Below are 121,896 nucleotides of genomic sequence, written 5' to 3'. Positions count from 1 at the left end.
AGGAAAGAGCTGCCTGTAGAGCTCAGAGACAGGACTGTGTGGAGGAGGAAAGAGCTGTCTGTAAAGCTCAGAAACAGGACTGTGTGGAGGAGGAAAGAGCTGCCTGTAGAGCTCAGAGACAGGACTGTGTGGAGGAGAAAAGAGCTGCCTGTAGAGCTCAGAGACAGGACTGTGTGGAGGAGGAAAGAGCTGTCTGTAAAGCTCAGAAACAGGACTGTGTGGAGGAGGAAAGAGCTGCCTGTAGAGCTCAGAGACAGGACTGTGTGGAGGAGAAAAGAGCTGCCTGTAGAGCTCAGAAACAGGACTGTGTGGAGGAGGAAAGAGCGGCCTGTAGAGCTCAGAGACAGAACTGTGTGGAGGAGAAAAGAGCTGCCCTTAGAGCTCAGATACAGGACTGTGTGGGGGAGAAAAGAGCTGCCTGTAGAGCTCAGAGACAGGACTGTGTGGAGGAGGAAAGAGCTGCCTGTAGAGCTCAGAGACAGGACTGTGTGGAGGAGGAAAGAGCTGCCTGTAGAGCGCAGAAACAGGAAAGTGTGGAAAAGGAAAGAGCTGCCTGTAGAGCTCAGAAACAGGACTGTGTGGAGGAGGAAAGAGCTGCCCGGAGAGCTAAGAAACAGGACTGTGTGGAGGAGGAAAGAGCTGCCCGGAGAGCTAAGAAACAGGACTGTGTGGAGGAGGAAAGAGATGCCTGTAGAGTCCAGAGACAGGAGCAGATCTGGAGAAGGAAACAAGCACCATCATCTCTGGAGATGTCCGGCACTGCCCATCAACTACCCCATACCATCCCTATACTGACACCTGGTTAGAGTAGCTTGGTGGGGTAGGTGGGAGTGAAAAAGGTCAGGAAAGACTGAATGCAGCATAGTACAGAATTATTTTTATTAAAGATCTGATCCAGAGGTGGGCCGGGAACCCAATATCTCTGTAGAGACCTGTCACCTTACAATAGCATCTACCATCGGCCCTATCGAATCTGACAGAATATGAGAAGATCTGCAGATAAGAAAGTAGAGGAGAGGAGATGTAGTTGTAGCGGTGCTTAAAGAGGACCTGTCACCCCCGGTGCCGGGGTGACAGGCTCCCGACCCCCCGCTAGAGCCCCTCATACTTACGTGATCGTGCCGGATCCCGCTTCTTCAGCCAGTCCCGGGACAGAGATATCCCTGCGGGAAGCCCGGCGTGCGCTGCTGAGATGAGTCCGACGCTCCATTTATTCTCTATGAGCGTCGGACTCATCTCAGCGGAGTAGAGGAGCAGTAGAGGAGGAGAGTAAGAGGAGTAAGAGGAGCCCCAACCTGATGTAGCTGTGTACTCTGCCAGATCCTGAAGATATACTTTGTAGTGAATAGTTACTTGTAGTTGTGTTAAGATTTTGGTCTGACCACCTTCTGCCCAACAGTGTTCAGCTACCCGTCCTGTCAGGGTGCTACAAGCCCCAGCCGTGGTTATCTGGGTGTAGCTAAGTGTCCGGGGGTGTCCCAGTTACCTGCACTGCACGATAGGATACGTAGGCCTTCGGTACTGGCTGCTTTGTCCTATCAAGGCTAGTTCCTCTTGTGTTCAGGATACTGCCCTGCTCCTTTTAGACTTGTCCTCGGCGTGGGTTAGGGTATACCTTGATGACCTCTCCCTTTAAAGTGCTTAGCAATGCATAGTAAATATAGTAGTAGTTGTGAAAACACTGGTTGTCTCTTGCTGCATCTATACAGTTTGGTGTCTAGACTACACTGACTGAACTGACTTCCTCCCACATGGAGCTAACTCCTACAGGGGGTGTGTTGAGAGAAGGGATAGGCAGAGAAAAAGAAACACCTCCAATTGGTCAATAACAAACACATGGTACAACAACAATATTAACCCAATACTCAATTCAGCTGTGCAATACATACAAATATAAAACACTGACACCTAGTGGCAAAACCATAGAACACCTCATCACCATTTTAACCTGAGAAAGAACTTTGTAACAGGTGCATAGGGCACTCAGTAGTGTGATACCACATATCTATCACCATCTGTCTGTCTATCTTCTATCTATCTATCTATCTATCTATCTATCTATCTATCTATCTATCTATCTCCTATCTATTATCTATCTATCTATCTATCTCCTATCTATCTATCTCCTATCTATCTATCTATCTATCTATCTCCTATCTATCTATCTATCTATCTATTATCTATCTATCTATTATCTATCTATCTATCTTCTATCTATCTATCTATCTATCTATCTCCTATCTATCTATCTCCTATCTATCTATCTATCTATCTATCTCCTGTCTATCTATCTATCTCCTATCTATCTATCTATCTATCTATCTATCTATCTATCATCTATCTATCTATCTATCTATCTATCTATCTATCTCCTATCTATCTATCTATCTATCTATCTATCTATCTCCTATCTATCTCCTATCTATCTCCTATCTATCTATCTATCTCCTATCTATCTATCTATCTATCTATCTATCTATCTATCTATCTATCTATCTATCTTCTATCTATCTATCTATCTATCTATCTCCTATCTCTCATCTATCTATCTATCTATCTCCTATCTATCTATCTATCTCCTATCTATCTATCTCCTATCTATCTATCTCCTATCTATCTATCTATCTTCTATCTATCTATCTATCTATCTATCTATCTATCTATCTATCTATCTATCTATCTATCTCTCCTATCTATCTATCTATCTATCTCCTATCTATCTATCTATCTATCTATCTATCTATCTATCTATCTATCTATCTATCTATCTCCTATCTATCTATCTCCTATCTATCTATCTTCTATCTATCTATCTATCTATCTATCTATCTATCTATCTATCTGTCTATCTTTCTCTCCCTCTTGTATGTACAGTATCCCTCCTCGTTCCTCTTCCACGCGGCGCTGACATTTCCATCTCATCTGTAGATCTTTCCGTCTCCTGTCATTTCTTTCACATTCACAACATAAAAGCTCCATTTAGAGACTGTGCGATATAACATGCGCTCTCCGTCGCTGCGTCACCCGGGAAAGCGTTATAATTTCATAATATTATTTCCCTGAATGTGGCGTGCGGCGTTGTTCCAGCCAGCGAGGCTTTCAGCCTGATTTTCGTGTTTTCTCCGCCGCCTTTTCATCGTGTTGTTGTACCTGTATTTTGAAACATTTCAGCGCGGCTCCCCGCTGTGCGAGACGCGAGGATACGAGAAGCGCTGTCAGCCAACAAGCCCATTCTAATGCTTGACACAAGCATCTATTCATTGCCGGTAATAGGTGCTTACAGTGAGGCCTCCGTTATGGGATGTGCTCGCGCCTCATCTTACTCGCGCCATGTCACCTCATGGCGCTCAGAGGTCAACGTCATACACACAATATGTGACAGCCCCCCTCCCCCGCTCAGTGCCTGACACTTCATCAACGCTGCTGTCCCTTTAATGATAACGTCAAGTTCTGAAAGGTTCCAGCTTCTGCGGATAAGACCGGGATTCTTTTGTTTGCGTTTGTCGTTTTTCCGATAATGCGTAATTCATCATCACTGTTAATGGTAGAGCGCTAAGTACAACGTCGCCGATAGAACAAATCTGGTACAGCGGTAATGATGGGGAGAAAGTCAATAGATCAAGAGCAGACTAACATACAGTGAAATTGAGATGGATAGGTAGCAGATAGATAGATAGATAGATAGATAGGAGATAGATAGGAGATATATAGATAGATAGATAGATAGATAGATAGATAGATAGGAGATAGATAGGAGATAGATAGATAGGAGATAGATAGATGATAGATAGGAGATAGATAGATAGATAGGAGATAGATAGATAGGAGATAGATAGATAGATAGATAGATAGATAGATAGGAGATAGATAGATAGATAGATAGATAGATAGATAGATAGATAGATAGATAGGAGATAGATAGATAGATAGGAGATAGATAGATAGATAGAAGATAGATAGATAGATAGATAGATAGATAGGAGAGAGAAAGATAGGAGATAGATAGATAGATAGATAGATAGATAGGAGATAGATAGGAGATAGATAATCCAAATATCAAACGACATAAATATGAGATATATAGATGATAGATAGAGAGATGGATAGATGATAAAAAGGTAGATAGATAGATAGATAGATAGATAGGAGATAGATAGATAGATAGGAGATAGGAGATAGATAGATTGATAGATAGATAGATAGATAGATAGATAATAGATAGGAGTTAGATAGATAGATAGATAGAAGATAGATAGATAGATGATAGATAGGCCGATAGATAGGCCGATAGATAGATAGATAGATAGATAGATAGGCCGATAGATAGATAGATAGATAGATAGATAGGAGATAGATAGATAGGAGATAGATAGATAGGAGATAGATAGAGAGATAGATAGATGATAGAGAGATAGATAGATAGATAGATAGGAGATAGATAGACAGACGATAGATAGATAGATAGATAGATAGATAGATAGATAGATAGAAGATAGATAGATAGATAGATAGATAGATAGATGATAGATAGATAGATAGATAGATAGATAGGTGATAGGAGATAGATAGATAGATAGATAGATAAATATGAGATATATAGATGGAAGATAGATAGATGATAAAAAGGTAAATAGATAGATAATAAATAGGAGATAGATAGATAGATAGATAGATAGAAGATAGATTGGCAATGCTAAATGTCTATTTTGGACCTGCCAAAAGAGCTTTTTATAATTGAATTGAATTGATAGGAGGTAGATAGATAGATAGATAGATAAAAACACAATATTGACGTGGCACTCGTGGAGGTCGGTGGGTGCCAAATGCACGCCGGAGATCACCCCGTGTCCAATGTATAAATCAAATACTGCTGCAGCACTCCAATGTGTTGAAAAAAGTGAACAGAAGTTTATTCAATCAATGAACATGGTATGCTAGGGTATGCATACCCTGTTCGTGGATTGAATAAACCTCTGTTCACTTTTTTCAACACATTGGAGTGCTGCAGTAGTATTTGATTTATAGATAGATATATGGATGGATAGATAGATAGATAGATAGATAGATAGATAGATAGATAGATAGATAGGAGATAGATAGATAGATAGGATATAGATAGATTGATAAATAGATAAGAGATAGATAGATGATAGATAGGGGATAGATAGATAGATAGATAGATAGATAGATAGATAGATAAGATATAGATAGATTGATAAATAGATAAGAGATAGATAGATGATAGATAGGGGATAGATAGATAGATAGATAGATAGATAGATAGATAGGAGATAGATAGATAGATAGATAGATAGATAGATAGATAAGATATAGATAGATAAGAGATAGATAGATGATAGATAGGGGATAGATAGATAGATAGATAGATAGATAGATAGATAGATAGATAGATAGGAGATAGATAGATAGATAGATAGATAGATAGATAGATAGGAGATAGATAGATAGATAGAAGATAGATAGGAGATAGATAGATAGATAGATAGATAGATAGATAGATAGATAGATAGGAGATAGATAGATAGATAGATAGATAGATAGATAGATAGATAGATAGAAGATAGATAGGAGATAGATAGATGATGATAAATAGATATGGACAGACAGTTTGTTATTATCTCTAAAAGAAACCTATCAGTAATTATCCTCCTCATTTCCCGGAGATAATAGATGTAATTATTTGAGTCCTTGGATGTGAAATAAAAAGAAATAAAGAATCTCCATTTTCCTGAATATTAAGATTCCATATTTGCTGTGAAGATCTTTCCATTAATTGAGCAGCCGGTAATGTGCACCCCGGACGCCGGGTCAAGTAAGCAGTTTAAAAACTCCATTTTCTGCTCACAATAGGGCAATCATAACCCGGCACTGTAGCTAATAGAGAAATGTTGTGTATTGTGCCCGCATCCTCCACCATAAATCCTGCATTGTAGATGACATAAAGCGGGTCAACAAGGAACAAGGTTACTGCAGAAAACATTCCATTGTATCCAGATACCGACAATTGTCAAGTGCATTAGGATGCGGCGCGGAGGGAACGCCACCCAAACATAGCGATTTTCAGGCATCTTCTCAGAATGCACTGGTCTTTTTGTTGTGAGGTTTACAGAAAAAACACAAAAGGAAGAAGAACACGGCAGAAGTATCAGTTCCTCCAGCCTCACAGCCGCGCTCGTGTCGCACAACACCCAAAATACGCATAACATCAAAATTACCCCATCCAGATTTTTTTTATTACAATTGTTGCTTCCCACCTGCAATTAAAAGCTGGATATTCATCGACACGTTAAAGTCTCCTAATTAGCATACAACGCCGCCACCACCGCAGCGAGGCTCCGCATAACCGCAACGCATGCTGTATAATCTTACAATCATTTTCACCTAGTAGATATTTAAAAAAAAAATAAAAAAAATATAAATATTTTTCTTAATTTATAAATAAATTTCTGTAGAGAAATTGTACAAAAATTTAAATTTCCATATGAAATGAGTGATTTTATTAATTTATTTTACATTTTTCAATGTTCTATTATTGGAGTTTATTGAGTTGATTTTTTTCTTTCTGTTAATATGTAATAATCTTTATCTGTCTTGTATGACGTTCCGTCACAGATCCCCGCACTGACTGCGTCTGACTCGTTGATCCTTTCCTTTTTATTGTTTTTCTTAAAATTTAGATATTTTATATTATTTGTTTATATTTATATATTGAAATAGAGAACCAATGTATTGATACGTTTGTTTTATCCGTATACTATAGAGAGATGGGCTAAGATGCGCGCTGTATACCTTATTAGATATTAGGTATTATTGTATTTTATATCATTCTATATATCATTTTATCATGATGTATTTTCATCATATATATTTCAATAATTGTTTTTTTTTTAAGCTTTTCCGTAAAGATACTGAGCCCAGGCATCGATCGGCAGCGAGGATGATGATGATGGAACCAGCGCCGCTTTGTTTTCTTTATCGACAGATCCATTTTCTACATTTTCAGGATACAAAAGACAAACACGGGCGACATTAGAGACGATGAGTCCTACAGACCCCGGCCACGACCATCACAGGTTTTTTTTTTATATATATATATTTTTTATAATAACAACCATAAATTTAGTCCTGGCTAGAATATAAGATTACAAGAAGCTGCAGAAAAAAATCTGTGACTTTATCTTCTACCTAATAAATTTATATTTTAAAAATTTCATAAAGATAAAAATGTACATACTGTACATACATAGATTAGGTAGCAGATTGTATTGATAATTAATTTTTTAAATATAGAGATAGATTTCTAGATGGATTTTATATAGATAGATAGATAGATAGGAGATAGATGGGAGATATATAGATAGGAGATAGATAGATAGATAGATAGATAGATAGATAGATAGATAGATAGATAGATATGAGATAAATAGATAGGTAATTGATTGGAAATAGATAGCTAAATAGGATATAGATAGATAGATAGATATAAAAGTATCTCAGCAGCACAAAGTTCTGGTGAAGCGGGTGCCTGTTGCAGTTCTAACCACGAACTCTTTAAGTATTGAAGTAAATTCAACGGCACTCCAGTGGATAGTGAAAGCAAAATTAGTGATTTATTCCAGTGTGCAAATCAAATACAGCACAGCAATCTCAGAGGCAACCATAGATAGATAGATAGATAGATAGATAGATAGATAGATAGATTGTTAGATAGATATATGATAAATAGGAGATAGATGATAAATAGATAGGTAATTGATTGAAAATAGATAGATATATCGATAAATAAGAAATAGATAGATAATAGAAAGATAAAAGATAGATAGGTAATTGATAGGATATAGATAGATAAATAGGATATAGATAGATAGATAGATAGATAGATAGGAGATAGATAGATAGATAGATAGATAGAAGATAGATAGATAGGAGATAGATAGATAGAAGATAGATAGATAGATAGATAGATAGGAGATAGATAGATAGATAGATAGGAGATAGATAGATAGATAGATAGATAGATAGATAGATAGGAGATAGATAGATAGATAGGAGATAGATAGATAGATAGGAGATAGATAGATAGATAGATAGATAGATAGGAGATAGATAGATAGATAGATAGATAGGAGATAGATAGATAGATAGGAGATAGATAGATAGATAGATAGATAGATAGATAGATAGAAGATGCGATGTTTCAATTCTCTTACAGAACCATTATCAGGCATCTTAATAATGATTCTGTGAAAGAATTGAAACGTCGCATCCTGTTTGTTCTTTGCACTTTTTTGGAATAAACTGCATTTTTTCACCTGAGATGGTGTGCTGCAAACCTTCCGCTGTTCTATGTTGGGCATCCCCTGTTAAGTGACTTACTGCCTTCAGCACCTGCATCATTTGATTTGGAAGTGTGGCCTCCTCTACTTTCTATCTAGATAGATAGATAAAAGATAGGAGATAGATAGATAGATAGATAGATAGATAGATAGAAGATAGATAGATAGATAGATAGATAGATAGATAGATAGATAGATAGGAGATAGATAGATAGGAGATAGATAGATAGGAGATAGATAGATAGATAGATAGGAGATAGATAGGAGATAGATAGATAGATAGATAGAAGATAGATAGATAGATAGATAGATAGATAGATAGATAGATAGGAGATAGATAGATAGATAGATAGATAGATAGATAGATAGGAGATAGATAGATAGATAGGAGATAGATAGATAGATAGGAGATAGATAGAGAGATAGATAGATAGATAGAAGATAGATAGATAGATAGGAGATAGATAGGAGATAGATAGGAGATAGATACATAGATAGATAGATAGATAGATAGATAGATAGATAGATAGGAGATAGATAGATAGATAGATAGATAGATAAGAGATAGATAAGAGATAGATAGATAGATAGATAGGAGATAGATAGGAGATAGATAGATAGATAGATAGATAGATAGATAGATAGATAGGAGATAGATAGATAGATAGATAGGAGATAGATAGATGAGATATAGATAGATAGATAGATAGATAGATAGATAGATAGATAGATAGATAGGAGATAGATAGATAGATAGATAGATAGATAGATAGAATAGATAGATAGGAGATAGATAGATAGGAGATAGATAGATAGATAGATAGATAGGAGATAGATAGATAGATAGATAGATAAGAGATAGATAGATAGATAGATAGATAGATAGATAGGAGATAGATAGATAGATAGATAGATAGATAGATAGATAGATAGATAGATAGGAGATAGATAGATAGGAGATAGATAGATAGATAGATAGATAGATAGATAGGAGATAGATAGATAGGAGATAGATAGATAGATAGGAGATAGATAGATAGATAGATAGATAGATAGATAGGAGATAGATAGATAGATAGGAGATAGATAGATAGATAGATGATAAGTAGATAGATAAATGATAAGTCAGCAGCACTCCACAAGCTGTATAGTCCTGGTGCCAGCGGATCAGTCCCGACCAAGGATATAGTAAATATTCAGTAGATTGTCCACAGCAATCGTTTCAGTGAGAAAAAGGTGTAAATTTATTTCATCTAAAAATTATATAACAGCAAGGTGCAGCACACAGTATACCAAGCACTTGCTTGAAGATAGCGAAGTCTGTTCGCTGAAACGTCGTACTTGGTATACTGTGTGCTGCACCTTGCTGTTATATAATTTTTGGATGGAATAAATTTACACCTTTTTCTCACAGAAACGATTGCTGTGGACAATCTACTGAATAGATAGATAGATAGATAGATAGATAGATAGATAGATAGATAGATAGGAGATAGATAGATAGATAGATAGATAGATAGATAGATAGATAGGAGATAGATAGATAGATAGATAGATAGATAGATAGATAGATAGATAGATAGGAGATAGATAGATAGATAGATAGATAGATAGGAGATAGATAGGTAGATAGATAGATATGAGATAGATAGATAGATAGATAGATAGTTACGAGATAGATAGATGTGACCATAATACAATAAAATTTAAAAGTAAATAAAATCGAAAATGAGGAATAATTGAATTTCACAAAATAAATTTCCTTCTTTTATTGGGAATATGTGATAGATACAGCAAGATAGAAATTACTTACAGGTATAATACAGGGAGTGTGGGCTGAGAGTAGTAAAGAGTGTACATATATATTTACAGGGTATAAAGTGACGGGTTCAGGGATTCCTCCCCGGAGCTATATATATATATACTCTAGAGGTCATAGATCTGTAGCGGCTGTCTATGTATAGATATGTATAGATATTTATATAGATTTATAGACTTCTTTCTTTATACATTCCTATATACACTGAGCCTTAGAACGTGAAGCAGAAATCCGCCATACGGCAAAGTCTGGGAAGGTTCTCAAAGTTTCCAACAAGATTTTTAGATTCATGAACATATATATTTCTATGGCTATGGGTGACCTCCTTACAAGTGCCATTACTATGGCGACTCTTCAGTGATGCGTTGGGCACCTTATAGCTGTCGGGGTCCTGTGTCTCACTTTGTGGCTGCTGCACCTCCCAGCCTTTGGGACCACCGACCACCACCATCTTTTTTGGAAGAGACTGAGATCTTTGAGGACGATCTGCTGAGGCGGACGCAGTGATTGGTGACGGACACTGCTACAGTCCAAGGCAGTAACCTATCATAGTCTCTAGATTTCTGTCTTCACAACACCATAGTGGGGATGTGGTGCGCCAGTGACGCCGGGTGTGGAACTGGCAGGGTGGGGGAGTGAGCCTGCATGGCGCCGTTTGGTGGACGGTGCCTGGCACTTTTCTGATGGGCGCGGAGGCCAGCCAGCTGTGAGTAGGCGCTTTGGCAGACCTGGCATTTATAGGGGCGTTCCCCAGTGTGCAGTCGGACGTGGTTACGCAGGGTTGAGGACTGGCTGAAGCGACGGTTGCAGAATCGGCACACAAAGGGCTTGTCCAGGGTGTGAATCCGCATGTGGGAGCGCAGGTTGCTGCGGGAGTTGAAGCCTCGGTGGCAGATTACGCAGCGCATGCGGCCACTCAGCACAGGTCCACTGGAGTCCACACCACCAAAGTCATCTGAAAGGGGCAAATAAATTATTATAATTACAACCAAAAAGACACTGCATTAAGTGCCCCCACGTATCAGCTCCCCCTGCTGGACAGTGCAGGGTAATGCAGGAAGAGCCGAAACACAACATCTCACTATAAGGTGAGAGCAGTGCCCCACCCTAGGGATCTCCAAACGCTGCAGAACTACAACTCACAGCGTGCCAGCAAACAGCTGGAGAGCCACAGGTGGGGTCACTGCCTTAGACCTTGTCTGTATCCTTGCCTGCCCTGCTGCTCACCATGTTTGTTCTTCTTCTGCTCTTCCTCCATACCAGGCACTCCGGGGATACCGAGAAAGCTGTTCTGAGAATTGCTGTACCACACCAGCAGCTCCTGGTCCGGGGGGATTGTCTGCAGGGAAAGAAATGGAGACGCTCAGGAACCCATCACTGCAGCAATCATTCCATAAGAGGAGCGGCTGATATCAGTCACATATGTAATAGGAGGTTATATCAGTGCTGGAGCGTTATAAGAGGAGCGGCTGATATCAGTCACATGATGTAATAGGAGGTTATATCAGTACTGGAGCGTTATAAGAGGAGTGGCTGATATCAGTCACATGATGTAATAGGAGGTTATATCAGTGCTGGAGCGTTATAAGAGGAGCGGCTGATATCAGTCACATATGATGTAATAGGAGGTTATATCAGTGCTGGAGCGTTATAAGAGGAGCGGCTGATATCAGTCACATATGATGTAATAGGAGGATATATCAGTACTGGAGCGTTATAAGAGGAGCGGCTGATATCAGTCACATAGGATGTAATAGGAGGTTATATCAGTACTGGAGCGTTATAAGAGGAGCGGCTGATATCAGTCACATATGATGTAATAGGAGGATATATCAGTACTGGAGCGTTATAAGAGGAGCAGCTGATATCAGTCACATATGATGTCATGTCTCTGGTTATATCAGTACTGGAGCGTTATAAGAGGAGCGGCTGATATCAGTCACATATGATGTAATAGAAGGTTATATCAGTGCTGGAGCGTTATAAGAGGAGCGGCTGATATCAGTCACATATGAAGTAATATCTGGAGGTTATATCAGTACTGGAGCGTTATAGGAGGAGCGGCTGATATCAGTCACATATGATGTAATAGGAGGTTATATCAGTACTGGAGCGTTATAAGAGGAGCGGCTGATATCAGTCACATATGATGTAATAGGAGGATATATCAGTACTGGGGCGTTATAAGAGGAGCGGCTGATATCAGTCACATATGATGTCATGTCTCACATTGGCTCCAGCATTATACCTGTAGCCTGGATGTGGAGGCTGGGATACATGACTGACAGTATAATGACCTTACAAGAGGAAATGGATGGAAAGAACAATATGGAACAATTTGTGGTGCCCCCCCCAGTGGTAGTGATAGCGGTCTGCACCCCCTCTATCTCCTGCTGTCTCACCTATATGTTTGTGCCCCTGTCCCCCCAGGTGCCGCCTGGCGTCTCCTTTGACTCCCGGTGTTGAGCTCCTTGGTTACCAAGGACACTTGGTGAATAGACTGTTACTGTGTGCGCTCCAAGGGCGATGGCCGATGAATGGGGAGCGCCGTGCCGGGTGTCTGTGTGCCGTATGTTGCATCCATACAGTGTGGTAGGGCAGTGACCTTGAGCCTAACACGGTGAGATCACGGGTGATGCAGCACCTACAGTGTCCGTGATCCCACCGCCACCAGCCCTTTGTCGCCTTACGTGAAATTTAGACGCATGAAGGTTCAGCCCCTGCGCCACTCGCAGAAAGTCAGAAATGACACAGCTCGGCACGAGCAAATCCAGAAATGGCCGGGTGCGCAGAGGCCTCTATTAGGTAAGTGATGTTTACAGCCACGGCCGCATCGAGCAGTAAACATCGCTTAGCTCGCCGCCGATTCACCGCAACCTGCCATTTGTTAGAGGCCAAATTGATTTTTTCCTGATAGAAGAAAAGAATGGCCCTTCCTGCTGCGCCACAGAAAGATCAGCAGATCCTATTGTCATGGCTGAGTGCGCCTCACGTGGAGATCAGTAGGGGCCACAGCACAGGATGTTCCAGGAGTCAGGGTTCTAGAATGTTCCCTACATTGCACACACTAAGGAGCTTATATAAGATTGATTCTAGAACGTTCTAGATATCAGAAGTGAATGCACTGTCCAGTGGTGAGCTGAGGAGGGCGCCGCTATATTCTTGCGTATGGGAGAGGGGGGCAGTATTACCTCTATGGCCTTGTAGAAGATGCTGTTCCCGATCTGCACCACTTCCAGGTTCTGCTCCTGCTCATTTCGGGCACATTTAATGTACGTCATCCAGCTGCGGTGATCCTCCTGACTGGCATCAATAAAATAGCGCACCGTGCCATCCTCATTGAAGACCTGAGGGAGACAAGGGGTTAATAATGTGTTAATAGACAATGTATATAATGATGTCTATCTATCTATCGCCAATCTCCTCTCTCTCTCTCTCTCTCTCTCTCTCTCTCTCTCTCTCTCTCTCCTATATAGCTATCATGTTTCTTTCTCTTCTTATCCTCAGTCTCAGCTCCTCCTAGGATTCTTTTGCCCTCTTGGCTATTGTTGACCACACAGATACCCCCTCTATTTGCCCCAGGGTGGATTACAGGAGGTGAGTGATGTGGACATACATGCATGATACACAACTCCCAGCATGCCATCAGACCACTGCCCTACAGGGATGTAGAACTCCTCTGCCAGCAATATTTGGGGGGGTTCAGGTGACCCCCCCCCCCCTTAGTCTCATTATTAATGACAACCAATGTGTCAGTTGAAGCCAATTGTCCTGGGAGCAGAGACAATGGAGCGGCACTGCTGCTGTGGAGCCCCCATTCATCCCATCATCCAGTTCATCTCATTCAATTAGTTCCTCCCCTGGGGGGAGACATCAGTGATCTTATCTGAGGCCAGAGACACCTGTGAGGAGGAGGATGAGGGTGATAGGGAGGAGGAGGATGAGGGTGATAGTGAGGAGGAGGATGAGGGTGATACTGAGGATGATGAGGGTGATAGTGAGGAGGATGATAGTGAGGAGGGTAATAGTAAGGAGGAGGATGAGGGTGATAGTAAGGATGATGAGGGTGATACTGAGGATGAGGAGGGTGATAGTGAGGAGGGTAATAGTAAGGAGGGTAATAGTAAGGAGGAGGATGAGGGTGATAGTAAGGAGGAGGATGAGGGTGATAGTGAGGAGGAGGAGGAGGGTGATAGTAAGGAGGAGGATGAGGGTGATAGTGAGGAGGATGATAGTGAGGAGGAGGATGAGGGTGATAGTAAGGAGGAGGATGAGGGTGATACTGAGGAGGATGAGGGTGATAGTGAGGAGGATGATAGTGAGGAGAGTGATAGTAAGGAGGAGGATGAGGGTGATAGTAAGGATGATGAGGGTGATAGTAAGGAGGAGGATGAGGGTGATAGTGAGGAGGAGGATGATGAGGGTGATAGTGAGGAAGAGGGTGATAGTGAGAAGGATGATAGTGAGGAGGGTGATAGTAAGGAGGAGGATGAGGGTGATACTGAGGATGATGAGGGTGATAGTAAGGAGGAGGATGAGGGTGATAGTGAGGAGGATGAGGGTGATAGTGAGGAGGATGATGAGGGTGATAGTAAGGAGGAGGATGAGGGTGATAGTGAGGAGGAGGGTGATAGTGAGGAGGAGGATGAGGGTGATAGTGAGGAAGAGGGTGATAGTGAGGAGGAGGGTGATAGTGAGGAGGAGGATGAGGGTGATAGTGAGGAGGAGGATGAGGGTGATAGTGAGGAGGAGGATGAGGGTGATAGTGAGGAGGAGGATGAGGGTGATAGTGAGGAGGAGGATGAGGGTGATAGTGAGGAGGAGGATGAGGGTGATAGTGAGGAGGAGGATGAGGGTGATAGTGAGGAGGAGGATGAGGGTGATAGTGAGGAGGAGGAGGAGGAGGGTGATGCTCACCTCCCACATCAGGTTGTTGTTCTTGCACAGGTCCACATGCTCCGGGGAGATGACTCTGCCGGTGAATGGTCCCATCTCGGTCCCGGCCTTGATCCAGGTCTTGGAGAAGATGCCCAGTCCCTCCCCGGGGATGGAGCTCTGCGCGATGATCACCTCGGTGGGCAGCACCAGGCTGGAGAGCTTCTGGACCTCTGCGGGAGAAGAAAAGGCGCACGGTCACAGCCCCGGCAGAAATGTCGCACGAAATCCCCGCACTTAAACCTTATCACATTCTAGCCAAATGTCGCCAATTTTTTGCAAATCCCTGCCGGGGTTTATAGCACTGAAATCTTCCAAATGTAGAGACTTTTCGTGGTCATCAGCGACAAATACAACGAATTCTCCCAATTCAATTGGAAAGGGCTGTATAAATGTCGCTAGTTCTGCTCTAAACATTGCGGCAAGTAGAGATGGATCTGATCCCAATGATTGATTTAATCCCCTTCATCTCATCGCCTTCCTGCGACTTCTGGAGATTTCACGGGACATTTGCCTCCGTTCCCCTTAGCTCGGGCTCTTTGCGACAAGTTTCCCGTTATTCCTACCAAATTGTCGCAGTCACATCGTCCTGTCCAATTCACGGGATTTACCCCCAAACAGACATCTTATCATCATGAATTCGATTGCGCCAATAATTCCGAATCCCGATCCCTCTGCGCCTTCTCCCCCTTTCCCCGTTGCTACAAACATAAAACACTTCAGGGAAAAAAAAAGAGAAGTTCTGAGAAAAAGGCGCAAGTGAATGAGACTGAAGGGTATTTTATTTAACACGGAACCTGCGACAATAGGGGAGATTGAGGCTATTTGTCGCCTAGACAGAGGTTAAATAGTGTCCCCCCCATCTCCCCGTCCTGCGATTTGTCACACTGGTAAAGTGACGGCCATTCATGAAACCCAACAAGAAAGAAATGACTCATTCTAAATTCATTAGTCTGTATGGAAAGTGTCGCAGATACATTGGCGCATCATGTAGTGAGGACTTGGAGGAATTCCACCAACAAAATGGGGAGATTAGCTGCTTGACATCCAGTGAATGCTGATGGAATTAGTCTTCATGGTCAATTAGGAAAGGAACCTAGAGGAGAATGGGGGTCCCGGAGCCCCTGAGGCGGGGGGAGAGGGGCTGACAGCGCTCAGAATAGGCCGCTCTCTTCTCCCCGCTCTCTTCTCCCCGCTCTCTCTCTCTTCTCTCCTCTCGCTTTTTAAGTTGGTTTAAGTGGAAACTTTTTCTCAGGTCAAAGTCGAGTTAACTAAATGAATGTAAAAGCTTTTCTTCCCCAGTCTGACTCTATTACATGCCCGGAGGAGAGAGCCGAGGGGGGGCACTGGGAAAGCCAGGGGGCACTGGGACAAGAGCGAACATTTCAGGCGTGATTGGTAAAAAAAAAAGAATAGACAGAGGATTCTGATGGGAACCAAGAGCAGAAAAAGTCGCAGATGTCAAAATGTCTCAGAAAAAAAAAAAAAACGGTGCAAATATTTTCAAAAAACGAATTCACAATATTTAGGCACAAATGGTAGGAAATGGAGGGAGTGTCGGGTGGGCATGGCGGGCACGGGTGGGCACCTACCTCCGGAGAAGGACTGCGCCAGCACCTCGGCCGTGAAGGCGGTCTTCGGGCTGCTGTGGTTACTCTTCTCCTCGAACAGCTGCTCCCCCAGCACGTTTCTCCAGCGGCCATAGAGGAAGCTGTGCAGGATGTCCGAGGTGATCATCTCCGCCAGGGACAGGGCCGGCGGCTTCAGGCCGCTCTTCAGCACCAAGGCTTCTGCGGGGAGCACTGAGCCCATCATGGGTCTGATGGTGGTAGTAGTAGTAGTAGTAGCAGTAAAGCTGTAGAGTCACCTGGTAGGACTGAGCTGTCACCCCCTGAGCAGCCTCTACCTCCTCCAAGTTGCAGACTGTGGCTCTCCCCTCCGTGCAGCAGCCCTTCCCTCTTATATGGGCCGCAATGACCCTCCTAATTGGTTATTAATGACCTCCCTGACGTGCTAAGATAGAGAGATAGAGAGAGCCCCCTCCTCCCCTGAGAGAGAGAGACTGCCAGATAAAGAGAGAGCAGAGGAGAGAAGGAAGGTGGGAGGAGGGGAGAGACAGCCCAGCACCGGGCACCTGCAGCAGGCTCCCCAAACTGCCCCTCTACTTACCCCACATGGGGCACCTGCAGCATGCTCCCCAAACTGCCCCTCTACTTACCCCACATGGGGCACCTGCTGCAGGCTCCCCAAACTGCCCCTCTACTTACCCCACAGGGGGGCACCTGCTGCAGGCTCCCCAAACTGCCCCTCTACTTACCCCACAGGGGGCAGCTCACCAGAAAACCGAAAACTCACACAGGCTTCTCTCTTAATTTCTTATTTCTTCCTCGTTTTTTCCTTTCATTCGTTCTCGGTTTTTTTCTCACTTCCTCTTTCATCCTCCTTTTCCTCCCGTATTTCCTCCCTTCTCTTTCTTTTCTTCTTTCCCTCTCCGTTATTTAATTGCTTCCTTTATTCGTTTTACCTCTTTCTCTCTTATCCTGCCGGCTTTCGTAGTCTCTACTCCCTTCCCAGTTTCCTTTTCTTTCTTTTCTTCCTCATTCGTTCTTTTTTTGTTCTGTTTCTTCCATCTTCCTTCATTCTTACGTTTTTTTCTTTCTATCTATTTTCAATCTATCTCCTATCTATCTATATCTTATCTATCTATCTATCTCCTATCTATCTATCTATCTATCTATCTATCTATCTCCTATCTATCTCCTCTCTATCTATCTATCTATCTATCTATCTCCTATCTATCTATCTATCTATCTATCTATCTATCTATCTATCTATCTCCTATCTATCTATCTATCTATCTCCTATCTATCTCCTATCTATCTATCTATCTATCTATCTCCTATCTATCTATCTATCTATCTATCTATCTATCTCCTATCTATCTATCTATCTATCTATCTATCCATCTATCCATCTATCCATCTATCTATCTATCTATCTATCTATCTATCTATCTCCTATCTATCTATCTATCTATCTATCTATCTATCTCCTATCTATCTATCTATCTTCTATCTATCTATCTATCTATCTATCTATCTATCTATCTCTCTCTCTCTCTATCTATCTCCTATCTATCTCCTATCTATCTATCTATCTATCTATCTATCTCCTATCTATCTATCTCCTATCTATCTATCTATCTATCTATCTATCTATCTCCTATCTATCTATCTATCTATCTATCTATCTATCTATCTATCTATCTATCTCTCTATCTCCTATCTATCTATATCTTATCTATCTATCTATCTTCTATCTATCTATCTATCTATCTATCTATCTATCTATCTCCTATCTATCTATCTATCTATCTATCTCCTATCTATCTCCTATCTATCTATCTATCTATCTATCTATCTCCTATCTATCTATCTATCTATCTCCTATCTATCTATCTATCTATCTATCTATCTATCTATCTATCTCCTATCTATCTCCTATCTATCTATCTCCTATCTATCTATCTATCTATCTATCTATCTATCTATCTATCTCCTCTCTCTCTCTCTCTCTCTCTCTCTCTCTCTCTCTCTATCTCCCATTTATCTCTCTATCTGTCTGTCCTCCGTGTAATCCTCAGTCATCCCCCGTGCACTCTGTAGACCTTTTGCCGGATCTGGATAGAACTGAATGGAATTTCCCCCCACCCCCCACCCCTATATTTCGGGGCCGCCGTTTTGGATAAACCAGTATACCCCCCCCCCCCCCCCCCCCAATCAGACGGACTGGGCTTCGGGTTCAGACAGAAATAAAACCGCAGCAAATGATCCCGAGGAGGAATAACAGGAGCGATTACCGGGCTGGGAACCGAATACGGCAAACGAAAACTACAAAACGGATGCAAATCAAAGACATAAACTGATTGTATCTAGTCACACCGGATACACGGAAAACAGCCGTATATAGAAAACCGCCGGCAATTCCGAGATGTGCTATAGAGAGGAAGAGAACAGATAGAGAGTATGACAGAGAGGAGAGAGAGAAAGAGAAAGGATAGAGAGACTGAGAGGGAGAGGGAGAGAAGAGACTGAGAGGGAGAGAGAGAAGAAAACGGATAGATGGACTGAGAGGAAGAGAGAGAAGAGACTGAGAGGGAGAGAGAGAAGAAAACGGATAGATGGACTGAGAGGAAGAGAGAGAAGAGACTGAGAGGGAGAGAGAGAAGAAAACGGATAGAGGGACTGAGGAAGAGAGAGAGAAGAGACAGAGGGAGAGAGAGAAGAAAACGGATAGAGGGACTGAGGAAGAGAGAGAAGAGACAGAGGGAGAGAGAAGAAAACGGATAGAGAAGAGTAAGAGAGAGAAGAGAAGGGATAGAGGGACTGAGAGGAAGAGAGAGAAGATAACGGATAGAGGGACTGAGGAAGAGAGAGGAGAGAAGGGATAGAGGGACTGAGAGGAAGAGAGAGAAGATAACGGATAGAGGGACTGAGAGGAAGAGAGAGGAGAGAGAAAGAGAACGGATAGAGGAACTGAGAGGGAGAGAGAGAATAGTGAGAGAGAGGAGAGAGAAAAAGAACGGATAGAGAAGAGTGAGAGAGAGAGAGAGAAGAGAACGGATAGAGAGACTGAGAGGAAGAGAGAGGAGAGAGAAAGAGAACGGATAGAGAAGAGTGAGAGAGAGAGAGAAGAGAACGGATAGAGTGACTGAGAGAGAGAAGAGAGGGAGAGAAGAGAATGGATGGAGAAGAGTGTGAGAGAGAGAAGAGAACGGATAGAGAGACAGAGAGAAAGAGGAGATAGAGAAAAGACTGAGAGGGGGGGGGGAGAGAAGAAAACGGATAGAGAAGGGTGACAGAGATGAGAGAGAAAGAGAGAACGGATAGAGAGACTGGGAGGGATAGAGAAGAGAGGGAGAGAAGAGAATGGATGGAGAATGGTAACAGAGAGGAGAGAGAGATAAACAGATAGAGAGACAGAGAAGAGAGAACAGATAGAGAGTCTGACAGAGAGGAGAGAGAAAGAACGGATAGAGAGATTGAAAGAGAGGAGAAAGAGACATGAGAAACACATGTATTAGGCAAACAGAGGAATAGATGATAGAGACATGAGATAGATATAGAATATATTATATAGCAACAAATAGAGATAGATAGATAGATAGATAGATAGATAGATGGATGGATAGATAGATAGATAGATAGATAGAAGAGAGGAAGAGAGATAGATAGATAGATAGATAGGAGATAGATAGATAGATAGATAGATAGATAGGAGATAGATAATAGAAATATAGATGGATAGATAGGAGATAGATAGATAGGAGATAGATAGATAGATAGATAGATAGATAGATAGATAGATAGATAGATAGATAGATAGATAGATAGATAGGAGATAGATAGATAGGAGATAGATAGATAGGAGATAGATAGATAGATAGATAGATAGATAGATAGATAGATAGATAGATAGGAGATAGATAGATAGATAGATAGATAGAGAGATAGGAGATAGATAGATAGATAGATAGATAGATAGATAGATAGATAGATGATAGATAGATAGATAGATAGATAGATAGATAGATAGGAGATAGATAGATAGATAGATAGATAGGAGATAGATAGATAGATAGATAGATAGATAGATAGATAGATAGGAGATAGATAGATAGATAGATAGATAGATAATGTATTTATTGCTATGACACTGTGGAGTCTGTATATGATGATGTATTTGATGATCTAGATTATGTGTATTATGATGATGATGATGATGTAGATTATGTAGATGATGATGTAGATGATGTGTATGATGTATATTATAATGTAGACATCTCTATGGGTTGATATGAATATCCAATGGCTTCTGGATAATAGATAATTCTAAAGGCGACCCCCCCCCCCCAGACTTTAAATATTCATGACCATTAATTGAGCCTGTGACTCTATTGGGCCATTGTTGCGGGTGTATTGGGTGTCTCCCGGGCCGGGTGAATGGGGTGAGGCCTTTCTTTGCTCACAGTCAATTCTTCCCCCTTTTAAGTCTCTTTGCAGGGTTGATGGTGCAGGAGTAAATGGCCGTGTGAGCGCCCCCTCCTCCTCCCCTGCAGAATACGTCTCTATCTGCAGCCCCAGCACTGTCACCCATCAATGTGACACCAGAGGCTTTGAGGAGAGCCCCAGCTCCAGCGCAGGAAGGCGCAGAGTGTGAATGACACCGCAAGAAAGGAGATTAGTGCTGTACAGCTGCTCCTTAACATGGAGGACCCCCCCCCCCCAGCTCTCTGCCCCATGAATGGGATGGGAGCAGCCTGGAGACTGATTTATATGTATTATGGTTAAACATTTATTGCTGTCAGTGAAAGACTGAGAAAGGGGCAGAGACAATGGGGCCATTCTGAGAGCTGCCCGGGGCAGGTAGCAGCCACAACTCCAATACTTTCTCTTCTTTTTAACTCATTCAAAGTTTCACAACTCAAGTGTTTTATCTATAGAGGGTGATGACTCCTACATGAAGAGAAGGGGACCAAAAAGCCTACAATTATCTATCTATCTATCTATCTATCTATCTATCTATCTATCTCTCTCCTATCTATCTATCTATCTATCTATCTATCTATCTATCTATCTCCTATCTATCTATCTATCTCTCTCCTATCTATCTATCTATCTATCTATCTATCTATCTATCTCCTATCTATCTATCTATCTATCTCTCTCCTATCTATCTATCTATCTATCTATCTATCTATCTATCTATCTATCTATCTATCTATCTATCCATCTCCTATCTCTCTATCTATTATCTATCTATCTATCTCTCTCCTATCTATCTATCTATCTATCTATCTATCTATCTATCTATGTCCTATCTATCTATCTATCTATCTATCTATCTATCTATCTCTCTCCTATCTATCTATCTATCTATCTATCTATCTATCTATTATCTATCTATCTATCTCTCTCCTATCTATCTATCTATCTATCTATCTATGTCCTATCTATCTATCTATCTATCTATCTATCTCTCTCCTATCTATCTATCTATCTCTCTCCTATCTATCTATCTATCTCTCTCCTATCTATCTATCTATCTCCTATCTATCTCCTATCTATCTCCTATCTATCTATCTATCTATCTATCTATCTATCTATCTATTATCTATCTATCTATCTATCTATCTATCTATCTATCTCTCTCCTATCTATCTATCTATCTATCTATCTATCTATCTATGTCCTATCTATCTCCTATCTATCTATCTATCTGTCTATCTATCTATCTCCTATCTATCTATCTATCTATCTCCTATCTATCTATCTATCTATCTATCTCCTATCTATCTATCTATCTATCTATCTATCTATCTATCTATCATCTATCTATCTATCTATCTATCTATCTATCTATCTATCTCCTATCTATCTATCTATCTCCTATCTATCTATCTATCTGCCTATCTATCTCCTATCTATCTATCTATCTATCTATCTCCTATCTATCTCCTATCTATCTATCTCCTATCTATCTCCTATCTATTATCTATCTATCTATCTATCTATCTATCTATCTCCTATCTATCTCCTATCTATTATCTATCTATCTATCTATCTCCTATCTATCTGCTATCTATCTATCTCCTATCTATCTATCTATCTATCTATCTATCTATCTATCTATCTGCCTATCTATCTTCTATCTATCTATCTATCTATCTATCTATCTATCTCCTATCTATCTATCTATCTATCTATCTATCTATCTATCTATCTGCCTATCTATCTTCTATCTATCTATCTATCTATCTTTATCCTATCTATCTATCTATCTATCTATCTATCTATCTCTCTCCTATCTATCTATCTATCTATCTATCTATCTATCTATGTCCTATCTATCTATCTATCTATCTATCTATCTATCTCCTATCTATCTATCTATCTATCTATCTATCTATCTCCTATCTATCTATCTATCTATCTATCTATCTATCTATCTATCTCCTATCTATCTATCTATCTATCTATCTATCTCCTATCTATCTATCTATCTATCTATCTATCTATCTATCTATCTCCTATCTATCTATCTATCTATCTATCTATCTATCTATCTATCTATCTCCTATGTTTTGGGTGTCATGTCTTCTGTCCTGCACCCTGGGAGGTGGTGTGTGCCCCATCGGGTCAGAATCTTCTATTGTTCCATCTAGTAAATACCATTTTAGTGAAGATGGATTTCTCACACTTCCCTTTGAACTTTACTAGAAAGTCTCTGATATCCATGAAGGATGATGCCCCCCACCCCACACACATCTGCTGGAGAAATCCAGAGCCCGGGGCAGAGCTCTGTACACACAGATTCATTAAAGAGATATTAGGGCTGGAGGAGCGGGGTCGCTGAGCCCAAATCCTGGAATTAACTCATCAGGAATATCTAGGGCCGGAAAATAACAAACATTCCCAAAAAGTTCGGCCCCCATAATGCATACACAAAACTGGGGAGCCATAGAACGGACGTTCGGTAGGAACAAGGAACAAGGAAGGAAAGAAAAATTTGTCGTGAGAGACCCAACCCAGGGTAGTAGTGTGCTCTGCCGAAACTTGAGAGAGAGATACTTAATAGAAGAATACTTGTGCCCATGTTTCACTAAACCACCTTCTGCCCTGCAGTGTCGGGGGACCCGTCCTATCAGGATGACACACGCCCCAGTCTTGGTTACCTGAGAGTAGCTAAGTGTCCAAAATTATCTGGTGTCACCTGCGCTGCGAGATAGAGTACTTAGACCTTTATTACGGTAGCTTTGCTCTATCTGGGTCAGTTGCTCTGTCCTAGGATACTGCCCTTCACCGTTTAGAGAGGTTCACAGGGTGGGCTTGGGTGATCTCTGACTTGTCCTCCTTTTGGGGTCTAACACTGCATAGTTAGAATAAGTAGACTATTGGAACTGAAAGTCTTTGGTTGTTCCATACATGTCTGTCTCTGACCAACTAACACAGCTGGATTGTCCCAGACAGGGATCCTGCAGGGATGCCTGTTCTGTGTGTGTCCTACTACCCACAGATTCAGAAAGAAACTGACGCTACACCTTCTCTCCCCAAGTGACTACTTCCTACAAGGTATGTAAGGGTCCCCATGAGTGATGGAGAAGAGAGTGTGCAGAGAAAGAGGTATAGGGAAAGGTAGGAAAGAAGGGTCTCCACTGGTCCACAGGATCACAGAACACATAGAAACAGTAACCGTATAGTAACTACAGTTGTACAATACATATAACACACAAATAAGTTTATACATAAAATACTGACATCTGGTGGCGAAACTCACACACATGTTCATCACCACTTCACTTTTGAATATTAGACTTTTGCGACAGGTGCCACACAAGGAACACCCGTGGTGGGACACCACAACCCTCTATGCAAATATGGTGCCTCTAAGGGGCTTCTATTGTCAGAATCAGGAAGTGCTGCGAACATGTTTGTGTCATGTGTCATGTGATGCCCTTTAGAGATCCTTATTGGCTGGAGATCTAAACGAAGGGGCGGAGTCACAGTGTGCCACACCTCTACCAAAGCTTTAGTTATCTAATGGATACAATGATATCTATGGTAAGGAAGGGGCGGAGTCACAGTGTGCCACACCTCTACCAAAGCTTTAGTTATCTAATGGATACAATGATATCTATGGTAAGGAAATGTAGAATAAAAAAAAAATGTAATTGTTACATATTTGTTTTCTAACACAATGAAGTGTTTACGCCTCCTCCTCCGCCGCGTCACCTCTAAGATGGGAAGATGGGGGGGGGGGGGGGGTAGCGCCTTTTATAATGTGAAAAATAAAAGAGCCCCCACCAGGGACAAAGGGATCGGCAAATGTTTTCAATAGGTTTCCTCAATGAGAGGGTGGTGGAGCGGAGTTTGCATTGAGGGCTGAGTGCGGCACTGAAGGCCGGGCGCAATTTAATGGAAACTCGCAAATTTATTTGTTGGGAATCAGATTTAATTAGCTTAGTACGACCCTTCAGAGACAAAGACGTCTCAATCTGGAGCCAATCTAAAGCTCATTGCTAAACCTTCTGCAAAAAGTCAAAAGAAGCCGGCGAGAGAAAAGAGGCCAAGCCTGAAAGGAGGCTGGAGGGTCCGCGGGAGGGGTCTGCAGGTGACTGGCACGCGTACACACAAGGGGCCCCCACCGCTACAAAGCTCAATTCAAAGAGAGTGGAAACAAATGGGGTTTTCCTCAGGTTCTGCCTCTTTAAGGCTAAGGAAAGACAAAAGATTCAAGGGGCTTAAAAAGGAGAATCTCCTGGCAGGCGGGCGGGCCATTAAGAGAGCGTCGGAGCAGCAGGGCCACCATTGGTTATGGGAATGCTCCCAAATGGCACCTGAAGTAGTGTTTGTGCAGATCTACCTAGTTAGCTGCCGCCTCCCAGGGAATGGGGCTGGGGGAATTGGGCTCATTGTATTTGGCCTCAATATATAGGTGACAATTACCGGCCCGACAGCTGCACCGACAACCAGGGAGGGAAACATTGCTGTTAACTCAGGTGGTCAACGCTTTAAGGGTCTCCATGTATCATAGAGAGAGTAATGGGGGGAGAAGCAGGACCGTCATTGACTAGATCGCCCACAGGAAAAGAAATGCAGGAGCAAACCAAAACCACCGGTATTGCTTAGCAATTTAGGTTGGCATTTTTTATTTATCTTGGCACTAGATGGCGGTATAGTGGCCAAGGAGAATTATTTGGACTGTGTCTGTTAGCTTGGTGATATGAGAACTTTTTGTATAGGGCAGGTGATGGGCAGTGGTCTCCTCCTCACTGTAGGGATGGTATGGGGGCAGGTGATGGGCAGTGCCCGGTCTCCTCCTCACTGTAGGGATGGTATGGGGGCAGGTGATGGGCAGTGCCCGGTCTCCTCCTCACTGTAGGGATGGTATGGGGCAGGTGATGGGCAGTGCCTGGTCTCCTCCTCACTGTAGGGATGGTATGGGGCAGGTGATGGGCAGTGCCCGGTCTCCTCCTCACTGTAGGGATGGTATGGGGCAGGTGATGGGCAGTGCCCGGTCTCCTTCTCACTGTAGGGATGGTATGGGGGCAGGTGATGGGCAGTGCCCGGTCTCCTCCTCACTGTAGGGATGGTATGGGGGCAGGTGATGGGCAGTGCCCGGTCTCCTCCTCACTGTAGGGATGGTATGGGGCAGGTGATGGGCAGTGCCTGGTCTCCTCCTCACTGTAGGGATGGTATGGGGGCAGGTGATGGGCAGTGCCTGGTCTCCTCCTCACTGTAGGGATGGTATGGGGCAGGTGATGGGCAGTGCCCGGTCTCCTCCTCACTGTAGGGATGGTATGGGGGCAGGTGATGGGCAGTGCCTGGTCTCCTCCTCACTGTAGGGATGGTAAGGGGCAGGTGATGGGCAGTGCCCAGTCCCCTCCTCACTGTAGGGATGGTATGGGGCAGGTGATGGGCAGTGCCCGGTCTCCTCCTCACTGTAGGGATGGTATGGGGCAGGTGATGGGCAGTGCCCAGTCCCCTCCTCACTGTAGGGATGGTATGGGGCAAGTGATGGGCAGTGCCCGGTCTCCTCCTCACTGTAGGGATGGTATGGGGCAGGTGATGGGCAGTGCCCAGTCCCCTCCTCACTGTAGGGATGGTATGGGGCAAGTGATGGGCAGTGCCCGGTCTCCTCCTCACTGTAGGGATGGTTTGGGGTCTCTACAGGCTGAGCTCTACAGGCAGCCCTTTCCTACTCCACACAGTCCTGTCTCTGAGCTCTACAGGCAGCTCTTTACTCCTCCACACAGTCCTGTCTCTGAGCTCTACAGGCAGCTGTTTCCTCCTCCACACAGTCCTGTCTCTGAGCTTTGCAGGCAGCTTGTTCCTCCTCATGGCTTAATGCTTGCTCTGATGTGTTGTTAGCTGTGACACTTTATATAGACAGGGGCAGAGTCTCTCCGGGTTCCGTCCAATCAGTGGAGTTTAAAAAGCTAAATTTTAGTTTTTCCCTTTTTAATAAATTTGGAAAACTTTCTTTCATTCTGTTCTCACATTTCATTATGGGGCAGTAACCCTGATCTGTTTGTGTTACTTGAAAGGCATCTCAACAACAATTCCAAACCTGGCCTCCTGCACTTACTTTATCTATACAGCCAGGCATCCAAAGGATTCACCGCAAAGAGACAAGTATTATAGCGTGTCAGGTATAGAGGGTGACAACCACTCACCTAATGGAGATGATATCAGGTTGTCACAGCCACACCTATAGAACTTATGCTCTTAAGTCTCACCTTTCAGGGTATAGGATATCAGGTTTCATCACAAAGTGGACAATTCCTTAGGGTACTATTACACGGAACGATACTCAGCCGAATCGGTCTAATTCGTCCGATTATCGCTCCATGTAATAAATACAACGATCAACTGATGACAACGATCATCGGCTGATCGTTGATTAAGGGTACTATTACACGTAACAAATACATACGGAATAAATACAACGATCAGCTGATGACAACGATCATTGGCTGATCGTTGATATAGCTTCTGACCTATTTTCGTCGGGCGCTGACCGCGCACCGGTACGTGTAATAGCGGTGCGCGGCTGGCGACTGACAATATACATTACCTATCCACGTTCCAGAGCTGCTGCTGCTGTCTTCTTCTGCCCGAGTCCCGATCGCTCTAGCTTCAGAGTGGCCTGTCAGCTGACAGGCCGCCCGGCCAATCACAGCTGACAGGTCACTCTGAAGCTAGAGTGCGCGGGACCTGTGGAGAAGCAGAGCGCAGCAGCAGCCCTGCAGGATGGATAGGTAATGTATGTAGTTTAAACAAGGGCTGCAAGGACATCGGTAACGATGTCCCTGCAGCCCTTGTTTAAGGATTATTGGCCGTGTAATAGGTCCAGTAAACGAGCAACAATCTAGCAGATCGCTGCTTGTTTTCAGGTATTATCAGGACCCCATCGGCCCATGTAATACCACCCTTAAAGTGTCCATTACCCCTTTGATGGATACAGGTGTACTCGTCCAGCTGTCCAGGTCTCCACTCTCCTCCCCCGGGACACAACTCACTAAATTGACTCTAAAGATCCTTAATCTTCTTCATCATTGGGAAGACCCTGAAGATGGCGGAGACCCCAAGGTGTGAGGATGTGGATCAGGGGAGACTTCATATCAGTGAGAGGATCAGCAACAAGGTATCCTTCACAGGACGGATTATTCCTGATCATGTCTGTTGGATATACTAGGGGCTGTAGTGCCTCTTGGTGTCACGCTGGGGGGTTGTAGTGTCTCCCCCACTTATCATGTTTCGGTGTCAGGCAAAGGGTTGTAGTGGGTTCCTGCTCATCATTGTTCAGTGTCACGCTGGGGGTTGTAGTGTCTCCTTGTTCATCATGGTTCAGTGTCAGGCTGGGGGTTGTAGTGTCTTCCTGCTCATCATGTTTCGGTGTCACACTGGTGGTTGTGGTGTCTCCTTGTTCTTCATATTTCAGTGTCAGGCTGGAAGTTGTAGTGTCTCCTCTGCTCATCATCTTTCAGTGTCATGCTGGGGGTTGAAGTGTCTCTTCTGCTCATCATGTCTCTTGGTGTTAGGGCCCTATTCCACCGGACGATTATTGTTCTCATAATCGTTAACGATTAACAATCTCAAACGACCGCTATTGCGAAAGACCTGAAAACGTTCACTCATTTCCATGGAACGATAAACAATAAAACGATCTACTGCGAACGACCAAACGACGCCTTACTCAATGCGAACGATTTGCGAACGTTTTGCGAACGAGCAACGATAAAAATAGGTCCAGGTCTTATAAAGCGATCAACGATTTCTCGTTCGGTCGTAAATCATTAACTGCATTTCAACCGAACGATTATCGATTAGATTCGAACCATTTAACGATAATCTGAACGATAATCGGCCGATGGAATAGGGCCCTTACACTGGGGTTGCATTGTCTTCTCGCTCATCATGTTTCAGTGTCACACTGGGCGTTGTAGTGTCTCCCCTGCACATCATGTTCCGGTGTCAGGGTGCCTTAAAAACATTAAAATCCATAAGTTACCGGGCCCAGAAGGTATCCATCCTAGAGTTTTGCAGGAATTAAGTACTGTGTTAGACAGACCCCTATTCCTAATATTTGAAGATTCTATAACGACAAGGATTGTTCCACAGGACTGGCGCATAGCTAATGTGGTACCAATAGTCAAGAAGGGGTCAAAGAGTGATCCTGGAAACTACAGGCCCGTAAGTTTAAGGGTCCTATTCCACGGGTTAAGCAGGGCCCGATCAACGATGTAAACGAGCGCCGATCTGCTAGATCTGCGCTCGTTTACTGGGCCTATTCCACAGTCCGATGATAGTTGAGGGAGGGCTGCAGGGACATCGTTACCGATGTCCTTGCAGCCCTTGCAGCATACATTACCTGGCAGGGCTTCTCTTCCGCTCCGTCTTCCTCCCCGGGTCCCGCGGCGCAGCATCAACTCCGGAGCGGCCTGACTGAGTTGTCAGACCACTCAGCCAATCACTGGCCGCGGCGGTCCTGGCCTGTGATTGGCTGAGCGGTCTGACAGCTCAGTCAGGCCGCTCCGGAGTTGATGCTGCGCCGTGGGACCCGGTGAGGAAGACAGAGCGGATGAGAAGTCCTGCCAAGTAATGTATGGTGCAAGGGCTGCAAGGACATCGCCCACCGTGCACAGTATTCCACGAAGCGATGCATATAAGAGATGTATACTGGGGTATAATATATAAGAGATGTATACTGGAATATAATACTTTGTATATAAGAGATGTATACTGGAGTATAATATATAAGAGATGTATACTGGAGTATAATATATAAGAGATGTATACTGGGGTATAATATATAAGAGATGTATACTGGGGTATAATATATAAGAGATGTATACTGGAGTATAATATATAAGAGATGTATACTGGGGTATAATATATAAGAGATGCTATACTGGGGTATAATACTTTTTATATAAGAGATGTATACTGGAGTATAATATAAAAGAGATGTATACTGGGGTATAATATATAAGAGATGTATACTGGGGTATAATATATAAGAGATGTATACTAGGGTATAATATATAAGAGATGTATACTGGGGTATAATACATAAGAGATGTATACTGGTGTATAATATATAAGAGATGCTATACTGGGGTATAATATATAAGAGATGCTATACTGGGGTATAATATATAAGAGATGTATACTGGTGTATATATATAAGAGATGTATACTGGGGTATAATATATAAGAGATGTATACTGGAGTATAATATATAAGTGATGCTATACTGGTGTATAATATATAAGAGATGTATACTGGGGTATATTATATAAGAGATGTATACTGGGGTATAATATATAAGTGACGTATACTGGGGTATAATATATAAGAGATGCTATACTGGGTATAATATATAAGAGATGTATACTGGGGTATAATATATAAGAGATGTATACTGGAGTATAATATATAAGTGACGTATACTGGGGTATAATATATAAGAGATGCTATACTGGGGTATAATATATAAGAGATGTATACTGGGGTATAATATAAAAGAGATGTATACTGGGGTATAATATATAAGAGATGCTATACTGGAGTATAATATATAAGAGATGTATACTGGAGTATAATATATAAGAGATGTATACTGGACTATAATATATAAGAGATGTATACTGGGGTATAATATATAAGATATGTATACTGGAGTATAATATATAAGAGATGTATACTGGGGTATAATATATAAGAGATGTATACTGGAGTATAATATATAAGAGATGTATACTGGAGTATAATATATAAGAGATGCTATACTGGAGTATAATATATAAGAGATGTATACTGGGGTATAATATATAAGAGATGTATACTGGGGTATAATATATAAGAGATGTATACTGGAGTATAATATATAAGAGATGTATACTGGGGTATAATATATAAGAGATGTATACTGGAGTATAATATATAAGAGATGTATACTGGGGTATAATATATAAGAGATGTATACTGGGGTATAATATATAAGAGATGTATACTGAGGTATAATATATAAGAGATGTATACTGGAGTATAATATATAAGAGATGTATACTGGAGTATAATATATAAGAGATGCTATACTGGGGTATAATATATAAGAGATGTATACTGGGGTATAATATATAAGAGATGTATACTGGGGTATAATATATAAGAGATGTATACTGGGGTATAATATATAAGAGATGTATACTGGGGTATAATATATAAGAGATGTATACTGGGGTATAATATATAAGAGATGTATACTGGGGTATAATATATAAGAGATGTATACTGGACTATAATATATAAGAGATGTATACTGGGGTATAATATATAAGATATGTATACTGGAGTATAATATATAAGAGATGTATACTGGAGTATAATATATAAGAGATGCTATACTGGGGTATAATATATAAGAGATGTATACTGGAGTATAATATATAAGAGATGCTATACTGAGGTATAATATATAAGAGATGTATACTGGAGTATAATATATAAGAGATGCTATACTGGGGTATAATATATAAGAGATGTATACTGGGGTATAATGTATAAGAGATGTATACTGGACTATAATATATAAGAGATGTATACTGGGGTATAATATATAAGATATGTATACTGGAGTATAATATATAAGAGATGTATACTGGGTATAATATATAAGAGATGTATACTGGAGTATAATATATAAGAGATGTATACTGGTGTATAATATATAAGATGTATACTGGGGTATAATATATAAGAGATGTATACTGGAGTATAATATATAAAAGATGTATACTGGAGTATAATATATGTATCTGGGGGAGGCTGTGGACGTTGTGTATCTGGTGGAGGCTGTGGATGTTGTGTATCTGGGAGAGGCTGTGGATGTTGTGTATCTGGGGGAGGCTGTGGACGTTGTGTATCTGGTGGAGGCTGTGGACGTTGTGTATCTGGTGGAGGCTGTGGACATTGTGTATCTGGTGGAGGCTGTGGACGTTGTGTATCTGGTGGAGGCTGTGGACGTTGTGTATCTGGGGGAGGCTGTGGACATTGTGTATCTGGGGGAGGCTGTGGACATTGTGTATCTGGTGGAGGCTGTGGACGTTGTGCATCTGGGGGAGGCTGTGGATGTTGTGTATATGGGGGAGGCTGTGGACGTTGTGCATCTGGGGGAGGCTGTGGATGTTGTGTATATGGGGGCGGCTGTGGACGTTGTGCATCTGGGGGAGGCTGTGGACGTTGTGTATCTGGTGGAGGCTGTGGATGTTGTGTATCTGGGTGCGGCTGTGGACGTTGTGCATCTGGGGGAGGCTTTGGACGTTGTGTATCTGATGGAGGCTGTGGATGTTGTGTATCTGGGGGAGGCTGTGGAGGCTGTGTATGTTGGGGAGGCTGTGGACGTTGTGTATCTGGGGGAGGCTGTGGATGTTGTGTATCTGGGGGAGGCTGTGGACGTTGTGTATCTGATGGAGGCTGTGGATGTTGTGTATCTGGGGGAGGCTGTGTATGTTGGGGAGGCTGTGGACGTTGTGTATCTGGGGAGGCTGTGGACGTTGTGTATCTGGGGGAGGCTGTGGATGTTGTGTATCTGGGGGCGGCTGTGGACGTTGTGCATTTGGTGGAGGCTGTGGATGTTGTGTATTTGGTGGAGGCTGTGGACGTTGTGTATCTGGTGGAGGCTGTGGATGTTGTGTATCTGGGGGAGGCTGTGGACGTTGTGCATCTGGGGGAGGCTGTGGATGTTGTGTATCTGGTGGAGGCTGTGGACGTTGTGTATCTGGTGGAGGCTGTGGACGTTGTGTATCTGGTGGAGGCTGTGGATATTGTGTATCTGATGGAGGCTGTGGACGTTGTGTATCTGGTGGAGGCTGTGGACGTTGTGTATCTGGGAGAGGCTTTGGATATTGTGTATCTGATGGAGGCTGTGGATGTTGTGCATCTGGGGGAGGCTGTGGACGTTGTGCATCTGGGGGAGGCTGTGGACGTTGTGCATCTGGGGGAGGCTGTGGATGTTGTGTATCTGATGGAGGCTGTGGATATTGTGTATCTGGGCGAGGCTGTGGACGTTGTGTATCTGGGGGAGGCTGTGGACATTGTGTATCTGGTGGAGGCTGTGGATGTTGTGTATCTGGGGGAGGCTGTGGACGTTGTGTATCTGGGGGAGGCTGTGGACGTTGTGTATCTGGGGGAGGCTGTGGACGTTGTGTATCTGGGGGAGGCTGTGGATGTTGTGCATCTGGGGGAGGCTGTGGACGTTGTGTATCTGGGGGAGGCTGTGGATGTTGTGTATCTGGGGGAGGCTGTGGACGTTGTGTATCTGGGGGAGGCTGTGGATGTTGTGCATCTGGGGGAGGCTGTGGACGTTGTGTATCTGGACTTTTCCAAGGCATTTGATACTGTGCCGCATGAAAGGTTGGTCTACAAAATGAGGATGCTGGGACTCGGGGAAAACGTATGCAAATGGGTAACTGGTTGTGTGATAGGAAACAGAGGGTGGTCATTGATGGAACATATTCAGATTGGGTTTTAGTTACTAGTGGGGTACCACAGGGGTCAGTGTTGGGTCACAGTTACTAGTGGGGTACCACAGGGGTCAGTGTTGGGTCACAGTCACTAGTGGGGTACAGCAGGGGTCAGTGTTGGGTCACAATTACTAGTGGGGTACCACAGGGGTCAGTGTTGGGTCACAGTCACTAGTGGGGTACCACAGGGGTCAGTGTTGGGTCACAGTCACTAGTGGGGTACCACAGGGGTCAGTGTTGGGTCAGTTACTAGTGGGGTACCACAGGGGTCAGTGTTGGGTCAGTTACTAGTGGGGTACCACAGGGGTCAGTGTTGGGTCAGAGTCACTAGTGGGGTACCACAGGGGTCAGTGTTGGGTCACAGTCACTAGTGGGGTACCACAGGGGTCAGTGTTGGGTCACAGTTACTAGTGGGGTACCAAAGGGGTCAGTGTTGGGTCACAGTCACTAGTGGGGTACCACAGGGGTCAGTGTTGGGTCAGTTACTAGTGGGGTACCACAGGGGTCAGTGTTGGGTCAGTTACTAGTGGGGTACCACAGGGGTCAGTGTTGGGTCACAGTCACTAGTGGGGTACCAGAGGGGTCAGTGTTGGGTCAGTTACTAGTGGGGTACCAGAGGGGTCAGTGTTGGGTCACAGTTACTAGTGGGGTACCACAGGGGTCAGTGTTGGGTCACAGTTACTTGTGGGGTACAGCAGGGGTCAGTGTTGGGTCACAGTTACTAGTGGGGTACCACAGGGGTCAGTGTTGGGGCACAGTTACTAGTGGGGTACCACAGGGGTCAGTGTTGGGTCACAGTCACTAGTGGGGTACCACAGGGGTCATTGTTGGGTCAGTTACTAGTGGGGTACCAGAGGGGTCAGTGTTGGGTCACAGTTACTAGTGGGGTACCACAGGGGGCAGTGTTGGGTCACAGTTACTTGTGGGGTACAGCAGGGGTCAGTGTTGGGTCACAGTTACTAGTGGGGTACCACAGGGGTCAGTGTTGGGGCACAGTTACTAGTGGGGTACCACAGGGGTCAGTGTTGGGTCACAGTCACTAGTGGGGTACCACAGGGGTCAGTGTTGGGTCAGTTACTAGTGGGGTACCAGAGGGGTCAGTGTTGGGTCACAGTTACTAGTGGGGTACCACAGGGGTCAGTGTTGGGTCAGTTACTAGTGGGGTACCAGAGGGGTCAGTGTTGGGTCACAGTTACTAGTGGGGTACCACAGGGGTCAGTGTTGGGTCACAGTTACTAGTGGGGTACCACAGGTGTCAGTGTTGGGTCACAGTCACTAGTGGGGTACCACAGGGGTCAGTGTTGGGCCACAGTTACTCGTGGGGTACCACAGGGGTCAGTGTTGGGTCACAGTTACTAGTGGGGTACCACAGGGGTCAGTGTTGGGTCACAGTTACTAGTGGGGTACCACAGGGGTCAGTGTTGGGTCACAGTCACTAGTGGGGTACCACAGGGGTCAGTGTTGGGTCAGTTACTAGTGGGGTACCAGAGGGGTCAGTGTTAGGTCACAGTTACTAGTGGGGTACCAAAGGGTCAGTGTTGGGTCACAGTTACTAGTGGGGTACCACAGGGGTCAGTGTTGGGTCACAGTCACTAGTGGGGTACCACAGGGGGTCAGTGTTGGGTCACAGTTACTAGTGGGGTACAGCAGGGGTCAGTGTTGGGTCACAGTTACTAGTGGGGTACCACAGGGGTCAGTGTTGGGTCACAGTCACTAGTGGGGTACCACAGGGGTCAGTGTTGGGTCACAGTTACTAGTGGGGTACTACAGGGGTCAGTGTTGGGTCACAGTTACTAGTGGGGTACCACAGGGGTCAGTGTTGGGTCACAGTCACTAGTGGGGTACCACAGGGGTCAGTGTTGGGTCACAGTTACTAGTGGGGTACCACAGGGGTCAGTGTTGGGTCACAGTCACTAGTGGGGTACCACAGGGGTCAGTGTTGGGTCACAGTCACTAGTGGGGTACCACAGGGGTCAGTGTTGGGTCAGTTACTAGTGGGGTACCACAGGGGTCAGTGTTGGGTCAGTTACTAGTGGGGTACCACAGGGGTCAGTGTTGGGTCAGAGTCACTAGTGGGGTACCACAGGGGTCAGTGTTGGGTCACAGTCACTAGTGGGGTACCACAGGGGTCAGTGTTGGGTCACAGTTACTAGTGGGGTACCAAAGGGGTCAGTGTTGGGTCACAGTCACTAGTGGGGTACCACAGGGGTCAGTGTTGGGTCAGTTACTAGTGGGGTACCACAGGGGTCAGTGTTGGGTCAGTTACTAGTGGGGTACCACAGGGGTCAGTGTTGGGTCACAGTCACTAGTGGGGTACAGCAGGGGTCAGTGTTGGGTCACAATTACTAGTGGGGTACCACAGGGGTCAGTGTTGGGTCACAGTCACTAGTGGGGTACCACAGGGGTCAGTGTTGGATCAGTTACTAGTGGGGTACCACAGGGGTCAGTGTTGGGTCAGTTACTAGTGGGGTACCACAGGGGTCAGTGTTGGGTCATTTACTAGTGGGGTACCACAGGGGTCAGTGTTGGGTCAGTTACTAGTGGGCTACCACAGGGGTCAGTGTTGGGTCACAGTTACTAGTGGGGTACCACAGGCAGGGCTGTATTACCAGCTGCTGCTGCCCTAGGCACTAAACCTGAAGACGCCCCATCTTCACGCACCTATTGGCTATACCAGACCTGACCAATACCACCATACCCCCCACCCCCTGGAGAAGACACCAGATTTACTGGCAAGTCTGAACGGGAGGAGGGAAACTAAAAAAATAAAAACAAAAAAATTATTTTTTTCTGTCTCCCTGCTCCCTGGTGCTGCCCCCCTGCAAGGTGCTGCCCTAGGCACCGGACCACGGGTGCCTAGTGGTAAATACGGCCCTGACCACAAGGGTCAGTGTTGGGTCACAGTCACTAGTGGGGTACCAGAGGGGTCAGTGTTGGGTCACAGTTACTAGTGGGGTACCACAGGGGTCAGTGTTGGGTCACAGTTACTTGTGGGGTACAGCAGGGGTCAGTGTTGGGTCACAGTTACTAGTGGGGTACCACAGGGGTCAGTGTTGGGGCACAGTTACTAGTGGGGTACAGCAGGGGTCAGTGTTGGGTCACAGTTACTAGTGGGGTACCACAGGGGTCAGTGTTGGGTCACAGTCACTAGTGGGGTACCACAGGGGTCAGTGTTGGGTCAGTTACTAGTGGGGTACCAGAGGGGTCAGTGTTGGGTCACAGTTACTAGTGGGGTACCACAGGGGTCAGTGTTGGGTCAGTTACTAGTGGGGTACCAGAGGGGTCAGTGTTGGGTCACAGTTACTAGTGGGGTACCACAGGGGTCAGTGTTGGGTCACAGTTACTAGTGGGGTACCACAGGGGTCAGTGTTGGGTCACAGTTACTTGTGGGGTACAGCAGGGGTCAGTGTTGGGTCACAGTTACTAGTGGGGTACCAGAGGGGTCAGTGTTGGGTCACAGTCACTAGTGGGGTACCACAGGGGTCAATGTTGGGTCAGTTACTAGTGGGGTACCAGAGGGGTCAGTGTTGGGTCACAGTTACTAGTGGGGTACCACAGGGGTCAGTGTTGGGTCAGTTACTAGTGGGGTACCAGAGGGGTCAGTGTTGGGTCACAGTTACTAGTGGGGTACCACAGGGGTCAGTGTTGGGTCACAGTTACTAGTGGGGTACCACAGGTGTCAGTGTTGGGTCACAGTCACTAGTGGGGTACCACAGGGGTCAGTGTTGGGCCACAGTTACTCGTGGGGTACCACAGGGGTCAGTGTTGGGTCACAGTTACTAGTGGGGTACCACAGGTGTCAGTGTTGGGTCACAGTCACTAGTGGGGTACCACAGGGGTCAGTGTTGGGCCACAGTTACTCGTGGGGTACCACAGGGGTCAGTGTTGGGTCACAGTTACTAGTGGGGTACCACAGGGGTCAGTGTTGGGTCACAGTTACTAGTGGGGTACCACAGGGGTCAGTGTTGGGTCACAGTCACTAGTGGGGTACCACAGGGGTCAGTGTTGGGTCAGTTACTAGTGGGGTACCAGAGGGGTCAGTGTTAGGTCACAGTTACTAGTGGGGTACCACAGGGGTCAGTGTTGGGTCAGTTACTAGTGGGGTACCACAGGGGTCAGTGTTGGGTCACAGTTACTAGTGGAATACCACAGGGGTCAGTGTTGGGTCACAGTCACTAGTGGGGTACCACAGGGGTCAGTGTTGGGTCACAGTTACTAGTGGGGTACCACAGGGGTCAGTGTTGGGTCACAGTTACTAGTGGGGTACCACAGGGGTCAGTGTTGGGTCACAGTCACTAGTGGGGTACCACAGGGGTCAGTGTTGGGTCACAGTTACTAGTGGGGTACCACAGGGGTCAGTGTTGGGTCACAGTCACTAGTAATGTACCACAGGGGTCAGTGTTGGGTCACAGTCACTAGTGGGGTACCACAGGGGTCAGTGTTGGGTCAGTTACTAGTGGGGTACCACAGGGGTCAGTGTTGGGTCAGTTACTAGTGGGGTACCACAGGGGTCAGTGTTGGGTCAGAGTCACTAGTGGGGTACCACAGGGGTCAGTGTTGGGTCACAGTCACTAGTGGGGTACCACAGGGGTCAGTGTTGGGTCACAGTTACTAGTGGGGTACCAAAGGGGTCAGTGTTGGGTCACAGTCACTAGTGGGGTACCACAGGGGTCAGTGTTGGGTCAGTTACTAGTGGGGTACCACAGTGGTCAGTGTTGGCTCAGTTACTAGTGGGGTACCACAGGGGTCAGTGTTGGGTCACAGTTACTAGTGGGGTACCACAGGGGTCAGTGTTGGGTCAGTTACTAGTGGGGTACCACAGGGGTCAGTGTTGGGTCACAGTTACTAGTGGGGTACCACAGGGGTCAGTGTTGGGTCACAGTTACTAGTGGGGTACCACAGGGGTCAGTGTTGGGTCAGTTACTAGTGGGGTACCACAGGGGTCAGTGTTGGGTCACAGTCACTAGTGGGGTACCACAGGGGTCAGTGTTGGGTCAGTTACTAGTGGGGTACCACAGGGGTCAGTGTTGGGTCAGTTACTAGTGGGGTACCAAAGGGGTCAGTGTTGGGTCACAGTCACTAGTGGGGTACCACATAGGTCAGTGTTGGGTCACAGTTACTAGTGGGGTACCACAGGGGTCAGTGTTGGGTCACAGTTACTAGTGGGGTACCACAGGGGTCAGTGTTGGGTCACAGTCACTAGTGGGGTACCACAGGGGTCAGTGTTGGGTCACAGTTACTAGTGGTGTACCACAGGGGTCAGTGTTGGGTCAGTTACTAGTGGGGTACCACAGGGGTCAGTGTTGGGTCACAGTTACTAGTGGGGTACCACAGGGGTCAGTGTTGGGTCACTGTTACTAGTGGGGTACCACAGGGGTCAGTGTTGGGTCACAGTCACTAGTGGGGTACCACAGGGGTCAGTGTTGGGTCACAGTTACTAGTGGGGTACCACAGGGGTCAGTTTTGGGTCACAGTCACTAGTGGGGTACCACAGGGGTCAGTGTTGGGTCACAGTTACTAGTGGGGTACCACAGGGGTCAGTGTTGGGTCAGTTACTAGTGGGGTACCACAGGGGTCAGTGTTGGGTCACAGTCACTAGTGGGGTACCACAGGGGTCAGTGTTGGGTCACAGTCACTAGTGGGGTGCCACAGGGGTCAGTGTTGGGTCAGTTACTAGTGGGGTACCACAGGGGTCAGTGTTGGGTCACAGTCACTAGTGGGGTACCACAGGGGTCAGTGTTGGGTCACAGTTACTAGTGGGGTACCACAGGGGTCAGTTTTGGGTCACAGTCACTAGTGGGGTACCACAGGGGTCAGTGTTGGGTCACAGTTACTAGTGGGGTACCACAGGGGTCAGTGTTGGGTCAGTTACTAGTGGGGTACCACAGGGGTCAGTGTTGGGTCACAGTCACTAGTGGGGTACCACAGGGGTCAGTGTTGGGTCACAGTCACTAGTGGGGTGCCACAGGGGTCAGTGTTGGGTCAGTTACTAGTGGGGTACCACAGGGGTCAGTGTTGGGTCACAGTCACTAGTGGGGTACCACAGGGGTCAGTGTTGGGTCAGTTACTAGTGGGGTACCACAGGGGTCAGTGTTGGGTACAGGTTATCAAGCTTGGGGTTATTTAGTTTGGAGAGGAGACGTCTTAGGGTCGATCTGATCACAATGTACAAATATATGAATGGACAGTACAGAGATCTTTGTAGTGGTCTCCTTACTCCTAGGTCTGTAACCATGACAAGGGGGCATCCTCTACGTCTAGGGGAAAGAAGATTTCACCATCAGCATCGACACAGATTCTTTACTGTAAGAGCAGTGAGACTATGGAGCTGTCTATATTCTTTACTGTAAGAGCAGTAAAGCCCCTATTACACGGGTCGTTTAGAGGAGCAAACGAGCACTCTCAGCGTTTGTTTTCTCCTCGTTCCCCCGCTCGCTGCCGCCGGGTGAGTGCGGGAGGGGCGGTGGGGAGCTGCGGGGGTGATCGCTGATCGTCCGGGCAGCCCATAGGATATAGCAGCGTCTGCTGCCAACGCTCCTATTCAACATGTTGAAAAACAAGCAACTGCAACGATCAGCCGACATGAACGATGTCGGCTGATCATTGCACTCTATTCCACGGCACGATTATCGTCCGTAGCGGCCGATATCGGCCGAATACGGACGATAATCGTTCTGTGGAATAGGGCCTTTAGACTATGAAGCTTTCTATATTCTTTACTGTAAGAGCAGTAAGACTATGGAACTCTATATTCTTCACTGTAAGAGCAGTGAGACTGTGGAACTCTCTATATTCTTTACTGTACGAGTGGTAAGGCTGTGGAACTCTATATTCTTTACTGTAAGAGCAGTGAGACTGTGGAACTCTATATTCTTTACTGTACGAGTGGTAAGGTGGTGGAACTCTCTATATTCTTTACTGTAAGAGCAGTGAGACTGTGGAACTCTATATTCTTTACTGTAAGAGCAGTGAGACTGTGGAACTCTATATTCTTTACTGTAAGAGCAGTGAGACTGTGGAACTCTCTATATTCTTTACTGTACGAGTGGTAAGGCTGTGGAACTCTCTATATTCTTTACTGTAAGAGCAGTGAGACTGTGGAACTCTCTATATTCTTTACTGTACGAGTGGTAAGGCGGTGGAACTCTCTATATTCTTTACTGTAAGAGCAGTGAGACTGTGGAACTCTATATTCTTTACTGTACGAGTGGTAAGGCGGTGGAACTCTCTATATTCTTTACTGTAAGAGCAGTGAGACTGTGGAACTCTATATTCTTTACTGTAAGAGCAGTGAGACTGTGGAACTCTATATTCTTTACTGTAAGAGCAGTGAGACTGTGGAACTCTCTATATTCTTTACTGTACGAGTGGTAAGGCTGTGGAACTCTCTATATTCTTTACTGTAAGAGCAGTGAGACTGTGGAACTCTCTATATTCTTTACTGTACGAGTGGTAAGGCTGTGGAACTCTCTATATTCTTTACTGTAAGAGCAGTGAGACTGTGGAACTCTATATTCTTTACTGTACGAGTGGTAAGGCGGTGGAACTCTCTATATTCTTTACTGTAAGAGCAGTGAGACTGTGGAACTCTATATTCTTTACTGTAAGAGCAGTGAGACTGTGGAACTCTATATTCTTTACTGTAAGAGCAGTAAGACTATGGAACTCTCTATATTCTTTACTGTACGAGTGGTAAGGCTGTGGAACTCTCTGCCACATGATGCTGTCTTGGCCGATTCATTATATAAGTACAGGGGAGGCCTTGATGCTTTTCTTGATAAATATAATATTACAAGTTCTGGGCATTAGATTTCCGGTGATACGCTGATCCAGGGATTATTCTGATCGCCATTGGAGTCGGGGGGAGTTTTCTCCCTGTGATGGGGCAATTGTCATCTTCCTCATAGGGGTTTCTGCCTTCCCTGGATCAGCACAGTGGGGTTTTCTGATGGAGTTGTCTTCTTTCAACCTTATTAACTATGTTACTATGGGGGTTGTAGTGTCTCTTTGCTCATCATGTTTCGGTGTCACGCTGGAGGTTGTAGTGTCTCTTTGCTCATCATGTTTCGGTGTCACGCTGGGGGTTGTAGTGTCTCTTTGCTCATCATGCTTCGGTGTCAGGCTGGGGTTGTAGTGTCTCGTCACTCATCATGTTTCGGTGTCACGCTGGATATTGTAGTGTCTCTTTGCTCATCATGTTTCGGTGTCACGCTGGGGGTTGTAGTGTCTTTGCTCATCATGTTTCGGTGTCACGCTGGGGGTTGTAGTGTCTCTTCGCTCATCATGTTTCAGGGTCACACTAGGGGTTGTAGTCTCTTTGCTCATCATGTTTCGGTGTCACGCTGGGGGTTGTAGTGTCTTTGCTCATCATGTTTCGGTGTCACGCTGGGGGTTGTAGTGTCTTTGCTCATCATGTTTCGGTGTCACGCTGGTGGTTGTAGTCTCTTTGCTCATCATGTTTCGGTGTCACGATGGGGGCTGTAGTGTCTCTTTGCTCATCATGTTTCTGTGTCACGCTGGGGGTTGTAGTGTCTCTTTGCTTACCATGTTTCTGTGTCACGCTGGGGGTTGTAGTGTCTCTTTGCTCATCATGTTTCGGTGTCATGCTGGGGGTTGTAGTGTCTCTTTGTTCATCATGTTTCGGTGTCACGCTGGGGGTTGTAGTGTCCTCGCTCATCACATTTCGGTGTCACGCTGGGGGTTGTAGTGTCTCTTCGCTCATCACGTTTCAGTGTCACGCTGGGGGTTGTAGTGTCTCTTCGCTCATCATGTTTCGGTGTCACGCTGGGGGTTGTAGTGTCTCTTTGCTCATCATGTTTCTGTGTCAGGCTGAGGGTTGTAGTGTCTCTGCTCATCACGTTTCGGTGTCACGCTGGGGGTTGTAGTGTCTCTTTGCTCATCATGTTTCGGTGTCACGCTGGGGGTTGTAGTGTCCTTGCTCATCACATTTCAGTGTCACGCTGGGGGTTGTAGTGTCTTTGCTCATCATGTTTCGGTGTCACGCTGGGGGTTGTAGTGTCTCTTTGCTCATCATGTTTCGGTGTCACGCTGGGGGTTGCAGTGTCTCTTCGCTCATCATGTTTCGGTGTCACGCTGGGGGTTGTAGTGTCTCTTCGCTCATCATGTTTCAGGGTCACACTAGGGGTTGTAGTGTCTTTGCTCATCATGTTTCGGTGTCACGATGGGGGCTGTAGTGTCTCTTTGCTCATCATGTTTCGGTGTCACGCTAGGGGTTGTAGTGTCTCTTCGCTTATCATGTTTCGGTGTCACGCTGGGGGTTGTAGTGTCTCTTTGCTCATCATGTTTTGGTGTCACGCTGGAGGTTGTAGTGTCTCTTTGCTCATCATGTTTCGGTGTCACGCTGGGGGTTGTAGTGTCCTCGCTCATCACATTTCGGTGTCACGCTGGGGGTTGTAGTGTCTCTTCGCTCATCACGTTTCAGTGTCACGCTGGGGGTTGTAGTGTCTCTTCGCTCATCATGTTTCGGTGTCACGCTGGGGGTTGTAGTGTCTCTTTGCTCATCATGTTTCTGTGTCAGGCTGAGGGTTGTAGTGTCTCTGCTCATCACGTTTCGGTGTCACGCTGGGGGTTGTAGTGTCTCTTTGCTCATCATGTTTCGGTGTCACGCTGGGGGTTGTAGTGTCTCTGCTCATCACATTTCAGTGTCACGCTGGGGGTTGTAGTGTCTTTGCTCATCATGTTTCGGTGTCACGCTGGGGGTTGTAGTGTCTTTGCTCATCATGTTTCGGTGTCACGCTGGGGGTTGTAGTGTCTCTTTGCTCATCATGTTTCGGTGTCACGCTGGGGGTTGTAGTGTCTTTGCTCATCATGTTTCGGTGTCACGCTGGGGGTTGTAGTGTCTCTTTGCTCATCATGTTTCGGTGTCACGCTGGGGGTTGTAGTGTCTTTGCTCATCATGTTTCGGTGTCACGCTGAGGGTTGTAGTGTCTTTGCTCATCATGTTTCTGTGTCAGGCTGAGGGTTGTAGTGTCTCCCCTGCTCATCATGCTTCGGAGTGAGGCTGAGGTTGTAGTGTCTCTTTGCTCATCATGTTTCGGTGTCACGCTGGGGGTTGTAGTGTCTCTGCTCATCATGTTTCTGTGTCAGGCTGAGAGTTGTAGTGTCTCTTTGCTCATCATGTTTCAGTGTCAGGCTGAGGGTTGTAGTGTCTCTGCTCATAACGTTTCGGTGTCACGCTGGGGGTTGTAGTGTCTCTGCTCATCATGTTTCTGTGTCAGGCTGAGGGTTGTAGTGTCTCTGCTCATCACATTTCGGTGTCATTCTGGGGGTTGTAGTGTCTGTTTGCACATCATGTTTCTGTGTCAGGCTGAGGGTTGTAGTGTCTCTTTGCTCATCATGTTTCGGTGTCACGCTGGGGGTTGTAGTGTCTTTGCTTATCATGTTTCGGTGTCACGCTGGGGGTTGTAGTGTCTCGTCACTCATCATGTTTCGGTGTCACGCTGGATGTTGTAGTGTCTCTTTGCTCATCATGTTTCGGTGTCACGCTGGGGGTTGCAGTGTCTCCTCGCTCATCATGTTTCGGTGTCACGCTGGGGGTTGTAGTGTCTCTTCGCTCATCATGTTTCAGGGTCACACTAGGGGTTGTAGTGTCTTTGCTCATCATGTTTCGGTGTCACGATGGGGGCTGTAGTGTCTCTTTGCTCATCATGTTTCGGTGTCACGCTGGGGGTTGTAGTGTCTCTTCGCTTATCATGTTTCGGTGTCACGCTGGGGGTTGTAGTGTCTCTTTGCTCATCATGTTTTGGTGTCACGCTGGAGGTTGTAGTGTCTCTTTGCTCATCATGTTTCGGTGTCACGCTGGGGGTTGTAGTGTCCTCGCTCATCACATTTCGGTGTCACGCTGGGGGTTGTAGTGTCTCTTCGCTCATCACGTTTCAGTGTCACGCTGGGGGTTGTAGTGTCTCTTCGCTCATCATGTTTCGGTGTCACGCTGGGGGTTGTAGTGTCTCTTTGCTCATCATGTTTCTGTGTCAGGCTGAGGGTTGTAGTGTCTCTGCTCATCACGTTTCGGTGTCACGCTGGGGGTTGTAGTGTCTTTGCTCATCATGTTTCGGTGTCACGCTGGGGGTTGTAGTGTCTCTTTGCTCATCATGTTTCGGTGTCACGCTGGGGGTTGTAGTGTCTCTTTGCTCATCATGTTTCGGTGTCACGCTGGGGGTTGTAGTGTCCTTGCTCATCACATTTCAGTGTCACGCTGGGGGTTGTAGTGTCTTTGCTCATCATGTTTCGTGTCACGCTGGGAGTTGTAGTGTCTTTGCTCATCATGTTTCGGTGTCACGCTGGGGGTTGTAGTGTCTTTGCTCATCATAATTCGGTGTCACGCTGGGGGTTGTAGTGTCTCTTTGCTCATCATGTTTCGGTGTCACGCTGGGGGTTGTAGTGTCCTTGCTCATCACATTTCAGTGTCACGCTAGGGGTTGTAGTGTCTTTGCTCATCACGTTTCGGTGTCACGCTGGGGGTTGTAGTGTCTCTTTGCTCATCATGTTTCGGTGTCACGCTGGGGGTTGTAGTGTCTCCCCCGCTCATCATGTTTCGGTGTCACGCTGGGGGTTGTAGTGTCTCTTCGCTCATCATGTTTCAGGGTCACACTAGGGGTTGTAGTGTCTTTGCTCATCATGTTTCGGTGTCACGATGGGGGCTGTAGTGTCTCTTTGCTCATCATGTTTCGGTGTCACGCTGGGGGTTGTAGTGTCTCTTCGCTTATCATGTTTCGGTGTCACGCTGGGGGTTGTAGTGTCTCTTTGCTCATCATGTTTTGGTGTCACGCTGGAGGTTGTAGTGTCTCTTTGCTCATCATGTTTCGGTGTCACGCTGGGGTTGTAGTGTCCTCGCTCATCACATTTCGGTGTCACGCTGGGGGTTGTAGTGTCTCTTCGCTCATCACGTTTCAGTGTCACGCTGGGGGTTGTAGTGTCTCTTCGCTCATCATGTTTCAGTGTCACGCTGGGGGTTGTAGTGTCTCTTTGCTCATCATGTTTCTGTGTCAGGCTGAGGGTTGTAGTGTCTCTGCTCATCACGTTTCGGTGTCACGCTGGGGGTTGTAGTGTCTCTTTGCTCATCATGTTTCGGTGTCACGCTGGGGGTTGTAGTGTCCTTGCTCATCACATTTCAGTGTCACGCTGGGGGTTGTAGTGTCTTTGCTCATCATGTTTCGGTGTCACGCTGGGGGTTGTAGTGTCTTTGCTCATCATGTTTCGGTGTCACGCTGGGGGTTGTAGTGTCTCTTTGCTCATCATGTTTCGGTGTCACGCTGGGGGTTGTAGTGTCTTTGCTCATGATGTTTCGGTGTCACGCTGAGGGTTGTAGTGTCTTTGCTCATCATGTTTCGGTGTCACGCTGGGGGTTGTAGTGTCTCTTTGCTCATCATGTTTCGGTGTCACGCTGGGGGTTGTAGTGTCCTTGCTCATCACATTTCAGTGTCACGCTGGGGGTTGTAGTGTCTTTGCTCATCATGTTTCGGTGTCACGCTGGGGGTTGTAGTGTCTCTTTGCTCATCATGTTTCGGTGTCACGCTGGGGGTTGTAGTGTCTTTGCTCATCATGTTTCAATGTCACGATGGGGGCTGTAGTGTCTCTTTGCTCATCATGTTTCGGTGTCACGCTGGGGGTTGTAGTGTCTCTTCGCTTATCATGTTTCGGTGTCACGCTGGGGGTTGTAGTGTCTCTTTGCTCATCATGTTTTGGTGTCACGCTGGAGGTTGTAGTGTCTCTTTGCTCATCATGTTTCGGTGTCACGCTGGGGGTTGTAGTGTCCTCGCTCATCACATTTCGGTGTCACGCTGGGGGTTGTAGTGTCTCTTCGCTCATCACGTTCAGTGTCACGCTGGGGGTTGTAGTGTCTCTTCGCTCATCATGTTTCGGTGTCACGCTGGGGGTTGTAGTGTCTCTTTGCTCATCATGTTTCTGTGTCAGGCTGAGGGTTGTAGTGTCTCTGCTCATCACGTTTCGGTGTCACGCTGGGGGTTGTAGTGTCTCTTTGCTCATCATGTTTCGGTGTCACGCTGGGGGTTGTAGTGTCCTTGCTCATCACATTTCAGTGTCACGCTGGGGGTTGTAGTGTCTTTGCTCATCATGTTTCGGTGTCACGCTGGGGGTTGTAGTGTCTCTTTGCTCATCATGTTTCGGTGTCACGCTGGGGGTTGTAGTGTCTTTGCTCATGATGTTTCGGTGTCACGCTGAGGGTTGTAGTGTCTTTGCTCATCATGTTTCGGTGTCACGCTGGGGGTTGTAGTGTCTCTTTGCTCATCATGTTTCGGTGTCACGCTGGGGGTTGTAGTGTCCTTGCTCATCACATTTCAGTGTCACGCTGGGGGTTGTAGTGTCTTTGCTCATCATGTTTCGGTGTCACGCTGGGGGTTGTAGTGTCTCTTTGCTCATCATGTTTCGGTGTCACGCTGGGGGTTGTAGTGTCTCTTTGCTCATCATGTTTCGGTGTCACGCTGGGGGTTGTAGTGTCTCCCCCGCTCATCATGTTTCGGTGTCACGCTGGGGGTTGTAGTGTCCTTGCTCATCACATTTCGGTGTCACGCTGGGGGTTGTAGTGTCTCTTTGCTCATCATGTTTCTGTGTCAGGCTGAGGGTTGTAGTGTCTCTGCTCATCACGTTTCGGTGTCACGCTGGGGGTTGTAGTGTCTCTTTGCTCATCATGTTTCGGTGTCACGCTGGGGGTTGTAGTGTCCTTGCTCATCACATTTCATTGTCACGCTGGGGGTTGTAGTGTCTTTGCTCATCATGTTTCGGTGTCACGCTGGGGGTTGTAGTGTCTTTGCTCATCATGTTTCGGTGTCACGCTGGGGGTTGTAGTGTCTCTTTGCTCATCATGTTTCGGTGTCACGCTGGGGGTTGTAGTGTCTTTGCTCATCATGTTTCGGTGTCACGCTGAGGGTTGTAGTGTCTTTGCTCATCATGTTTCGGTGTCACGCTGGGGGTTGTAGTGTCTCTTTGCTCATCATGTTTCGGTGTCACGCTGGGGGTTGTAGTGTCTCTGCTCATCATGTTTCGGTGTCACGCTGGGGGTTGTAGTGTCCTTGCTCATCACATTTCAGTGTCACGCTGGGGGTTGTAGTGTCTCTTTGCTCATCATGTTTCGGTGTCACGCTGGGGGTTGTAGTGTCTCTTTGCTCATCATGTTTCGGTGTCACGCTGGGGGTTGTAGTGTCTCTCCCGCTCATCATGTTTCGGTGTCACGCTGGGGGTTGTAGTGTCCTTGCTCATCACATTTTGGTGTCATTCTGGTGGTTTTAGTGTCTCCCCCGCTCATCATGTTTCGGTGCCACGCTGGGGCTTGTAGTGTCTCCCCCGCTCATCATGTTTCGGTGTCACGCTGGGGGTTGTAGTGTCTCTTTGCTCATCATGTTTCGGTGTCACGCTGGGGCTTGTAGTGTCTCCCCCGCTCATCATGTTTCGGTGTCACGCTGGGGGTTGTAGTGTCTCCCCCGCTCATCATGTTTCGGTGTCACGCTGGGGGTTGTAGTGTCTCCCCCGCTCATCATGTTTCGGTGTCACGCTGGGGGTTGTAGTGTCTCCCCCGCTCATCATGTTTCGGTGTCACGCTGGGGCTTGTAGTGTCTCCCCGCTCATCATGTTTCGGTGTCACGCTGGGGGTTGTAGTGTCTCCCCCGCTCATCATGTTTCGGTGTCACGCTGGGGGTTGTAGTGTCTCCCCCGCTCATCATGTTTCGGTGTCACGCTGGGGGTTGTAGTGTCTCCCCCCGCTCATCATGTTTCGGTGTCACGCTGGGGGTTGTAGTGTCTCTTTGCTCATCATGTTTCGGTGTCACGCTGGGGCTTGTAGTGTCTCCCCCGCTCATCATGTTTTGGTGTCACGCTGGGGGTTGTAGTGTCTCCCCCGCTCATCATGTTTCGGTGTCACGCTGGGGCTTGTAGTGTCTCCCCCGCTCATCATGTTTCGGTGTCACGCTGGGGCTTGTAGTGTCTCTTTGCTCATCATGTTTCGGTGTCACGCTGGGGGTTGTAGTGTCTCCCCCGCTCATCATGTTTCGGTGTCACGCTGGGGGTTGTAGTGTCTCCCCCGCTCATCATGTTTCGGTGTCACGCTGGGGGTTGTAGTGTCTCCCCCGCTCATCATGTTTCGGTGTCACGCTGGGGGTTGTAGTGTCTCCCCCGCTCATCATGTTTTGGTGTCACGCTGGGGCTTGTAGTGTCTCCCCCGCTCATCATGTTTCGGTGTCACGCTGGGGGTTGTAGTGTCTCCCCCGCTCATCATGTTTCGGTGTCACGCTGGGGCTTGTAGTGTCTCCCCCGCTCATCATGTTTCGGTGTCACGCTGGGGCTTGTAGTGTCTCTTTGCTCATCATGTTTCGGTGTCACACTGAGGGTTGTAGTGTCTCTCCCGCTCATCATGTTTCGGTGTCACGCTGGGGGTTGTAGTGTCTCCCCCGCTCATCATGTTTCGGTGTCACGCTGGGGCTTGTAGTGTCTCCCCCGCTCATCATGTTTCGGTGTCACGCTGGGGGTTGTAGTGTCTCCCCCGCTCATCATGTTTTGGTGTCACGCTGGGGCTTGTAGTGTCTCCCCCGCTCATCATGTTTCGGTGTCACGCTGGGGGTTGTAGTGTCTCCCCCGCTCATCATGTTTCGGTGTCACGCTGGGGGTTGTAGTGTCTCCCCCGCTCATCATGTTTCGGTGTCACGCTGGGGCTTGTAGTGTCTCCCCCGCTCATCATGTTTCGGTGTCACGCTGGGGGTTGTAGTGTCTCTTTGCTCATCATGTTTCGGTGTCACGCTGGGGTTTGTAGTGTCTCCCCCGCTCATCATGTTTCGGTGTCACGCTGGGGGTTGTAGTGTCTCCCCCGCTCCTCATGTTTCGGTGTCACGCTGGGGCTTGTAGTGTCTCCCCCGCTCATCATGTTTCGGTGTCACGCTGGGGCTTGTAGTGTCTCTTTGCTCATCATGTTTCGGTGTCACGCTGGGGGTTGTAGTGTCTCCCCCGCTCATCATGTTTCGGTGTCACGCTGGGGGTTGTAGTGTCTTCCCCGCTCATCATGTTTCAGTGTCACGCTGGGGCTTGTAGTGTCTTCCCCGCTCATCATGTTTCGGTGTCATGCTGGGGGTTGTAGTGTCTCTTTGCTCATCATGTTTCGGTGTCACGCTGGGAGTTGTAGTGTCTCCCCCGCTCATCATGTTTCGGTGTCACGCTGGGGCTTGTAGTGTCTCCCCCGCTCATCATGTTTCGGTGTCACGCTGGGGCTTGTAGTGTCTCCCCCGCTCGCTGTCTGGGGCTCGGCATGTTAGGAGTCTTGTGCAGAGAAGCTTAATATCCAGAATGAAAGGAGAAGACAAGGATTCCTGCAGATTGTGATGTGTCCAGCCGGGTCCCTGACGAGGAGCTGACACCCGGCACAATGGCCGAGGAGCCGCACCTGCACCGGATTAGGACCACGGTGACCCCGACACATTATTAACGAGGATCTAATATCTGACATGATGAGATCCATCACTTCACATTACACGCCGGCCATGATGGGAGCTGTAGTGCCCCGCTCCGCTGACATACAGGGGAGGGGGGGGTGGACAGACCGTATCACATGGGAAAAGGTGAGATACGCAACTAGGCAGACAGTATCCCACATGATAAGCTGAGATACAGCAGTAAGTATCACACAGGATAGAGTTACAAACACAGATCAGCACCCAGTATCACACACAATAGGTTTAGATACAGTAGTGGACAGACAGTATCACAGGCTTAGATACAACATCTCAGCATGTGATATAATACAACAGGCTGAGATACACCTCCTCAGCATGTGATATAATACAACAGGCTGAGATACAACATCTCAGCATGTGATATAATACAACAGGCTGAGATACACCTCCTCAGCATGTGATATAATACAACAGGCTGAGATACACCTCCTCAGCATGTGATATAATACAACAGGCTGAGATACACCTCCTCAGCATGTGATATAATACAACAGGCTGAGATACACCTCCTCAGCATGTGATATAATACAACAGGCTGAGATACAACATCTCAGCATGTGATATAATACAACAGGCTGAGATACACCTCCTCAGCATGTGATATAATACAACAGGCTGAGATACACCTCCTCAGCATGTGATATAATACAACAGGCTGAGATACACCTCCTCAGCATGTGATATAATACAACAGGCTGAGATACACCTCCTCAGCAGATGATACAACAGGACAATGGTCCCTTTATCAGTCCGTAATTGCAGATACATTTATGGAACTTGTGAATACGGCATCTCAGCAGATGATATAATACCTAACCGGCTTAGATACACTGCCTGAGCATATGGTATAACACACAGGCATAGATACACCGCCCCAGCAGCTTAGATACCCCGGGCAGCATGTAGCTGGGAGTTATATAGACATAGTATTATTGTACGCAGAGATGGTTTCAGCCGCAGACAGGGTTAGATACACCGCCCCAGCAGCTTAGATACCCCGGGCAGGCAGCATGTAGCTGGGAGTTATATAGACATAGTATTATTGTACGCAGAGATGGTTTCAGCCGCAGACAGGGTTAGATACAGCGCCCCAACAGCTTAGATACCCCGGGCAGGCAGCATGTAGCTGGGAGTTATATAGACATAGTATTATTGTACGCAGAGATGGTTTCAGCCGCAGACAGGGTTAGATACACCGCCCCAGCAGCTTAGATACCCCGGGCAGCATGTAGCTGGGAGTTATATAGACATAGTATTATTGTACGCAGAGATGGTTTCAGCCGCAGACAGGGTTAGATACACCGCCCCAGCAGCTTAGATACCCCGGGCAGGCAGCATGTAGCTGGGAGTTATATAGACATAGTATTATTGTACGCAGAGATGGTTTCAGCCGCAGACAGGGTTAGATACACCGCTCCAGCAGCTTAGATACCCCGGGCAGGCAGCATGTAGCTGGGAGTTATATAGACATAGTATTATTGTACGCAGAGATGGTTTCAGCCGCAGACAGGCTCGGGATGCGCAGGTGGAGTAGAGATGGATGCTTAGTGCCGCGGGCCCCGTGGACTGACAGCCATCGAGCGGCTGAGACAGCCTGTAATGCTGAGTATCGGGATGGGAATTGAAAGTGCAGAATTACAGCAAACATTTCCTTGTAATTCATCCTCGGAGCTCTGTGCCAAGATCACATTTGGCCGGTCCGGGGGGGTAATTGAGCCGTAATGAACCCTGAGGTGTCCCGTAATTGAGGACTGAGCATTGCGCACCGTGCCAAAACCATAAATGTCTAAGAATTTGCGGGCGGATGCAATCTCGTATCTATCTGTAAGTACAGCTCAGCGCCAATCCCTGTGGTATTCCAGACTATGAATTATAGAAATCCTTCATTAAGACTCTTAAGCTTTTATCCAGGGTGGGGCGGACGGGCGGGGGCAGATACGGCTACGACCCACTCCTGACTATCGTGCGCTCATCTATTAGGATGGTACTTGGGCGTCTGGTTGGCGCCTCCATTACCCGCCATCAGTGGCCATTTTTATAGTCAAGGAGGGGTGTACGACCAATGGAGAAGTAGGACGGCTCGCGTTGTGGATCGGATGGAGCCTATAGAGGGGCTCTTGTTTTTTTAGTCGCCCCTGTGGCCTCATAATGTACAATGATAGATGACGCTTTGTGCTTGGCGCCATAATTATTTACTTTGCAATTTGTACAACACGTAATTGTAAATCTATAAAATGGCCGACACATGATGGCGTCAGCCATATTATATCTCCAGCAATACTCAGTAGAGGTATATCATCTATGATGTCTGTGATAATGGACGCCGCCTCTCACCAGACCTTCTCAGCCAATCAGGATGTCCTGTACGGAAATCGGTGGAGATACTATGGCCGCCTCATCATCACAAGTATAGGACTTCGCCATAGAAGGAAGGTGTTACCCATAGCAACCCAGGTCACTGCTTTTATTTCTTCAGTGCTGCTTAGTGACCAATCGGAATCCGGCTTTGATTTCCTTTTGTGCTGGTTAGAACAACAAGCCTGATTGGTTGCTATGGGCAACACCTCAACCTGTCCAGAGACAGTGAAAGCAGCTGATTGGTTGCTATGGGCAACACCTCAACCTGTCCAGAGACAGTGAAAGCAGCTGATTGGTTGCTATAGGTGACAGCTCAGCCTGTCCGGAGAAAGCAGCTGATTGGTTGCTATAGGTGACAGCTCAGCCTGTCCGGAGAAAGCAGCTGATTGGTTGCTATAGGTGACAGCTCAGCCTGTCCGGAGAAAGCAGCTGATTGGTTGCTATAGATGACACTAAGGGTCCGTTTACAAACAGATTATCTGACAGATTTTTGTAGCCAAAACCAGAAATGGATTTGAAAAAAAGAGAAATCTCAGTCTTTCCTTTATGACCTGTTCCCTGTTTATAGTCCATTCCTGGCTTTGGCTGCAAAAATCTGTCAGATAATCTGTGTAAACGGACCCTAAGGATATTTATCTAGAAGAAATTTATTACAAGTTACACATCACTTAAAACCATGTGGCGCACCTTAGTCTTAGAGGTGGGTGTCCTGGGGGGGATGGGGGGGGGGGGGGTTAGGGTACTATTACACAAAGCGATTTTACGACGATTAACGATAAACAATCTAAAACGACCGCTATGGCGAACAACCTGAAATAGTTCACCCAATTACACGGACCGATGATCGTTACTTATGATCATTCTCGCTGTCATCTTGTCGTCCCTATTGTGTTCATCGCTACTGTGAACGACGTCCAAATTCTATTAAACGACTAATTTCTTATTGGTCATTTAATCGTTGCCTGCTATTACACTAAATAATTATCGTTAAAGTCTGAACGGTCTTTCGAACAATAATAGTCCGATGTAATAGGCCCCCTACTGTACTATAGACATTATACGAGCACCTACCAGATGGTCACTCACCATCATCCCTCACAGGAGGACGGGTACATGAATCAGCAACCATCGTGAGACGTCTACAGAATCTGGATGAGAAAAGATTCAAGAGGACGACAAAAAACTTCTAGAAAGAGGAAGAAATTACTGGAACTAGAAACAGAGGTAAAAATATCAAATACTGATACTATCTATCTATAAATCTATCTATAAATCTATCTCCTATCTATCTATAAATCTTGAGAAAGGTCTCGAGATGAGACTGAAACGTTGCACTTGCTTTTTGATGTACCAATAAATACCACAACTTTTTTTCACTATACGGATGTGCCGCAAAATTCTTGGATTTATCTATCAATCTATCTATCTCCTATCTATCTCCTATCTATCTATCTATCTATCTCCTATCTATCTCCTATCTATCTATCTATCTCCTATCTATCTCCTATCTATCTATCATCTATCTCCCATCTATCTATCTCCTATCTATCTATCTATCTATCTATCTATCTATCTATCTATCTATCTCCTATCTATCTATCTCCTATCTATCTATCTCTATCTCCTATCTATCTATCTCCTATCTATCTCCTATCTATCTATCTATCTCCTATCTATCTATCGCCTATCTATCTATCGCCTATCTATCTATCTCCTATGTATCTATCTATCTCCTATCTATCTATCTATCTATCTATCTCCTATGTATGTATCTATCTATCTATCTCCTATCTATCTATCATCTATCCATCTATCTCCTATGTATCTATCTATCATCTATCTCCTATCTATCTATCTCCTATCTATCTATCTATCTATCTATCTATCTATCTATCTCCTATCTATCTCCTATCTATCTATCTATCTCCTATCTATCTCCTATCTATCTATCATCTATCTCCCATCTATCTATCTCCTATCTATCTATCTATCTATCTATCTATCTATCTATCTATCTATCTATCTATCTATCTCCTATCTATCTATCTCCTATCTATCTATCTCTATCTCCTATCTATCTATCTCCTATCTATCTCCTATCTATCTATCTATCTCCTATCTATCTATCGCCTATCTATCTATCGCCTATCTATCTCCTATGTATCTATCTATCTCCTATCTATCTATCTATCTATCTATCTATCTATCTATCTCCTATGTATCTATCTATCATCTATCTCCTATCTATCTATCTATCTATCTATCTATCTATCTCCTATCTCCTATCTATCTATCTATCTATCTATCTATCTATCTATCATCTATCTCCTATCTATCTCCTATGTATCTATCTATCTATCTATCTCCTATGTATCTATCTATCTATCATCTATCCATCTATCTCCTATCTATCTATCTCCTATGTATCTATCTATCTATCTCCTATCTATCTATCTATCTATCTATCTATCTATCTATCTATCTATCTATCTATCTCCTATGTATCTATCTATCATCTATCCATCTATCTCCTATGTATCTATCTATCATCTATCTCCTATCTATCTATCAATCTCCTATCTATCTATCTATCTATCTATCTCATATCTATCAATCTATCTATCTATGACCTATGGATCTATAGCTGTAACTGTATGATCACACAGTTCTCTCTATGATCATAGAGATGAGTGCAGGGAGGGGATAGAGAGGACTGTGCAGCTGTAACTGTATGATCATAGAGATGAGTACAGGGAGGGGATAGAGAGGACTGTGCAGCTGTAACTGTATGATCATAGAGATGAGTACAGGGAGGGGATGGAGAGGACTGTGCAGCTGTAACTGTATGATCATAGAGATGAGTACAGGGAGGGGATGGAGAGGACTGTGCAGCTGTAACTGTATGACCACACAGTTCTCTCTATACACACCTTCTGCCCCCGTTCATTGCCTCTATTCCAGACTGGGTCACTGGTGCTGGCTAAGCAGCCGGTGACTGTGACTGACGGGGACAGGGGCGTAGCAAGCACCTAGAAGGCGGTCCATGTTGGGGGCGCTCTGGGGGGCGGGGAAATAGGCTAACAAAAGTAACTGGCAGGAAGTGGCAGAACACCACACCAGCGTGACAGGCAGAGGTTAAACAGCTTTCCCACCCACCCTCCCTAATGTTTTTCTGTTGAAGAAGTTTATTTGTTTGTATGTGTTTATTTACTGTTAATACTGTTGTCACAGCTTGGCGCTGGGGGGGGACCTTGCAGAGGAGGAAGGAGAAGCATCGGCGAGGCACCCGGCAGAACAACTAAGACATGCCCACCGCCGGAGAGGTGGCCTGGCATTCCGGTGTCCTCGCCAGGAAGGCGACAGCGCAAGGTCCTATCCTCACATTACACAAATATGTTTTAAAGTTTAAAATAGTTTTAAGAAAATTAAAAAAGCTGTGGCCTACCCCCACGCATTTATAAAGAACAAACAGTTGTCAGTGTGTAATTAAGTAGCATAAGTTGGGATTACTCCATTTCAGAGGCAAGATAGCCAAGGTGCAATGGGATGCCGGCAGTCCAATGTGTTGAACACATCCCTGGTGCCACATACTAGAAATACTCTATGGTTGTTGGAGGCCCCATGTTACTGCCATGTAACAGAGTTTTCCCTTACAGGAAAGTCACCCAGCTTTCCCTGAGCAGATGTAACCAAGATGGTTCCAGGACCCGCACGGACGGGACCCATATATGCGGCTACCTGAGCCATTTCTAATAGATTTTTCTTTTTTTTTTTTTTTGCGCTGGAAAACAAAGAGTGAAATGGAAGTGAAAGCGTCCAGTAGTGACGGGAAGAGCGGCGGATAATGGAGCATTAGCCCACACTCCCTCACCGTCCCCAAAGCCCATTTATTAGTGACAGCGAAGATCACAGCAACCTGCAAAGATAGATATATGTAAGGAAGGGGTGAAGAGGTGACATCATGGGGGGGCAAGGGGTACGCCTCCCATCTCCGCAACCCTGGGGGGCAGGGGGTACGACTCCGATCACTGCAAGCCTGGGGGGCAGGGGGTACGCCTCCCATCTCCGCAACCCTGGGGGGCAGAGGGTACGCCTCCCATCTCCGCAACCCTGGGGGGCAGGGGGTATGGCTACGATCACTGCAACCCTGGGGGGCAGAGGGTACGCCTCCCATCTACGCAACCCTGAGGGGCAGGGGGTACGCCTCCCCTCTACGCAACCCTGGGGGGCAGGGGGTACGCCTCCCATCTCCGCAACCCTGGGGGGCAGGGGGTACGCCTCCCATCTCCGCAACCCTGGGGGGCAGGGGGTACGCCTCCCATCTCCGCAAACCCTGGGTGGCAGGGGGTACGGATTCAATCTCCGCAACCCTGTGGGGCAGAGAGAAATGACATTTATCAGGGGGAGAATTTTTTAGCTGTTCGGTAACTATATATTATATATCGCATCCACTTTACTGATATTTTTGATTTGAAAGGGCTCATAGTAGGGGCACATTACAGATTTTGCTATGAATCATGGCAGTACCTAAAAAACTCAAATATGGGAGCACAAACATAGGAGCAGAAGTAATTGGGTTTAGTATGATCATAGAGATGAGCGCAGGGAGGGGATAGAGAGGACTGTGCTGTGGTGGGGCAGGAATCTGTTACAGCCCCCTCCTCCATGAATAACAAAGCAAAGACAAATACCCCTGGACCCCGATTAGTCAGACCAAAGAAAATTATTGGATTGGTTTGATCAAATTCTATACGAACGTCTGGTTTTTAATGTAGCGGAGGAGCATTAGTATCAACCCTGGGCGCAATGTGCAGCCATTTCTGTCCTCCAGGCTTGTGCAAAGTAAGATATTGCAGACTCCCCTCCCTCTATTCTTTATTTGGAGCCATTTTAAAAGGAACGAGCCCATTAATCCCCCCGCCCCTCGTGTTCTGAAGATCTCAATGACACCAGTGTAAACTGTACGACTTATTACGGCGTCTGCGTCAATTATTGTTTCTTTTCATTTCTTTACCGTCGGCCTAAAATTCTATTTTAATTACCACAATACAAAAGGCTAAAAAGTCTGTCACCCGGGCAACAGATGACTTCAGCGCACGCGGCAGGATGCGGGTAGAACAGGAGTTCTATATACAAGCACAGGCTGACAAAGCGCCAGGCGGAGACGTTTTATCCAGGTATTATTTGTTTTTCATGAAGAAATGAGACAGTGGACGTTTTCAGCCACAAGCAGCCTTGTGGCCTTTTTATTATATAGAGTGTAAAATGCAATTGTCAGATAAGACATCTCTGTAACATACGGAACATCAGCCAAGTGGGATCGCTTTAAAGAGTTAAACATTTTAGGAATAAAGGGAAAAAAAGAAAAAGGAAAAGTCAACCCCCAACTTCCAAAAACAAAAAGAACGGAATGTTCCCAAGAATTAAATCCTAATTCACACACACAAAATTAGCTCAAATTCCGTTTTTTTTTCATCTCCAAAAGTCGTCTGTACAAGAAAAAAAAAAAAGAAAAAAAAAAACTACAAACATTGAAAATCATCTCCCTTTTATTAAATCAAACGCGTTGATGTTTAGCACATACTGTGGTTAATACTAGGCTTTTATTTTCTAGGATAAATTTGACAATTACATAAGAAAATATTTAAAACAAACAAAAAACCAAAAAGCCGACATGAACAAACCCTGGAGATAAAAAATAGTTATTACGATTCTTTTTTTTTTTTTTTTACGCTTTTTCCATACTGTTAAAGGTTCCACAGTGTTTGCATTAAAGATTCTTACAAGTTGAAACTTTTTTTTTTTCATATTAAAAATAATAGTATTTATTTCTGACTGCACAAAAAGTAAATTTCTGTAATAGCTTGGAAGTCTGATATACAGAGGCATCTTCAGAAGTGATAAACATTGCTTTATAAAATGCCCCCCACCCCCGTCCTGCCGGCCGGACCCCCATCACATTGCACCGCGACGTGTTACGCGGCCGCCTGGAAGGACGGGGGGGCGGGGGTTTAACAATCATAATTTTTATTTTATATTAACCCTTCAAAACCCTAGGTATTGTACAAAGCCTACAAAAATGACCCTGCTCCCCCTCCCCCTTTACCCCCGACACACAATACTTGTCTCAAGAAATAGATTCAAATAGTTGCTTTTTTTTTTGTTGTTTCTCCTACATCAAGCGATCATTTCCAAGTAACAGAGCGATACTAAAAAAATAACAAAAAAAATAGGCAATAAAATCAAATACAGTCATAATACCAGAAAATTATAGACGTAAAACATTTAATGAATTTACAGTTAAGAATATTTAAATACACATTTAAAAAATTCAGGAACTGTGTACAGAATTCTCATCATCATCATCGTCGTCGCGTGTCGCTGCGTCATCTGATAGACACAACGATACAAAAAATAAAAATAAAAAAAAAGACTTGAGACAAATATGTTGCAAAATCAGCACCAAAAAAAGGGGGGGCAGGGGCCGCACAGTGGAGGAGGAGACACAAGGAGATTGAGAGTTTTTTTTTTTTTTTTTATGTTTTATATTTTCTTTTTTTTCTTCAATATAATCTGATCTGTTCCAAAAAAAAAAAAAAAAAAAAAAAAAAAAAAGAATGCGCGGTAACACTTATTTTTGTTTCAAGGGTAAGAAATGTAAAAAAAAAATAAAATAAAATTATAAGTAAAATGAATAAAAATCCTCCCAGCACATTTATATCTTTAGTATATTATAGAATCCTGATTCTTAGCAAAGTTCAGTATAGATTTAACCCTATATCATCACTAGTGTTTTACAAACAGAGAGAGAGAAAAAAAAAAATAGTCTTCATCAAAACAATATGCAAATCTAGAAACCGGTTACAAATTAAAGGATCTTCTGCAATGATTCCAAGGGAAAAACAAAAAAAAAAAATTAAAAACTGCCGGGATTATTGTTCTACTGCTCCTGCAAGAGACAAGAGAAAGAGAAATCAGCACACGATGGAACAGGGACTACAACTCCCATCATGCACTGGGTGCAACAGCTGGAGAGACAAAGGATTGGGAACATACTGGTAGGGGATGATGGGAGTTGTAGTTTTACATTAGATAGAAAGCCATTGTATGGGGACACCATGTGCGCGGTGCTATAAAGGCATGATGGGAGTTGTTCTCAGTGTTGGTCAGATTCAGGGCTCTGGCAGGCAGACTGGTCACATGACCCTTACCTGGCTGTGGGTTTGCGTCTGTCCCAATGACTGTCCATAGTAAGCGGCTTGCTGTCGGTAATACTCGGCCCAGGCCATGGTGTAGTCGGGCTGGGAGCTTGGCTGAGACGAGGCGCTGGCTGCCTGATCTGAAATCATCCACAACAATCATCACACACATCACCATAGAGAGGATGGAAGTAGGAGGCAGCGCTCCCAGCAGCCGCTATACTCACTCTGCTTCTTGTAGTACTCCTCCCACGCCTTGCTGTAATCCGGCTGCGCGTTCTGCTGCTGACTCTGCTGACCTGAGGAGCGACACAACACGGGCGTCAGCAGATGGAGCGGAATACAGGGCAGCCCCTCCCCCCCAACCATACATCACACATACAGGAGGGGCACAGTATAATCACACATACAGGAGCAGCACAGTATAATCACACATACGGGAGGAGCACAGTATAATCACACATACAGGAGGAGCACAGTATAATCACACATACAGGAGGAGGAGCAGCACAGTATAATCACACATACAGGAGGGGCACAGTATAATCACACATACAGGAGCAGCACAGTATAATCACACATACGGGAGGAGGAGCAGCACAGTATAATCACACATACAGGAGCAGCACAGTATAATCACACATACAGGAGCACAGTATAATCACACATACAGGAGGAGGAGCAGCACAGTATAATCACACATACAGGAGCAGCACAGTATAATCACACATACAGGAGCAGCACAGTATAATCACACATACAGGAGGAGCACAGTATAATCACACATACAGGAGGAGGAGCAGCACAGTATAATCACACATACAGGAGCAGCACAGTATAATCACACATACAGGAGCAGCACAGTATAATCACACATACAGGAGCAGCACAGTATAATCACACATACAGGAGGAGGAGCAGCACAGTATAATCACACATACAGGAGGAGGAGCAGCACAGTATAATCACACATACAGGAGGAGCACAGTATAATCACACATACAGGAGCAGCACAGTATAATCACACATACAGGAGGAGGAGCACAGTATAATCACACATACAGGAGGAGGAGCACAGTATAATCACACATACAGGAGGAGCACAGTATAATCACACATACAGGAGCAGCACAGTATAATCACACATACAGGAGGAGCACAGTATAATCACACATACGGGAGGAGGAGCAGCACAGTATAATCACACATACAGGAGCAGCACAGTATAATCACACATACAGGAGCAGCACAGTATAATCACACATACAGGAGGAGGAGCAGCACAGTATAATCACACATACAGGAGGAGGAGCAGCACAGTATAATCACACATACAGGAGGAGCACAGTATAATCACACATACAGGAGCAGCACAGTATAATCACACATACAGGAGGAGGAGCACAGTATAATCACACATACAGAAGGGGCACAGTATAATCACACATACGGGAGGAGGAGCAGCACAGTATAATCACACATACAGGAGGAGCACAGTATAATCACACATACAGGAGGAGCACAGTATAATCACACATACAGAAGGGGCACAGTATAATCACACATACGGGAGGAGGAGCAGCACAGTATAATCACACATACAGGAGGAGGAGCACAGTATAATCACACATACAGAAGGGGCACAGTATAATCACACATACGGGAGGAGGAGCAGCACAGTATAATCACACATACAGGAGGAGCACAGTATAATCACACATACAGGAGCAGCACAGTATAATCACACATACGGGAGGAGGAGGAGCACAGTATAATCACACATACGGGAGGAGCACAGTATAATCACACATACAGGAGGAGCACAGTATAATCACACATACAGGAGGAGCAGCACAGTATAATCACACATACGGGAGGAGGAGCAGCACAGTATAATCACACATACGGGAGGAGGAGCAGCACAGTATAATCACACATACGGGAGGAGCACAGTATAATCACACATACAGGAGGAGCACAGTATAATCACACATACAGGAGGAGCACAGTATAATCACACATACAGGAGGAGCACAGTATAATCACACATACAGGAGGAGCACAGTATAATCACACATACAGGAGGAGCACAGTATAATCACACATACAGGAGGAGCACAGTATAATCACACATACAGGAGGAGCACAGTATAATCACACATACAGGAGGGGCACAGTATAATCACACATACGGGAGGAGGAGCAGCACAGTATAATCACACATACAGGAGCAGCACAGTATAATCACACATACAGAAGGGGCACAGTATAATCACACATACGGGAGGAGGAGCAGCACAGTATAATCACACATACAGGAGGAGCACAGTATAATCACACATACAGGAGGAGCACAGTATAATCACACATACAGGAGGAGGAGCAGCACAGTATAATCACACATACAGGAGGAGGAGCAGCACAGTATAATCACACATACAGGAGGAGGAGCAGCACAGTATAATCACACATACAGGAGGAGGAGCAGCACAGTATAATCACACATACAGGAGCAGCACAGTATAATCACACATACAGGAGGAGCACAGTATAATCACACATACAGGAGGAGCACAGTATAATCACACATACAGGAGGAGCACAGTATAATCACACATACAGGAGCAGCACAGTATAATCACACATACAGGAGCAGCACAGTATAATCACACATACAGGAGGAGCAGCACAGTATAATCACACATACAGGAGGAGCAGCACAGTATAATCACACATACAGGAGGAGCAGCACAGTATAATCACACATACAGGAGGAGCACAGTATAATCACACATACAGGAGGAGCAGCACAGTATAATCACACATACAGGAGGAGCAGCACAGTATAATCACACATACAGGAGGAGCAGCACAGTATAATCACACATACAGGAGGAGCACAGTATAATCACACATACAGGAGCAGCACAGTATAATCACACATACAGGAGGAGCACAGTATAATCACACATACAGGAGGAGCACAGTATAATCACACATACAGGAGGAGCAGCACAGTATAATCACACATACAGGAGGAGCAGCACAGTATAATCACACATACAGGAGGAGCACAGTATAATCACACATATAGGAGGAGGAGCAGCACAGTATAATCACACATACAGGAGGAGCACAGTATAATCACACATACAGGAGGAGCACAGTATAATCACACATACAGGAGGAGCACAGTATAATCACACATACAGGAGGAGGAGCACAGTATAATCACACATACAGGAGGAGCACAGTATAATCACACATACGGGAGGAGCACAGTATAATCACACATACAGGAGGAGCACAGTATACTCACACATACAGGAGGAGGAGCACAGTATAATCACACATACAGGAGGAGGAGGAGCACAGTATAATCACACATACAGGAGGAGCACAGTATAATCACACATACAGGAGGAGCACAGTATACTCACACATACAGGAGGAGGAGCACAGTATAATCACACATACAGGAGGAGGAGGAGCACAGTATACTCACACATACAGGAGGAGGAGCACAGTATAATCACACATACAGGAGGAGGAGGAGCACAGTATAATCACACATACAGGAGGAGCACAGTATAATCACACATACAGGAATCTATGAATGTATCTCATCTATAAGCAGCAGACATGAGTGATGGATCCTGCATGAAGCAAACCGCCTGCAGATCCTAACAGACACAATGTTAAAGCAATACTCCGCCCATTTATATTTTTTGTGACAGCCAATCACCGACTGAAGAGGGCAGCCCTACAACCTGTGATTGGCTTGGCAGGCTGTCCTGGGGGGAGCGCAGTGAGGTAAGAATGGGAGCTTTGTTTTCTATGTAGACCCCCAATATATAAAAAATGGAAATAGGCGGAGTACCACTTTAAGAGGCGGGATCACTGGGCACTCAGTTACTTTATTCAGACTCTCATATCCCAACCTGTAGCTGACTGGCTGTCCGAGCAGGATGGGGGACACAGTATGTTCTCACACTGATGTCACTACCAGAGGATAACGTGAGAAGTAACGGGAACATTCTCCACTAATAAGGGTCAAACAAGGTAAAAAGTGACAGTTTCCTCATGGGGCCCTTGTCCCCATTAAAGGGGTACTCCGGCAAAAATCTTTTTCTTTCAGGGCAACTGGTGTCAGAAATTTATATAGATTTGTAATTAACTTCTATGTAAAAAAAAAAAATCCAGTCTTCTCGTACTTCTCATCTGCTGTATGTCCTGCAGGAAGTGGTTTATTGTCTCCAGTCTGACACAGTGCTCTCTGCTGCCACCTCTGTCCATGTCAGGAACTGTCCAGAGCAGGAGAGGTTTTCTATGGGGATTTGCTGCTGCTCTGGACAGTTCCTGACATGGACAGAGGTGGCAGCAGAGAGCACTGTGTCAGACTGGAGAGAATACACCACTTCCTGCAGGACATACAGCAGATGGTAAGTACTGAAAGACTGGAGATTTTTACATAGACATTACAAATCTATATAACTATATAAAACCAGTTGATCTGAAAGAAAGATTTCCGCAGAGTGCCCCTTTAACACTGACCCCCCCCTGTTCAGGACGGAGGAAGTGTTTTGCGGCTGTGGTGACTGAGTGGAGGCTCGAGGTCCAGGTTAAGAGTTGACCGTTGCCACAAGTCAGGCCAGTGTCCCTTTCTCAATGAGGGAGGGTCACACAGAGTGCCCACCTGCCAGCCCCCACAATAGGGCCTCAATCAATGGGCTTTCTGTGGGAAGTCATTGAGGGACACGCCAATTAATGGACTGCGGCCGGCATGTGTCACCTCATTGGATGCTTTATGTGCGCGCTGAAGGGTCTGTAAGGAGCAATAAAACTCCCAATGTTTAGATCACTGATTAGGATGGATTGGGGGGGGGGGGTCTCGCTCACTCAATTTGTTCACCAGTTGGGAGATGAATAGTTACAGACGCTCACAATACCATCAGGGAACAAAGGGAGCGGCAATAGGACTCGTTTTCAAATAACGTAGTGGGAAAGGATTACACCAGGCAAATAGAGCCCATCTCCCAGCGTGCTTCCTATATCCCTCTCCGCGGGGCGCCGACGCACCGATCAATATCTCATACTCCGCTCGCCCAATGTTTAAGTGTTCTGCCGCTCACCCATGCTGGAAACAGCCACGTTGTAGGTCTGATAACTACCGCGCCTATTGGTTTACTAAACATTAGTCCTGCTTCACGCCTCGACGACTCTGCCGCTCTGAGGAAAATGGCTGCCTGAGCAGGACGGGAGGTAAGGGAACAGCTTAACCCCTTAGTACCGCGCGCTATACTCGTGCGTCATGTTCACACAGCGCAGAAGGGTGAGATGTAACATGCAGCAATGGCCGACATTAGAGCCATCTCTACTGTGTGCCTGGTTCCTGTCTTCAGACTCCGTGCAGTGGATTTTTTTACACAGTAACCAAGTGTCACAGAGGAGTAGTAGCTTGGCCTTTGTGTCGGCACGCACTTTGTGCCTCCTCCCCATTTTCCTGCATTTACCCATTGGCCGGCCTCCTGCTCCCGGTTATCATGTTGTTGCATGCATGCGCCATTGCAGGCAAGGGAGACGCATGCCAATTTGGCAGTTCACACCTGTGCCGCACACACACCAATGCCCTTAACTGAAACATTCAATGCACAATAACTGGGAGCAGGAGGCCGGCCAATGGGTGAATATGCAGGAAACCAGGGAGAAGTAGTGGTGAGGCGGGCAGGGGTGCGGCACAGAGGCTATAAAGACAGGGACCATGCACACAAGGGGACACACCTGTACTGCCTCGGGTCCGGTCGCTGAAAGATTCACATGCCAAGGTCTATGCCCACTGCGGCATCTAAGTGTGAATACCGCCATGTACTAGAGGATTGCTTCTACAGGGATAGAGAGAAACTTTTTTCAAACAAACTTTATTCTCTCATTTTTGCTATGTGATTGGGCGTCCTAAACTATAAACCCTCTATAGGAACCTCCCATAGGTGGCCGGACTGGTACCATCAACCAATCAGGAAGGATATAAGATCCAGCGTCTGCCTCTGTATTGGGGTGGATGGGCAGATTCCCTCCAGTATTCTGCAAATATTTATGGGGGGCCAGGTGAGCGCCCCCTCTCTGTGCACAGATAGTGGGTATATATTATGTGCAGAGACCGAGCGCTGCAGATGAGGAACCTGGGCCAAAGAAATGCAGCAGAACCTAATGCGACTTCAGCAGAGCGAGAGCCATTGTGTAGGTGGAAGGAAGAGAAGGGGGATGGCAGCAGCATACATGATCATTTCACCTTGGAAACTCTGAATAGAGAGAAGATGATAATAGGTAAGTGCAGGGATGGATGACCATTAATGTATTAGTGGAGGATATCCCTCCCCGGCTCACATCCGCCAGCCACAAATCCTCTCCGCCAAGGAGAAATAATCCACAACTGCCACAATGCAGCTCTGCAATGTGATGCCCTGCGGAGGAGGACGCTGCTTATCTGGAGCCCTCCTCCTACAGGCCTGTGTGGAACTACAAGTACCAGCAGAAGCTCTGCACATAATGGTTACACAAGGAAAGCAGAACTCACCTGGAAGCTGCTGGGCAGGCTGCTGCCATGCTTGGTAAGTGCTACCCCAACCCTGTGTTACAAACGCCTGAGGACCACTGAAAGGTGGAGAGGAATGAGAATTATTACACAATACACACCGGGGGTGACTACACTGATCATACGAGAGCAGCTTCTATAGCATATAGGGTGATGGTGAAAGACCTCCCCGCTACAGGGAAAATCTAAGCATAAGGGGGCACCAAGCTATCAATAGTATCCCTACTACACCTGGTACAGGGAGCACTGCAGCCAGTATACAGTATGTAGGGCTCTGCTGACAGGCGCACATTGGGGAAGGGCTTTAAAAGGTGACTTTCTGTAAGTCTGGGGCTCTATGTTAACCTGGGGGCTTAGAGGCAGCTGGAAATCACACGTACACTACGGCTGAACCAGCTGTATATGGGAGCTCCAAGCTGGAATTCACCCGGCTGATTCCTGAGGTATCTTGCAGCACCACTTCCACTTCAGGATACATGCACACTCAGCTGAGTTGTATAATATATAAATATATATATATATATATATATATATATATATATATATATATAAATATATATATATATATATATATATATATCTATATATCTATATACACATACATACAGCCTCTCTTCCCCTTCAGGATAGGTGCACACTCAGCTGAGTTGTATAATATTTATATATATATATAAAAACACATTTTATATATATATATATATATATATATATATATATATATATATATATATATATATATATATATATATACACACACATATACATACATACAGCCTCTCTTCCCCTTCAGGATACATGCACACTCAGCTAAGTTGTGTGTACATGTATATGTATATGCCTCTCTTCCCCTTCAGGATAGGTGCACACTCAGCTGAGTTGTGTGTACATGTATATGTATATGCCTCTCTTCCCCTTCAGGATACATGCACACGTGTACATGTGTAATATGTATAACCAGCTAAGGCACCAATCCATATGGGAATAATTCACTTACTTTTGATGAGGTGTCGCGTGTGCCTGGTTGAAAGGACTCTGACCAAAGCTGCTCGGGGCTCCGATGGCAGATCCCTTGAGAGAAAGGAGAACGTAGGAATAAGTGTCAGCGAGCAGCAGAGACTGCAGCCCCCCTCCCCTGGACAAACAGCCCCGCAGTCTATCCATAGAAACTTACTCCAACTTTCTCATCAATGAGATGCCGGGCCAGCTCGATCTGCTGCGGGAGGCCCCGGATGGTGAATATCCGGACGCCGGGGTCCGTGTTGGGAGGCGGATTCCTCTGGAGCTCCACGTGGGCTCCCGATTGCTGGTTTATGCTCTTGATATTTTCACCGCCTGCAAAGAGGAAAAAAAAAATTTTAAAATTTACTCCAATCCCCACAACTCAAAAGAAAAAAAAAAAAAGTTTTAACCCCCCCCCCCTCCAAAAAACAAACAATACCCTGTACCCGCAGGCCGTTTCCTGGCACAGACTAAAGGCGGCCACGTTCTAGATAAAGGCATTAGCTAATCATCCACAGATTACTAGTCGTCGACTAATTATGGCAGTAATGACATCTAATAGAAGCATATTGTTCCCGTGCCGCCGCCCCAGACGTGGCGCACTCATGTACACAACAGATTGTGAGGCGACGGCATATGGAGGCGAGGCGTCTGCAAACATGTCAACAGGGTATGGAGAATGGATTAAAGCGTATCCTCTGAATCAACCCCCCCGGATGAAAGAGCCAGCGCTGAGCATTGAGGAACAGCAGGGGGCGCAGTGAAGGTGAACCCTCATTACTTAGCTATTCATTAGCGGCCCGCCCTCGTCCCGTTCACCCCGGCCTTGTATTCATGACCGTCCCACACACAGTACGCCGCCACAAAAGAGGACAAAACACTGCGGCCCGGACAGGGAGGAAGAGGGGCTATATCCAGTCATGTTGATGGGTATGGACTCCATCACTCCGCCGTAGTCACATGGTGATGCCATCACCGGATACAATGAGGAAATAGCCCTCAAAATGGCCAGAGAGCAGACTGGTAAGCGTAGAGACTGATGGCGGTGAGGGACACGTCTGGCCTATTCTTTATAACATTGTAGTTCCCGTCCTGCCGCAGGACCGCCACGTCCTCTTCTTGAGTGGTAGAAACGATACGACACAAATCATTGCCAGTGAGACGGTAACCATCAGAAGATCCCCGATCATTCAGTAAAGAAGAGATAGCCAGGACACGTGGGTGTATACATAGGAGCGCCATCGCTTCTTGGCCTTTTGGCTAATACCAAGTGTAATATATACATGAGAGCGCCTATATACAGACACTGCCGGGCTCTGCTCACTATACGGGTGATAAGCAGCACAGGACGGGTGTAGCAGAGCTCCTATATACAGACACTGCCGGGCTCTGCTCACTATACAGGTGATAAGCGGCACAGGACAGGTGTAGCAGAGCTCCTATATACAGACACTGCCGGGCTCTGCTCACTATACAGGTGATAAGCGGCACAGGACAGGTGTAGCAGAGCTCCTATATACAGACACTGCCGGGCTCTGCTCTCTATACAGGTGATAAGCGGCACAGGACGGGTATAGCAGAGCTCCTATATACAGACACTGCCGGGCTCTGCTCACTATACGGGTGATAAGCAGCACAGGACGGGTGTAGCAGAGCTCCTATATACAGACACTGCCGGGCTCTGCTCTCTATACAGGTGATAAGCGGCACAGGACGGGTATAGCAGAGCTCCTATATACAGACACTGCCGGGCTCTGCTCACTATACAGGTGATAAGCGGCACAGGACAGGTGTAGCAGAGCTCCTATATACAGACACTGCCGGGCTCTGCTCTCTATACAGGTGATAAGCGGCACAGGACGGGTATAGCAGAGCTCCTATATACAGACACTGCCGGGCTCTGCTCTCTATACAGGTGATAAGCGGCACAGGACAGGTATAGCAGAGCTCCTATATACAGACACTGCCGGGCTCTGCTCACTATACAGGTGATAAGCGGCACAGGACGGGTATAGCAGAGCTCTTATATACAGACACTGCCGGGCTCTGCTCACTATACAGGTGATAAGCGGCACAGGACGGGTATAGCAGAGCTCCTATATACAGACACTGCCGGGCTCTGCTTACTATACAGGTGATAAGCGGCACAGGACGGGTATAGCAGAGCTCTTATATACAGACACTGCCGGGCTCTGCTCACTATACGGGTGATAAGCGGCACAGGACGGGTATAGCAGAGCTCCTATATACAGACACTGCCGGGCTCTGCTCACTATACAGGTGATAAGCGGCACAGGACAGGTGTAGCAGAGCCCCTATATACAGACACTGCCGGGCTCTGCTCACTATACGGGTGATAAGCGGCACAGGACGGGTATAGCAGAGCTCCTATATACAGACACTGCCAGGCTCTGCTCACTATACAGGTGATAAGCGGCACAGGACAGGTGGAGCAGAGCTCTTATATACAGACACTGCCGGGCTCTGCTTACTATACAGCAGTCAGACAGGTGATAAGCGGCACAGGACGGGTATAGCAGAGCTCCTATATACAGACACTGCCGGGCTCTGCTCACTATACAGGTGATAAGCGGCACAGGACGGGTATAGCAGAGCTCCTATATACAGACACTGCCGGGCTCTGCTAAGTGAGACAAACGGCAGACGTGAGGCTGCGGTCACATGATGTACATATGCAGGAAGGGATCGGCTGCAGCACCACATGCCCCAACATCCCAGTGCTCCTTAAAGATTTCCTTTCACCTCTAATGTGTCTGGGTGACTGTGGGGTCATGCTGGGAGTTGTAGTTTAGTAATAGCTGTGGAGCACTTCTCTGATGTGTCTGGGTGACTGTGGGGACATGCTGAGAGTTGTAGTTCTGTAATAGATGGGCAGCACTCCTTGTGTACAGGTTGTTGCCAAGGCATGCTGGGAGTTGTAGTTGTACCCTGGCACAGTGTCTCAGTATATTACCAACCACTCAGGTCTATTACCTGGTACGAGGGGCAGACAGGCCTTTTGTGCTGCGCTTTCTATACCTGTCCTCCTCCCCGCTGACGCCCTCCATGTAAATGGCCTCATTTTCACATTGGCCGCTGACACGATCCCAGGGAAACCAGTGAAGCCGGATCCCAATTTGTTCCCTGTTAGTCTGTGAGAATTTCACCGCCGTGGCCCCTCCTCTTCTTTTCTATTTACAGGGACAGCAATAGTAAAAGGAGGAAGGGGGGGGGGGGGGGGGGGGGAGATCAGGGGCCCCCAGCGGGTGGCAAATTGTAAAGCAATTAATCAAGGCGGTTAAAAGGCAGAGTGGACAGGACCGGGGGGCGGGGGCCCCTGACTGCACTGACACGCTGTTTATCATGGAAATGTGAATGGGCTGGGGGGCGGCCTGGTCAGGAGCTGACACTACTATAAGAGCCCGAACCAACCAAACCAGATGTCTGTAACATTACACATGTGCTGAGGGTGCGGCCACGTGATGGGAGCTGTCACTATTAGGGGACTCCATCACATACATCATATCAAACGGACTGATGGATTCAAAATACCCTGCAAGACTTCTCAGAAAAGCCGACAGGTGGAGGAGTGTAAAACACGATAGAGGCCTTTTTACTTTCTTCACAGGACTAATCCCTGGGGGGCAGGTATAAAGAAAAACATGGCCGCTTTCTTCCAGAAACAGCGCCCCCTCTTGTCCTCATGTAGGGTGCAGTTGTGCTGCTCAGTATCATTGTGGTTAATGGAGCTAAACTGTAATACCACACACAACCTGAGGTGGCGCTATTTCTTCTCTGTCGCGGCTGGAAGGACTTGGCAGTGGCCTCAGTCTACCATAGAAAATCCACCGCCTCCTACGATATAGAATATAAAGAACAATGCAGGCACTGAAGACATTACCCAGAGAAGTGATCAGGAAGGATCCGGCGCTTTAGAGGTTAAGTCAATATCTCCCAATAGTAAGGAGACCAGGCACCTAATCCCTAAATGAGGCCGGGAATGGTTGGCACAATGCCAGCTGTCACCCCACATGTACAGAGCCAAAAGAATAAACCTCGGCGCTGTTATAGTCCATTACCGGGCCCTGCGGCGGTAGAAACGTGCGCTATATGAACACTCCACACAGCACATTAACCGGGCGCCACTTTTCAGAAGCCGATAAGCAAGCCATATTTTACAGCAGGGGGAGAGGGCAGGCTGGGTAAGCAAATTGGCTCTAAATATACTTAAGTGCCCGGCTGCTAATCGTCGTGTGATTATAATCTAATTACACCGCCGCGCTTCACCAGGCAAAGGAAGGAGAAGAGATTTATGGACGCTGCGAGCCTATACAAAACTCCGGAGCCGCACACAAAACACAACAGAGAGCGCGCCAAAATACAGCCAGTCTAACCGGGGGCGATGGAGGAGAGCTGCAAAAACCAGAAGGGGAGGCACAACCATAGTGGGGGCAGGGGCATCTGCGGCATATGGGGGTCTCTCAATGGATGAGGTTTGGGCAGAACATGGACGGATGTGTTAGATTTCCTGCTCAATCCTTAAAGGGGTCGTTCACCAAAAAATATTTTCTTTCAAACCAACCTCTCCTACTCTGGACAGTTCCTGAGATGGACAGAGGTGGCAGCAGAGAGCACCATGTCAGACTGGAGAGAATACACCACTTCCTGCAGGTAAGTACTTGAAGACTGGAGATTTTTCAATAGTAGTAAATTACAAGTCACTGGCACCAGTTAATTTGAAATAATTTTTTTTTTTTTGGTGAACAACCCCTTTAAATTCTCAGGAAGATAAGCACCAACAGGGGAGTCTGACAGTGGCTGCGGTGAGTGTGTATGGGGTGAACAGGACAGACAGCAGTCCCACAGCCAAGCAAATACAGCAACGGCCAAAAACAGACATGTAGAGCTCGCAGCAGTAGAACATCCATATATCAGATACCTGTGGATAGATCTTAAGCTATATTCTTTAACCCCTTTAACCTCTTAAGGACGGAGCCAATTTTTGTTTTTTGCGTTTTCGTTTTTCCCTCCTTGTGTATATAAGGCCATAGCACTTGCATTTTTCCACCTAGAGACCCACATGAGCCCTTATTTTTTGCGTCACTAATTGTACTTTGCAATGACGGGCTGAATTTTTGCATAAAGTACACTGCAAAACCAGGAAAAAATTCAATGTGTGGTGAAATTGAACAAAAAAAAATGCTATTTTTTTTTATTTAGGGGTTTTTTTGTTTTACGCCATTCGCCCTGGGGTAAAACTGACTTGTTATGCATGTTCCTCAAGTCGTTACGATTACGATGATATATAACATGTATAACTTATATTGTATCTGATGGCCTGTAAAAAATTCAAACCATTGTTAACAAATATACATTCCTTAAAACCGCTCCATTCCCAGGCTTATAGCGCTTTTATCCTTTGGTCTATGGGGCTGTGTCAGGTGTCATTTTTTGCGCCATGATGTTTACTTTCTATCGGTACCTTGATTGCGCATATACAACTTTTTGATCGTATTTTATTAAATTTTTTCTGGATTTGATGCGACCAATAACGTGCTATTTTTTTGTGCTTACGCCGTTTACCGTGCGAGATCAGGAATGTGATAAATTAATAGTTTGGGCGATTACAGACGCGGCGATAGCAAACATGTTTATTTATTTATATTTAAAACATGGGAAAAGGGGGGTGATTCAAACTTTTATTAAGGGAGGGGACTTTTTTTTTACTAACAACAACCCTTTTTTTTTTTTTTTTTACACTTATACTAGAAGCCCCCCTGGGGTTAGGGTTATTCCCCCCCCCCTGGTTGGGGTCATTCCCCCCCTGGGGTTGGGGTTATTCTCCCCCTGGGACTTCTAGTATAAGTGCATTGATCTCTCATTGAGATCTTTGCTGTATGGTTATATCTATATATCTATATATGGTAAGATCAATGAGATCGGCACTCGGATGCTTTCGGCTGCTGCTGCCGAAAACAAACGAGTGCCGAGCCGGGATCAGCGCCATTTTGGAGCAGACACCTGGCCGGCACAGACATTGTCCCGGAGGAGCGATCCACCCCACTAGACACCAGGGAAGTGCTGCATCCCGTAATTGGATGCAGCTGTTATCTTTGACAGCTGCATCTGATTACTGTATTAGCGGGCACGGCGATCGGGCCATGCCCGCTAATAGCCGCGAACCCGGGCTACGCGCGGCACCCGGGACCGCGGCGGTTCAGAGTGGGGTCGCCGCGCGGCCCCGCTCTAAACACCTCCTAGGGACATAGGACGTACGGGTACGTCTTATGTCCCTAAGAGCTAAGGAGACTGTGCAGAATATTCCAGCACCTCACAGTGGCTACACAAGGAGGAGGATCCCAGCCCAAACCTAACAGCTGCTCAGCATGAAATTAGGGGAAAGACCACACTAGGCGGCTGCGGAGGCGCTGTACCTTTGCCTATGACGAGTCCACATTTGTCAGCTGGCACGGTGTAGGTGATCTCTTGCATTCCGCCTGTACAATAATTCCATTCGCTTCTAGTGCGCCCTTTTCCTCGAGGCATGGCGAGGCTGCCAAACCCATCCCGTTCCTGCAAATAAAGTGGAGAAAATGACATCCGGTGTTAAATCTGTACACCCTACGGACAGCATGATGGGGTGGAGCCGGGGGTTTCATACTCTCACCTGTTCTACACATCAATGATAGACCTTATACTTCATGCAGGATTAGGGTAGATGGCAGCAATGCCCACACCTCTATGAAAGGGCTTCTCTACCATGGCTGAAAGGGTCGCACCCCGACACGTTCCTTATAACACTATAGGCCAGTGTTCCCTAACTGAGGTACAACCCTCATGTCCTGTAAAGCTTCTGTAATAGGAATAGTTTTTCTGGAACAGCTAGAGACCACTGCATTATGGGGGTTGTAGTTTTGCAACATCTGGAGGGCAACATGTTGGCAAACACCAATTTGCATATGGGGGTTTGTCAGAGCATGATGGGAGCTGTAGTTGTGAAATGGTGAGGCCACAGGTTGGAGGAACGGTGCTATAAGGCCATGAAGATGAAGGAATATCAGGGGGCTTGTATCATAAAGCCCCCCTTCCCCCGGTTAGGTGTGATGTCTGCGGTCTCACCTGTGCAGTCAGGATCAGCTCATTGATGATGTGTGCTGCGTGCTGACACCGGTCAGGGAGGCCCATTACTTGCGCCACTCTCTCAGGGCTGATTCCATCATCTGCAGGAGGGATACACAACCAAAGCAAACCATTTACCCCAGCGCTCAAGCCGCTTCACACAGTCATCTAGAATCAACAGCAGCAAACACAAGCCCTCTGCTTGCTCAGATGTAATGGCGACCTGCGAGAATCCGCCAACATTCAAGTAAAGCCGAGGAAGACTATGAGACGTCTTATCAGAAAGGGGCAAACTGACCAGAGAAGATGGAGAAAAACAGGGGAATAAGCTGCAACGATCGCACAAACCTGGCTTGAACTGAATCCTTACGCTGGCGTCGTTCTGAATCTTCTTGATCATCTCGCCATTTCTACCGATTACAATTCCTACTGCGAACCTTGGTACGGAAACCTGAAGGAAAAGAGGGAACGTGAGTGAGGAAGCTCCGGCACCATCTGCATGGATTCATTACATCAGCGTTCTGACATCTATGGAGCTTCAGCCGTCACATAACTACAACCCCTGGCATGCTGAAAGCTGTCAGTGCTTGAGGGGAGTTGTAGTTCTGCAGCAATTCTATAAATTCAGGAGACAAGGAACATTGCATTAGGCCAACTCAGGCTGCTGCACCACTACCGGCATGCTGGGACTTGTAGTATAACACCAGCCCGGAAGAAACATGTACTTCTGGCCTGATCAATTTTAAAGGGGTTATCCAACATGTCCACTTTTTCCTGAAACAGCACCACTTTTGTCCTCACTTTGGATGGGGTTTAGCAGCTCAATTCCATTGAAGAGAATAAAGCTGAGTTCTAACACCACATACACCCTGAGGACAGGGGTGGCCATGTTTTTGTAAGAAAGTAGGTGTGCTTTTCTAATTCTGGATAATTCCCTTTAAGAACCTTCACCTACAAGGCAGGGGTTGGACAATGGGGGCCAATATGACAGGTTGGGGGTCCTAACGGCTCCTGCTTGAATGGAGCAGCCAAGTATGACCACTGATCACACCATACTCGACCACTCCACTACCTCCCTCCACCTGTGGATAGTTAATACGTTAAAGGGTTATTCTCATCTCAACTAACAGTTAGAAAGGTTCTTCAAGATTAGAACAACATGGCCGCCTTCTTCCCCAGACAACACCACTTTGTCTCCAGTTTGGGTCCAGGTTTTGCAGTTCATTTCCATTGAAGTGAATGGAGCTTAACTGCAAAACCATACAAAACCTGGAGACAAGAGTCGTGCTGTGTCTGGAAGGTGGTGGCCATGTTGTTCTAATCCTGGATTGCCCCTTTTAAGGGTCCGTTTACACACACAGATTATCTGACAAATATCTGACAGATTTTTGCAGCCAAAGCCAGGAATATAGACTATAAACAGGGAACAGGTCATACAGGAAAGACAGATTTCTCTTTTTTTTTTTCAAATCCATTCCTGGCTATGGCTGCAAAAATCTGTCAGATAATCTGTGTGTAAACGGGCCCTTACTCGTATCTAGTTTAATATTTTTGGAAATATATTGATTTAGCAAAATTGCCTTCCTACTACTGATATGCTGCAGCCCCCCTCCATTGTTGACAGCTCGTTGTCTAGGTTACAGACTACCACTCTGCTCTAAAAGCAGTGGTCTGGCTAGTATAGATTACTGTACACTGGTGTATTATACTGCAAAAAATATATATTTCCTACATACACACACCCCAGTCAGACCGTTGTTTTTACAGTAGAGTGGTGGTCGGTAACCTAGACAACAAGCTGTCAACAATGAGAGGAAAAGAGGAGGCGCTGGCAAGTTTGCTAAATGAATGTATTTCCAAAGATGACTAACTTGACTATTAGATGAGATGGGAATACATCTTTAGTTCATTCATTGAAGATTAACGGGACCAAGTATTAAAATCAGAGGCTAAAAAACATCACAACATCATGAAGTAGTGTAATGAAGAATGGTGTAAGGTACCTTTATACTCAGTAAAGGAGTCAGTGCAGCTAAGCTGGAGCGTACCTCTATGCTGCCCCCCATCCTGGAGCTCAGGTCACTGCGGACCCCTCGGAAGTCGGCCACGTCCTTCTCTCGGATGATTTCTAGGACCAAATCTCTTGCTTGCTGCAATGCAATAAGGAAAGAATAAAGCAGCTGGCAAGTAACTGGAAAATCTCTTCCATTACAGTATGAGCGGCTGGGGCAAAACTACAGGACAGGCATGATGGGAATTGTAGTTCTGAAACAGCTAGAGGGCCGAAGGTTCCCCATCCCTGCTTTAGCTGTAAGGGTCCCGTCAATTGCAGTCTAATTCAGTGTGTGTGTAAAAAACAGTGTGAACGTGACCAAGGCCTGTGCACACTGCAGAGATGTTCTAGCTGGCAAACAGCTCCTTATATCTCAGCTTTTCGGGGAACCCCGCGCTCCGCTGCAGACAGGGGGGGGGGGGGGGGAACCCCGCGCTCCGCTGCAGACAGGGGGGGGGGGGAACCCCGCGCTCCGCTGCAGACTAGGGGGGGAACCCCGCGCTCCGCTGCAGACTAGGGGGGGGGGGGAACCCCGCGCTCCGCTGCAGACTAGGGGGGGGGGGGGAACCCCGCGCTCCGCTGCAGACTAGGGGGGGGGGGGGGGGAACCCCGCGCTCCGCTGCAGACTAGGGGGGGGGGGGGGGGGGGGGAACCCCGCGCTCCGCTGCAGACTAGGGGGGGGGGAACCCCGCGCTCCGCTGCAGACTAGGGGGGGAACCCCGCGCTCCGCTGCAGACTAGGGGGGGAACCCCGCGCTCCGCTGCAGACTAGGGGGGGAACCCCGCGCTCCGCTGCAGACTAGGGGGGGAACCCCGCGCTCCGCTGCAGACTAGGGGGGGAACCCCGCGCTCCGCTGCAGACTAGGGGGGGAACCCCGCGCTCCGCTGCAGACTAGGGGGGGAACCCCGCGCTCCGCTGCAGACTAGGGGGGGAACCCCGCGCTCCGCTGCAGACTAGGGGGGGAACCCCGCGCTCCGCTGCAGACTAGGGGGGAACCCCGCGCTCCGCTGCAGACTAGGGGGGGAACCCCGCGCTCCGCTGCAGACTAGGGGGGGAACCCCGCGCTCCGCTGCAGACTAGGGGGGGAACCCCGCGCTCCGCTGCAGACTAGGGGGGGAACCCCGCGCTCCGCTGCAGACTAGGGGGGAACCCCGCGCTCCGCTGCAGACTAGGGGGGAACCCCGCGCTCCGCTGCAGACTAGGGGGGAACCCCGCGCTCCGCTGCAGACTAGGGGGGAACCCCGCGCTCCGCTGCAGACCGGGGGGAACCCTGCGCTCCGCTGCAGACCAGGGGGAACCCCTGCACTTGCACTTAAAGGGAATCTATCAGCTCCCATGGAGGGGGAGTGGTGAGGTGGGCCAAAGTGCGGCATGAAGCCCCTCCCAGCTTGTATTGAATAGTCATTGCGCTCACCCGGTCAGTGTAGTGCGCGCAAGCCCCAGCAGCGATTCGCGAATAGCGCGAATCGCCGCGGGAGCTTGCACGCACTACACTGACCGGGTGAGCGCAATGAACATTTAATACAAGCTTGTAGGGGGAGTGGTGAGGCGGCCCAAAGTGCGGCATGAAGTCATCACCACTCCCCCTCCATAGGAGCTGACAGATTCCCTTTAAAGGTTGATTCTTTTGGGGCCGTAGCGGAGCTTTTCCACCTCGCTGTCTCTACATTCACACTGTTTATTTTTCCTATATGGCGCTCTGACCTCTTCGCCACCACCTTGTACTTTGTCCGAAAACAAAAAAACTATTTTATTTTTAACTATGAAGCTCGGGGGGGGCTGATGGTGAGGAACGCAAAAGGAGTTCAGAAAATGCAATGAACATCAGTTCCCTAAATATCCCATCTTTATATAGCGCCGACACACTGTGCACACATAGATGCCCGTTACTGAGCGGTGCTGGATACCCGGCCACTACTTGAACGGGGAACTCCGGATAAGAAAAACTTGTTTTCTATTAAAAGTGCATTAAAAGTTATATAGCTGTGTCTATACAATGTATTACTGTATCTGTACGGTTCTGCCACACTGGCAGCTGATAGGAATCCAGGAAGTGAAGAAATCCACATTGTCTCCCGCTGCTTTCCTCTCTTAGGAGACAAATCTTCCATGCCTCTGTCTCACATTGTTAGTGTGTTTGCTGATGATGCAGACAGGGGGCAGGGCGTGATGTCACAGGAGGCGGGGCGGGACCGCCAATCCCCTGACTGATTCACCATCTCTTTCCGGCCAGAAGCAGCTGCTGCACTAATTTTACTGATTGCAATGGTGGGGGCTGTGATAATCACATGAGGGAAAGCATTGCATTCTGGAAAATGCTAAACCAGGAAGAACAGAAACACAAAACAGAGCAAACCCCCCCCCCACACACACACACACACAAACCAACGGATTTTTGGTAGTTTGAAAACTGGGATAGGCAGGTAAGTAATGCTTTATGCTTCTACAGAACTTTAATTTTTTAACTTCTACCTGGTGTTCCCCTTTAACCTTCTGTCGTACATAATGGAATTGCTTTGTCTCACCAGAACAAATCGCTCTGGACTAGAGTTGAGCGAATAAGTCAAGATTAGAGATGAGCGAGCCTGGAGCATGCTCGAGTCGATCCGAACGTTCGGCATTTGATTAGCGGTGGCTGATGAACTTGGATAAAGCCCTAAGGCTATGTGGAAATCATGGATATAGTCATTGGCTGTATCCATGTTTTCCAGACAACCTTAGAGCTTTATCCAGGTTCAGCAGCCACCGCTAATCAAATACCGAACGTTCGGGTTCGGATCGACTCGAACCCGGTTCGCTCATCTCTAGTCAAGATGTTCAGGTTCTGCAAAGTTGGATGCCACCAGGAAAACATGGACAAGGCCTATGGTTGCATCCACGTTTTCCAGGACACCCTAGGGCTACATCAGACTTCTAAAGCCGAAAAGTGTGTGTGTGTGTGTGTGTGTGTGTGTGTGTGTGTGTGTGTGTGTGTGTGTGTGTGTGTGTGTGTGTGTGTGTGTGTGCAAACACTGAGCGCTCGAGTTCAGATAACGTTGCCGAACCCAAAAACGTTTACAGGTTTGCTCAACAACTGGAGCTGAGCAGATGACTTCAATGCAAACAGCACCGGCCATAACACTGTACTGCGCCTGATAGGGAGATGGAGCCCACGCACGGCTTATAACCATTTTTGCTATACCCTGAGCCGGAACAAAGTGTTTGGCCCCCTGAGGGGGATGATAAGTTCCCGGCCCAGCTGCCATACACACTATTCTTCTGTACCTGCACTTTGAAGGGGTCTCCTGTGATCCGCAGGGGTTTGTCAGCACCGGTAGGTAATGGGCCGTCTTGAATCATGATCATTTTAACCCCGGTTCTCTCCTGCGGAAACAGATCAGAAGGTTATTTGTGAAGACGTAGAACAAAAAAGTATGTTTTATTCCCTCATCGGGGAAAGTGGATCCCATTTCTGATGTGGACCTCTGCGTTATAGCTGTGTGGACACAATGGCTGCAGTTATGGCGCTCTGTCTGCAGCGACCACCAATAACCCTGGCCGTTCTGCATCACAGCTATGAATTCTGCGTTTCCTCCTCCGCGTGACAGGAGTGACATTACAGCAATGGCGCTCCATCATCAGCCCCTCCCCCACACCATACACATTTCAGGCAGTGACATTTGCGCTACCTGTCACCTGAGTGACTTTCCCGATCGCTCATTACGTAAGTGTAACCGGTGATTACCATCACTCAGCGTCGGCTGGGGGGGGGGGACCTTTATATCCACCAGAGTAATAAGATAAAAAAAATGTTTTAAATGTCATATTATAATAAAAACAGAAGAAAAACCAAAACAGAATTTAAGAATTAAGAAAATGAATTTATTATTATTTTTTTAAAGGATCAGCGTTATCGGGAATTAAGTGGTAATTAGCGGCAGACTGCACTCCGGCGAATTACCATCCTACAAAGGGCGCCCCACACTGAGCGTAATTACACACTTATACCTGCTGCAGCGCAAAACTATTAGCAAAATGGTGTAGATGGAAAAAAACACCACACAGCACTGGGGGAGTGAGGAGGATGATGATGCTAGAGGCCTAAGTGAATTGTGCATTAACCCCTGCAAGGCCGCTTACCTGAAGCTGTTTGATAGTCTCCCCTCCTTTGCCGATGACCAAGCCAACTTTGGAAGCTGGGATGAGGATTTCCTGGACGGTGCTGTTTCCGTCCATGTCGTTATGGAAACCAGGCCCATTCCGGCAGCGCTCCACTATCTGACTCAGGAGACGCTTTGCCTGCCTGTAAGGACACAGCATCAGTATGAGCCGAAATAATGCAAAGACCTCAAAAGTCACTGGGTGGGTCCTGCATCCCCTAAAACAGGGAAGGGGGACCTGCAGGCCTACAGCTGTTGCAAAACTACAATTCTCATCAGGCCTATGGCTCTCAAGGTATGATAGGAAGTGTAGTTCTGCAGGTTATGCACCACTGGTCCCCAAACCTGTCACTCTCCATCTGTTGCAAAGTTGTAGTTTTACGCCAGCAGGGGAGTTAAAGCACTAGAACAAGGATGGGGAAGCTTCGGCCCTCCAGCTGCTGCAAAACTATGAAACCCATCATGCCTGGACAGCCGAAGCAGCTTTGGCTATCCAGGCATGATGGGAACTGTAGTTTTGCAGTAGCTGGAGGGCCGAAGCTTCCCCATCCTTGCACTAGATGCCTTCAGCTGAGGAGTTATAGTTATGCAACAGCTGGGCGGGCAAACATTTAGGAACAGATGCATGATGGGAGCTTTGCAACAGCTGGAGATCACTGTCCTAGAGGATATTATAAGTGACTATTTGTTATATATAGAGAGGAGCATGCAGCATAAATTATTAAAGGGATTGTTCACAAAAAAAAAAAAATCTTTCAAATCAACTGGTGCCAGCAAGTGCCAGAGATTTGTAATTTATTACTATTTTAAAAAAATCTAGTCTTCCTGTACTCATCTGCTGTATGTCCTGCAGGAAGTGGTGTATTCTTTCCAGTCTGACACAGTGCTCTCTGCTGCCACCTCTGTCCATGTCAGGAACTGTCCAGAGCAGGAGAGGTTTTCTATGGGGATTTGCTGCTGCTCTGGACAGTTCCTGACATAGACAGAGGTGGCAGCAGAGAGCACTGTGTCAGACTGGAGAGAATACACCACTTCCTGCAGGACATACAGTAGCTCATAAGTACTGGAAGACTGGAGACATTTTTAAATAGAAGTTAATTACAAATCTCTGCCACTTTCTAACACCAGTTGATTTAAAAGAAAAAAAAATGTTGAACAACCCCTTCAAAGGAACAGTACTAGATAAGTGTTCCCAGAACTTAAGCTCCAACTTATCCAGCAGCGAGCAGTCAGCGGGCAGGAAGGGGTTAAAAAGAGGCTGCTGCCCCAATGACTTCACTGCATGGAGAAAGCTGCACAGTAATGGCTATATCTTTAAGAAAGGAAAAAAAAACAACACACAAAGCCGAAACTCCCGAGCTTGCTGTGTAATATGCAGTTGCCAATAACACTTATTCCAGTTCAGCAGTCACAGCAGCCTGGTATGAATGAGGGGGCTATTGAAACGCCCTGAAAACTCGGGAGACTTGCTGGGGTGCAGTGAAACCAGTTATCTGTACCGAGTCTGGGAGGACGGACGGCGACTGCCGGCTCTAAGCCGAGAGCTCGTGATGGGGCGCAAGAAGAAGAAGAAAAAACCCTGCACACCGCGTCACCTCCGCCTGCTGTGATACCTTTACCGACTTTTGTGCTCACTCGCCAAGCGGAAAAAAAAGCACAGCAATTGTGGAAGGGAGATTGTAGAGAATGAGGAGGGGGAGGGGGGATCGAGATCTGAGCTGAAATATACTTAGCAACGCGACAGTGTGATACAAACGCCTACAGACACAAAGGAACATGGGGCGGGGGGCTTACTCGATGCTCTCCGGTGCTCCGGTAAGGACGCAGGGTCTCTCAGGCATTCCTCCACTATCTGAAGAAGACACAAAGAGATAAGATACTGTAAACCCAGCTGTCCCACAAGTATTCATAGTAAGGTGGTGATGCATTGCATCCTGGGAGTTGCAGCTTTGCTCCAACTATTTTACATGAAATCTGCCCTGTGTGGTGCTATCCACGCTCTAACCACCAGCCGCCATGTGTCCACCACAGCCCGAGACACGTGACCGTGGCAGCAGCCAATCAGAAGAGCCTGGATACAACTGTATAGAACTTACCTGGAGCAATCTGAATCTTGCATCCGGACTCTGTCTGGATTCTTGAAATCTGTTCCCCTCCCCTTCCAATAACTACAGGAGAGAACAAATGGATCAAGTGATCAGCAGCAAATCCCACAAATCTGCAGCCACTTCCTCCACCCTATAAGCCACTTCTCCTGTATGTATGTGTGTCTGTGTGTATGTATGCCTATATGCGTGTATATATATCTATGTGTAAGTGTATCTATGTATGAGTATGTGTGCATGTACATACAATATATATATATATATATATATATATATATATATATATATATATATATATACACACACACACCTATGTATACCTATGTGCGTGTGTATATATCTATGTATATATGTATGTGTGTGTATGTATCTAAGTATGTATGAGTATGTATACATGTGTGTGTCTATGTATGCATGTGTATGGGCTTGTGTGTACACCCATGTGTGTTTATATATCTATGTGTGTGTATATATCTATGTGTGTGTGTGTGTGTGTATGTGTATATATATATATTATATATATATATATATATATATATATATATATATATATATATATATATATATATATATATATATATATAGTCTGTGTGTCTGTGTGCGCACCTGATCAGGCCTCAATCACTGCCCTCGGTTACACACAGGATCAGGCTGACCCAATGCTTACTAATGGCTGGGGCTCCTTGCTATAGCAGCGACATAGTGGTGGCCAGACACTACTGCTCCATTCACAGTGGACGGCCGACCACCTGCTGGGACCCTCAGCTCTGCCAGACCCCTGCACGGCAGATCCTTGAGGACCTCCCTGCAATATTCATCATGTTAACTCCGTAGCAGAACAATCATAAGGACGCTGTGAACTTACTGAATCCCACCATCTTGTCAGGCACTTTAAATTCTTCTGTCATCACAGTCCTGGAGGAACAAGAGCACATTAGACGCAAGAAAGAGCGGAGGCGTAACTGGGGTATTTAAGGGTAACCTCCCCCCCCCCCCAATAGACCATCACATACACATGGCTGCCAACCATGGAGCAGGTGGCGGGGCACTCTTCATTCATCTGCTCACACAGTACTCCATCTTAACCTATCTAAACTGCAGACATTAGGTCGGCCATGGTGCGTCTGTCCCTCATTACCTCCCAGCCTTACAAGGTCCACACTACTAACAGCAGACATTAGGTGGGCCATGGTGCGTCTGTCCCTCATTACCTCCCAGCCTTACAAGGTCCACACTACTAACAGCAGACATTAGGCCAACCATGGTGCGTCTGTCCCTCATTACCTCCCAGCCTTACAAGGTCCACACTACTAACAGCAGACATTAGGTCGGCCATGGTGCGTCTGTCCCTCATTACCTCCCAGCCTTACAAGGTCCACACTACTAACAGCAGACATTAGGCCGGCCATGGTGCGTCTGTCCCTCATTACCTCCCAGCCTTACAAGGTCCACACTACTAACAGCAGACATTAGGCCAACCATGGTGCGTCTGTCCCTCATTACCTCCCAGCCTTACAAGGTCCACACTACTAACAGCAGACATTAGGTCGGCCATGGTGTGTGTTCTGCATCTGTGCTTCTTGGATCCCCCACACTAACACTTGTGTTTTCTTCCTGATGCAAATCTACAACTCCCATCATGCCTGGTTGGGCAGAGATTGCCAGGGCATGCTGGGAGTTGTAGTTTCACCAGTTGGGTGATCCCCGATCAGGACCCCTCCTAGCGTGAATCCGCTGCCCCTGCAGATATAACAAGTCCCTCTAACATTGTCACTTCTGCTTTTTACAACGCTGACTAAATGTCCTGCAAAATAAAACTCTTACATCATGGAGCACGGCCCCTCAGGCTGCGGGACCCCCTTATAATCGTAAATCATAAACTTTATCGACCCCCCCCCCCATATCGCCAAATGCTGAGCATTATGTGTATGCACACCCCCTCCCCGATGTCTCCATCTACTCGCCGCTCTCATAGTAGAGTACAGATGGCGGATCAATAGACAATTAGTTTCCGATCAATAAATAATAAAACGGAGCCCACGGCTTACCTTTGATGTACCAGGGCCCCTAGCTGGTTACCGACTGCAGAAGAGAAGACAAAAGGAGAGAGAGTGGTAAGTATCACTTAGAGGTAAGCCAAAGAAAATACCACAGCGTCCTATGGGGGGGCCGCACAGATACAGGATGATCTCTATAAGGGGGGCTATAAATCCTATGACCAGCTGGACGGATGACATTGATCGCCAGCTTTCATGGGAGGATCAGGAAGACATAATGCCCCCCCCATAAAAACAGAAATGTAAAAAATCTTTAAATCCTCCCTCCGGCCTCCGAATGATAGGGCCGGCAGATTGGAGCGCACATTAACGCGGCCGGACATATGTCTTCTCTTGTAAACGCTGATCGATACGTGACAAGCGCCGATCCTGCTCTCTGGACATGAACACGTCCGCTGGGAGCTGGAGGGACGTCACCACACGGCCGTCTGCGTACGGGATAGGGCTCATCTCCTTCACTACAACAGGTGCAACCGGAAACGGAGGTCGCACGAAACCCGGCCGTCCAATCCGGAGATCTCCGCTTACTGTCAGTGAATGGAAACAATTGTGTCTACACATAGAAAATTGTCTCAGCTCAGGCTGTCACTCCCTCACCAGTGGAGGCGGCTTAGTCTCTAGGGGACACAGGGGCTGCATAGCTTCTTTACTGTTTTATATATTGGTAGCAATATAGATACTGTTAACCCTATCTAGATAATCCCTTTAAGTGCCTTGTCTTTTATCAAGTTTTAGCTAAAAGCTGCAAAACAGATCCATTATCCAGCTTTTCCAGTGCCCTGAAAGGCATGTATGCCAGGATATATAACCAGGAACACAGGGGGAGGACATTGGTCAGAGCGGCAGCCATATTGCTTGCGATTCATATAGTCTCGTCTTCTCACATGGGGAACTGAAGGAGGGAGCGTTCTATAAGCTGCTATAGCGGCTATATATCAGAGCCGTAGTAGAGGGGTCCGGCCACATCCACACTGAGGCCATGGAGGACACAGAGGAAGGAGGCAAATATTCTCATGAGACACGCCAAGATTCTGGGGTGAGGGGGCACCCAGTGAGGAAATGTCACTACTAGAGGGGATTTCTCCTTATAAAATCTGATTACTAAGGCAGAAGCGGCCATAGGCGGCCCTGTCCCACATCACTTCCCTCAGCTTAAAGGGGTAGTTCACAAAAAAAAATTTAAAAAATTATTTTAAATTAACTGGTGCCACAGACTGGCAATTTACGTCTATTTAAAAATCTTCAGTCTTCCAGTACTTATCAGCTGCTGTATGTCCTGCAGGAAGTGGTGTATACTTGTCCACTCTGAAGAGAGGGAGAGGTTTTCTGTGGGAATTTGTTGCTGCTCTGGACAGTTCCTGATATAAACTGAGGTGGCAGCAGAGAGCACTGTGTCAGAGAATACACCCCTTCCTGCAGGACATACGTCAGCTGATAAGTACTGGAGGACTGGAGTTTTTTTTTTTTAAGTAGTAAATGGTCTCTGGTACTTTCTGGCACCAGTGGATTTGAAACATCCCCCCCATCCCCAACCAGCCAATCAGATTCCAGCTCTCTCACTCCTAAAGCCCTCCATATACATGTGGTCACCATCACGGCTCTGGAGTGCGGTCACACATCTTTCCTACAGCCCAGAATGGCCTCTCTGCTCAGTTATACAGCTGGGAGTCATCAGGCCTCCCCCCAGCACTCGGGCAGCCTGGGGGCCCCTCCACCTGCCGGGCCTCCCCTGATAAGCGGGGTTATTTATACTGCAGGGAGCAGCAGCTGTTCTCTCCCGCCGCCCTCGTTCCTCTTACTCTGAGACTTTCCAGGGCTACACGCCTGTGTAAGCCCGCGCCGCCACCAGATCAGGTGACACGGCAGATGTTATTTATACGCCGAGCTGAAGGTGAGTAAACAAGCAGCGAACAGCAGAGAGAAGCGGCTCCTGGGGCTCCGAACCACAACTCCCAGGAATCAAAGTAGCAGGAGGACGGGCCGACCACTGGCTTCTACTGAACCAAACCTTATCACATTGTACCGGCCGTACATAGCAGCAGGAGGCAGGCCGACCACTGGCGTCTTCTAAAGCTAACCTCATCACATTGTGCCGGCCGTATATAGCAGCAGGAGGAAGGGCCGACCACTGGCGTCTACTGAACCAAATCTTATCACATTGTGCCGGCCGTATATAGCAGCAGGAGGACGGGCCGACCACTGGAGTCTACTGATCACATTGTACCGGCTGTATATAGCAGTAGGAGGACGGGCCGACCACTGGCGTCTACTGAAGCTAACCTCATCACATTGTGCCGGCCGTATATAGCAGCAGGAGGACGGGCCGACCACTGGCGTCTACTGAACTGAACCTTATCACATTGTGCCGGCCATATATAGCAGCAGGAGGAAGGGCCGACCACTGGCGTCTACTGAACTGAACCTTATCACATTGTGCCGGCCGTATATAGCAGCAGGAGGACGGGCCGACCACTGGCGTCTACTGAACCGAACCTTATCACATTGTTCCGGCCGTATATAACAGCAGGGCCAACCTCTGGCGTCTACTGAACCAAACCTTATGACATCATGCCTGCCGTACACAGCAGCAGGAGGACCAGCTGACCACTGGTGTATACTGAACTGAACCTTATTTCGTGCCAGACGTATATAGCAGCAGCAGGAGGACCAGCAGACCACTGGTGGCTACAGAGCTGAACCTTAACACATGGTGCCAGCCGTATACAGCAGCAGCATGAGGAGGATGGGGCGACCCAGGTGTCTACTGAACTGAACCTTATTACATCATGCCGGCTGTATATAGCAGCAGCGGGGGAACCGGCCGACCACTGGTGTCTATTGAACTGAACCTTATCACAGCGTGGCACTGGCCGTATATAGGCAGAGGGAAGATGGGGCGTGTGTCCATTTATGCAGAGCAGCAGACAGGAGCTCGGCAGACCGCTATATCCTACCAACATATCTGCAGCGTACGGAAATCTCCACATACACGAGTGACTGCAGATGCCTCAATATGACAGCCCCCCATATCTCAGCTTCAGGGAGCCCAGTAACTGGACTACAGCTGGGCACCACTAGGGCTTCCCCTGGCCGCTCTGTGCTCCCACCATATACCCACTCTGGGGTCTGCAGCCTGCGCCCCCCCTCACTATATCCTTCCTCTCTCCGCTATAAGCGCTGTACGTGCAGATTTCGGGATTGTGGGATAAATCCAGTGATCGCAGTTTCCTCTGAAGGATGAAAGGTTTGCATCACATGGTTCATCTGGGAGACACAGCGGCCGCAGAGATCCTGCCAGGCCTAGAGAGAGCGCCTGCTATGTGTCACCTACTGCCGCCCAGGGGCCCCACTCAGGGGGCATTAGGGCCAGGAAGACTTCTGATTGGCTGCTGGGCTCAGGTCAAGGATCAAAATGACTTTAATGACTTGTGATTGGCTGCCTAGGACATGGATTGTTATGGCCATGAAAACTTCTGATTGGCTTCTGGGCTCAGGGACAGTAAAGCTTAAAGGGATACTCCGGAGCTTAAGGAACTTGTGATAATCCATCACATCTTCTTCTTACCGCTTCGTGCTCCCCCGGTGTCCTCCTGTATCGTCTCCGCATCCCCGCTGACCGCTACCAAGATGACAGCCCGCTCAGCCAATCACTGGCGGCAGAACTGTCCTGTCTCACTCAGGGATTGGCTGAGCGAGCGGTCACTGTGGACAGGAGTTCATCTCAGAAGTGGTAGTGGTCAGCGGGGACCCAGAGACCCCATAAAGGAGGACACCGGGGGGAGCACAGGAGAGGGAAGAATGAGAGGTTATGTATTATATAAGGGCAGCACTAGATCAATAGCCGTTAGGTGTCGGAGTACCCCTTTAATCACTGTATGACAATGTCCTGTAACTTTCATGTATACTTTAGGAGGTAAACCTCTCCGCCCGTCCATAATGCTGGAGGTGGAGCTAAACGAACACAGAGCCCCCCGGGGGTCCTGCTGCTTATTACCAGGTGTCAGACAGATGGGGTCTGCCACCTCTCTAAGAGAAGATCAAAGAGGAGATAGATGCAGCATGTCCCCGGCCTCCATAGCCTGACCTCCTCATCAACAGCCTCCATAGCCTGACCTCCTCATCAACAGCCTCCATAGCCTGACCTCATCAACAGCCTCCATAGCCTGACCTCCTCATCAACAGCCTCCATAGCCTGACCTCCTCCTCTCCAGCCTCCATAGCCTGACCTCCTCCTCCCCAGCCTCCATAGCCTGACCTCCTCCTCTCCAGCCTCCATAGCCTGACCTCCTCCTCCCCAGCCTCCATAGCCTGACCTCCTCCTCCCCAGCCTCCATAGCCTGACCTCCTCCTCTCCAGCCTCCATAGCCTGACCTCCTCCTCTCCAGCCTCCATAGCCTGACCTCCTCATCAACAGCCTCCATAGTCTGACCTCCTCCTCTCCAGCCTCCATAGCCTGACCTCCTCCTCCCCAGCCTCCATAGCCTGACCTCCTCCTCTCCAGCCTCCATAGCCTGACCTCCTCATCTACAGCCTCCCATAGCCTGACCTCCTCCTCTCCAGCCTCCATAGCCTGACCTCCTCCTCCCCAGCCTCCCATAGCCTGACCTCCTCCTCTCCGGCCTCCCCATAGTCTGACATCCTCCTCCCCAGTTTCCCATAGCCTGACCTCCTCCTCTCCGGCCTCCCCATAGCCTGACTTCATCTCCAGAAACAGGAAGCAGCCTGGATAAGATTGAGCCCCAACAGCAGATGTTACACAGTTTCGCAGGATAGAGCTGTGAGACTGCTGCTGCTCGTGTTTCATTACTGGCGGCCATGACATCACACCGCGATGGCAGATCTAAGAGGGGTTTGCTGCTCCTAACCACTACAGTGTAAACACGCCCTAATGACCAAAAACCCATCAGTGTATATGCAGATCTAGACATGGGTGCTACCTCCGTCATCGAGCGGTCTCTTCTGGATGCCATATCCATACAATGAAGGGTCCACGAGTGGTCCGGAATTATTCAAGTGTGGGATTCCATCAATTTTAGCAGCGATCTGGAAAATAAAACATAATAGGAAGATAGTAAATTGTCATTGGATTATGAGAAGAGGGAGAGCAGGAGGGAAAGGGTTAAGAGCTGTGACCACAGGAAGTCACGTGGGCCGCCACCTGTCCATTCCAGCAGGGGGCACAGAGATGTGGGAACAGGTGGAGGGGCGATGGGGGGAGCAGAGGATGGTGGCCCACATGTCCATACCGCAGGGCAGAGGCCGAGAGGCAGCGGAGGCTGAAAGCCAATGTGACACCAGGGGATAGAGGCGACTCTAGTCCGCGCTCAGACTTAATCTGGTTGTGTCACCTTGCAGCAAGTGTCACATCCCTGTCACCGGCCGGCACACACAGCTGCTGCCGCCAGCACAGGGGTCCCGTCACTGAGGGCACCCACCCCGGCAGGAGGGGTATACACATGGCTCTTCCCAGCATGCCCTGCACACAATACAATGGATTAGAGGGCATGCTGGGAGTAGTAGTTACTGAATTAAGGCATAAGGAGGTATACTTATCTATCATGTGAAACGTCAAGAGTGCAGAGCGAGGTGAGGACCTGAAGAGAGACAGCATGGCTGCCATTGTGCTCCCGGACTCTATATACTGTGTGTGTGTGTGTGTGTGTGTGTGTGTGTGTGTGTGTGTGTGTGTGTGTGTGTGTGTGTGTGTGTGTGTGTGTGTGTGTGTGTGTGTGTGTGTGTATATATATATATATATATATATATATATATATATATATATATATATATAGGGATGCACACGTAATGGTAGCAGTGTCCTCCTCACAACTGGGTCACTGACAGCAAGCAGAGATCCTGAGACCACATAACCCTATCAGTGTATACCACACCCCATCTAGAGCAACTAGGGGGGGTCTCTCCTCTATTTGATGCATGTGAAGTATAACGGTCATTAACGGTCCCACAAGAGAAGAGGTTTCTGACTTTTTATAAGACCGACCGAAACGCCACCAGCTCAATGGGGAAAATAAGAGGTGTAACACTACTGACTCCATTAGAGGTGGGGTCCGTCATGTGCCGAGGGGGCAAGGGATCCGGCAGACAGTGAACCACCACTTATACAATATAATATAAGCACAGGGGTTACAGACAACCAAATAATATGACCCTGAGATTCATGAGCATCTGCACAGCCAGGCCCAAACACCTTATACTAAGGATCATCGGTTCAGCTGATGTTATAATGTCTATGGAGCCTACGGATGGCATCACTAAAGAGAAGGGACAACATGATGGATTCTCTGTGCCCAACCCTACTGTTCTCAGAGGAATAAGCTGAAGCCATAGCAATATGACTGCGCCTTTATCATAGGGAACACATGACTGCCCAGCCACACTGAATGGTCAAGTATATGAGGAGGTGTATGGGTGTCTGTGACCCTCACGGGGGCCGCACCCTGCTAAACCGCAAACACCTATATCTCACTTCATAAATAAGGGTAAGTGCAGACCCCATAGACGATACATAACATTGCTTGGAGGGTCTGCGGCATCCACTGAAAGCCACAAAGGACCCCGGGTGAGACCTCGTCTGATGGGATCCTGACTACAGATCTGAGCCGCTTATCACTCAATATAATGGAACATAAAGTGAACGTCACAACAGAGCCCCAACCTCTGCAGACGGCCAATACTATCATGAATAGAGGGGCCCAGGGACCCCCAGACCCTATAATCTGGTGTCCGTGTTATGCACTGGCCTCCATTATCTTTTCCCCTTAATACGGATGTGGCCGACCAATTACTGTAACCTCATCCCAAAGAGCTGGATACACCCCTATACGGCAGCTGTATCCTACAACCCTGGCTGAAGTAACCCCCCCCATAACCCCATCTAAAGTAACCCCCCCATAGCCCCATCTAAAGTAACCCTCCCATAGCCCTAGCTGAAGTACCCCGCCCCCAATAACCCCGGCTGAAGTAACCCCCCCATAGCCCTAGCTGAAGTAACCCCCTCATAGCCCTAGCTGAAGTACCCCCCCCCCCCCAATAACCCCGGCTGAAGTGACCCACGACCCCCCATAACCCCATGTAAAGTAACCCCCCCATAGCCCTAGCTGAAGTACCCCCCCCCCCAATAACCCCGGCTGAAGTGACCCGCGACCCCCCATAACCCCGGCTGAAGTAACCCCCCCATAACCCTAGCTGAAGTACCCCCCCCCCAATAACCCCGGCTGAAGTGACCCCCGACCCCCCATAACCCCGGCTGAAGTAACCCCCCCCCATAGCCCTAGCTGAAGTAACCCCCCCCCCAATAACCCCGGCTGAAGTAGCCCCTCCCATAACCCGACTGGAGAACCCCCCCCCCCAATAACCCCGGCTGAAGTAACTCCTCCCCCAATAACCCTGACTGAAGTAACTCCTCCCCCCATAACCCCGGCTGAAGTAAACCCCCCCCCCCCCCCAACCCCGGCTGAGAGAAGCTGCGTCTGGGATCTGATCTCCGCCATCAGCGGCACCAACTACACAACAAGAAAGGAGAAGCACATACAGCCGGGAGACGGCCAGCCTCACACCGAAGCGACAACAGAGACAAATCCCGGGATGGGTCAGAGGAGGGAACTACATCTCCCAGCAATCCTAACTGTCTACAGGTGTTGGGGCATGCTGGGAAATGTAGACTAATCACAGCAGGAGGAACACCGCTCTTAGACCCGGCAAAGCCATCAGTCACCAGTGCTAGGGTGGCAGAGAACTCTGCCCTTATTCCACTCACTGATCACCGTTATGAGCAATCGTTTTTGTGGCCGTTAATCGTTCACACATAAGAAGATCTCCCTCCGTGACTGAGATTTCCTATTACGTGAACAGATCAGCGAATTATTAGCGAAAGACGATAAACGCAAAAATGTTCATGATCAGCGGCGATATTACGGCTTCACGACGGCCGAGCGCTGCACTATAATCACTCGGTGTGATAGGGTAATAGTCTGCAGGCAGGGGTGGTGTGCTGGGACTTGTAGTTCAACAGATAAAAGGATATCATGTCATGCAGGTGGGGTGAGCCATGGGTTCATGCTGGGGATTGTAGTACTCCGGTGGGTTACACCCTGCACAGCTATGAGGTGCTGTAAGAAGCCCAGAGTGACACATGGGGAGAGTGTGAGCTCTGCAGACAAGTGGCTACACAGAGGATCATGTGACTGTAGCGGAAAGGAAACAGTCCCAGCAACTATCCACAAGGCACTGGTCACTGATGGGGGGCTGCAGAGTATCACACTGTGTATACAAGGGGGAGGCTGCAGAGTACCGCACTGTGTATACAAGGGGAAAGCTGCAGAGTATCGCACTGTGTATACGGGGGGGGGGGGCTGCAGGGTGTCGCACTTTGTATACGGGGGGGGGGGGGGGGGGGCTGCAGGGTGTCGCACTTTGTATACGGGGGGGGGGGGGGGGGGGGCTGCCGGGTGTCACACTTTGTATACGGGGGGGGGGCTGCACTAGGGTATCGCACTGTGTATACGGGGGGGCTGCAGGGTATCGCACTGAGTATACGGGGGGGGGGGGCTGCAGGGTATCGCACTGAGTATACGGGGGGGGCTGCAGGGTATCGCACTGAGTATACGGGGGGGGCTGCAGGGTATCGCACTGAGTATACGGGGGGGGGGCTGCAGGGTATCGCACTGAGTATACGGGGGGAAGGGGGCTGCAGGGTATCGCACTGAGTATACGGGGGGAGGGGGGCTGCAGGGTATCGCACTGTGTAAACGGGGGGGCTGCAGGGTATCGCACTGTATACAGGTGGGGGGCTGCAGGGTATTGCACTGTGTATACAGGTGGGGGGCTGCAGGGTATCGCACTGTATACGGGGGGAGGGGGGCTGCAGGGTATTGCACTGTGTAAACGGGGGGAGGGGCTGCAGGGTATCGCACTGTGTATACGGGGGGGCTGCAGGGTATTGCACTGTGTATACGGGGGGGGGGGCTGCAGGGTATCGCACAGAGTATACGGGGGGGGGAGGCTGCAGGGTATTGCACAGTGTATAGGGGGGGGCTGCAGGGTATCGCACAGTGTATACGGGGGGGGGGGGGGCTGCAGGGTATCGCACAGTGTATACGGGGGGGGGGGGGGGGCTGCAGGGTATCGCACTGTGTATAGGAGGGGGGGCTGCAGGGTACCACACTGTGCATACGGGGGGGTAGGGGCTGCAGAGTATCGCACTGTGTATGGGGGGGGGGGGGCCGCAGAGTATCACACTGTGTATGGGGGGGGCCGCAGAGTATCACACTGTGTATGGGGGGGCTGCAGAGTATCACACTGTGTATGGGGGGGGCTCCAGAGTATCACACTGTGTATGGGGGGGCTGCAGAGTATCACACTGTGTATGGGGGGGGCTACAGAGTATCACACTGTGTATGGGGGGGGGGGTTGCAGAGTATCACACTGTGTATGGGGGGGCTGCAGAGTATCACACTGTATGGGTGGGGGGCTGCAGAGTATCACACTGTATGGGTGGGGGGCTGCAGAGTATCACACTGTATGGGTGGGGGGCTGCAGAGTATCACACTGTATGGGGGGGCTGCAGAGTATCACACTGTATGGGGGGGCTGCAGAGTATCACACTGTGTATGGGGGGGGGTTGCAGAGTATCACACTGTGTATGGGGGGGGGTTGCAGAGTATCACACTGTATGGGGGGGGCTGCAGAGTATCACACTGTGTATGGGGGGGGGGGAGCAGAGCATCACATTCTGGGGGGTGAGGTGTAATCTTTATCATGGATAGGGCAGTGCACACATGCTGGGGGTTGTAGTTCCACTACAAGTAATATAACCATGGCTCAGGTATTTAGGAGGGCGCAGCAGAGTGATGGGGCAGTAATGTGGGACTACAAGCAGCAGCAGGCGGCATCACTCAGACATGCTGGGGGTTGTAGTCCCCCCGGTGACATCAGCTAGAGGGGGGCCATGCTGGGGGTTGTAGTCCCCCCGGTGACATCAGCTGGAGGGGGGCCATGCTGGGGGTTGTAGTCCCCCCGATGACATCTGCTGGAGGGGGGCCATGCTGGGGGTTGTAGTCCCCCAGGTGACATGTGCTGGAGGGGGTCCATGCTGGGGGTTGTAGTCCCCCCGGTGACATCTGCTGGAGGGGGGCCATGCTGGGGGTTGTAGTCCCCCCGGTGACATCTGCTGGAGGGGGGCCATGCTGGGGGTTGTAGTCCCCCCGGTGACATCTGCTGGAGGGGGGCCATGCTGGGGGTTGTAGTCCCCCCGATGACATCTGCTGGAGGGGGGCCATGCTGGGGGTTGTAGTCCCCCCGGTGACATCTGCTGGGGGTTGTAGTCCCCCCTGGCACACGCAGCACACCCGCCATACACAGATGTTCCTGGGAGAGAAGGGAGCGGTGCATGATGGGAGGGCGCAGCAGGGTGAGTGTCAGCTCTGCGGGCCAGGCTCCGGGTGACAGGCTGGGCCCAGGATCAGGCCCCGCACCTCCCGCTACTACAGCCCGGGGCAGGAGGCATCCAGGAGCCGAGAACCAACCACCCCGGGGCCCCCCTCCCGCCCCGTCCACCCCTCCCCCAGGGCCGCGGCCTGCTCCCCTCCCTCAGCGGCCGCCCTCACCTGCCGGACCCGGTGGTGCAGCGCGTCCGCCAATCCCTCGGACTTAATCCCCACGGGAGCCGCGCTCTGTCCCGGCACCAGCTCCGCCATGGTACCCGCCACCCACAGGAGGAGGCCGCCGCCGCTACACCGACCTCACTCACTGCGCCCGGGGACCCGGAAACGGAAGTCGAGAGCGCTAACTGCTTCCGCCGGAACACGTCATCCACGCCGGAGCGCTGCGCACGTTCGTGTAGACAGGTTTCACGATGACGTCACGTCGGTTTAAAACGAGGTTGGAGCAAAGCGTAAATAGCTGGTAGTGACATGTGATTGTTAGGGAGCTGCGCTGCTCGGGACTGGGGGATCAGCGGTCACCGGGGGGAGGGGCTGCACGGCTGCACCCCTTTATCTACACACAGCAGTCACCATTCATTACCTTACCTGTACCAGGAGCTATCATGTCCTGGAGCCCTATAGTCACGTGCCACGTAGACCACTGCTGCTTACTGGGTACTGGGGCTCTGGCTGTGCAGCTGCCGGGGGAGTGCTGGGGGAGTGCTGAGGCTGCCGGGGGGAGTGCTGGGGGAGTGCTGAGGCTGCCGGGGGGGGGGGGAGTGCTGGGGGAGTGCTGAGGCTGCCGGGGGGAGTGCTGGGGGAGTGCTGAGGCTGCCGGGGGGAGTGCTGAGGCTGCCGGGGGGGGGGAGTGCTGGGGGAGTGCTGAGGCTGCCGGGGGGGAGTGCTGGGGGAGTGCTGAGGCTGCCGGGGGAGTGCTGAGGCTGTCGGGGGGAGTGCTGAGGCTGTCGGGGGGAGTGCTGAGGCTGCCGGGGGGGAGTGCTGAGGCTGCCGGGGGGGAGTGCTGAGGCTGCCGGGGGGGAGTGCTGAGGCTGCCGGGGGGGAGTGCTGAGGCTGCCGGGGGGAGTGCTGAGGCTGCCGGGGGGGGGAGTGCCGGGGGGGGTGCTGAGGCTGCCGGGGGGAGTGCTGAGGCTGCCGGGGGGGGGAGTGCTGGGGGAGTGCTGAGGCTGCCGGGGGGAGTGCTGAGGCTGCCGGGGGTGGGGGGGGGGAGAGTGCTGAGGCTGCCGGGGGTGGGGGGGGGGAGTGCTGAGGCTGCCGGGGGGAGTGCTGAGGCTGCCGGGGGAGTGCTATGACAGGTGAGGCTGGGCATTGTAGTTCTCCAGCAGCTGGTAGAGAAGTGCTGTGACTTCTCCCCTGATCCAGGCTGCAGGGCAGGTTCAGCTGGGTCTGATCCTGGGAAAGCTGGGTGCTATAGCTGCCTCAGCAGAGGATGTCACCCAGATTTACACGACCTCTGCCCGGCTGCACCCCTATAATGCTATTGCGGTTTTCCCCTAATCTGGCTTTTAAAGGAGAAGTCCGGTGAAAATCTTTATTAAAGTATTGTATTGCCCCCCAAAAGTTATACAAATCCCCAATATATATTTATTATGGGAAATTCTTATAAAGGGCTTTTTTTCCCTGCACTTACTACTGCATCAAGGCTTCACTCCCTGGACGGCACGGCGATGTCACTCCCTGGACGGCACGGCGATGTCACTCCCTGGACGGCACGGCGATGTCACTCCCTGGACGGCACGGCGATGTCACTCCCTGGACGGCACGGGGATGTCACTCCCTGGACGGCACGGCGATGTCACTCCCTGGACGGCACGGCGATGTCACTCCCTGGACGGCACGGCGATGTCACTCCCTGGACGGCACGGGGATGTCACTCCCTGGACGGCACGGCGATGTCACTCCCTGGACGGCACGGCGATGTCACTCCCTGGACTGCACGGGGATGTCACTCCCTGGACGGCACGGCGATGTCACTCCCTGGACGGCACGGCGATGTCACTCCCTGGACGGCACGGCGATGTCACTCCCTGGACGGCACGGCGATGTCACTCCCTGGACGGCACGGGGATGTCACTCCCTGGACGGCACGGGGATGTCACTCCCTGGACGGCACGGGGATGTCACTCCCTGGACGGCACGGGGATGTCACTCCCTGGACGGCACGGGGATGTCACTCCCTGGACGGCACGGCGATGTCACTCCCTGGACGGCACGGGGATGTCACTCCCTGGACGGCACGGCGATGTCACTCCCTGGACGGCACGGGGATGTCACTCCCTGGACGGCACGGCGATGTCACTCCCTGGACGGCACGGCGATGTCACTCCCTGGACGGCACGGCGATGTCACTCCCTGGACGGCACGGGGATGTCACTCCCTGGACGGCACGGCGATGTCACTCCCTGGACGGCACGGGGATGTCACTCCCTGGACGGCACGGGGATGTCACTCCCTGGACGGCACGGGGATGTCACTCCCTGGACGGCACGGGGATGTCACTCCCTGGACGGCACGGCGATGTCACTCCCTGGACGGCACGGCGATGTCACTCCCTGGACGGCACGGGGATGTCACTCCCTGGACGGCACGGGGATGTCACTCCCTGGACGGCACGGCGATGTCACTCCCTGGACGGCACGGTAGTTCTGTAGCTGTGTGTCACAGTATTGGCAGTGTGAGATCTCTGTGTCTCATCTGTTGCAGGGAGTTAGACTTCTCCTGTACAGTCATGGCACTTGCCTATTAGTGATCAGTCAGTGACTAGTTTCGCTCCCTTGGGCAGCGTATCTGCAGAGTCTTCCTTGTTTTCCCTGACCGCAGGAATCCATGGACTTGAGCCGACTGGTCTTTATAAATTGCGTCATTTTTGGTTCTTCCCTCCAGGTAGCCGGTCTGCCTATGTTGTAATGGAGCAGAGCTGTAGTATAAAGCATGAGGGATGGACACCACAGATCGCTCAGCCACTACCCCCAGCTCTTCTGAATCTTAGTGCAGAAACTGTAACAAAAATGTAGCTTGTGTAATGGATGCGGCAGTGCTGCTTGTCCGGTGTGGAGAGGAGTTTGCCATTTGATGATTCCCATGATATCCCAATAAATCCTGTGTATGGATATTAGTACAGACACAGAAGTGCTGACGAACCCCTCTATATTTACCAGCTGAAGACCATACTCTCACAATGTAAGGGCAAATAACGGCCGATGTTCCAAAACAATGGACGTTATTAAAGGAGAATTCAGGCGCAAGTTTTATTACAGTATTGTATTGTCCCCCAAATTACCAATATACATTTATTACGGGAAATATATATATAAAAAGCTTTTTCCCCTGCACTTACTACTGCATCAAGGCTTCACCTCCTGGATAACATGGTGATGTCACTTCCTGGTTAACACGGTGATGTCACTTCCTGGATAACATGGTGATGGAGAGGATGATGGCAGAGGGATGCTCAGTGTCCTGTGTCCCCCTGCCATCATCCTCCCCAGCAGCCACAGCCTGTACAGCTCTGGGAGTCTGGTTATAACATCACCATGTTATCCAGGAAGTGACATCACCATGTTATCCAGGAAGTGACATCACCATGTTATCCAGGAAGTGACATCACCATGTTATTCAGGAAGAAAAGCCTTGATGCAGTAGTAAGTGCAGGGAAAAAAGCCCTTTACAAGCATTTCCCATAAAAAGTGTATATTGGTGATTTGTATAAATTATGGGGGGCAATACAATACTTTAATAAAATTTTTGCTGCACTTCTTCAATGATCATGATAATAACAGATGTTATTTGCCCTTGCTTTTACATTGTGGTAACACAGCTCTGCTACATCTGACAACTCAGCTCTGCTACATCAGACAACACATCCAGGGGCGTAGCTAGGATTCATGGGGCCCATAGCAAAAAACTGTACGGGGCCCCATGAATGCTGTACCCCCCCCCCCCCCCGCCAAACACAGACAATGACGCACATATACACACACAGAGGCGCCATTAACATATATACAGATACGCCACTGACATACACACATTTATACGCGGTAATGTGATTACACTAGTGCAGATGTATACACAATGAGTAGACTGTATACAGGGAAATCATCTCAGTGTAATAAGAAATACACAACCAGAAATAAAAGAAAATGCAGCAGATATTAATGGTGGGTTCTTTTATTAGAGCCCAGCATTAATAGAAGCTGCTGCAGAACATCTTTGGGAGCAAACCTGTCAATCACTTGAGACACTACTGACATACACACACACCAGTGCTACAGACACTACTGACATACACACACATATAACCACAGATACATACACATACTGACATAAATATATACACAGATACATATATACACTCACTGACATATACATATACCCACAGATACATATATACACACACTGACATATATATATACCCACAGATACATATATACACACACTGACATATACATATACCCACAGATACATATATACACACACTGACATATACATATACCCACAGATACATATATACACACACTGACAGATACATATATACACACACTGACATATACATATACCCACAGATACATATATACACACACTGACATATACATATACCCACAGATACATATATACACTCACTGACACACATACACAGCACTTACATCTCCCAGGCTTCCCCCTCCTCCTCCTGTAGTCCGGGCTGATCTTAACATAGAAGTATTCAGGACCTTTGGGTCATGTGACCCAAAGGTCCTTCATCCCTCTCCTGAACACATCTCTGCTACATCAGACAACACATCTCTGCTACATCTGGCTCAGCAATTTTTCCCACATCCTTAAAAAGTACATATATTTTGAGTCAGAATCTGTGCATCGGAACCCAACTGAGATTAGTGTGAACACCCTGATAAACACAGCTCTGCTACCTCTGACTGCACTAGGATGCAACACCGTTAAAGGTGTACTCCGGCGAAATTCTTTCAAATCAACTGGTGTCAGACAGTTACATAGATTTGTAATTTACCTCTATATAATAATTTTCACTCTTCCCTTATCAGTTGCTGTATGTCCTGCAGGAAGTGGTGTGATCTCTTCAGTCTGACACAGTGCTCTCTGCTGCCACCTCTGTCCATGTCAGGAACTGTCCAGAGCAGAAGCAAATCCCCATAGAAAACCTCTCCTGCTCTGGACAGTTCCTGACATGGACAGAGGTGGCAGCAGAGAGCACTGTGTCAGACTGGAGAGAATACACCACTTCTTGCAGGACATACAGCAGCTGATAAGTACTGGAAGACTGGAGATTTTTAAATAGAAGTAAATTACAAATCTGTATAACTTTCTGACACCTGTTGATTTGAAGGAAAACATATTTTGTGCGAAGTACCCCTTTAAGCCGAAGCAGTGATCCTGTGAACTCCCAACAACCCCCATGAGGTTGTGTTATTGGTGGATGGATGGCGGTCCGGACGTATAAATACTCGTCTGGAATTTCTAGATGTTCAGACATTCTTGCGTCCTCCCCCTCATCAGTTGCCGTGGATTTACATGTCTGTTGCCGATTACTCAGCCGATTGTTCCCGCCCGGAGATCTGGGAGAAATTACTTCGGCGATTAGTAAACTAAATACGGCGTCAATTACAGAAAGCTGGCAGAGACCTGCGGAAGATGATTTATGGAAAGATGCCACGAAGGTCTGCCAAGATCCCAGAACGGAGGCGAGGTGGGCGCTATCTGTGTGCGAGGACGGCGGCTGCCAGGACGTGATGGGGTTAATGGAGTAGGGGAAATAATATTAAAGTCTTCTGGTGTCCACTTAGGCTCAGCGCTGTCACTAGGCCGCAAATATAACTTGGTGTAGTTGCCCCTAGCAACCAATCAGGTCTTGCCTTACAGTATCTAGACTGTCCAGGGTGACTGTGAGCTGAAATCTGATTGGCTGCTGCAGGTTAAAGTGGACGTAGACCTTAGGCTCCATTCACATCATGTTTGGCGATACATTGTTCACGACTCGACTGCTCTGTACCACCAAAACAGATGGACGATCTGTCAGGGGACTGTGATGATGTCACTACAAAGTGCCAGTCTGGTGATGTCATCAGTTTCAGTGGTGGCTGACATTGCAAAAGGTGTGTCCAAAAGAAGTGGGCGGGACTTAGAGGGTAGCACAAGGAAGCCCCCATAGTCTAGAAGTGATGCAATTGCTGTTACCTCTCCCGTGTCTGTAGATGTGGATTATTCCATGTTATCCTCATCACGCCGACGGTATCTGATGTGTCACAATGAACGTCCCTTGTGGCAGTCATGTTTCTCTATTCTGTGTCCAAGCTGCATACTGCGCCGATCTCCTTTCTGTCTAGCAGCCTCCATAATCCAGGTTACATTGATGGATTCTGGAGATTAAATGGATTGTTCACCAAAAAAATTCTTTCCAATCAACTGGTGCCAGAAAGTGCCAGAGATTTGTAATTTACTTCTATTAAAAAAAAATTCCAGTCTTACGGTAGTTATCAGCTGCTGTATGTCCTGCAAGAAGTGGTGTATTCTCTCCAGTCTGACACAGTGCTCTCTGCTGCCACCTCTGTCCATGTCTGGAACTGTCCAGAGCAGCAGCAAATCCCCATAGAAAACCTCTCCTGTTCTGGACAGTTCCTGACATGGACAGAGGTGGCAGCAGAGAGCACTGTGTCAGACTGGAGAGAATACACCACTTCCTGCAGGACATACAGCAGCTGATAAGTAGGTGGAAAACTGTAATAATATAATCCCCATAAATGCGCCGGGTCACTTGGCCGTGGTTCTGGGCGGTCACCATTATTGCGCCTGTCACTTGAGTCACAGATTGACAGACGTGTATTTAAGCCTCTTCTGTTCCTTCTGTAGGTAATGGGAGCACTCGGGGGCTGCAGGAGGGAACACGACCCCGTACACCGGAGCTGTAGGTTACCCACCATGTGCTGGAGGGGCCGGATAGCAGGGACCACCGCAGCAGGAATGTCTCGTGAGTACAGGACTGGTGGTTTGTATGTGGATAACCGATCTGCCCTAAAGCCCCATTCACAGTATATATAACATGAAGGTATAGTGATGAATAACGCAGCAGCCACGGGGGGTCTGCCGTCTAAATTGGGCTGAATTGCTCTTTATAGTACCAGCCACACCTGCCATTACTGATGTCCCCTATAGTGCCAGCCACACCTGCCATTACTGATGTCCCCTATAGTGCCAGACACACACTCCATTACTGATGTCCCCCCTATAGTGCCAGCCACACCTGCCATTACTGATGTCCCCCCTATAGTGCCAGCTACACCTGCCATTACTGATGTCCCCTATAGTGCCAGCCACACCTGCCATTACTGATGTCCCCCCTATAGTGCCATCCACACATGCCATTACTGATGTACCCCATATAGTGCCAGCCCGTCTGGCCCCCTATAAATATGCCGCTATGTATCTCCAGTGAAGCTGTTTCCAAAATGCAGCACTTGGCCCCAATGCGGCCCCTGTGGCCATTATTGCCTCCGTAAGTCATATGTGGTCTATAGTTCTGCCAATCAGTTTGGCGTTCAATGGTGCCAACACTAGATAAGCCAATATTAAAGGGGCAGTCCAGCAAAAAAAAAAAAATTCTTTCAAATCAACTGGAGCCAGAAAGTGCCAGAGATTTGTAATTTACGTCTATTAAATAATCTCCAGTCATCCAGTACTTATCAGCTGCTATATGTCCTGCAGGATCCACTGGACCGTCACCAGCAATGGCGTAAACCGCACCAGGGAGCGGAGTCTAAGGGGCCGCTGGTTTTCACCAGAGCCCGCCGCAAGGTGGGATGGACTTGCTGTGGCAGGCGACCCCCAGGTTGCTACCCCTGGCTTGGTTTGCTAGTGACGCGGACGAGGTGAAGCAGGAGCAGTAGGCAGGCAGGCGGAAGGCAGGTGATCGTGTAGATAGTGGTCACGGATGGAACCACGGGTGGCAGAGGCAATAGACTGTAACAATGGACAGTAGCAGCGGACAGGGGCAGCAGACAGGAACAAGGGGGAGTCGGGCCAAATGCTATGGGAAGCATGTAGAGGCTCCAACATGAGGGACAGGGCATGCTGGGATTTATAGGAAGTGATTGGGTGCACACAGTAATTAGGGGCGGATTGGCCCTTTAAATCTGTGACAGCCGATGCGCGCGCGCCCTAGGAGGCGGGGACGCGCGTGCCGACCGACACAGACGGGAGCAGGAGCGTGGCGAGGTAAGACGCCCCCAGGGGCCGAGGTGACAGCAGCGCCGGGCCCCTGCATACAGGCTCCGGCGGCAGCACCGGGAGGAAAGCGGGTGCGGCTGTGGCTTGGAGCGCGGGACGCCGCCGCAGCCCTGACAGTACCCCTCCCGTCTGGGCCTCCCCCTTTTTCTTGCCTGTAAGAATCTCTTGATGAGATCTTGATCCAGGATGTTAGCTTTGGGTTCCCAGGATCTCTCCTCAGGGCCGAAACCCCTCCAGTCCACCAGAAAGAACCGTCTTCCTCTTGACAGTCTTCATCGCCAGGATATCTTTAAAGGAATAGACATCGTCCGAGATGGCTTGAGGAGAAATGACGGAAGTCTTACTAGAGAAACGGTTGACGACCACTGGTTTCAAGAGAGAGACGTGGAAGGAGTTCAGGATGATGCGTCTCAATACTGTGAAAGGTCCAAGAAAACATGGTCCCAACTTGTAGCTGGATATATGTGGCAGAAAGCCAAACCTTTTCACCAGGAGAGAAGGTCGCGGCAGGTCTCCTCTTCTTATCTGCCTGAACCTTCATGCCATCGGATGCACAAAGTAAAGACTGTTGAGTCTGTTCCCAAACAGACTTAAGGTCTGTCACCAATTCTTCGATGCCTGGAACCTCGGAGGGTGAAGAGAGAGGTAAGGGAGGACGAGGGTGACGACCATAGACAATGTAGAAGGGTGATTTGCATGTGGAGCTCGAGTCCAGATGGTTGTATGAAAACTCTGCCCAGGGAAGTAGATTAGACCAGTTGTCTTGATGTGCAGAAACGAAATGCCGTAGATAATTTCCTAGGATCTGATTAACCCTTTCCACTTGCCCGTTGGTCTGAGGATGATAGGCAGAAGAGAAGTCTAAGCTTCACCTGGAGTTGAGAGCAGAGAGCACGCCAGAATCTGGAGATAAATTGCGATCCTCTATCTGAGATGATATGTTGAGGTAGCCCGTGCAAACGGAAGATGTGTTGGAAAAACAGATGGGCCAGGCGAGGAGCGGAGGGCAGACCGGGTAGAGGCACAAAGTGGGACATTTTAGAAAATCGATCCATAACTACCCAAATGGCCGTGTTTCCAGCAGAAGGAGGCAGATCTGTGACAAAGTCCATGCCAATGTGGGACCAGGGACGATCTGGAACAGGCAAGGGCTGTAGCAACCCGGCTGGTCTTAGACGGGGGGACTTGTTTTTGGCACACATGGTACAGGAAGCCACAAAGTCCTTGACGTCCTTGGATAAGTTTGGCCACCAGTAGTGGCAGGAGATCAGTTGCCCGGTCTTGTGGGCTCCAGGATGCCCGGCAACCAAAGAGGAATGTCCCCATTTCAAAATTCTTCTTCGGAGTGCAAGGCGTACATAGGTCTTTCCGGGGGGGAACTTTCTGAAGAACCGAGGTGGCGACTGGCACTAGACGATCAGGAGGCATGATGTAGCGAGGAGATTCTTCTTGTTCCAGGATGTCAAACGCTCAAGAGAGAGCATCGGCCTTCACGTTCTTCTCAGCCGGACGAAAGTGAATGATGAAATTGAAGCGGGAGAAGAAAAGAGAACACCTGGCCTGCCTGGGATTGACTCGCTGGGCCGACTGGAGGTAAAGTAGGTTCTTGTGGTCCGTGAATATATTGACCGGATGTCTTGCTCCTTCTAGGAGATGACGCCACTCTTCCAGGGCCAACTTAATTGCCAGAAGCTCTCGGTCTCCTATAGTATAGTTCCTCTCAGCAGGGGAAAAAGGTCTTGGAGAAAAACCCACAGGTTCTGGTCTTACCTGAAGGATCCTTCTGTGAAACAACAGCTCCAGCGCCCACCGAAGATCCATCGACCTCCACTGAAAATGGCCTGGCAGGATCTGGGCAGGATAGGACAGGCGCAGAAGCAAAGGCTGACTTCAATCTTGAGAAGGCTTGCTCTGCCTCACACGGCCAACGCTTGGGATCCGCTCCTTTCTTAGTAAGAGCCACAATCGGCGCAACCAGGGTGGAGAAGTGTGGAATAAACTGCCGATAATAGTTGGCAAATCCCAGAAAGCCAACAGGACGTGGCCACTGAAGGACTGCCGAGAGCTTCGCTGGATCCATCTGCAGGCCCCGATTGGAAACAATGTACCCAAGGAAGGGAAGGCTAGGCTGATGGAACACGCACTTTTCTAGCTTGCCATACAGATGGTTGGCCCTCAGTCGTCGCAGAACCTGGCATACCTGAGTCACATGGGTCCGCAGATCAGGGGAGAAGACCAGAATGTCATCCAGATATACAATGACACAGACATAGAGGAGGTCACGAAATATGTCATTGACGAATTCCTGGAAGACCGCTGGGGCATTACATAGGCCAAAGGGCATGACCAGTTATTCATAGTGCCCATCTCTGGTGTTGAAGGTGGTCTTCCACTCATCATCCTCACGGATTCTGATCAGGTTATAGGCTCCCCTGAGATCCAGCTTGGTGAAGACCCGAGCTCCGCGGAGGCGATCAAACAATTCAGAAATTAAGGGAAGGGGGTACCGGTTCTTCACCATCACCTTATTAAGGCCCCGGTAATCGATACATGGGCGGAGAGAACCGTCCTTCTTCTGGACGAAGAAGAATCCTGCTCTTGCAGGAGACATGGACTTGAGGATAAAACCCTTCTGTAAATTCTCCTTAATATAGGAAGACATGGCCTCAGTCTCTGAAGCGGAGAGAGGATACACTCTACCACGAGGGGGAGAAGTCCCGGGAAGGATGTCAATGAGACAATCATATGGTCGGTGAGGAGGTAGAGTGTCAGCCTCCTTGGCAGAAAACACGTCAGACAGGTCTTGATATTCTGCCGGGAGACCAGATAATGGCTTGATGGGGTCAGGTGAAGACATGGAACACCTGAGCTGAGGAGTTTTCAGACACCGATTTGAGCAGTCCGGTCCCCAATGTAGAATCTCGCCAGTTTTCCAATCTAAATTGGGAGAGTGCAATTGCAGCCAAGGGAGACCCAGCAGGATGGCTGAAGAGGAACGGGGCAAGACGTAGAGAGTGATCCTTTCCTGATGCAGAGCGCCCACCTGGAGGATTAGTGGAGCAGTCTGGAAGCGAATAACATCAGTAAGAAACTCGCCGGTGACCGAAGAGATAGTGAGGGATCTAGCAAGCCGGACCACAGGTAGCTGCCATTTCTGGCCCAACTTTGCCGCGATGAAACTGCCAGCAGACTCAGAGTCGAGGAAAGTCGACTGATAGCTCTCCCCAGAAGGAGCCAAAATGGAAACTGGCATAGACAGTTTTGGAGAGGAAGCATTCACACCTAGGGAGGCCTTTCCTACCGGACCTAGGTGCGGGCATTTCCCGGACGCTGGGGACAGTTCAGCCGGAAATTATCAGAGCCACCACAGTAGAGACAGAGGTTCAGCTCCCGACGGCGAGTTCTCTCCTCAGGAGTCAGACGAGCTCATTCCACCTGCATGGGTTCCTCAGATGTAGGCTGGGGCGCAGGGGTAACCGGGTTCTGAAAGACCGGTGCCAGCCGGTAGGAGCGACGAGGAAGGCTTTGTCGCCGTTCTTGCCGGACCTCCTCCTCTCTCTCGGAAAACCTCAATCCGAGTAGCCAGGAGGATGAAATCAATCAAAGAGGTCGGAAGATGTCGAGCGGAGAGCACGTCCTTCACCCGACTGGACAGGCCCTTCTTGAAGGTGGCAACCAGGGCGGCCTCATTCCAATCAAGTTCTGCCACTAGCGTGCGGAATTGGATAGCGTACTCTCCAACGGAGGAGTTCCCCTGTCGCAGATTAAGGAGAGCAGTCTCTGCCGATGAAGCCCGGGCCGGCTCCTCAAACACGAAACTTAGCCAGGAAGGCCCGGAGGTTGGCAGTAGCCGGGTCATCTCGGTCCCACAGCGGTGTAGCCCAGGCCAGGGCCTTCCCCTCCAAGAGGCTGATTACAAATGCCACTTTGGAGCGGTCGGTGGTGAACTGGTTGCCGAGAAGTTCAATATGCATAGCGCACTGGGTGATGAATCCTCTGAATAGCTTGGGATCTCCACCATATTTACTCTGAAGCGCCAGCCATAGGTTCGGACCAAGAGGAGACGGAACTGACGCGGAAGGCAGTGATGCTGGAAGCGACCGTCGGGCTGCACTGCACTGCTGTAAGGAGGCAGTCAGCTGTTGGATTTGCTGGGACTGCTGCTGAATGTGTTTGTGTTGAGCCTTCTGGGCAACCACTCTGGCGATGTCACGGATATCAGGGACCTCGCCAGGATCCATGGTTGGAGCCTGCTGTAATGACTGGAGTCGTGGATCCACTGGCCCATCACCAGCGATGTCGTAAACCGCACCAGGGAGCGGAGTCTAAGGGGGCGCTGGTTTTCACCAAAGCCCACACAATGTGGGATGGACTTGCTGCGGCAGGCCCCTACAGGTCCCTACCCCTGGCTTGGTTTGCTAGTGACGGCAGACGAGGTGAAGCAGGAGCAGTAGGCAGGCAGGCAGAAGGCAGGTGATCGTGGAGATAGTGGTCATGGGTGGAACCACGGGTGGCAGAGGCAATAGACTGTAACAACCGACAGTAGCAGGGGACAGGAAAATGGACAGGGGCAGCGAACAGGAACAACGGGGAGCTGGGCCAAACGCTATGGGAAGCATGTAGAGGCTCCAACATGAGGGACAGGGCATGCTGGGATTTATAGGAAGTGATTGGGTGCACACAGTAATTAGGGGCGGACTGGTCCTTTAAATCTGTGAAGGCCGGCGTACGTGCGCCCTAGGATACGGGGACGCGCGCGTCGGCCGGGACAGACGGGAACAGGAGCGTAGCGAGGTAAGACACCCCCAGGGGCCGAGGGGACAGCAGCAGGAGGAGAGCGGCGGTAGCTCGGAGCACGGGCCGCCGCCGCAGCCCTGACACTGTGACTACAACCCCCGTCGGTGTGCGCGGCTTACAGATCTCACATAATGAAGCTCTGGTCACAGGCACCATAAAACAAATCATCCGCCGTCTCTGGTCAGTCTCAGCTTCTGCACATCGTTATCCAGTTTCTTAAGCAGGTAAAGGATGATGGGGGAAGTGGAGCGGGAAACAACTGCCTACACCTCAGAGCTGTGACTGGAGCCAGGGCACCATGATGGCACAGTATGACAACCCCCATCATCACAGACTCACCAGAGCCCCCACCATCACCGCCAACCCCAAGAGCCCCCCACCATCACCGCCAACCCCAAGGGGCAGCCACTACTATCACCACTGACCCGATGAGCAGCTCCCACCATCACAGCCAATCCCAAGGAGCAGCCCTCACCATTACCTCTGACCCCAAGAAGCAGCCCCCACCATCACCACCGACCCCAAGGAGCCCCCACCATCACTGCTGACCCGAGGAGCAGCCCCCACCATCAACTCTAATCCCAAGGAGCCCCCACCATCAGCCCCATCATTACTGCTGACGTCATAGAACAGCCGCCACGATCACCCCCACGCCACGCCAACCCCAGGGAGCAGACCCCATTGTTACTGCCAACCTCACGGGCCAGCCCTCACCATCACTGCCGACCCCAAGATGCCCAAACCATCACTGCCGACCCCACGGAGCAGCCCCCACCATCACTACTGACCCCAAGGAGCATCCACCATCACCACCGACCCCAAGGAGCAGCCCCCACCATCACCGCCGATCCCAAGGAGCAGCCCCCATCATTACTGCTGACCTCACGGAGCAGCCCTCACCATCACTGCTGACCTCACGGAGCAGCCTTTACCATCACTGCTGACTCCAAGGAGCCCCCACCATCACCACCGACCCCAAGAGGCAGCCCACACCATCATTACCAACCCCAAGGAGCCCCCACCTACACCACCGACCCCAAGGAGCAGCCCAACATCACCGCTGACACCAAGGAACAGCCCCCACCATCACCACCAACCCCAAGTAGCAGTCCCCACCATCACCACCAACCCCAAGGAGCAGTCCCCACCATCACCACCAACGTCAAGGAGCAGCCCCCACCATTATCGCCGACCCCAAGGAGCAGCCCCCACCATCAACACCAACCCCAAGGAGCAGCCCTCATCATCACTACCGACCCCCAAGGAGCAGCCCCATCATTACTGCCGACCGCAAAGAGCAGCCCCCACCATCACCACCAACCCCAAGGAACAGCTCTCATCATCACTGCCGACCCCAAGGAGCCCCAACCATCACCATCACCAGGACCCCAAGAAGCAGCCCCCACCATCACCGCAGACCCCAAGCAGCCCCCACCATCACCACTGACCCCCAAGGAGCAGCCCAACATCACCGCTGACACCAAGGAACAGCCCCCACCATCACCACCAACCCCAAGTAGCAGTCACCACCATCACCACCAACCCCAAGGAGCAGTCCCCACCATCACCACCAACCTCAAGGAGCAGCCCCCACCATTATCGCCGACCTCAAGGAGCAGCCCCCACCATCACCACCAACCCCAAGGAGCAGCCCTCATCATCACTGCCGACCCCAAGGAGCAGTCCCCACCATTACCACCAACCCCAAGGAGCAGCCCCATCATTACTGCCGAACCCAAAGAGCAGCCCCCACCATCACCACCAACGTCAAGGAACAGCCCTCATAATCATTCCCGACCCCAAGGACCCGCATCATTACCATCACCAGGACCCCAAGAAGCAGCCCCCACCATCACCGCAGACCCCAAGGAGCCCCCACCATCATCACCGACCCCAAGGAGCAGCCCAACATCACCGCTGACAGCAAGGAACAGCCCCCACCATCACCGTCGGCCCCAAGGAGCAGTCTCCACCATCACCACCAACCCCAAGGAGCAGCCCCAACCATCACAGCTAACCTAAAGGAGCAGCCCCTACCATCACCGCTAACCTCAAGGAGCAGCCCCCACCATTACCACCAACCTGAGGAGCATCGACATTATCACAGCCAACCCCAATGAGCAGCCCCCACTATCGGTGCCGACCCCAAGGAGCCCCCACCATCACCACCAACCCCAAGGAGCAGCCCAACATCACCGCTGACAGCAAGGAACAGCCCCCACCATCACCGTCGGCCCCAAGGAGCAGTCTCCACCATCACCACCAACCCCAAGGAGCAGTCTCCACCATCACCACCAACCCCAAAAAGCAGCCCCCACCATTACCGCCGACCCCAAGGAGCAGCCCCCACCATTACCGCCGGCCCCAAGGAGCAGCCCCCACCATTACCGCCGGCCCCAAGGAGCAGCCCCCACCATTACCGCCGGCCCCAAGGAGCAGTCTCCACCATCACCACCAACCCCAAGGAGCTGTCTTCACCATCACCACCAACCCCAAAAAGCAGCACCCACCATTACCGCCGACCCCAAGGAGCAGCCCCCACCATTACCGCCGGCCCCAAGGAGGAGCCCCCACCATCACTGCTGTTTATGTTGACAAAGAAGAAACCTTAATAGATTATTAATTGGTTTGTTAGGAGAGAATTAGTCCTGGGACAAAGCACAGGACCTTCTCCTCTGACACCTACATAATTCTTATATGCGGATGCCATGCTAAGCCCTGGCCTTAGATACATCAGCTTAGCAGTCAGTATCGCACATTAAAGGATTGGATATGAGAGCTCACCAAGCAGTATCACATTTTAAGATTAGCTCCAGTGGCCCAGCAGACAGTATCCCATGTGATAGGATTAGATACACCGGCCCAGTAACCTGTATCACACATTAGATACACTGAGCTGCGGGTGAGATCTACGACAACCCAACAATAAGCCGTTCAGCCTTAACACCTCAGATGCATTAGAGCAATTGTCCCGGTGGGTGGGCGAGCGGGGGGCTGTGACCCGGCCTCCACCTGCTGCCCCCATCACTTCCCTGGTGGCAGCACCTGGGCGCTGTGCACACACCAGGCCCCCCACCTCAGCAGTTTTGGTGTGTTGTCTTGTTGATTTGTCGCTCTCCCCCTCCTCCCAGTGAAGCGACATCTTCATCCTCCGGAGTTAATAAGTCAGGAAGGAGCATTAACCGAGGACACAAGACGGAAGATTAAACGAGTGGCAAATTGCAGGATCTCAATCTGAACGTTACCGAGACGCCGGAATTCACCGCCAGGAAATTGCGTCCCTTAAACACCAAGAAACAAATTTCCGATGTAAATCAAATAAGAAACGTAAAAAAAAAATTAACCCGCCGCCTTTCAATCACAAATGAAACATTAAAATTTTTCTTAAATTTTTTTTTTTTTACCACGTGTGGCAGCCGGCGGCTAACAAAGCGCAAATGGCAGAGTAGAGCTGGCGAGGTGTGGGTGCGGGGAGCGGGCGGCGTGTCGGTGACATAATCCCCTCATCGCTTGCTGTCCCTCCGCCGCACCGGTTTTATTTGTATCATAATGGTTCAATTACTGCAAAACCCCACAGAGAAAATGAGGGCTGCGGCTGCGGCTCGCTCCGCTCCGGACAACTGGAGAGATTTTGTGTTTTTTATTATTGCAGGACGGGGGAGGGGGCGCTGCGCTAAGGAGTTCTTTTCAATTCCTCTCAGAGCCGACGCTCAGCGAATGATTCCCGTACAATCTGCCCTCCGCCATTTGTGTTTTCAACTCTAAAATCTCATCGCTAATAGCGGCTGATAGAGGACAGAGAAACGGAGCCGACCAGGAGCGGAAATAACAGAAATAAAAAAAATCTATGGATATTATAGAAAAAGAGCTGAAAATCAATCAATCTATCTATCTATCTCCTATCTATCTATCTATCTCCTATCTATCTATCTATCTATCTATCTATCTATCTATCTATCTCCTATCTATCTATCTATCTATCTATCTATCTATCTATCTATCTATCTATCTATCTATCTCCTATCTATCTATCTATCTATCTCCTATCTATCTATCTATCTATCTATCTATCTATCTCCTATCTATCTATCTATCTATCTATCTATCTATCTATCTATCTATCTATCTATCTATCTATCTATCTATCTATCTCCTATCTATCTCCTATCTATCTATCTCCTATCTATCTATCTCCTATCTATCTATCTATCTATCTATCTATCTATCTATCTATCTATCTATCTCCTATCTATCTCCTATCTATCTATCTATCTATCTATCTATCTATCTATCTATCTATCTATCTCCTATCTATCTATCTCCTATCTATCTATCTATCTATCTATCTATCTCCTATCTATCTCCTATTTATCTATCTATCTATCTATCTATCGATCGATCTCCTATCTATCTATTTAATTCAATTCAATTCAAAAAAGCTTTATTGGCAGGTCCAAAATAAACATTAAGCATCGCCAGTATAATAGATGGGGTGTGGGGGAGGGGGGGGGGGGTCATGTGGGGAGGAGGGTGGATATGGGGTAAGGATTTGGGTATAAGGGTGTATAACAGCCCACAGTCTCTGAAAGTAGGTGACCCTAGTGGATGATGGTGGAGAGTCTCTGGAAGTAGGTGACCCTGGTGGGTGATGGTGGAGAGTCTCCGGAAGTAGGTTCCCTGGTGGGATGATGGTGGAGAGTCTCTGGAAGTAGGTGACCCTGGTGGGTGATGGTGGAGAGTCTCTGGAAGTAGGTGACCCTGGTGGATAATGGTGGAGAGTCTCTGGAAGTAGGTGTCCCTGGTGGATGATGGTGGAGAGTCTCTGGAAGTAGGTGACCCTGGTGGATGATGGTGGAGAGTCTCTGGAAGTAGGTGACCCTGGTGGGTGATGGTGGAGAGTCTCCGGAAGTAGGTTCCCTGGTGGGATGATGGTGGAGAGTCTCTGGAAGTAGGTGACCCTGGTGGGTGATGGTGGAGAGTCTCTGGAAGTAGGTGACCCTGGTGGATGATGGTGGAGAGTCTCTGGAAGTAGGTGACCCTGGTGGATAATGGTGGAGAGTCTCTGGAAGTAGGTGTCCCTGGTGGATGATGGTGGAGAGTCTCTGGAAGTAGGTTCCCTGGTGGATGATGGTGGAGAGTCTCTGGAAGTAGGTGACCCTGGTGGGTGATGGTGGAGAGTCTCTGAAAGTAGGTGTCCCTGGTGGGTGATGGTGGAGAGTCTCTGAAAGTAGGTGTCCCTGGTGGGTGATGGTGGAGAGTCTCTGGAAGTAGGTGACCCTGGTGGATGATGGTGGAGAGTCTCTGGAAGTAGGTGAGCCTGGTGGATGATGGTCGAGAGTCTCTGGAAGTAGGTGACCCTGGTGGGTGATGGTGGAGAGTCTCTGGAAGTAGGTGTCCCTGGTGGGTGATGGTGGAGAGTCTCTGGAAGTAGGTGAGCCTGGTGGATGATGGTGGAGAGTCTCTGGAAGTAGGTGACCCTGGTGGATGATGGTGGAGAGTCTCTGGAAGTAGGTGTCCCTGGTGGGTGATAGTGGAGAGTCTCTGGAAGTAGGTGACCCTGGTGGGTGATGGTGGAGAGTCTCTGGAAGTAGGTGACCCTGGTGGGTGATGGTGGAGAGTCTCTGGAAGTAGGTGTCCCTGGTGGATGAGTATTTGCTGCAGTGTAGCAGGAAGTGGGCCTCATCCTCCAGGGCCCCCTGCCCACAGTGCCGACACAGTCGGCTCTCCCGTGGCTGGTATGTCTGTCTGTGCCGCCCCGTCTCTATCTCCAGGCTGTGGGAGCTCAGTCTATGGAGGCTTAGGGTCTGCCTGTGTTTGGGGTGGTGCAGCCTCTCTAGGTATGGCGCCATGGTGAAGTCTCTCTGCAGTGACTGGTAGATGGTGAGTTTCTGGGAGTTACCTGTTTCTCTCCTCCACTCCTCTGTATGTTGCCCCCGGTATCTCTCTGTATATTGCCCCCGGTATCTCTCTGTATATTGCCCCTGGCATCTCTCTGTATATTGCCCCCGGTATCTTTCTATCACCCCCTTTATTTGGGATTTTGTCAGGGCGTGTTGTGGGGTTTGGCTGGACTGGTGGTGGATGCCCTGTTGGAGGGCACATTGGGCTCCATGGCTCAGGGAGGCTTTGTGGTGATAGGAGTCTGGGCTGCTTCTCTGTAAGTGCGCCCAGAATGAAAGCGCCCTCTTCTGTACCTGGAACCATAGTGGGAACCTGCCCAACTCTGCCCGACATGCCATGTTGGAGGTGCTGCGATGAACCTGGGGGAGGTACTTGCAGAACTCCAGATGAAAGGTATCTGTTGGGCTTGAATCTATCTCCTAGATATCTCATCTACATATCTACATTATGGGGGAGATTTATCAAAAGCTGTAAAATTTAGACTGGTGCAAACTGGCCACAGCAACCAATCCCAGCTCAGCTTTCCTTTCAGCAGAGCTAAAAGCTGAGCTGTTATTGGTTGCAGTGGCCAGTTTGCACCAGTCTAAATTTTACACCTTTTGATAAATCTCCCCCTACATCTACATCTCTACACTTGTGTACCTGTCAGGCCAGCCAGGAAAATTAGATCAGGGTCTAGTGGTAAAGAAGGTATGGAAGGTGAGGGCAGGGAGTACAACGTAGGGCAGTACTGGCAGAGAAAGGGCAATGTACTGGGGGATGAACACCTTGGATAACCCACCACTAGACTTCTCTATCTCTTGCAGACTCCTCTGCCCTCCACCAGACTTCTCTATCTCTTGCAGACTCCTCTGCCCTCCACCAGACTTCTCTATCTCTTGCAGACTCCTCTGCCCTCCACCAGACTTCTCTATCTCTTGCAGACTCCTCTGCCCTGCACCAGACTTCTCTATCTCTTGCAGACTCCTCTGCCCTCCACCAGACTTCTCTATCTCTTGCAGACTCCTCTGCCCTCCACCAGACTTCTCTATCTCTTGCAGACTCCTCTGCCCTCCACCAGACTTCTCTATCTCTTGCAGACTCCTCTGCCCTCCACCAGACTTCTCTATCTCTTGCAGACTCCTCTGCCCTCCACCAGACTTCTCTATCTCTTGCAGACTCCTCTGCCCTGCACCAGACTTCTCTGGTGCCTGCCATGCCTGCCACCAGGGTGAACCTGGCTCAGGAAATATAGGAAGGAAATAATTGTAAGAAAAGAATAAGGAGAGAGATAGCGGCGGAGCCACTTGGCTAATGTTCTTGGCTGCAGTCAGACGAGCATTAAGCGGCAGGGGATAAATATGTGTGCTGTATCTTTAAGAGAGGGGGAGACGCTCACACGGGAAGGAGCTGGCGAAATTGGCCCAGTGGGTAGACCTGCTATTTGGCTGCTGTTGGGGGGGTGAAGTACAGTGAATTACTCCATAGATGATAGCCCTGACAGGTGCTATTTGCTGCGGCTCTGGTGCCATAATGGAAGTGAAATGCGGCAAGCCCTGCGCGCTGACAGCTCTGCCCGCGGAGGGGGCTGGGGCCACACCGGAGGGGAGGGCAGATTCCTGTCGCCTTGACAGATGGGACCGTCCAACCCCAAAACCTCTAATCCCATGATTTCTGCCTGGCACCTGATGATTTGGAGCTGCAGTGCGGCAGGCGCAGAGGAACCTACAGAAATACACCGGCCGCCATAGGCGTTCATGGCAGATTATTAACCCTGTGGTGACCCCGGGGGCAGCGAGGCCTCTAGCTCACATTGACGTCTGGTCTACACCCCTGTTCATCAGTGATCCGCAACCTGTGACTCTCCGGCTGTCAAAAAACTACAATTCCCAGCATGCCCTGACAGCCCATCATTAGGGCTCCAGGGTTTTTGAAACCCCTTGGGCAACAAAGCCTCAGCGGCCCCTATGTGGAGCAAAATACGTGGCGACAGTAAAACAGTAGGTCCCCCTCTGTGAAGCCCCTTTATAGATGCCCCCCTCTGTGTAGCCCCCTTATAGATGCCCCCCTCTGTGTAGCCCCCTTATAGATGCCCCCCTCTGTGTAGCCCCCTTATAGATGCCCCCCTCTGCCAGACAGTAATCTTAGGCACTTCAGCACCTTCCTCTATAAAAGCTCCAAACAGTAACAGGACCCTCTTGGTGCCTCTAAAGTTATGTCCTTTCTTTATGCCTTATTCTGTGGTTAGGGTCCCATCTGTAGATAAGCCCCCTCTCTTCACCCCTATCTATAGCTGTGCCCCCTCTTACTGCGCATATCAGTAGTAAGGCCTCCTTACTGCTTCTCATCTGTAGGTGCCACTGTGCCATTGCCCTCCAATAAACTGTGCCAATGCATCTCATCAGGTCCGGCCTCCTCTCATCGGGTCCGGCCTCCTCTCATCGGGTCTGGCCTCCTCTCATCAGGTCAGGCCTCATCTCATCGGGTCTGGCCTCCTCTCATCAGGTCTGGCCTCCTCTCATCAGGTCTGGCCTCCTCTCATCAGGTCAGGCCTCCTCTCATCAGGTCAGGCCTCATCTCATCAGGTCTGGCCTCCTCTCATCAGGTCAGGCCTCATCTCATCAGGTCAGGCCTCATCTCATCAGGTCAGGCCTCATCTCATCAGGTCAGGCCTCCTTTCATCAGGTCCGGACTCCTCTCATCAGGTCTGGCCTCCTCTCATCAGGTCTGGCCTCCTCTCATCAGGTCCGGACTCCTTTCATCAGGTCCGGACTCCTCTCATCAGGTCTGGCCTCCTCTCATCAGGTCCGGCCTCCTCTCATCAGGTCTGGCCTCCTCTCATCAGGTCAGGCCTCCTCTCATCAGGTCCGGACTCCTCTCATCAGGTCTGGCCTCCTCTCATCAGGTCTGGCCTCCTCTCATCAGGTCTGGCCTCCTCTCATCAGGTCAGGCCTCCTCTCATCAGGTCCGGACTCCTCTCATCAGGTCCGGACTCCTCTCATCAGGTCTGGCCTCCTCTCATCAGGTCAGGCCTCCTTTCATCAGGTCCGGACTCCTCTCATCAGGTCTGGCCTCCTCTCATCAGGTCTGGCCTCCTCTCATCAGGTCTGGCCTCATCTCATCAGGTTCGGACTCCTCTCATCAGGTTCGGCCTCCTCTCATTAGGTCTGGCCTCCTCTCATCAGGTCTGGCCCCCCTCTCATCAGGTCTGGCCTCCTCTCATCGGGTCCGGCCTCCTCTCATCAGGTCTGGCCTCCTCTCATCAGGTCAGGCCTCCTCTCATCAGGTCCGGACTCCTCTCATCAGGTCTGGCCCCCCTCTCATCAGGTCCGGACTCCTTTCATCAGGTCCGGACTCCTCTCATCAGGTTCGGCCTCCTCTCATTAGGTCTGACCTCCTCTCATCAGGTCTGGCCCCCCTCTCATCAGGTCCAGCCTCCTGTAATCAGGTTCGGCCTCCTCTCATCCGGTCTGGGCCAGGGCAGAAAGGTGCAGGGAGTGCAGATCAGGCTGAGGAGGAGACACTGGCCGCCGGGCAGGGAGGTGAATGTTCCCTACCTACCATCCAGTCTGAGGGAGGAAAGAAAGCAGCCCTGGTGGGACGTTATATCGTTCGAATTTTAACGATAATCGTTCTGTGTAATTGCAGGCAACGATCGTAAAAATTTTGTGTGTCGTTTATTTAGATGTGAACCTAAAATTATCGTTAATTGTTCACTGTAATTCCACATTTGTTCACTGATCGTTTAGCGTAATTGCACATTGTTTATTGTTTTGCTGGGATCAGAAGGAATAAACGATCGCAGTAACGATCATAATAACGATCGCAAAAACGATTATAGTAATGATCATAACTAACGACCATCGTTCTGTGTTAGGGTCCATTTACACAGAAAGATTGTCTGCCAAAGATTTGAAGCCAAAGCCAGGAATGGATTTGAAAAGAGGAGACATCTTCGGCTTTCCTTTATGAACTGATCTCTGATTGTAGTCTGTTTCTGGCTTTGGCTTCAAATCTTTGGCAGATAATCTCTCTGTGTAAATGGACCCTAATATGGTGAACGATTTCAGGTTGACAATAAACAATCTCGTTTGTGAACGTTTATCATTAGTCGATAATTGTTAAAAATCGCTCCGTGTAATAGGACCCTAAGTGATCCGCAACCTGTGACTCTCTGGCTGTCACACAACTACAACTCCCAGCATGCTGTTGCTGGCAGATTGGGGATGGCTGCTGTAGGGATTCCTGAGGGGAAAGACAAAGATATGAAGTGGTATGTTCAGCCATTATGGTGCCGGCCTTCCTATCGTCTGTCCGTCTGCAGTTCAGTGACCACCATCTGACTAGCGCCCCCCTGAGGAGGGAGTCCCACTGACCAGGCAAGACCATGAGCTGGGAGTACTGACCCAGAGCTGGGGCTACTGCCTCCGGTGGACAAGAGCGGGACTGCAGCTCACAGCCAATAATCCTGGAGCAGGGGAAAGAAACTTCTAGCAAATTCTTCCCACTTCCTGTACAGCATAGAAAAACTACATTTAAAGTGACAATGTTGTAGTTATAAAGCATCACTGAACAAGTGTTATATCAGTGCAATGGCCATTATATCATTGTACACAATACTGAGGGAGAACAAAGATAGATAGATAGATAGATAGATAGATAGATAGATAGATAGATAGATGGAGAGATAGATAGATGGAGAGATAGATAGATAGGAGATAGATAGATAGATAGGAGATAGGAGATAGATAGATAGGAGATAGAAAGATAGATAGATAGGAGAGATAGATAGATAGATAGGAGATAGATAGGAGATAGATAGATAGGAGATAGATAGATAGGAGATAGATAGGAGATAGATAGATAGATAGATAGATAGGAGATAGATAATAGATAGATAGGAGATATATAGATAGATAGGAGATAGATAGATAGATAGATAGATAGATAGATAGATAGATAGATAGGAGAGATAGATAGATAGATAGATAATAGATAGATAGATAGATAGGAGATAGATAGATAGATAGATAGATAGGAGATAGATAGATAATAGATAGATATATAGATAGATAGATAGATAGGAGATAGATAGAAAAAGATAGATAGATAGGAGATAGATAGGAGATAGATAGATAGGAGATATAGATAGATAGATAGGAGATATAGATAGATAGATAGGAGATAGATAGAAGATAGATAGATAGATAGATAGATAGATAGATAGATAGATAGATAGGAGAGATAGATAGATAGATAGATAGATAGATAGATAGATAGATAGGAGATAGATAGATAGATAGATAGATAGGTAGGAGATAGATAGATAGGAGATATATAGATAGGAGATAGATAGGAGATAGATAGATAGATAGATAGATAGATAGATAGATAGATAGATAGATAGATAAGAGATAGATAGATAGATAGATAGGAGATAGATAGATAGGAGATAGATAGATAGATAGATAGGTAGGAGATAGATAGATAGGAGATATATAGATAGATAGATAGATAGATAGGAGATAGATAGAAAAAGATACTCTGCAGCACTCGGTTCGTCAAAAATACGTGCAAAACGTGGATTTATTCCATAAAACAGCAACAGCACAAGTGATACTTGACGTTTCGGCGTCTCCTACGCCATTATCACTTGTGCTGTTGCTGTATATCGTTTTATGGAATAAATCTTTTTCTATATGCATTAATCCTTGGTCTGGAATTGATCTGCCGGCACCTATAGCGACAACTCAAGAAGTGCTGCTGATTTTCTATACATAGATAGATATATAGATAGATAGATTGATAGATAGATAGATAGATAGGAGATAGATAGATAGATAGATAGATAGATAGATAGATAGATAGGAGATATATAGATAGATTGATAGATAGATAGATAGATAGATAGGAGATAGATAGATAGGAGATAGATAGATAGATTGATAGATAGATAGATAGGAGATAGATAGGAGATAGATAGATAGGAGATAGATAGGAGATAGATAGAGATAGATAGATAGATAGATAGATAGATAGATAGATAGATAGATAGATAGATAGGAGATAGATAGGAGATAGATAGATAGATAGGAGATAGATAGATAGATAGATAGATAGATAGATAGATAGATAGATAGATAGATAGGAGATAGATAGATAGATAGATAGATAGATAGATAGGAGATAGATAGATAGATAGATAGATAGATAGGAGATAGATAGGAGATAGATAGATAGATAGATAGATAGGAGATAGATAGATAGGAGATAGATAGATAGATAGATAGATAGATAGATAGATAGATAGATAGGAGATAGATAGATAGATAGATAGATAGATAGATAGATAGATAGATAGGAGATAGATAGATAGATAGATAGATAGATAGATAGGAGATAGATAGGAGATAGATAGATAGGAGATAGATAGATAGATAGATAGATAGATAGATAGGAGATAGATAGATAGATAGATAGATAGATAGATAATCGGTGGGGCGGTGGGTGTCTTGCCTGTGTCTGGCGCACTCGCTCCCGGTGAGTGTGTGTTTGTTTAGGTGAGTGCGCGTGTTTGCGGAAGCGGAGACCCTGCAGGCAGGCGCACAATTAGCTAACAAGTGGCTGTTTTGTGTTGGATTGTGGCTGATGTGTTTTAAGTGGTTTTTTTGAGTGGAAAATGTCTGTGTGAGCGAGCTAACACACAAAGGCCGAGTGCATTAGGTTTATTGGTTTGCTTCGCACACATCTGACGTTACTCTATTAAGCTCGGCTGCCGACGCTTTTTGGACGCAAAAGAAAAAAAAGATAAAAAAAAGCTTAAAAAGTAAAAAGCGAAGCAAGAATAAAAGGCATGAAAAGATTCCGAGCGACTCTGGCAATGGGATAATGGGCTGAGATGGTCAGGCCTGGCGGTAACAGATGGGACCCACCATTTCAGCAGGGGCAGCTTTAAATAAGAATGGTGCTCCGGAGCCGATAAAGCGGCATCAAATAATTAGCGGCGTATTATATTGTTACAGACATAATAGTGCTGAGACGTTATAGCCCCCCCGCCCTCCATCTGAGCACTCCACCACAACCACCGCAGCGCCAAGGACGCCTCTTACAGGTACAGCAGGAAACGCTTCACAACTCCACAGCGTCACAGGGAGACGTGCCAGCCTGACAGGGGCGGGGGTCCCGGGCCAAGACCACCCCACAATGGATCAACTCAGAAACAAACTTACCTTCCCCATTTACATCCGTAGCTAAATGGACGCAGGACGGGGTCACACACACAGGACAGGGTCACACACACAGGACAGGGTCACACACACAGGACGGGGTCACACACACAGGACGGGGTCACACACACAGGACGGGGTCACACACACAGGACAGGGTCACACACACACAGGACGGGGTCACACACACAGGACGGGGTCACACACACAGGACAGGGTCACACACACACAGGACGGGGTCACACACACACACACAGGACGGAATCACACACTGGACGGGGTCACACACACAGGACAGGGTCACACACACAGGACGGGGTCACACACACAGGACGGGGTCACACACACAGGACAGGGTCACACACACAGGACGGGGTCACACACACAGGACAGGGTCACACACACACAGGACGGGGTCACACACACACAGGACGGAATCACACACTGGACGGGGTCACACTCACAGGACGGAATCACACACAGGACGGGGTCACACACACAGGACGGG

General features: G+C 48.2%; 2 protein-coding genes and 1 long non-coding RNA gene across 4 annotated transcripts; 1 reads left to right on the top strand and 2 right to left on the bottom strand.

Moving 5' to 3' along the window:
* Positions 1 to 10,128: 10,128 nt before the first annotated feature.
* On the bottom strand, positions 10,129 to 53,659 carry PRDM12 (PR/SET domain 12). Its single transcript, XM_069942912.1, has 6 exons — positions 53,617 to 53,659; positions 52,507 to 52,566; positions 15,094 to 15,284; positions 13,368 to 13,523; positions 11,404 to 11,515; positions 10,129 to 11,131 (listed from the first exon to the last, which is right to left on the bottom strand). Exons 1-6 carry the CDS (start codon positions 53,657 to 53,659, stop codon positions 10,746 to 10,748), a joined length of 948 nt encoding a protein of 315 aa, XP_069799013.1. The 3' UTR covers positions 10,129 to 10,745.
* Positions 53,660 to 57,742: 4,083 nt separating this feature from the next.
* FUBP3 (far upstream element binding protein 3) lies at positions 57,743 to 95,598 on the bottom strand. 2 transcript variants are annotated; one of them, XM_069985787.1, is made up of 18 exons: positions 95,416 to 95,598; positions 89,731 to 89,836; positions 84,785 to 84,818; positions 83,602 to 83,651; positions 82,728 to 82,799; positions 82,426 to 82,483; positions 80,612 to 80,774; positions 79,757 to 79,855; positions 76,443 to 76,589; positions 74,788 to 74,890; positions 74,440 to 74,540; positions 73,755 to 73,893; positions 67,493 to 67,653; positions 67,316 to 67,389; positions 66,304 to 66,380; positions 59,957 to 60,028; positions 59,742 to 59,869; positions 57,743 to 59,479 (listed from the first exon to the last, which is right to left on the bottom strand). In XM_069985787.1, the coding sequence occupies exons 1-18, from the start codon at positions 95,503 to 95,505 to the stop codon at positions 59,471 to 59,473; spliced, it is 1,683 nt and encodes a 560-aa protein (XP_069841888.1). In that variant the 5' UTR covers positions 95,506 to 95,598; the 3' UTR covers positions 57,743 to 59,470. The 2 variants fall into 2 exon arrangements, with proteins under 2 accessions (XP_069841888.1, XP_069841889.1); XM_069985788.1 differs by having other exon boundaries at positions 76,488 to 76,589.
* Positions 95,599 to 95,620: 22 nt separating this feature from the next.
* Positions 95,621 to 111,615, top strand: LOC138802457 (uncharacterized). The gene is made up of 3 exons (XR_011364767.1): positions 95,621 to 95,689; positions 102,112 to 102,229; positions 111,414 to 111,615. It is a non-coding gene; the product is annotated as an uncharacterized lncRNA (long non-coding RNA).
* Positions 111,616 to 121,896: the final 10,281 nt, after the last annotated feature.

Source organism: Dendropsophus ebraccatus, chromosome 10 (genome assembly GCF_027789765.1).
Source record: "Dendropsophus ebraccatus isolate aDenEbr1 chromosome 10, aDenEbr1.pat, whole genome shotgun sequence".
NCBI classification, from domain to species: domain Eukaryota; kingdom Metazoa; phylum Chordata; class Amphibia; order Anura; family Hylidae; genus Dendropsophus; species Dendropsophus ebraccatus.
The sequence above is the reverse complement of the archived record's forward strand: the minus strand, read 5'-3'. Positions and strand labels throughout refer to the sequence as shown.

Coding starts and splice junctions, on each gene's coding strand:
- PRDM12 (XM_069942912.1), bottom strand. CDS start 53,659: ATGGTTGCTGATTCATGTACCCGTCCTCCTGTGAGGGATGATG. Junction 52,567..53,616: donor TCCTCCTGTGAGGGATGATG/GTGAGTGACCAT, acceptor TGTGATGATGAG/GCGGCCATAGTATCTCCACC. Junction 11,132..11,403: donor GCAGAAGAAGAACAAACATG/GTGAGCAGCAGG, acceptor TGCCCCTTTCAG/ATGACTTTGGTGGTGTGGAC.
- FUBP3 (XM_069985787.1), bottom strand. CDS start 95,505: ATGGCGGAGCTGGTGCCGGGACAGAGCGCGGCTCCCGTGGGGATTAAG. Junction 89,837..95,415: donor TGCACCACCGGGTCCGGCAG/GTGAGGGCGGCC, acceptor TTTATTTTCCAG/ATCGCTGCTAAAATTGATGG. Junction 83,652..84,784: donor GGGGCCCTGGTACATCAAAG/GTAAGCCGTGGG, acceptor TTGTTCCTCCAG/GACTGTGATGACAGAAGAAT.